Source organism: Mustelus asterias, chromosome 2, assembly GCF_964213995.1.
Source record: "Mustelus asterias chromosome 2, sMusAst1.hap1.1, whole genome shotgun sequence".
Taxonomy (NCBI): Eukaryota; Metazoa; Chordata; class Chondrichthyes; order Carcharhiniformes; family Triakidae; genus Mustelus; species Mustelus asterias.
Window position 1 is genome coordinate 102,633,900 of NC_135802.1, and position 144,179 is coordinate 102,778,078.

Below are 144,179 nucleotides of genomic sequence, written 5' to 3' on the forward strand. Positions count from 1 at the left end.
GGTTGTCACGTGACTTGCCTCTCCTATGCCCAGGGATTCAAATAAGGTCACGGCCAGTATATTACAATTTTAGCTTGATTCGTTCATGTCTGGGTAACTCTCTCTCTGCCAGCTCCTATTGTCCAAGAGGTTATGTCTAATAGCCAGTTGAATAGCCAGATGAGGGTCTCAATGCTTTGCTAATGGATCAGGGGATGTGATCCATTTACATTCCCCTGAGGTGGGCTTTTGTAGATTTGTAGACTCCAACATAATAGTATTGGAATGGGGAAGGTACGATGGTGCAAATTGTGATATTTGGCTGTGAGCTCAAGTCACTGGGATGTGGGTTTCGTCTTTTTCTGAAAGGCAAATCAATTAGGGGTTTCGAGCCAGCAGATTCAAAAATCATCATTTGATATAAAGTAGGTTTTCATGACAGAAGGAATAACTAATAAATGAATTGAGCATGTGGAACTGGCTAACATGTAGAGTGGTTGATGTGAAAAGCAGAGATGCATTTAAGAGGAAGCTAGATAAATATATATCAAGGAGAAAGGAATAGATCTATATATTAAAACTGTGAGATTAAGTAAGATGGAAGGAGGCTCCAGTCGCATATAAATATTGAAATATTTCAGTTGTGTTGAATGACCTGTTCCTGTGCTAAAAAGTTCTATGTAATCTGATGTAATAAATAATATTTTATGAATCAACATTAATTTGAATACCAGGTTACTGCGACAGTGTCATTTGTTTTCAGTTGACGTTTCCATATGACCCTATTGTTGTGACAGATTCAATTTCAAAGTGGGTCTACTCAGGTCTATATCGTCCTGAGATCTGTGAAGTGTATTAGGTGCCTTTTTACCAGCCAGCACTGCCAACACAAGTATTCAACACCACTCTGCTTCCAAAGCCAAATCACCACCTAATTCATGCACAGTTTCTGCATTGTTTCCATAACTACAGTGATTGCACTTTAAACGCACTTCAGTGACTGTAACACAGTTTGAGAAATCCCCGGGGTTGTGAAAGGCGCTATATAAATACAAGTCTGCTTTCTTTCATCTCCATGTGTGGATGCTAAATGCAAATAGGGGTATTGACAGCTGGTGCTCTGGTGAGCATTGCTTTTTCTAATCTTAAATGTTGACATAGCTCCTGCCTCAAGCAGTAAACCTGGGAGTGAATTTCACAACCTCACAACCCTCTGTGTGAAAAAGTTTCTCCTGCCCTGGGTTCTAAATCTGTTACATTTAATCTTGTATCTACAGCCCACAGTTTTCATCCATTCAACTATTAGAAACTAGTCTGTTTTTCCATCAATCATGTCTCATCCTACTCTCATTTTAAAATTACAATTAAATTGCTCCATTATCTCTGCAGATCTGATGAAAGAAATGTTTTCAAGTCTACCTTTGTTCAGTATTTATATTTCCTCATGTCAAGCAATATCCACATGATTTTGTGTTAAAGTATCAGTGTTCCTCTTATAGCTGAAAGGCCAATTCTTCAATGTAGTGGTAATCCCTGTAAGAGTTTTAACAAGCCAGGTTCCGCACACATGAGGACGGCTTCAACCAGGATCTTGGGTTCATGTCACACTATCTGTAACCCCCACAACTTGCCTGGACTTGCAAAATCTCACTGGCTGTCCTGTCTGGAGACAATACACATCTCTTTAACCTGTGCTAAATGCTCTCTCCACTCACGTTGTCTGTACCTTTAAGACTTGATTAGCTGTAAAGACTCACATTCCAATCATTATTCATTATTCTGTAACTTGAGTTTGTATCTTTATATGCCCTGTTTGCTGTTTGTTAGCAGATCTCCCACTCACCTGATGAAGGAGCAGCGCTCCGAAAGCTAGTGGTGTTTGCTACCAAATAAACCTGTTGGACTTTAACCTGGTGTTGTTAGACTCCTTACTGTGTTTACCCCAGTCCAACACCGGCATCTCCACATCAGAGTTTTAACAACACCAGGTTCAAGTCCAACAGGTTTATTTGGTAGCAAATGCCATTTGCTACTAAATAAACCTGTTAGACTTTAACCTGGTGTTGTTAAAACTCTTACTGTGTTCACCCCAGTCCAACGCCGGCATCTCCACATCGTGGTAATCCCTGTCAGATTGCCACTCCACTCTGAATTTCTTACTTTGTACTGGAGCTCTGCATTTCTCACCTGGACTTCCAAACCAGCGTCTGCTCAGAAATTCAGAGCATAACTATTCTGGAAGTCCTTCCTTTGTAGTGTAGTATCATCAGAAGTCAAGCCATATCTGCTTTTTATGGCACTAGCTTCCGTATTCCATTAAGTAGAGAGTTCAAAGGCCCCAAAGCCACAGAAAGAAGTGTGTAAAGATGGTAGATGAATGGGTGAGGGGTTAGCTTGTCAGGTAAGTAGCTTAGGAGATAAGATGACAGGTGAGTGTTTGAAGGAGTAGGGTGGTGGATGAGTTAGTACGGTGGTAGGTAAGTGGTTGAGTGGGTAGGGTGGGTCACAGGGGGAGGGGGGGTGTAGTTGTGTGGTCTGGTTCTAATGGAGGAGGATTAGGGATATTCAGATTGTCGGGGTGGAAGTCCGATTGGGAGGGAGGGTTTAGTCGGAGCATCCAGTGGATAGTCTGAGGGTGATCGGGTGGTCAGGATGGCTAGACGGGGGCTGGGTGGGCAAGGGATAGTCAAGGTATTAGGAGGTAGGCAGATGGTCTCGTGGGGAGTCTAGGGTGTCAGAAATGTAGTTATCCATGAGTTTGAACTGGTTTTGATCCTTTTAACTTTTCCTAAGCTTACTGTTCTGGTAAGTGAGTCCAAACCATCTGAAGGTTCTGACTCTAAATCAGTTTCAGAGGCTTCCAAGCACAGGGGAATTGCCCATTTTGTGGCCAAATATCTGAGGCAATTCCCACATATTCAGTGCATAGGGACTTCCAGGGGTCCTCCAGTACATCTTGAGGAACCTTCTGGGTATCACCCTCCGGAGATCAGAAGTTCGGGGCCATCGTATTTTAACTGAAGTCTTATTAAGGTATTATGTAAGCTCATCATTAAAATAAATCAACTCTAAAATGTTCTTATGCCCAGTAAAGGCGTGTCCTACCCATAACTCAAAACATGAAGCATAGTCAGTGTGGAATCTTCTGGAACTGACTTTTCCTTTAAGAGTAGATAATGAAAAGCTGCAAACGATGGCTACTAAGAATCACCTGACTTGGCCTGAGGATTCAAACTGCTACATTGTCTCAGAAGGCAAAAGGATACATTCCATTTAAGAAGTTTCATTACTCATGTCCTGAAACCGTCCAAAAAGTGTTTCCTGCCTTGAATGGATCATACTGAAACCAAGACAGTGATTGTTTCAAACCCTCAAGGTGAATATCTGCAAACAATAGACCAGATTGTGGCTAATCCATTGAAGACCAACACCATATTTGGAAAAGGGAATGTGAGAAACCAATTTGGTAAGGCAGCCATGTTGGTCTCCCTTTTAATCTTTAAGTGCTGTCTGCAAGTCAAGTCTGCAATATTGTAAGGTCTCCAAGCATCTTCCTTTTCAAGCCCACTAATGAGGAAAACTGACTTCCTGGTAACAAGACCACAAATAACTAAGCTTGTGATCTATAGAAAGCCCATGGGGTGATTCTCCCATCCCACTGTGCTGATTTTTTAGTGCAGGGATGGAGAGGCCAGGAAGCTAGCGATTTTCTTGTGAGGACGAAGGGGATTGAGAAGCCAGCGATGGGGCCAGTAATGTCCGTGGGGGGTTGAGGGCAGTGGTGGGGCTAGCAATGTCCATGGCGGGTTGAGGCCAGCGGTGGGGCCAGCAATGTCCATGGGGGGTTGAGGCCAGCGATGGGGCCAGCAATGTCCATGGGGTGTTGAGGCCAGTGGTGGGGCCAGCAATGTCCATGGGGGGTTGAGGCCAGCGATGAGGCCAGCAATGTCCATGGGGGGTTGAGGCCAGCGATGAGGCCAGCAATGTCCATGGGGGGTTGAGGCCAGCGATGGGGCCAGCAATGTCCATGGCGGGTTGAGGCCAGCGATGGGGCTAGCAATGTCCATGGCGGGTTGAGGCCAGCGATGGGGCTAGCAATGTCCATGGGGGGTTGAGGCCAGCGATGGGGCTAGCAATGTCCATGGGGGGTTGAGGCCAGCGATGGGGCCAGCAATGTCCATGGCGGGTTGAGGCCAGCGATATCTATGCGGGGAGGACTTGTTCAGCGATCTCCCAGAGATGTATGCTTGCGTGGGGGCCCGCTCAATGCGCTGATTTCAGCCTCTTCAGCAGGAATAAGCCACATCCCCAGCTTTTTAACATGATTCATGCTACTGCCCTCTGCAGTGCACACATAGTATGGGAGATTCATTTTGAAACTTCCGCTGAAACAAAAGCGTGATTTACTCCAATTTTCATGTAAATTTGAATCTTTTTGGGAGAATCGCCCCCCCCCCCATCTCTTTGACAGAATCCTGCAAAATTGCTAGTATTGACTTTACCCATTGAATTCACTTAACTACACTGCAGGAGTGATAAGTCTTTTCTCCACTAGACCTGCACTGTGTATTTTCCAAGACAAGCCAATCACATGAATTGTGAATTATTTTTCATTCATTTGTTTGTTAAAGTGCACTATTCTCTTTAACTGTATTTTCCTCGTGGGTGTGTGTGTGTTTGTGCATGTGTGTGTCTGTGAATGGGTGAGCGAGTGATATAGGGTGGGATTTTTGCCCACTCCGCAGTGTATCTTGCGGCGGCAGGAGGTCCCGCCATTGTTAACAGAGTTTCCCACTAAACACACTCCTCAAATCCGCAGCAGGGATACACATTGGCAGGAACAGAGGACGGCATTTTATGGCTTGCTCGACCCAAGACCAGAAAATCCCGCCCAATGTCAACGGACCTTATTATTGTTTGCCCCTCGCCTGCTCTGATTCCTGTGGGGTAGAATTCCAGCGGTAATATCCCGCCGGTGTGAACGGCACCAAGATTTCAGCAAAAGTGTTAGATTTGTGGGATGAATGTGTAAATAAATAATCATCTTTATTTAAACCCATGAAAAGCTTACTGTTGATTATTCAAATTGTTCACACACTCAGGGGTTAAGAAACACATACATCTTTTTCAGAAAACATACTGATTATGAACAGTAAGGGAGGAGAGTTGTGGTTTCAGCTCTCTCTCATCTGTGTCCGTAACATTTCACTACTACAGATACTAAGCAAACCAGCCTGTGATTACCCAGGTTAACTCTGTATTCCTTTTTAAAAATAGATATTACATCGGCTATTCTTCAATCCATCAGATTACATCCACACTCAAAAGGGCCATGATAAAGGCTTTTTGGGATCTCTGCACCTCCACCCTGAACAAGAATTGCCAAATCTGGTTTGATGCATTCCTTGAGATTTGATCACATGAACTCAATTATGCGACACTAGTCATGTGACATTTTACCACATGAAATTTGCCACCGGTTAGCAAGTGTTACTGCATTCGCAAGCCCTGAATGAAAAACTTGGCATTGTGTTTTGTATTGAGAATGGTAATGTAATTTATAAACTAAAAACACACAAAAGAATACAAAGATTTAAGGATAATAATGATTCAAATTTAAAAAAATTTTTTTGTGATGTTTCTGCAGTGTTGACAACAATAAAAACATCAAGAAAATACCACCAATTCAGCATAAACATCACTGATGCAAGTATAAGTAACTGCTATCTAAAATTTTCATATAATTGTATGACATTTCATAATGTATGGAGACTTACAAAAATAATAGATAAAATTAAAACCAAACCTAATTCAACCCAGCTCGGGTCACTGTCTGTGTGGAGTTTGCACATTCTCCTCGTGTTTGCGTGGGTTTCCTCCGGGTGCTCCGGTTTCCTCCCACAGTCCAAAGATGTGCGGGTCAGGTTGATTGGCCAGGTTAAAATTGCCCCTGAGATGCGTAGGTTAGAGGGATTAGCGAGTAAATATATGTGGGGGTAGGGCCTGGGTGGGATTGTGGTCGGTGCAGACTCGATGGGCCGAATGGCCTCCTTCTGCACTGTAGGGTTTCTATGATTCTATGATTCTATGAAATCACTGAGTTCCCACCACTAAAACCCTGCTTAGTCCTCGGGAAGAAGCAATAGCATTGCCTAACCCCTGTAATAAAACACATTGTACAATGCCGGCACATCACCATCAACATAACTGTCCCTCCCTCCAGTTAGTGTTAGTCTCTCCCACTCTATCCTAGTTCCTGCTTCTCCTTGCCCCAGATTATATTGCTCACTCTCTCTCTCCCTTACTTGTGTTGTGCTTTCTCTCACATTTTGTCGTTCTTTCATTCCCTAGTTTTCTGCCGTTTCCTTCTCTCTCCTTTTAACTTTTGTTGCACTTGCTCCTTCTTGCCATAGATTGTGATTTTTTCTTTCGCTCTTTCTCTTCCTCTCCCAGATGAGTTGCTCTGTCTCTCTCCTCCCCTCCCCAATTTGTGTATTTCCTCCTCTCTTCCTCTCACAGTTGTATTGCGCTCTCTCCCTCCATTCTCTAGCTCTATGTTTCTCCCTCTTCCGGTTGCATTGTTCTCCCTCTCTCCCTTCCTGTTCATGTTTGCGTTTTTTCTCTTCTAGCCTCCTAAAATGTTTATCTTCCATTCTTGTGCAGTTTGCCACCGACTATGTGTTATTTAAGTCTAGGTCTTGCTGTAAAACAATTGTTTCAAATTCCTCCATTCCTCAGTTCCCAAACCCTCTACATTGCAATTGACACATTTTAATATTGATATTTTGCAACATTACTTTGTTACTTACGCTTTTGTCCTCAAGTTAGCCCAACTTCATTTCAGTCTTTTCCCTGTTTATAAGTTGTCCACTTGCTGTGTTCAACATCTCTCTGGCTGAATTGCTTTCTGTGGAATATTATCCACATTGATTCAACCTTCTCCATTAACTGATTCTAATTATTTTTATTTCCCCAGTCCCTAACCCCTACTATTTTCTTTTGCCAACATATTAACAACTTGCATGGTGTGATGTTAGTGTACCATTAAGAGATGTTTTGTTTTTAAATCATGTTCTTGCAGCTCTCAGTGTTGCCAAGTTGTCTGTAGAAGTCCTTTATTGCTACTTAAATGGGGTTTGTTTACTTTTACTCTGGGATCTTTTATGACCCTGCATTGTTAGGAGGAAGATCATGTGTTTTGGACTGTTTTTTTATCTTGTGAATTTAAGGTTTCATTTTCTGTTTTGACTGTCAGCAGTTTAGTTTAGAAGGGACACCAAGCTGAAAGGAAGTATTTCTCTTCCTGGTTTTGGAAATTCTGCTGGTTAGCTGAAAGCAAGACTTCTTGCCTTCCTGGAGTAGAAACTTTGTTGTTGATGGCTCGACTAGAGTCTCTCCCTGGTGTCCTGGGAAGCTGTTCTGACTCCAAACTTGTCTGTGTGTGCCTCAAGAGAACTACAGCATTCATCCAAAGGACTCTTTGCTGTGTTAAATTTGTGGAAAAGGTTTTTTTGTCCGTAGGAAGTTTTGTCTGATTGGAACATTTTAGATATATTTGTGAAGGGTTATACATTATTGTGTTTGTTTTGTTTTTGTTTGTAATTGATAAAAGTTATTGCTAATTTTTTTTCCATACATGTTAACTATATTCTTAAATAAACTTTGTTTGATAAAAGCTCCCCAGTGGGTCATTTGAATCATACCTGAAGTGAAACATACCATGCTTACCCGAGCAAAATTCAAAGTGCAAAACTTATGATTCAGGCGGGCTTCATAAAACGCTTTGGGGTTTCTGACCTGAATCTTAACAGTGGTCGAATATATCCCATATTTACAGAATGGTCCACAGAATTGTTATTTTCCCCACAGGTAGGTAGAGTTTCAAATGTGTTTGAGAACATGGGCTGGATTTTCGCTTAGGATCAGGAACTAGAAGTGGAGGCTATTTCCAGGACCCGGCCCAAACGGCGTGCTTTAAGTATGTCTACTGGGATATTGGAAGCTATTCTTCTATCAGGTATAACTGATATTAACAGTGATGTGAGTAATAACAATTTATGAACAACAAATCTGGACCTGAAAATATAATTTCATATTTGTGGAGGGTTGTTAAATATCACCATTAAGACAAATTAATAGATTTTTCAAAATAATATTTTAATAAATAAATTCAGTTTTTCACAAAATTTCAGCATCTACCTTTTTGAGGAGGTAACTAAGTGTGTTGATGAAGGTAGGGCAGTTGATGTCATATACATGGATTTTAGTAAGGCGTTTGATAAGGTCCCCCATGGTCAGCTTATGATGAAAGTAAGGAAGTGTGGGATAGAGGGAAAGTTGGCCGATTGGATAGGTAACTGGCTGTCTGATCGAAGTAAGAAGTCTCACAACACCAGGTTAAAGTCCAACAGGTTTATTTGGTAGCAAATACCATAAGCTTTCGGAGCGCTGCCCCTTCGTCAGATGGAGTGGATATCTGTTCTCCAACAGTGCACAGACACAGAAATCAAGTTACAGAATACTAATTAGAATGCGAATCTCTAAAGCCAGCCAGCTCCGAAAGCTTATGGTATTTGCTACCAAATAAACCTGTTGGACTTTAACCTGGTGTTGTGAGACTTCTTACTGTGCTTACCCCAGTCCAACGCCGGCATCTCCACATCATGACTACCATCGACACCGCAAACTGCCAGCTCCAAGTGGAGAGGATCTCCAAGAAGATCGCGCATATCGACACAGACACCAAGTTTCTACAAACATGCAAGAAAGCAGACAAGATACCGAAAGGACTACGGATCACGAACCCACTCAGGTCAACCTTTAACACAGACTATGCTGAGAGACTTTGCCGTCACACCTCTCTCACCCTCCTCAAACACCTCATACACCAACTGTACAGCAAACGCCGCAGCCTGGAAACCAAGATTGAATCCATATTCTCAACTTGCGCTCAGGACACAGACCAGCTGCGAAACTCTGCCAAGCAGACGAGACAAAGGAACTACACCATCTACACTGGCTGGCTTTAGAGATTTGCATTCTAATTAGTATTCTGTAACTTGATTTCTGTGTCTGTGCACTGTTTGAGAGCAGATATCCACTCCATCTGACGAAGGAGCAGTGCTCCGAAAGCTTATGGTATTTGCTACCAAATAAACCTGTTGGACTTTAACCTGGTGTTGTGAGACTTCTTACTGTGCTTACCCCAGTCCAACGCCGGCATCTCCACATCATGTCTGATCGAAGACAGAGGGTGGTGGTGGATGGAAATTTTCAGACTGGAGGCAGGTTGCTAGCGGAGTGCCACAGGGATCAGTGCTTGGTCCTCTGCTATTTGTGATTTTTATTAATGACTTAGAGGAGGGGGCTGAAGGGTGGATCAGTAAATTTGCTGATGACACCAAGATTGGTGGAGTAGTGGATGAGGTGGAGGGCTGTTGTAGACTGCAAAGAGACATAGATAGGATGCAAAGCTGGGCTGAAAAATGGCAGATGGAGTTTAACCCTGATAAATGTGAGGTGATTCATTTTGGTAGGACAAATTTAAATGTGGAATACAGGGTCAAAGGTAGGGTTCTGAAGACTGTGGAGGAACAGAGAGATCTTGGGGTCCATATCCACAGATCTCTGAAGATTGCCATTCAAGTGGATAGAGCTGTGAAGAAGGCCTATAGTGTGTTAGCTTTTATTAACAGGGGGTTGGAGTTTGAGAGCCGTGGAGTTATGCTGCAACTGTACAGGACCTTGGTGAGACCACATTTGGAATATTGTGTGCAGTTCTGGTCACCTCACTATAAGAAGGATGTGGAAGCGCTGGAAAGAGTGCAAAGGAGATTTACCAGGATGCTGCCTGGTTTGGAGGGTAGGTCTTATGAGGAAAGGTTGAGGGAGCTAGGGCTGTTCTCTCTGGAGCGGAAGCGGTTGAGGGGAGACTTAATAGAGGTTTATAAAATGATGAAGGGGATAGATAGAGTGAACGTTCAAAGACTATTTCCTCGGGTGGATGGAGTTATTACAAGGGGGCATAACTATAGGGTTCATGGTAGGAGATATAGGAAGGATGTCTGAGTAGGTTCTTTACTCAGAGAGTGATTGGGGTGTGGAATGGACTGCCTGCAGTGATAGTGGAGTCAGCCATTTTAGGAACACTTAAGCGGTTAATGGATAGGCACATGGAGCACACCAGGATGATGGGGAGCGGGATAGCTTGATGCTGGTTTCAGATAAAGCTCGGCACAACATCGTGGGCCGAAGGGCCTGTTCTGTGCTGTACTGTTCTATGTTCTACCCTCATCCTACATGTAAGACCCAATCTTTATTTTTCTCATGTAATTTTTTTTTTTAAATTTCATTTCAGTGCTTTTAATATCCTGATTGGCTGTCTGCAAGAATTCTTTAATGTGATTGGCAGCTCAGGTTGCTTGATAACATCGCTGCAGCTCCACACTGGACATCCACATTGAAGAACATTACAATCAATAAAAGACGCTAAAGATCTTGCCACTTAGATCACTGAATCTGTCAGTGAGGCTTTCTTTGAGATCAATGCCTTAACTGCTTCACTGAACACCAAATCTAGGCCCATCAGTTCTTACATTTTAATCATAGAACCACTGCAGTGCAGGTGGCCATTCGGCCCATTGAACATGCATCAACAACAATCCCATTCAAGCCCTATCCCCATAACCACATATATTTACCCTGCTAATCCCCTGACACTAAAGGGCAATTTAGCATGGCCAATCAACCTAACCCACCCATCTTTGGAGTGTGGGAGGAAAGTGGAACACGGAAGAAACCCACGCAGAAACGGGGAAAATGTGCAAACTCCACACAAACTCGAGGCCAAAATTGAACCTGGGCCCCTGGCGCTGTGAGGCAACTGTGCTAACCACTGTGCCACCCAGCAAACTGTGATATAAACTTGCATTTATTTAGGTTTTGTTATTCATTTTAGGCAAAGGGATTGTCGAGGTACATTTCTTGTAGGCATTTTTTGTTGTGCCTGGACATCTGGACAAAGCAAAAAAAATTGTAAACTACAAATATGGCCTCTTTTGCCTTTAAGTAGAAAGAAAATAATTTAATGTAATTATAACTTGTCTTTTTTTTCTCATCGAGTAATTTAGGCTGATGAGCTCCACACCAGCAGTAATCACATGCAGATCAAGTAGTGAGGTGAGTCACCTCTGTGTCCTTCTGACCACTTTTGACTACAAGCAAGTGTCAACTCACTCAGCAAAGATTATGTGGCATGAGGAAAATGTAGTGAGAACATTTTACATTGAAACCGGAAAGGAGAAAACAAAATAGTTAAATTTTATAAATGTACTAAGTTGAGATTAATAAAATAAAATCATTTACTTACTGAAACCTTTCATTACTCAATTCAAATGCTTCTGCTTGACAATTTTTTCACTTGTTTCCAAACATATCGTGCAATAATGTCAATTGCATCAAATACATAGTCTGCCCAGAAAATATGGTTATTTTAGCTCTTTTCCTCACTAAGATTATTTATAAATCTTCTTTTTCACTTAGACTGTCTTTCTTCTAATTGTAAAAATAAATACAAGTCACTTCTCAGAAAAGAGAACATAAAATGTAGATATGTTATCACTAAACCACTATTCTAGCACCGTGGTCAGTAACAGACTTTTCTTGTCAGAGAATTGCCTCGCCTAGAGCCTTGTGTGCAAAAATAGAAGGCATGAAAACAAATACTAAATCATTGATGTTGGTTCATTTCAAATTCCAGGAACGCCTTTGTTATTTGGCATGCTTTGGGAATGAGAGGCATCAATTAATCAAATATGCCGGTTAACAAGATGTGAGGTGAATTCTGCGTTTTCATCCAATCAGAAAGCTCCAGGCTGATCACACAAATTTTTTACAAAAAGTGCAGGAAGGTGCGAAATTGAGTGAGTGGCGCTGAGGGGAGATGTTGCTGAAGAACAATGGCAGGCTGAGACCAGAGCGAGGATAGGCCACCAATAGCAATGACTGGTGGGTTTGTCATCTCCATTGAAAAAACACACCTGACAATACCTGGCCCCCAGAATTCTGGTTAATAGAGGATTCTGGTTGGCAGAGTGACGGATAATAAAAACTTTAACTGTAGTAGTCCGGGATAATTAGACACTAAAAGAGGTCAATAGGTGGAGTAAGAGTTTGGATACATTTAGATTCAGATTTTTCTCCTTAGAGGTAAATCAGTTCCTCAAAATCAGCTGGGAACAAACCTCTAGACCCGAGGGAATCAGACTACAAACCCGCTTGAACTGAGAGAAGTTGAAATCAACCTCAAGTCTTTAAAATGTTAAATCTCCAGTTAATAGCCGAAAGGATAACATGACAAGATTTCACACTTTAAGACTTCTATTGTAACACCAAACTAAAAATGCAATTGACTAAAAATTGCTTTTGTAAAAAATCTATACATTAAACTACAGAACAGAACTTTTTCCTTATTACTTCTAGCACAACTGAAAAATTACACTTCACAGATATACTTTACTCTCTCCTCTAAGCAGCAGTTCAGTTTTCCTAGAAAATTGGTGGATAACCTGTGGCCCAGGGCCACATGCAGCCCATTTGGGTTCTGAGTGCGGCCCACAAGACATTTTGTTGACCGGTGCCCACGCGTAGGGTTGCCACAGTCCACTGATTTCTCTCCATGTGGTCTTTTTCCTAATGTGTGACCAAAGTGATACACACATAATGCAAGGGCACATGGAGTGAGGTACATGCTGATTGCACAACATTGACTCTGAGAGTCTGCACTCCCTCTGCATCCAAAATGTAAAATATTTCTCTTGTTTTTACCATTTGAAATTGATAGTTCCATTAATATGTAAAGTAAAGTTTAAAGTTCATTTATTAGTCACAAGTAAGGCTTACGTTAAGTAAGTTACTGTGAAATTCCCCTAGTCGCCACAGTCTGGCGCCTGTTTGGGTCAACGGACCTAACCAACACGTCTTTCAGCATGTGGGAGGAAACCGGAGGAAACCCATGCTGACATGGGGAGAACATGCAAACTCCACACAGATAGTGACCCAAGCGGGAATCGAACCTGGGTCCCTGGCGCTGTGAAGCAGCAGTGCTAACCGCTGTGCCACCGTGCCACCCCTGATGCCATCCTGAAATGATTAAGCAATTTCTATAACTTGTTATGAAATATCTGGTGTGTATTAAATGTATTTAATCTTATTCATGGAGTCATGGTTAGTGAACAAACCTGATTTCAATGTGGCCACTGAGGTGAAGGAGGCCCACTTAAGCAGCCCACTCACTAGCCCAAGCTGCCTATCACTGTCCTAGAATCAGTGCATAATTATTCTTAGCTTCCTAGGATTTAGTTCCAATATTTCCCTTTCCCAGTCTGGAAATATATAAATCCTGAGCTGTTTCACAACCCCAGCCTCGCTAACCTGTCTCTTGCTCCGAGCTGCCATGGTTAATATTCATATTCTCTTTCCATCAGTCATCATCTTTATCCTTATTGCTAACAAATACACTGTACCTGTTGGATAGGCTAGTTTCAGTGAATCTCTCCTCTTGATTTCACCAAGATGTGACCAAAGTCTGAAGGAAACTGTTCAGATATCGTGCCCCTCCCCCTGCTCTCCCCCCCCCCCTCCCCCTTTCCCCAAGCTCTTACGTGTTGGACTGTCCCCAACTCACAGTCCAACTCAGTAAGGCCTAGCTTATGGAGATTTGAGACTGAAATATTAGGCGGGATTTTCTGTGCAAAACACCATGTGTTTTGCCATGGTGGAGGCAATTGGCCAGCGGCGGGATTTTTGGTCCTGCCATTGTCAATGGGGTTTCCCGTTGAAAGGGCCCCTTGCCACTGGGAAACCCGCAGCAATGGGTGCACGATCGGCAGGATCAGAAAATCTGCCGGTGTGAACAGCTGGAAAATTCCGGCCATTATCTGTGAATGTGTTTACACAGGAGTTACACAATATCCCCACATGCAGACCACACAACGTGACACACAACCTGTTGTGCCATATCTTAGTCTAGATTATTTATATTATTTATGTCTTGTTTATTGTAAGTCTTTTTTTTACTGCACACTAACTAAGGATTAAAAGAACTAGGACAAAAATTTTAAATATCTACTGCCATGAGCTTACACAAACCACTGCAAATATTGGAGGCAGTGAACAACATCTCCTTCCAATTCCCATTCTTACCAAAAATAAAACCCAACACAAACCAAACATTCCAAATCAAATTTATAGATGAAATCATGCTACATTGCATACAAAACTCAACTATTCACCTTTGTGCATTGCCTTAGTGCCCATCTTACATGTGTCTTTGCTTGTCCTAGTGCTTCTATACTGTACCCCAGTGGCTGCAGCACGGCTGATGAAAAGCTGTTGACTTTGGTGGACAGCCTCCCATCAAAGCATGCATAGCAGGCAGATTGTGAATCAGTGTCCTAACCCGAGGAGTTAAATGCCCCTTAGCCCATATCAGTGAACTGGAGGAAGTCTGGTGCTCACTATACTGGCCCTAAGTTATCTCCCTTATCCCCTAGTTAAAACTGGGGGAATAGACTAAAGTTAATGTGTCCTTAAGCTGTTGTTTAACAAGGCGTGTTTTGATTCTTTGAGTCATATACTAGATTGAAAAATGTTGAATAATTTACTTCTGTAACCAAGGGTTTAAATCCATTTTTATCATGAAAATTTGAGCTGTGTAACTGATCCAAGCATAAATAGTGACAGTAGAAATATTCATAAGAACAAAGAACAGTATAGCACAGGAACAGGCCCTTCGGCTCACCAAACCTGCGCCGATCACGTTGTTCTACCTAGACAAATCACCTGTATCCCTCTATACCTCGCCTATTCATATGTCAATCAGAAAGTCATAACGTATCTGCCTCAACCACCTCACTTCCAGAAGGTCTTAGGAGGAGGCATTTATGAGTATTAGTAAAACATCGGTAGCCCATGGTCATGAAAATTCAATGGTTCATCAGCAATGATATAAATAACATCCACCACAGAGATCCCAGCTAATGTCAGTATAAACTGCCATTTGTATATGGGCCTAGAGATTTGGCATGCGGCTAGGGGTTGCTCAGTGATTTTGCTCAGTTTGTAGGTGGTGCGGGTGATGGGGAGGATAATTGTTGTGCACTACCTATGTTCAATGAGTTAAGTTTTTTCCTGTCTGCTCAACATGGGGTGAGGTGGAACAAAAACGCTTAAGTGAGGACTGAAAGATGAGCCCCAGCTTGGACTGATGAGTGGAGGAGTGGAAAGAAGACTGCAAGAAATCCCAAATGTTATTTGCTTTTTCTTTTATTGAAAGTTTTTTTTTTAACTGTGAGATATAAAGATGTTAACACCTGTGGAGATGGGTAGAAGAGATTGGGCCACGGGGGGAATACAGCATTCGGGCAACATCTATACCATGCTAAAGTTGCTGCCTGCAACCTTCATTGAACTAGTCCTATGTCAATATTATGACCAGGCTTCATTAAACAGTTTGCTATTAGGATTTTTCCAGAAGAGAATAAACACTTTCTCCTCATTTGAGACTATCTGCAGCTACTGGAGGAAAGATGTACTATAATATAAGGGCACATTTTATGAATTTGTATCCCTCGAGTGGAGCATTACATAGCTTCATCACATATCAGAATTTAGGTACACAGGAACAGCTGAATATTCCATTACCTTCCACCTGCATTTTTCTTGCATGCACATCCCCTCTATGCAAAGTTACGAAGTTCCTTGTTAGGAAAGAAAATTGGTACAATCTAACCAGTAAGCAAAATTAATCAATTGTCAAAAGGCAGAGAGCGAGTAGAATTCAATAAAATTGATGAAGTTTTTTTGTAAAAAGAAATTCAAAATAGAACATCGGATTACTGTATCCTCCAAAATATTGGAAAATGTACCAAATAAAGTAGCAACAATTTTAAGAATTAATTTTCTGTCTTCAACATATACATCCTCTTTCGGGCTTTTATTTCCTAATGTTTTATTTTCACCACCACAAATGAAGATGTGTTGTACAAGTCTACTTACTCCTTCTCTACACTTTCACTGTAATTGATTTTGGTTTATAACCTGATATAATTGCACTGCAGTGAACTATCTGTACAAAATCACAACTAACCATTTTAACTAGCAGTCAGATTTAATCTTGCTGTCCAGTTCAAAAGTTATGGATTATTTGCAAAGATTATAATATATATTTATTTATGTCCTGAATAAGAATCATATTTGACTCAAAATGTTAACTCTGTTTCTCCCTCCACAGATGCTGCTTGGCCTGCTGAGTATTTCCAGCGCTTTATGTTTCTATTGGAGAAGTCGGGACTGTTCTCCTTGGAGATGGTTGAGGGAGATTTGATAAAGCTTTTCAAAATCATGAGGGTTGGCATTAACCCCATTGGTTAGAGGAATCGAGAATTAGAGGGCACAGGTAAAAGGTAAATGGCTAAAGAAACAATGGCAACATGAGGAAAAGCTTTTTCATGTAGTGAGTGGTTCAGATTTGGTGTGCAATGCCTAAGAATGTGGTGGAGGCATGATCAACTGAGGCTTTCCAAAGGAAATTTGATCATTATCTCAGAGATGGACTTACAACGAAACACACCGTGCCTAGGCACAGGGCCTTGCTAATGGGAAATATGATGCATGTTGGTCGCTGTGGGGCACCAATCAGAGACTGATAACTCTGAATTTGCTGAGAGGCTCATTTGTTTTTCTTGACCCTTTCAGCAGGCAATGTAGGACAACATTGGGCTCTGATTGGTTGAGCCTCTTTAGAGCAGGACAACACTGTCTAAAGTCATTGAGAGGTGAAGGTGAATTGGAAGAGTTACCAGTGGTTGTCGATGGGAGCAGCGAGGAAGCTCGACCCCCAGATCAGGGCTGAGGAGGGCTGGGCAACCGAGGGAGAGGTGAGGCCAGATAGTCAAGCAGGTAGCCTGAGCCAGTAGCATGGCAAGCCAAGTCCGTCGAGTGGAGCAGCAGCAGGGAAGATTTGACTCCCAGGCCAGGGCTGAGGAGAGCTGGGCAGGCAAGGGCGAGCACGAGGCCATACCATAGACAGGCAGCCTGAGCCAGCAGTGAGGCTGTGAGGAAAAAGTGTAGAAGAAAAGCTATCTAAATTGCCATACTAACAAGGGATGAAGCAATAAAATCTTAAAAATCTGTCCCTCTTCCATATTCTCTAGTTTAAATCCTGTTTTTCAAAATGGACCATTTGCCCAACTAAAATAATGGCTGCTGGTCACATGCAGATAGTTCAAACTGCCGTTTCCCATCATTCTCAAGACTGGCCTTCAGAAAGTTTCTTCTAGGAATAAAGAACAGAACCCTGCCAGACAATGCCACTTATATTGCACTTGGACTCACTGAACACCCCCACTCACATGAATTAATGACAATAACTCCCTTGATTTTGTGAGAGGTCTTAAGGAAGTTAATGTAATTGAAACTGAGGCACTGAAATATACTGAATGGCAGCGTATGCATCTTGTTGATTGGAATATTTGCTCCTACGCTGGACTGGCTCATTCTGTGCTGCACTGGCCTGTGCTGCAGCCATGTCATCGGATGAATTTTCCATCTCATTGTTCATCAGCAAGTTCCATGTTTCCTCACCTCAAAACACACGGATCACAAAATTGACCATCTTTGTTGCCATTCTGACAAGAGGTAAGCTTGGATTTCAATTCAGCAATTATAGGTATGTTTTTACAAATTAAAAAGCATTAAAGCAGTTAAGCAATGATCAATTTGTGTATTTTTGTGGCTTGTGCCTTTGCGTTCTGGGGGGGAGGTGGTGAGTGTGGGCAGGATCAGGAGGGCTCTGACATAATTGGGGCGGCAGGGTGTAATGTCATTGAGAGTGAGGTGTCACCTCACTGGGGCAGGGTGTGATGTCATTGGGAGTGGGGTGTCACGTCACTGGGCTCAGGGTGTGATGTCATTGGGAGTGGGGTGTCACGTCACTGGGGCAGGGTGTGATGTCATTGGGAGTGGGGTGTCACGTCACTGGGGCAAGGTGTGATGTCATTGGGAGTGGGGTGTCACGTCACTGGGGCAGGGTGTGATGTCATTGGGAGTGGGGTGTCACGTCACTGGGGCAGGGTGTGATGTCATTGGGAGTGGGGTGTCACGTCACTGGGGTCGGGGTGTGATGTCATAGGGGGCTCCCAGAAATGAAGGTGAGTGTGGGGCCCCACAAAATGTAAATCTGCCACTGATTATCTGTTGTGGAAATATTTGCCAGGGAATTGCTCCTTCACAGGGCCAGCATAGACTTAGCAGGCTGACCTCCTGCTTTGTTGCAATCATTCTACAATTTAGGACTTAGAATTGTCATGTGACAGGAAATACGCCAACATTGGACTAGCTCGGGAATATCTGAGGGCATTCTATATTTACTGCTGTTCACCAATTACACCGAATAACAGAATAGAACAATAGAACTTGGCTAACCTTAGAAAATGAGCAGAGGAATTGTAATTCATGATTTGCTGGTACTCATGCATTGTGTTGCAGGCAACATATTAAATTTATATTGCTTGCTGTTTAATTGTTGTGTGCAGCCAGTCAGCATTGCCTACAGCATTATCAGGGAACCCAATATTGCAAGCAGCTACAGCTACTTTAAAGGGAGTCTGTATTCTGTAACTTGCATTATTGCCACAGGAACTGATTGAAAAGTGAGCCTGAGGAAAAGTTGAGCATGCGAGAGTGAGCACTGCAGGTTTTTCTGACAATGCACTATAGGACTTGGCATAAGATGTGGAGTGAAGAAGAAACATGCCATATCCTCAATGGGCAGGGGATCCTCCGGACAAATGGGACAGAATCTTCCTAGCCCTTTTGAAGTGGCTCTGGAGGTGGGTGGGTGGACAGGAAAATAGCAACAAAAAAAATCTTGGACTGGTCCCCAATATCCTCCTGTGTCCTTACACTTTCCCCAGAGGCGAGTGTGTAGCGGTGGTGGAAACCCACCTGGCAGCAGCAGGAATTCAATCAAGGAACTAACTTAAGGAACCTTTGACAAGGTACCGCATGGTAGGTTGTTGCATAAGGTTAAATCTCAAGGATATCCAGGGTGAGGTATCTAAATGGATACAAAATTGGCTTCTAGGGTGGTTGTAGAGGGTTGTTTTTCAAACTGGAGGCCTGTGACCAGCTCTGTGCCTCAGGGATCAGTGCTGGGTCCACTGTTATTTGTCATTTATATGAATGATTTGGATGCGAATATAGGAGGCATGGTTAGCAAGTTTGCAGATGGCACTAAGATTGGTGGCATAGTGGACAGTGAAGAAAGTTATCTCCAATTACAACGGGATCTTGATCAATTGGGCCAGTGGGCTGACGAATGGCAGATGGAGTTTAATTTAGACAAATGCAAGGTGATGCATTTTGGTAGATTGGACCAGGGCAGGACTTACTCAGTTAATGGTAGGGTGTTGGGGAGAGTTACAAAACAAAGAGATCTAGGGGCACATGTTCATAGCTCCTTGAAAGTGGAGTCACAGCTGGACAGAGTGGTGAAGAAGGCATTCGTCATGCTTCGTTTTATTGGTCAGAACATTGAACACAGGAGTTGGAATGTCTTGTTGAAGTTGTACAAGACATTGGTAAGGCCACACTTGGAATACTATGTGCAATTCTGGTCACCCTATTATAGAAAGGATATTATTAAACTAGAAAGAGTGCAGAAAAGATTTACTAGGATGCTACCGGGACTTGATGGATTGAGTTATAAGGAGAGGCTGGATAGACTGGGACTTTTTTCTTTGGAGCGTAGGAGGCTGAGGAGTGATCTTATAGAGGTCTATAAAATAATGAGGGGCACAGATCAGCTAGATAGTCAATATCTTTTCCCAAAGGTAGGGGAGTCTAAAACTAGAGGGCCTAGGTTTAAGGTGAGAGGGGAGAGATACAAAAGTGTCCAGAGGGGCAATTTTTTCACACAGAGGGTGGAACAAGCTGCCAGAGGTAGTAGTAGAGGCGGGTACAATTTTGTCTTTTAAAAAGCATTTAGATAGTTACATGGGTAAGATGGGTTTAGAGGGATATGGGCCAAATGTGGGCAATTGGGATTAGCTTAGGGTTTTTAAAAAAAAAAAGGCAGCATGAACAAGTTGGGCCGAAGGGCCTGTTTCCATGCTATAAACCTTTGTGACTCTATGACTCTAACCACTTAATGATTATTGCAGCAACACAGCAATTTTGTTGGCATCATGCAGGCCCCCTGCTGTGTCTGCATCCCAGCAGGAGGAGGTGGTTGCACAGTGGGAGGTTCAGACTGTGTTACAACTGAAGAAGATCTAAATGTTTTCAGCAGAAAATGGCAAAGCTGCTGTCTTCCATCTCGCAACCTTGCCACTGAGTGTGGAATTCCTGAAGAAAGATATTTCCAATTGTCTTAGGCCTAATGAAGCCTCAGCAGCTCCCCTGATACTGATGATGACTCTAGAGCTTCCCTGCTGCTCCTGTTGCTTAAGCCTCAGCAGCTCTCCCACTGGGTACACCAAGGACTGCCAGCCTTCCTTGCAGTGACCAGCACTGTCTACAGCTCCTGCCTCTGGAACCCATTGGAAATCCCTAATTGGATTACAAACACTGAGGCAATCTATTAATTGGTCACTTCCCATAAAATCCAGCTGGAAGCTGCACGGTCATCTCAAGCAGGTTCATAATCAGGAAATAATCCTACTGTTGAGTTCCCAATGCTCGTGACAAAATTCAGCCCATAGTCAGAATGCAATGGGATAAAGTAGCGTTGCAGGTCAATGTTGAGAGTATAGCTCTAAGATTGCAAATGCAGTTCAGAAAGAATTTAAGGATCTGATATGAGTTCTGAAAGTGAGTAAGTTCAATCTTCAAATTATATATTTTACCAACTGCACCATTAGCCTTGTCCACTGTTTGATTCATACACTTCCATCATGCGCGTACCAACAATCTGTCAATTAGTTCTCTCCACTTAATTCATATCTTTCACTCACCTTTTCACCTTCAGAACTGTTTCAAACCTCACAATACAACTCACGCACAATGACAGCTATTCCTCCATTAGACACATCATCCAATCATATTGCAGGGAACTCACTGATATACTTCCCTCTTTCGTGCAGAAGAAGATGGTGCATAGCAGCAGGCAGCAGCAAAGGACTGGAAGAAGAGAAGCACGATTGCATGTTGTAACAATCTTGGAAAGAACAGTGGTGGCCATTATGGGACTGTGCCTAATGATGTGGCCAAAGAGATCAATGATGAGAGCTTCTGGAAACCTAACCTTCCTTTTGATATCCCATTCCTCTCTCATCCTTCAACCTTTCCTGACCCTCAAGTGCCAGTCATATCAGCATATATTTTTTACTTTCGGCTCTCTCATAACCCAACATTTGTCTTTTTTCAGACACCCAAGGCCCTTCCCAGTAAGAGGAGGATGAGGAAAGACAGTGAAAATGAAAAAAACTCAACCATACAGCCGCAGCACCAGCTCAGAAAGTGTCACTGTGTGCATTTTAGACGCCACAATAGGGGAGGAGTCTGCATGTGGTGAGACCCCAGGCATCAGTGCACAGGAACCGAGGCAGGGGAAAGAATAGCACACTAGAGGATGAGGTTACACACGAATTCTGTTACAGAAGAGTCGATCGGCCATGTTACATAGGACAGCTGATGATGATGATGATAGTCAGAGAGTATTGCGGATAGCACGTATAGAGAGGTGGTCACACCACAGGCTCAGACTACGCAGGCAGGAAGGGAATGGGTGACCACCAGACAGAGCAAGAGAGATAGGCAGGTAGTGCAGGAATCTCCTGTGACCATTCCCCTCCAGAACAGATATACCACTTTGGATACTGTTGAGGGGAATGACCTTTCTAGGGAAAGCAGCAGCAGCCCAACTCGTTGCATCACAGTTGGTTCTGCTGCAGAGGGGAGGGGTAAAAAGTGTACCAGTGCAATAGTTATAGGGGATTCAACTGAAAAGGGAATAGACAGGCGTTTCTGTGGCCGCAAACGATGCCTCCCTGATGCTAGTGTCAAGGATGTCTTGGAGTGGCTGCAGGACATTCTGAAGGGGGAGGGCCAGCAGCCAGTGGTCGTAGTACATATTGGTACAAACAACATAGGTGAAAAAAGGGATGAGGTCTTAAAAGCAGAATACAGGGAGCTAGGAAGAAAGTAAAGAAATCGGATCTCAAAGGTAGTAATCTCAGGATTACTACTGGTGCCACGTGCTAGTCAGAGTAGAAATGAGAGGATATATTGGATAAATACGTGGCTGAAGAGATGGTATCAGGGGGAGGGTTTCAGATTCCTGGGGCATTGGGACCGGTTCTGGGGGGGGTGGGACCTGTACAAATTGGACAGGTTACACCTGGGGAGGACTGGGACTGATGTCACTGAGTATTTGCTAGAGCGGTTGGAGACGGTTTAAACTAATATGCCAGGAAGATGGGGACCTATGTAAGGAGTCCAAGAAGGAGGGAGCAAGGATAAAATGTGGAGAGAATATTCCAACTACATCAAAAATCAGGAAAAAAGTTAAAAGGAAGGAGAACTCAGGAGATGTTATTAATGGAAATGTTAGAATTCAAAAAGGTACAAAAACTAGCATAAGGGCACTTTGTCTAAATGCTCGTAGCATTCAAAACAAGGTAAATGAGTTGACGGCACAAATCATTGCAAACGAGTATGATTTGGTGGCCATTACAGAGATATGGTTGCAGGATGATCATGACTGGGAGTTAAATATCCAGGGGTATCAGACTATTTGGAAGGACCGACAGGAAGGTAAGGGAGGTGGTGTAGCTCTGATATTTAAGGATGACATCAGGGTGGTAGTGAGAGATGATATAGGTTCTATGGAAAAAAAGGTTGAATCCATTTGGGTGGAAATTAGAAATAGTAAGGAGAAAAAGTCACTGATAGGCATAGTCTATAGGCCACCAAATAATGACATCATGGTGGGGTGAGAAATAAACAAAGAAATAACTGATGCATGTAAAAATGGTACAGCAATTATCGTGGGGGATTTTAATCTACATATCAATTGGTCAAACCAGGTCGGTCAAGGCAGCCTTGAGGAGGAGTTCATAGAATGTATCCGCGATAGCTTCCTTGAACAGTACGTAATGGAACCTACAAGAGAGCAAGCTATCCTAGATCTAGTCCTGTGTAATGAGATGGGAATAATTAATGATCTTGCAGTTAGGGATCCTCTTGGAAGAAGCAATCACAGTATGGTTGAATTTAAAATACAGGTGGAGCGTGAGAAGGTAAAATTCAATACCAGTGTCTTGTGCTTAAACAAAGGAGACTATAGGCTGGTTAGCTGAACTTCTGTAGGAGGGAAAATGCTTGAATCTATCATCAAGGAAGAAATAGTGAGACATCTGGATATAAATTGTTCCATTGGTAAGACGCAGCATGTGGGAAGGGAAGGTCATGTTTGACTAATTTGGTGGAATTCTTTGAGAAGGGGTGGCACGGTAGCACAGTGGTTAGCACTGCTGCTTCACAGCTCCAGGGTCCCGGGTTCGATTCCCGGCTCGGGTCACTGTCTGTGTAGAGTTTGCACATTCTCCTCCTGTCTGCGTGGGTTTCCTCCGGGTGCTCCGGTTTCCTCCCACAGTCCAAAGATGTGCGGGTTAGGTTGATTGGCCAGGTTAAAAATTGCCCCTTAGAGTCCTGGGATGCGTAGGTTAGAGGGATTAGCGGGTAAATATGTGGGGGTAGAGCCTGGGTGGGATTGTGGTCAGTGCAGACTCGATGGGCCGAATGGCCTCCTTCTGCACTGTAGGGTTTCTATGATTTCTATGATGATGAACATTACATGTGCAGGAGTCAATGGGGAACCTGGTGTATCTGGATTTCCAGAAGGCATTTGACAAGGTGCCGCACCAAAGACATAAGATAAAGGTGCACGGTGTTATGGGTAATGTATTAGCATGGATAGAGGATTGGTTAACTAACAGAAAGCAAAGAGTGGGGGTAAATGGGTGTTTTTCTTGTTGGCGACCAGTGACTAGTGGTGTGCCTCAGGGATCAGTGTTGGGACCACAACTGTTTACGATTTACATAGATGATTTGGAGTTGGGGATCAAGTGTAGTGTGTCAAAATTTGCAGCTGACACTGAGATGGGTGGAAGAGCAAAGTGTGCAGAGGACCCTGAAAGTCTGCAAAGGGATATAGATAGTCTAAGTGAGTGGGCGAGGGTCTGGCTGATGGAGTACAATGTTGGTAAATGTGAGGTCATCCATTTTGGTAGGAATAACAGCAAAACGGACTATTATTTAAATGGTAAAAAATTGCAGCATGCTGCTATGCAGAGGGACCTGGGTGTCCTTGTGCAGGAATCTCAATGAGTTGGTTTGCAGGTGCAGCAGGTAATTAAGAAGGCAAATGGAATTTTGTCCTTCATCGCTAGAGGGATGGAGTTTAAAAACAGCGAGGTTATGTTGCAGCTGTATAAGGTGCTGGTGAGGCCACACCTGGAGTACTGTGTACAGTTTTGGTCTCCTTACTTGGGAAAGGATATACTGGCACTGGAGGGGATGCAGAGGAGATTCACTAGGTTGATTCTGGAGTTGAGAGGGTTGGCTTATGAGGAGAGGCTGAGTAGACTGGGGCTATACTCATTGGAATTCAGAAGAATGAGGGGAGATCTTATAGAAGCATATAAGATTATGAAGGGAATAGATAAGATAGAAGCAGGTAAATTGTTTCCACTGGCAGGTGAAACTAGAACTAGGGGGTATAGCCTCAAAACAAGGGGAAGCAGATTTAGGACTGAGTTGAGGAGGAACTTCTTCACACAAAGGGTTGTGAAACTGTGGAATTCCCTGCCCAGTGAAGCATTTGAGGCTACCTCATTGAATGTTTTTAAGGCAAGGATAGATAAATTTTTGAACAGTAAGGAAATTAAGGGTTATGGTGAGTTGGCGGGTAACTGGAGCAGAGTCCACGAAAAGATCAGCCATGATCTTATTGAATGGCGGAGCAGGCTCGAGGGGCCAGATGGCCTACTCCTGCTGCTAGTTCTTATGTTCTAATATGCGTAACCAAATTCTTGGTGGAGTGGGAAACCTACTAGAAATACTGCACTCAAGCACCATGGAGGTGTTCAGCACCAATTTGATACAGAGATTTTTTGGAGCCCATCCTTCTCAGCATGGACCAAGTGGTTGCCTCCATTCGCACACCTGTGGAACCACCCATGATGCAGCATTAAATTGTCAATGACACAGTGGTTAGCACTGCTGCTTCACAGCTCCAGGGACCTGGGTTCGAATCCGGCTCGGGTCACTGTCTGTGTGGAGTTTGCACATTCTCTCTGTGTCTCCGTGGGTTTCCTCCGGGCGCTCCGGTTTCCTCCCACAGTCCAAAGATGTGTGGGCTAGGTTGATTGGCCATTCTAAATTGCTCCTTAGTGTCCTGGGATGCATAGTTTAGAGGGATTAGTGGGTAAATATGTAGGGATATTGGGATAGGGCCTTGGTGGGATTGTGGTTGGTGCAGATTCGATGGGCCGAATGGCCTCTTTCTGCACTGTAGGACTCTATGATTCCATTGCAGTACAAAGAGGTCCCATTAAAGGTTGGCCAGCCATAGTGGACATTCAGACTTCTGCCTTGCTAGCTCAAACTGCTGTCGCCATGGCTACCACTGTTCAAAGAGGCTTTGAGGTCATCAGAATAGTGTATCAATCTATTCTCAACCACTACTGGGATTGCTGAGATACTATCCTGTGAGAGTGGCAATGACCTGATGGAGCACAATTCTGCTGACCTATCTTAGGATGACAGCACTCCTATTCGCATCCTTGCCACTCTGCCAGGCCCTTGTTTCCTGTCGGCCAGCCCACACAGCCTTCTCCCACTCAAGCCAGAACTTCTTAAGGTCATTCCTGTTAGCCATCTGTGGTCTCCTCATTTGAAGTTCAGCAATGTTCCACCTCCCATGCTGCAGCCACTGGGGAGGCAGATCACTAGAGATAAAAGCACATAAAAAACAGATGATTGAAATTAGAAAATTGGATTGGAGTGTGCATTTACTGTTCTGATTGGGAATATGATGACCAGTGATAGAGGAAAGAGGAGTGTGGGACTGATGGTGAGTTTGGAGGTTTACGTTATTTGATTTGATTTATTATTGTCACATGTATTAGTATATAGTGAAAAGCATTGTTTCTTGTGCACTATACAGACAAAGAATACCGTTCATAGAAAGGGAAAGGAGAGAGTGCAGAATGTAGTCTTACAATCATAGCTAGGATGTAGGAAAAGATCAACTTCATGGAGGTAGCTCCATTCAAAAGTCTGATGGCAGCAGGGAAGAACTTATTCTTAAGTCGGTTGGTATGTGACCTCAGACTTTTGTATCTTTTTCCCAATGGAAGAAGGTGGAAGAGAGTATGTCTGGGGTGCGTGGGGTCCTTAATTGTGCTGGCTGCTTTTTCGAGGCAGCGGTAAGTGTGGACAGTGTCAATGGATGGGAGGCTGGTTTGAGTGAGGGACTGGGCTTCATTTACGGCCCTTTTGTAGTTTCTTGTGGTCTTGGGCAGAGCAGGAGCCATACCAAGCTGTGATGCAACCAGAAAGAATGCTTTCTATGGTGAATCTGTAAAATTTACTGCTATCATTCATCAATTATCTGATTTTGCAGCGCCTGGGCAGAAAGGGGCTGTCGATGTTGCAGCCTCCCTTCCTCTTCCTATGCTCCTACTCCACATCCCTATAGGTGGTAGCAAGAACTGTTCCCTAATAATGGTGAGGTTATGTAGCATACTACTACAAATTGTAATGCTCACTCTACTAAGCAGGGCTCATCCAGAGTCGTCTAGAAGAGTTGATGGAAGAAGTCAATAGTGTGCTTTATGCTATTCTGTGTGGCAGCACGATTCTCATTGTGGGCATGCTGTGCATTTGTCTCATGGGTTCCAGAACACGTTCAAGAGCCCTATCAAACTATTATGAGTGGATAATCATTGTCACACAACAGCCTTTGACTTGCTATGATGCTTCAAATACAAGTGACACAGACAACTGCCATGGAATGAGGGAATCATGGCTATTTCCAGGATAAGAGGCATTCACCTGCATGATATGTTGTGTGTGGTCACATGTCAACTGCGCATAGAGGGAGTGTAACTCCTTTCAGTTCATGGAAATAGTCAAGTTCATGTGATTCACACTAAGCAATGTGTATGCAGTCAATAGCACACAGCACAATGGGGAAGCCTACAAACCTTCGTTCTTCAGCCTGTTTATCTATGTCAAGTGGGAATGATTCCCAACAGCTCCCTAGCAGCTGTCTGAGGCTGAACCACACCCTCTGCACTGTTGATGTCATATTTGACCCTATGATAAGCTTCCATCTACATATTCATGCCCTTACTAAGACTGTCTACTTCTATCTAAAAAAATGATGGTGCCGGAGCGAGGCGACTTCTTGTGAGCTGTCCCCAGCATACCCTCTAATTCCATCTTTTTCTCTCATTCTATGCTCTTAAAACTTAACTCCTTTAAACTGTCTAATAAAGTTCTCTTTAAATCTCTTACAAGAACAGCTTCTTCCCTGCTGCCATCAGACTTTTCTAAGAATCTTAAAATCCCCACAGCACAGAAAGAGGCCATTCAGCCCAGCCAGCCTGCACCGACCACAATCCCACCCAGGCCCTACCCCCATATCCCTACATATTTACCCACTAATCCCTCTAACCTACACATCCCAGGACACTAAGGGCAATTTTTAGCTTGGCCAATCAACCTAACCCGCACATCTTTGGACTGTGGGAGGAAACCGGAGCACCTGGAGGAAACCTACGCAGACACGAGGAGAATGTGCAAACTCTACACAGACAGTGACCCAAGCAGGGAATCGAACCCAGGTCCCTGGAGCTGTGAAGCAACAGTGCTAACCACTGTGCTACCGTGCCGCCCTTTTGAATAGACCTTTTGAATAGACACTTTTGAATAGACCTATCATATATTAAGCTGATCTTTCTCTTCACCCTATCTGTAACTGCAACACTTCTGCGCCCTCTCCTTTCCTTTTCCCCTATGTACTCTATGAACGGTATATTTTGTCTATATAGCACGCAAGAAACAATATTTTGCTATACCCAATACATGTGACAATAATAAATCAAATATCTCTATAACATCTCTTGACTCCACCCTGCACCATGTTGTTTTGTGCCTCAGAGAATGCAGAGGTGACACACCAGTTTTTAAGGGTGCAGGAGCTTTATTTACAATGCTTTATAATGCCTGTTCTCATGCTTACATCAGCTAGCCTCAGTTCAGTCTCTCGTCTTAAGTAGTCAAACCCAGTGAGCAGTCAACAGACATATATAACCAAATACAGAACAATTCAACACTCCACCCCAAGTCATCTGCTGATGAAACCCTCATCCATGCATGTTACCCCTAGACTTGACTATTCCAATGCTCTCCTCATAAAAACATATCTCCAGATGCTGAGAGATTGTTTCCCATTGTGGGAGAGTTTAGGACCAAAGGGCATAATCTTAGAGTAAGGGGTCACGCATTTAAGACAGAGATGAGTAATTTCTTCTCTCAGAGGGTAATTAATCTGTGGAATTCTTTACCACAGAGGGCTGTTGAGCCTGGGTCTTTAGGTATGTTCGAGGCTGAGATAAACAGATTTTTATTCAATAAAGGAATCAAGGGTTATGGGGACAAGGTGAGAAAATGGAGTTGAGGATTATCATTTCAGATCAGTCATGATTTCATTGAATGGCAGAGCAGACTCGTTGGACCAAATGGCCTCCTTCTGTTCCTACATCTTATGGTCTAATACTCCACCCTCTATAAAATTAAGCTCCAACAAAACTCTGCTACCCATTTCGTAATTTGTACTAATAGTTATTTTGCTGATTTACATTGGCTCCTGATTGAGCAACCTCTTCATTTTAAAATTTTCCTCTTTGTTTTCAGATCTCTCCTTGGCCTCCGGCCCTCCCTATCACTGTAATCTCCTCCAATCCCAGAACCCTCTGTGATACCTGCACTCATCTAATTCTGGCCTCTTGCACATCCCTGATTTTAATTGCACCAACAATGGTAAATGAGGCTTCAACTGTCAAGCCCCTAAACTCTGGAATTCCTTCTTTTAAGATGTTGCTTAAAACCCACCTCTTTGACCAAAAGTTTTGATGATCTGCCTTAATGTGTCCTTAGGTGTCTAGTAAAATGGTGCTACACAACCCAATTTAGTCCCCATTGTGTGGTAGCAACTAGATAATGCAATATGATGCAGGTTCAAAGAGCTGAATTTGCCTACTTCTGCTCTTAATTCCTATCTTCTCATGCCTAGGTGTAAGTATTCACTAATGCTTTAGTGCTTGTCTTGTTCAGCCATCATGCTTGTGCAGCTGACCTGCATTGGCTGCAGGTTCGGTCATCACTCCTTCTCCACCCCACCCCTCCCCATCTCTGCTGCTTCCTTCAGCCCTACAAACTTTTCGTTCTAGTCCTCCAACTCTGGCCTCTTGCACATCCTCAGTTTTTGTTGCGCCACATAAGGATAAGGTAGTCAAGAAGGCATACGGCATGCTTGCCTTCATCGGTTGGAGCATTGAGTCTGGGCTACCCCAAAGTCCGGTGGATGCTGGGACAGTGAGTAAATTTAAGAAGAAGTTTGACAGATTTTTAATTGGTAATGGATTGAAAGGTTATGGGGCGAAGGCAGGAAAGTGCAGATGAGGAGCATATCAGCCACGATCGAATGGCGGAATGGACTTAATGGGCCGAATGGCCTAATTCTGCTCCTATATCGTGTGAACTTATGAAAAATTGGCAGGTCATACTGCAGCTGTACAGAACCTTAGTCAAGCCTCATTTGGAATATTGCGTACAATTCTGGTCGCCACACTACCAGAAGGATGTGGATGCTTTGGAGAGGGTACAGAAGAGACTTACCAGGATGTTGCCTGGTCTGGAGGGTATTAGCTATGAGGAGAGGTTGGATAAACTCGGTTTGTTCTCACTGGAATGATGGAGGTTGAGGGCAACCTGATAGGGATTTACAAGATTATGAATGGCATGGACAGAGTGGATAGTCAGATGCTCTTTCCTAGGGTAGAAAAGTCAAGTACGAGGGGACATTGGTTTAAGATGCATGGGGAAAAGTTTAGAGGAGATGTGCGAGGCAAGTTTTTTACACAGAGGGTGGTGAATGTCTGGAACACGCTGCTCTGGGAGGTGGTGGGAGCAGGTACGATAGCGTCATTTAAGGGGCATCTGGATGAATACATGAATATGATGGCAATGGAAGGATACGGACTCTGTAAGTGCATACGGTTTTAGTTTAGGCAGGCATCATGATCCGTGCAGGCTTGGAGGGCTAAAGGGCCTGTTCCTGTGCTGTATTGTTCTTTGTTTTCTGTTCACATTGGTTGCTGCACCTTCATCTATCTGAGCAGTAAGCTCTGGATTTTCTTCCTAAGACTCCTCCACATCCCAATGCTCTCACCTCATTTAGGGTGCTCCTTAAATCCTAGCTCTTTGTCGAAGTTATCTATCTCATTATGAGGCTCGTTGTTAAAATCTGATTGATGAGGGTCATGTGAAGCACCTTGCGATGGTTCACTATTAAAGGTGTAATACATGTTTTTGTTGTTGTCTAAGGTTTTACAGGTCCTGTTTGTAAAATGACATAACCGTTTTAAATAGGCCTGAATCGTCCTATACTTAATGTATGTTAAATATACAGTATTGTTGATCACCAATGTAGAAAGATATCCTAACTTATATTTATTTGTTTATTGCAATTTCTACCAATAATTTCTCTAATAGGCAGAGGAAAGCTTCAGGGACTAATTAAAGATAAATTTACAACTCCATGCATATCATTTCTTTGACTGATGCTGTTATGCATGAAGAAGTATGTAAAGGCTTATTAAAAAGTCACATGCAAATTCCCTTTTTGAAGGTTAGGTGCATTTACGACAATTTGCAGCCAACATTGAGTTTGCGGGATTTTGTAGCTCTTGGTATGAATTTTAGGGTGGGGGCGGATGGTGAGAATTGGTCACCCCTCCCGGCTGTAGTTGGTCTTCAGCCAACTGACTTTAAAATAGCCTGTCCCACAGCAATACTACACTGGGAGCAACCTTAACAAACTGAGAGTGGGTCTTATGCCCCCCAAGAGCAGGCTGTCCTCCTTCATTTTGCTTTTCCTGCCCAACGTATTATGATGGTAGAGGTATAATCAGACCCTTAATTGCCTATTAATTGGGTAAGGCCCTCAATAAGGCCCTTGGAGTATTACTTACAATTTTGATCACCATATTATAGGAAAAACATTGATTAACAGGAAAAAGTGCAAAAAAGATTTATGAGGATGTTGCCACGACTAGTGGGTCTGAGTTATAGGGAGTGGTTAGCCAGGCGAGGGCTTTATTCCTTGGAATGTAGGAGAATGAGGGGTGACCTTATTGTGGTGTATAAAATCATGAGGGGCATAGATAGGATGAACACACACAGTCTTTTTCCCAGGGTATGGGAATTGATAGCTAGGGAGCTTAGGTTTAAGGTGAGAGGGGAAAGATATAAAAGGGACCTGAGGGGCAACTTCTTCTTCTCACAAACGGTGGTGCGCATATGGAATGAGCTGCCAAAGAAAGTGGTTCAACAGCAACATTTAAAAACCTTTTGGATAAGTACATGGTGGGAAAAGATTAGAGGGACTTGGGACTAGCTGGGAGGGCACCATGGTCAGAATAAACCGATTGGACCGAAGGGCCTGTTACCATGCTGTATTGTTCTATGACTCTATAATAAGCCTAAGGGTCTCAATAGGCTGGCTGACACCTTATCTACCCACAATATTATGGGGACAACACAGGAGGTGGGTGGGAAGGCAGTGAGCTGTCCACCCATTATATTTTACATGCTCCCCGAGCCTCCACATATGCTGGTAGGGGGTGTAAGATTCCCTTTCCACATTTGGAAACACTTTAATCTTATTTTAACCCTGTTGTACTTACTCTAATTATTTTCTACTCCAATGTTTATCATTTTAAAAAAGATAAAAGGTGAGAATTTAGCAGACCCACCCATCTTGATACTTACACTTTTTTCCCGAACCATTCCAACCTGTCCGTTTTTTGCCTCTCTCGCGATGTTACTGGCTCACCCCGCCCATCGACCGGCAGGACGAGTCGGCAACATCGCCCCCTGAGACATTGACAAAAGAGATCATAGACAGAACCATTAATATAGGCAATTCTATAGGCAATTGGGACTAGCTTAGAAGTTAAAAAAGGGGCGGCATGGACAAGTTGGGTTGAAGGGCCTGTTCCCATGCTGTAAACCTCAATGACTCTATAACCACTTAAAGATGTCAATTAAGCAAAGTCAACATTTATCTCCAGCTGTCAAAACAGAATCCCAGTAAGATAATCTTTTTAGGAGTCTGGGGCTCTCAGCCAAGCTTGATTGCAGTTGCCACAGTTTTATTAAATATGCTGTGCATGTAATTGAATATAAACATACACTTAAAAGGTACTACTTACAACATAACCTAATAATGGTTGATAGATTCAAAAATGTTACAGTTCTGAACTCAGCATCTTAAGTCTTTACAAATTCAAATACTCATTATAAACAGCAAATGTTTATACATTTCTCCTACTCATTCCACATGGCAATGCACTAAAATTTGGCACAGCATAATTTTCTAAAAATTTAAATGGAGTTCCATTAAGGGAGAATTTAATTGACTTATTCCTTATCAATGAAGTTAATTTCAATGAGTTATTTTTCTGTACATTTGTTATCTTATTGAAAGTTCTGTTCATTATTTATAATTGTTATTCCAGTGAGTGAAACTTTTAGAGGGGAAAAAAATCATTTGTGTAGCACTGATAATGTTGATTCCTCAGGGGCAAGACAGCAACATAGGGCTCTATCTCATTGATCTAGTGGGGAAATCTGTGTTGATTGTATGGTTAGTGATCACCAGCACATTCTGACTTCGGGGAATTGACATAATCTGTGCAATGTTGCTCGAAGCTATGTTCTGTGAATAAATTATTCCTCGTTACTTATAAATCTATTTTTTATTCAGTACATTTCCTACCAGTCAATCCAGATGTTTCTCTTTGCATATCTAATTGCTTATCCTGCACTTGTTAAAACTAATTAAAGTTCTCTGTGGTATGCACTGGTATGTCTTTAAATTAGATTTAGTGAAGTGATTAAACTAACCATTGCTTTAAGGGTAGCCCTGGCTAGAGCTTTAAATTGACTTCACTTCCATGCTCAACAGGCAAAGGCTAAAGTTCACTATTAATACAATATAAAGAGAAATCAATAGCAGTTTAACTTTAGCAAACCGTTGGACAGTCTGATTAACCCTTTTCTTTACACATGCATCACACAAAGAATCTGAATTCACTTTCGTTGCGAGATCAGAAATTGGTAAGGGAGGCCCACAGTCCCATTTATTGAAGGGAAGCTCATGTGGTTCCATTATTTAAAATGAGTAACAAAAATCTCAGAAGTTGTAGACCAGTGAGTTTGACCTCACTTCAGGGAAGACTATTGCATTATATGGAATATTATTTAGGAACACTTGTTGGCACTTATAAGGAACTATCAGCTTGACTTCAGGGACTGTTGGTCCTGTCTCACTAATCTGATTGATCTCTTTGAGTTAAGTATTGTGAATGATGCAAGTGTCTTTAATGTTTTTACCTTGATTCCCACAATGAATTCAATAAAGTCAACAGTGGGGAGGTGGTGATGTAGTGGCAATGTCACTGGGCTAGAAATCCAGACAATTGCTCTGGGAACACAGGTTCAAAGTCCCACCAAGACAGATGGTGGAACTTAAACACGATTAACAACTCTGGATTATCAAGCCAGTCTCAGTAATTGTAACCCCGTCAAAAAAATTGACAACTATTACTGATTGTCATTAAAAACCCATCTGATTCACTAATATCCTTTAAGGAAGGAAATCTACCATTCTTACCTGGTCTGGCCTTCATGCAACTCCAGACCCACAGCAACGAGCTTAACTGCCCTAAAATGGCCAGGCAAGCCACTGAGTTTCATGAGAAATTAGGGATGGGCAACAAATGCTGACCTTGCCAGTGATGCTCACAGCATGTGAATGAATAAAGAAAAAAAAGTGGACATAGGCTTTCAGATAAATTCAGGTCGCATTTGATTATCGGATAGATAATATACTCACCAGTTAGCTCACTGATATCTCACAGGCAGAAGTCATTAAAGAGAATGAATCTAAATAGGACCTAGTCGTGAATGGATTTTCACAGGTTCTGGGTTGTTGCTGTTTCTCATTTTTGTTAACTATCTAAATGTGGGCATAACTGGAACAGTTCATGAAAATGTGCACACCAATGAGGAAACAATTCAGGGGAGTAAACCTACAGCTAAGCTTTTAATATGAACAATGCATATCATGAATATATGGTTGGAAAATCATGCAGGGATACATGTATGGGTTAAGGATCAAGAGCAAGTTTACACTTATAAAACAATCTCTGGGCATCCCATAGCACATTACAGAATATTTGATCACTCACCAAAGGTACATAAGTAGTATGAATTGCCTAAAGCGAAAGCATATAGGGTTTTGGTTGCATTATTAGGAACATTGGTTACAGAGCAAAGAGTGCTGGTTAGGCTGTATGAAACTTTGGTAAGTGCACAATATTAGTTTGAGTTTTAGTCACTACACATGGTGAGATGAAGATCTGCAGAAAGTAGAGAGAGGGTCAACATAAGAAGTTATAGTCCACCAAGTCTTCTGGAACTTTTCTTGACTGCATTAATGAATCTAGACAAAATTTCTCTGCATCTTTTCCTTTGATACTGTTCCATCACCCATGCAGGCTAGTACCACATGAATCTTGTCTTCTTATGTTCTATCATTTTCACTACTGTTTCCAAACCTTTCCACAGTTTGGCTGCTGGACATATTGAAATTCGATCATGAGTGCTTCATCTATGTTGCTGTTGTAACTTAATGGGTACTCCTGTTTTTGCTGTTGTCTGATGGAATCACTAGAAACTGGTAATTCTCGCATCAAGGTCTCTTGGTAGCCTCTGAGCAATCTTGGCCCTGTGTTGGAACACCAGACTGCTTCATTCCATAAAGCAGCCGCACCAACTAACTGGTTTGATTACCTGAGCCGCTGTTGGCCTGTTATTGTCAAGCATAGTAAGAAGTTTAACAACACCAGGTTAAAGTCCAACTTTAACCTGGTGTTGTTAAACTTCTTACTGTGTTTACCCCAGTCCAACGCCGGCATCTCCACATCATTGTCAAGCATGGCAGTACATTATGAAGGCATCTCCATGGATCTCCAGCCCTCTGCCATCTTGCATCAGAATACAGCTCATTAGTGGGGACCAAGTTCATACTCCATATAATCAAGGCGATCAAGAGGCCTGTGAAGAAATGCTCACATTGCAGTTATACCTTTGGATTTGTGCCTCAACAAACCATTCAAGGGTCATGTTTGTGCCGAATGGAATAGGTAGATGGTTGGCGGAGAAAAAAAACCTTCACAAAGAAATATGCATGCTGCCCTGTTTTGTGTGGTTTTATCACCAAATCATGGGATGTCATTAGTACACAAAATTTCATCAGATTGTCCAGAAAATTCAGAATATGGGAGGGATGAGTCTGAAAGTGAAAGCGCCAAATCTGATCCAAAGTGGGAACCTTCTGATGATGTCATAGTCAAAGTGACTCAGAATGAACCCTTTGCATTAGATGCCAATGAATTTGACAGTTTCCAATACTTTCATTATGATTAAAGGCATCTTTGTACATTTAATAAACTGTACCACATTGATTTAATAAGAATTACCAGTGTCATTTTTTCACACTTCAAAATGGCATCCATCCACACTGATGGCGGTTCACATTTTATACTTGACTTATAAGTCGACCCCTGTTTTTGGAAGGATTTTTGGAGGCTTCAAAAATCAACTTGTATGCTGCGATTGACAGTGGGTGTGTGGATTTTAGTTTCTTTTTACAGTATAGCCAGGAGAAATAATTGATGGGCTTCAATTTCAATTTTCTGCCAGTTAGAATTCAGCCGTACTGGGCGACCATATGGTTGAAAGAAATGTGACCACTGGTCATTAGCTGCGATTATGGTTGGTAATGCCAAGTGTTCTTTATGAAGTAGTCGGTGATTATCCGAACATTTGTGCCTGGTGGCTAAGCTATCCAGCATGAATTAGTCCATGTCTGTCAGCTGCACAGATCTGTATTTTTTATCCTATGTGCTAGGCAGCTGATCTTGGGAACTTTGAGGCTTTCTAGCTCACAGCTAGAGCACCAATTGTAAACACTCTTGAAAAGAATTATAGACTGACACATGCACAATGTATTCTATTATTTAGTTGGAACCAAATTGTTCGGACTCTGTGTGGATTGATTTAGGAGGTGGCATGCTTTGAGAGAGTTTTTCTTAAATTCTTTCTTAGGATGTGGGCATCACTGGCAAAGCTAGCATTTGTTACTCCTTCCGAACTGCCCTTGAACTAAATGGCTTGTGAGGCCATTTCAACCATATTGCTGTGTGTCTGGAGTCACATGTAGTCCACACCAGATAGGACAGCAGATTTCCTTCACTGAAGAACAATAGTGAACCAAATGTGCTTTTACAACAATCGATGATAGTTTAATGGTAACTATTGCTGATTCCTAAATTGAATATAAGTTCTAACAGCTGCCGTAATGGGATTTGAACCCTTGCTCCACGATACACATCTTTTTAGCCTGTCTTGATGCTCTCTCCACTCCCATTGTTTTGTTTCTTAAAGACTGGATTAGTTGTAAGTATTCGCATTCCAACCATTATTCATGTAAATTGAGTCTGTGTCTTTATAAATTCTGTTTGTGAACAGAATTCCCACTCACCTGAAGAAGGGGCTTAGGGCCTCGAAAGCTTGTGTGGCTTTTGCTACCAAATAAACCTGTTGGACTTTAACCTGGTGTTGTTAAACTTCTTACTGTGTTTACCCCAGTCCAACGCCGGCATCTCCACATCTCAGAGCATTAGCCAGGGCCTCTGGATTACTAGTATTACCATTAGCATGACTAGCCTTTCGAAGCACTTATGACATGTTTTGAAAGGCTAGTCATGGCACGAATCAATTCCAGCCTCCCGGGTACCTGGATCCACTACGGTTTGCCTACCGCCACAACAGGTCCACAGCAGACACCATCCTCCTGGCCCTGCACTCAACCTTGGAACACCTAGATATCAAGGACACCTATGTCAGACTCCTATTTATTGACTATAGCTTAGACCTCAACACTATTATTCCCATGAAACTCATCTCCTAACTCCGTGGCCTGGGCCTCAGCACCTCCCTCTGCGACTGGATCCTGAACTTCCTAACTCACAGACCACAATCAGTAAGGATAGGCAACAACACCTCCTCCACGATCATCCTCAATGCCGTTACCCCACAAAGCTGTATTCTCAGCCCCCTACTATACTCCTTATACCCCTATGACTGTGCGGCCAAATTCCCCTCCAATTCGATTTTCAAGTTTGCTGACGACACCGCCGTAGTGGGTTGGATCTCAAACAATAATGAGAAGAGTACAGGAATGAGATAGAGAATCTGGTGAACTGGTGCGGCAACAATAATCTCTCCCTCAATGTGAGCAAAACAAAGGAGATTGTCATCGACTTCAGGAAGCGTAAAGGAGAACATGCCCCTGTCTACATCAATGGGGACGAAGCAGAGAGGGTCGAGAGCTTCAGGTTTTTAGGTGTCCAGATCACCAACAACCTGTCCTGATCCCACCATGTCGACACTATAGTTAAGAAAGCCCACCAACGCCTCTACTTTCTCAGAAGACTAAGGAAATTTGGCATGTCAGCTACGGCTCTCACCAACCTTTACAGATGCACCATAGCAAGCATTCTTTCTGGTTGTATCACAGCTTGGTATGGCTCCTGCTCTGCCCAAGACTGCAAGGAACTACAAAAGGTTGTGAATGTCGTCCAATCCATCACGCAAAACAGCCTCTCATCCATTGACTCTGACTACACTTCCTGCTGCCTCGGCAAAGCAGCCAGCATAATTAAGGACCCCATGCACTCTGGACATTCTCTCTTCCACCTTCTTCCGTCAAAAAAAGATACAAAAGTCTGAGGTCACATACCAACCGACTCAAGAACAGCTTCTTCCCTGTTGCTGTCAAACTTTTGAATGAACTTACCTTGCATTAAGTTGATCTCTCTCTACACCCTAGCTATGATTGTAACACTACATTCTGCACTCTCTTGTTTCCTTCGCTATGAACGATATGCTTTGTCTGTATAGAGCGCAAGAAACAATACTTTTCACTATATGTTAATACATGTGACAATAATAAATCAAATCAAATCAAAGGACACCATTTCTCTGTTAAAGGTGTGCACGTCACTTCTGATTCAAGATAATTAACTTAGAATACTTTGTGATAGTGGCCAACTTTGGAGGGTTGGGCCCCAGTTCTTTTGTAGCATATTGCAGTTCAGCAAGAAACATTATCCAAACATCAACTTGTTGGCTCACTGCCACATAATCTAATCAATGGTACAGGTGAATGCAAAGGATTAAAGATTTCCAAGCTCCAGAAAAAAATCAATCTTTGAGCCGTAACTTCGTCGAAGTCGCAATCAGCATCGGATTGCCACGCTGTGCCCAATTACTTAGGTGAAATGTCTTCTGTGCCTGTCTCGCCTGACCTTCCGACTCAGGCTGGGTGAGATCCAGGCAGCACACCTGTCTTTGAGGCTCAGAGTCGCAGTCTGGCAGAGTCGGATTGAAGGATGACATGCCTTCTTTTTTATGACACAAGCTGCCGTAAATCAGGTAAGTTTAGATATACACTGAAATTGACAGGCCCATATGGAGAAAGTAAGTGCATAGTGTTTAGGGGGTGAGGAGGAAATGATGTTAGGGAGGAGGGGTTGTTCGGGTATCAAGGAGGAAGACAGACATCGATGGAGGAAGGTTGTACTTTGTGGCAGGTCAGACATCAGTTTGACTATTAGGAGTTGGATCTCGGGGGGCTGATGGAGGGAGTTGGACTTCAGGGACATGGGTCATTCGGGGGGGGGGGCGTGTTGGGCCTGCGAAGGAGAGCGTTGAAGTCTTGGGGGGGGGGGGGGGGGGGGAGAGTTGGGTCAGGCCTGCAGGGTGGGGGTTAATTAGGGCAGGGGGAGTCACATGGGGAGTCAGGGAGGCTGGATGATACTTGGTTGGTGGTAGTCAGTGGTTGGGGGCATTCCTCTGGGGTACTGGGGAGTCGTGTGGGAGGTGGGGTAATTGGTGAGTGGAGGAGTCCCCAGAGAGATCAGGGGTTTGGGTGGAAACGACCCTTTAGGAGGGCAGGGGTGGCATGGTGGCACAGTGGTTAGCACTGCTGCCTCACAGCGCCAGGGACTCGGGTTTGATTCCCGGCTTGGGTCACAGTCTGCACGTTCTCCCCGTGTCTGCGTGGGTTTCCTCCGGGTGCTCCAATTTCTTCCCACAGTCCAAAAGACATGCTGGTTAAGTGCACTGGCCATGTGTCCTGTAGGTTATACTGGAACATTGATTGTACATCCATTTAAATCTAGTGTTTTATTTTTAAAAACTTTTTAAAAAACTTACTCCTGTTTCTGTTTTATCCCCTTCCCTGCAGCCTCTTTGCAGGAAATCTGCCTGTGATTGGGTAGGTGCAAAGTTTGCTCACAAGCAACACCTCCTGTAGCAGACCAGCAGAGACTGTCCAGGCATGATCCTCTCCTCCAATAATCTCCGACAAGCCCTCCAAAACAAGGAGAAAGAATAAAATATGTATTTTACAGTGGAGCAAAGATACAATTGTTACTGCAACAGGATGTTTGTCAGTTGAAATATTACAGCCCTGTTAAACCTTCATCCATTTGGAGTGAGACCTACTTGAGTCAGTGTTAAAAATGTCACACTTGTCACTTCAGAGAATGCAATGGTTTTACGGCAGTGAATGAAGCATTTTGGCCCATTGTGTCAGTGCTGGTTCTTTGCTGCAGCAATTCAAAACGAAACCCATTGCTTTGCTGTCTTACCAGAGCTCTGTATCTTCCACTGCTTCAAATTATTTATTTTTTTACTTTCCTCTGAATTGAGGTAATGATATTTGTCTGAAATTACACCTTTTAGCAAAGTAGTACTTGCTTCAACAACTCCGAAACAGAAACTTCTCTCAACATCCATCTCCAACCAAAATTAAATCATCAGATCTACCGGTATGAATTTCATGACCTCAGATGGGAATTAGGCAAGCCTATTGATAACTTTATAACAAGATTAAAAAATATAGTTCGAAAATATAAGTTTAAGGACACAGGCAAAAGGCTGATTGATCAACTGATTTGGGGTTCTGGACAACCTGAAGTACAGCAAATGCTCATCGGGGAAGACAAGCTCACAATATCATAGGCTGCTGGAGCAGATGAAGATACGGGCAGACAGATGAGGACACTAACTACCCAAACTAGCCTTCAGTTAAGCCAAGAGAAAGGCAGCAATGTTAATGCAGCGCAGCAGCAATGAAAAAATGTGCAACAAAAGGAGAGAACGACGTGCAGGAGTTGTGGACAACCACATGAATTCACAGACATAAGGAAATGTCCTGCATATAAAATCAAGCTGTAGAACTTGGGAAAAGGCCAATCATTGGGCAAAGATGTGCAGAACAAAGAGAAAAGGTGGCAGATAAAACACCAGAGCTCGAGCAATAGGGCGACTGGACAGGAACTGAAATCTGGAAGATGGTGGTTTGTCTGAGAACACAATAGAGATAGGAACTGTGGTAACTTGGCCACGAAAAAGTAGTTGAATGCGTTGTGATATTCAATCTTTACCTACAAAAATGCTGAAAAATAGTACAGCACGGCCTCAGAACTAGAAGCAACTAGTTACACAGATCCCTCATAAGACTAAACCCGCGAAAGCCCCCGCTACTGAAAACATCACTCAGGCAAGCTCATATCCAGTACATGCATTCAAATAAGAAGATGCTTACTATAACATTTCTCCCCTCCTTAATGTCATACCTCCTTAAGGAAAGAAATATGAATGAAACTCATGTCTCAACTATATGTCAGTCTTTCAGGAGCTTTGCGACTATGCTGTGATCTGCACAGTACCACTGGTGACTCCGTAGGCACTGGTGAGGTTTGTTTCAGTTGAGCTGGATTTGTGGAAGCAGGAGTAGGTTGTGTATCTGTGCATGAATGTCCCTCATCCTCTTCTGGAGTAGAATCTTTGTACAACAGGTCGCATGACCACAGCAGTATTTCCTTCTACCGTGTTATCTGGAACTTTTGCTGTCTCCCGAGTCATGGCATCATCGAATGTCATCCTGGTCTCTGCAACAACTCTTCCATTGGTCAGTTCCACTACCAAAGATACTGGACCACTTCAATTGGAATATCTCTGGGCAGCCATTGTTGATTACTGCCAAAATTCCTTATATAGACACAGTCATTTGGATTGAAATGTCTCTCCTTAGCATGGAAGACATGTCTCTCCTTCTGCTTTTTCTGTTTCCTTCCCACACTCACTTTGACATCTGGATGCAGCAGATCCAGCTGAGATTTTGACTTCCTACCCATCAGTAATTCAGCTGGTGAAAGTCCTGTTGTTGTTTGTGGCGTGTTACAATACTGGAACAAGAACCGTGAGAGCTTGGTTCCCAAAGTATCACCTGCCGTTCTTGTCTGTCCTTCTTTCAGTGTCTGAACATCTTGCTCTGTTGGATGAAAAGGCGCAGTAAGCACATGGCTGTTTCCATTCCTTTGCATAAATTCTGAGAACAAATCACTTGTAAACATTGTGCTATTATCAGAAACAAGAGAATCCGGTAAACCATGAGTTGCAAAAACTTGGCATATCTTCTCTATCGTAATGAGAGCTATGATATTGATCGTGATGCGTATTTCTAACCACATAGAATGTACATCCACGATGATTAGAAACATATGACCCACAAAAGGCCCTGCAAAGTTCACATGAAGTCTAGACCATGAACAATCAGGCCACTCCCATGGATTAAAGTTTAAAAGTTTATTTATTAGTGTCACAAGTAGGCTAATATTAACACTACATGTAGTGCCATCTTCTAGGTAATCTGGCACACAGAATAGGATTTCACCTTATTCTTCAAGTCCTGATCTGTTTTAGGTCACCAAACAACTCAGTTAAACTTTTCATTCGGGAGGCACCTGGATGAACCTCATGAACTTCATCCAAGATTTGTGAAAGGGGATGGGATAACCACTCTGGAACTCCAAAGGATACAACTGTCCTGCACATTCAGGTCATCTTTCTGCTGTGCATATGGTCTCAATTCATCATCCCCTAAGAACTGTACGCCATCCCTGCCTAAGGAATCTCTTCAGATGGGATAGAACAGGGTATTGGTCTGTCCACTGGTTAATCTGTTTAGTGTTCACTGGAGAATGTGGAAGTTTCTCAAGCAAAAAAAAATTCTCTGGAGGAAATAATGTCTTGGTGGGCGTGTCTGGTAAAGGGAGACAACTCAGCACATCTGTGGTTGCGCTGTCCTTCCCTGCCCTGTATATATTATACTGGTAGGCTGACAATGTGACAGTGCAGCACTGTACTCTTGCCAAGGCCATGGGAGAAATACACTTGCATTCACTGAAGGCTCATCAAAGGCTTGTGGTCAGTACATATAGTAAATTAACGACCATAAAGGTACAGATGAAATTGTTTCATAGCAAAGACGATGGCTAGACCTTCCTTGTCTAACTGTGAGTATCCCTTCTCAGCTGCTGTCAGCGTGCATGATGCAAACCAATGGGTTTTTCTGACCTGTCCTCCATCAGATGAGACAGTACTGCCCCAACTCCGTAGGTCAAGGGATCGCATGACAGAACAAGTCCTCTGTTTTAATCAAAGTGAACAAGCAGATTAGCTGATTGTAGCAACGCTTTCACATCCATGAAAGCTTTCTTTTGTGCAGGCCCCCACGTCCATTTTGTTTCTTTGTGAAGTAATAGATACAGTGGCCAGCAACATTAAAAGATCTGGCAGAAATTTCCATAGCAATTTACCATGCCCAGAAACGACCTGAGCTCAGACACACTTCTGGGGTTTCAAGCTTCCTTGATAGCTCTGACTTTGCCTTCCACTGGGAACAGATGCTGCACTATGATTTTGCGACCCAGATATTCCAGACTCTGTGCCTGGAAGATACACTTGCTGCACTTCAGGTACAGCACTGCCTCTGAAAATCTCTTTAACAATTGATCCAGGTTGCTGAGGTGCTCCTCCGCAGTCTTCCCTGTGATCAGAATGCTTATCCAAGTGAACTGCTATATGAGGAATCCACACTGGCCATCCAGCCAACTGAGACATCCAGCCAACTGAGACAACCAGTCCTCCAAGAAATCCAAGTTGCTGTGGCAACATACACTTTGACATGCATTTTGTAGTAGACAGTGATGGTAGAGATTCCAATTTTCTTTCCATCACATGGGTGACCAGGAATCTCTCTCGCTCTTACCATCTGCCGTTGTCTTATGTTGGAAGGATTTACAAGTTGATACTCTACTTGCTTGGTTGCATTATGAATGCACCTTCATTGGTCATCTGGTCGTGGCTGGAACTTGAAGCTGGAGATACAGTTTCAGAGGCAGGGGCACTACTCACTGTGCCACAAGGGTGTCTGTAATCTTTTATAAAATGTAAAATACTGTGCATGTTAGAAATCTGAAAAAAGCCAGAAAATGCTTAGTAGGTCTGGCAGCATTTATGGAGAGGGAGTCAGAGTAAATGGCCAGGATTTTTAAATTAGAGTGTTCAGATCGGAGGTACATACACACAACTTGGTGCCACCGGCCTTCGTTTAAGATTGTTTCCGTGATCCTGACCCAGCACTATTTATTAAATCGGGTAGCTCAGTCAGATTGGCTGCCTGTCAATTCTGGACAGGCAATCAATCCAAGCCAATTGTGGATAATTAAGATCTCATTTGCATGCTGTGATTTTCAGTCAGCAATATGAGTGACCAATGTCTACCTGCACCATGTCCAGGTCAATATGGTGGGCTCAGAGGGAGAAGGTGATGGATCACATAAAGGACCACACACCAGACCCATAATGGCTGCATGGCCACAGCTGCGGCCTGTCGCAGGATCATGGTCAGGTAGCTGTGGTGTTTAAAAACATTAAAATTCTCCCTCTGTCCATTTCAGATCAGCAGCTCCCATCTTGGCTGGTAGTTCGCTGATCTGAGTGCTGGACGCCCTTCCATCTCTGATTGGACAGCATATCTACTTCCTGGCCTTCCATTGTAGAGGATGATTCATTGAATACAGAAGCTGTTGGGGTGGAAGATGAGGACAAGGGGAACCCTCCTAAGGTTCATGGAGCAAGTGCAAAATGGTGGGAAATGGGGCAGTTGAGAGTCCTGTCAACCACATTGGAGGGAAATCTTCAGTTTAAGAAAATGGACAGCATATTGAAAGCACTGGAATGGAAGGTTGCATTATCAGAATAAATGTAATAGAGATGGTGAAACTGGGAGAATGAAATGGTGTCCTTACAGGATGCAAGGAAGTGTCGTTGAGATAACTGTGGGAGTTCATGGGCTTCTAATAAATAAACATTGATAGCTTGGCATTAGAAGTGGAGACAGAGAAATCAAGAAAGGGAAGAGTTGGAGACAGACCATAGAGCAGTTATTGAAATTTTCCAGTTTATTGCAATGAAACAATACCAATGCAGTCATCCCATACTAACAGGCCGCACCCCGTGACCTTGGCAACTGTTTCCCAGAAAAAGAGAGCGATTCACCCGAGGAAGGAGCAGCGCTGCGAAAGCTCGTGATTCCAAATAAACTTGCTGGACTTTAACCTGGTGTTGTGAGATTTCTTAATGTGTCCAGGAAAAGAGGTGAGGGAAGGGCCTGCATCAGAACGTATCATGAAATGCTTCACCTATCCTGAAAAAAGGCAGGCATTGCTAGGACTCATGCAGATTCCCACAGCAATACCCTGTATTTGGAGGACTCAAAGTGAAGTTGTTCAATGCGAGAACAAGTTCAGCCAGATGGAGGAGGACGGAGATTGATCAGGCCTCTGTTCAAGAAAGAAGCCGAGAGCTCCTCAGCCTGTCCCGGTGAGGGATGAAGGTGTTCATAGATAGGTGAGTAGGAGATGGTTAGGGCTAGGAATTGAGAAATTGTTGAGCTTCCCCTTTTATTATTTTCCCCACTGCCTTTCTCTCGTTCACAAGTGGTTACAGTTCTACCTTTTCCCAGGTCATTGACCTGAAATGTTCCTTGTGTTTCTTGCTCCACAGATGCTGCTGAGTATTTCCAGTCTTTTCAGTTTGTATTTGAGATTCCCAGCAGCTGCAGTATTTGGCTCGATGGTTTACCGTGTTTCTGACAGGCTGAACCGTGCTGCAGGGTGAAAGGCAGCTTGAGCCACGGGCACTCACACAGGAGGGAGCCACTGACCCCCGAATGAATCAGATGAAAGCTTGTGTCACCTCCACATACCACAACTCACTCCAACATCTTAAAAAGCCTTCACGGTTCCCGGCGCCCGCGCACGTTGACACCGGAAGTGCGCGCCACAGTTGCCAGGGTGAGAGGTGAAGGGGCGGGGCCTGTTGGCACGGGAAGCAGCAATGGAGGCCGGCAGTCAAGGTAAAGGCAGAGTGAGAGTGGCGGGCCTCTTATCCCCCCACCCCCTCAGAGTGACCTTCGTCCCAACAGGGGGAGGGGGGTTAACCGGCAGCCGTGCTCTGGTTACACCACTCAAGGAAAGTGTAGCCCCGGATTTCTGAATGTCAATCCAGACAGGACACGGCATCAGTTCCCAACAAGAGTCATGTTGGACTTGAAAAGTTAACTGGGATTTTTCTCTCTCCGCAGATGTTGCCAGACCTGCAGAGTTTTCCCAGCATTTTCTGCTTTAAAAAAATCTCATGGCATCAAATGTATATACTGCTCAGGAACACAGCACCCACCCCCTGGGCCATGCCCAGCTCTTGACTCAAACTTTCTCCCTTCACTCCTGGCTACACCTCATTCTTTCATTCCCTCCACTCAGCCCCTTTTGCCTCTTGGGGACACCCTGCTCCTTGCCACCCCCACCCCCTTGGTAACTTGTCACTAGCCCCACCCTTTGACCCACATCCCTGTCCCTCACCTCCTTGCACTTCTGCCCCTTGTTCCCTGATGACTCTGCACTAAACCCACCCAGCTCCGCTGCGACATCCAACCCCCCCCCCAGCACCTCTGCTGCAACCCCCCCCCCCCCCCCCCAAGCTCCTCTGTTGTGTCCACTCCCCGTCTCTTTCCTCCCCCCCCCCCCCCCCGGCTCCTCTGCTACCCTCCTCCCCCCGCCCCCCCCATGGCCTCCTGTTGTGCCCCCCTCCTGAGCCTATTCTGTTGCTCCCCCACCCCTCCCCTGGCCTCCTCTGCTGCCCCCCAAACCCCCCCCCCCATCCCAGCCTCCTCTGGTACCCCCCCTCCCGGCCTCCTCTGGTGCCCCCCCACCCCCTCCCGGCCTCCTCTGCTGCCCCCCTCCGCCTGGCCTGGCCTCTGGTGCCCCCCCACCCCTCCCCCGGCCTCCTCTCCTGCCCCCCTCCTGTGAGGTGATTCATTTTGGTAGGACTAATTTAAATGTGGATTACAGGGTCAAAGGTAGGGTTCTGAAGACTGGAGGAACAGAGAGATCTTGGGGTCCATATCCACAGATCTCTAAAGGTTGCCACTCAAGTGGATAGAGCTGTGAAGAAGGCCTATAGTGTGTTAGCTTTTATTAACAGGGGATTGGAGTTTAAGAGCCGTGGGGTTATGCTGCAACTGTACAGGACCTTGGTGAGACCACATTTGGAATATTGTGTGCAGTTCTGGTCACCTCACTATAAGAAGGATGTGGAAGCGCTGGAAAGAGTGCAGAGGAGACTTACCAGGATGCTGCCTGGTTTGGAGGGTAGGTCTTATGAGGAAAGGTTGAGGGAGCTAGGGCTGTTCTCTCTGGAGCGGAGGAGGCTGAGGGGAGACTTAATAGAGGTTTATAAAATGATGAAGGGGATAGATAGAGTGAATGTTCAAAGACTATTTCCTCGGGTGAATGGAGCTATTACAAGGGGGCATAACTATAGGGTTCATGGTGGGAGATGTAGGAAGGATATCAGAGGTAGGTTCTTTACGCAGAGAGTGGTTGGGGTGTGGAATGGACTGCCTGCAGTGATAGTGGAGTCAGACACTTTAGGAACATTTAAGCGGTTATTGGATAGACACATGGAGCACACCAGGATGATAGGGAGTGGGATAGCTTGATCTTGGTTTCAGATAAAGCTCGGCACAACATCGTGGGCCGAAGGGCCTGTTCTGTGCTGTACTGTTCTATTTTCTAACATTAAGGGCATTTAAATGGTCATTGGATAAACATATGGATGATATTGGAATAGTGTAGGTTAGAGGGGCTTTAGATTGGTTTCACTGGTCGGCGCAACATCGAGGGCTGAAGGGCCTCTACTGCGCTGTTATGTTCTATGTACAATTCTGGCCATGCCCTTCCCTTTAAGAAGGCTGCGAGGGCATTGGGGATGGGAAATTTCAGTTACAGAGATTGGCAAAACTGGGGCAGTTCTCTTGGAATCCCTACAGTGCAGAAGGAGGCCATTTGGCCCATCAAGTCTGCACCGACTTTGACACAGTATTTTACCCAGGCCCTCTATCCTGGCCTATCCCTGTAACCCCTCACATTTACCATGGCTAATCCATCTAACCTCCACATCTTTGGGCTGTGGGAAGAAACCGGAACACCCGGAAGAAACCCACACAGACACAGGGAGAATGTGAAAACTCCACACTGACAGTCGCCCAAGGCCAGAATTGGACCTGGGTCCCTGGCACTGAGGTAGCACTGCTAACCATTGTGCCATCATGAGATTTGATATAGGTGTCAAAATCATGAGGTCTGGACAGAGTTAATAGGGAGAAACATCCCATTGATGAGAGTGGAGAGTCTGAGGCCCCGATTAAAGGTGATTGGCAAACAAACCAGAGGCACTTTAAGGCGGCACGGTAGCACAGTGGTTAGCACTGCTGTTTCACAGCTGCAGGGGACCTGGGTTCGATTCCCGGCTTGGGTCACTGTCTGTGTGGAGTTTGCACATTCTCCTCGTGTCTGTGTGGGTTTCCTCCGGGTGCTCCCGTTTCCTCCCACAGTCCAAAGATGTGCGGGTTAGGTTGATTGACCAGGTTAAAAATTGTCCCTTAGAGTCCTGAGATGCGTAGGTTAGAGGGATTAGTGGGTAAATATGTGGGGGTAGGGCCTGGGTGGGATTGTGGTCGGTGCAGACTCGATGGGCCGAATGGCCTCCTTCTGCACTGTAGGGTTTCTATGATTTCTAGGAAAAACCTTCATATGCAATGAACGTAGATCGTAGCAGTAGGCTATTCAGCCCTTCAAGTCTGCTCTGCCATTCAACACGATCATGACTGATCTGCTTAACATCTAAAATCAACTAACTGCCTGAGAATGTGGGAGAGGTAGATTCAATGGTGACATTCAAAAGGAAATTGGATAATTATCTAAAAAGAAAAGAATTGCGGGGCTATGAGAAAAATGTGGGGAAGTGGGATTGGTGAGCTGTTCTTGCAGAGAGCTCACACAGACAAGACAGGCTGAATGGCCTCCTTCTCTGCTGTACCATTCTTTGATTCTATGATCTAACATTTGTCATTTAAACAAGTACATCATTAATATTCCCTGTTCTACTCTGAACTAAAGGTGTGTTATATTGTTCCTCATTTATGGCAGCATCAGCTTGTTGAAACTAGGTTTTCCTGAGTTAACTTCTTTAACTGGTGAATTTTATTGAATTTGGTATCATTTGGTAGCTCTTCATGATGTCTTCGTAGTCTTAAGTATGTTAACCATGTATTTATCAACTACAGGAATTAGGTACAAAAATACAGCAATAGAGTCAAGCTAGGAGTTGTTTCTGTGCTTGCTTGTGCACGTGACTCTATCCAATACTAGATTGACCCCAAGGTGTGTGTTATGTGTTCATTACATCACTGTGTGAGTGGTACTATGCTCACTCCCACATTAATCCGAGACCCTTGTACTACACCTCCCCCTCAAATCTTTGTCGAATGTATTTCAAGTTATTCTAATTTACTCCACATATTTTCATTGTTATTACTACACCATCTCCCCCATCCTAGTCTCGGAGTTCATAGGCTCGTGTGTCTAACTGAATGCAGACTTGCAGTTTGATGAGTGGGGGGAGTTTAAAGTGTTAATTTTGTTCTTAAATTTTGACCCAGCAACAGGGAAAGAATGGTGATACATTTCCAAGTCAGGATGGTGTGTGGCATGGATGGGAACTTGCAGGTAGTTGTTTTCCCATGCATCTGCTGCCCATGTTCTTCTAGATGGTAGTGCTGGTGGGTTTGGAAAGTGCTATCTAAGGAACCTTGATGAATTTCTGCAATGCATCTTGTAGATAGTACACGCTGCATCTGTGGTGGAGGGAGTGAATGTTTGTGAACGGGGTGTTCTTGGAGTCGTCTTCTGCAGTGAGGAATTTTACATTTCTGCCTTCGGCTTCCAAACCTTTCTTTGGAGCTTTTCCCTGGCAAGTTTCCTCGGCACGTCTGCTTCTTGAAGTTTTCTTCACGTCAGAATGATTCTTCAAATTTGTTTGCAGAATTTTAGTTTTTCTTTGCATTTTTTGAGGTTTGTCCATCCTCTCCCAGCATGTTGTAATTATACAATGTTGGATCCCACTTTTAATGTAGTCTTTGGTAGATTAACTGTGTGTATTCATTAACTTCAAGAACCAGCACACGGCTCTGTCCAACACTAGACTGACCCCTAGGTGCAGATCATGTGTTCTCTTACATCACTGTGTGGACAGTACGCTGCTCAGTCCCATGTTAACCCTATATGTGCCAGACCTTTATACTAATGTAATGACCCAAGTTGGTTACCATTTCATGTGCATCAGCACACCTCAGGTACTTGACCATTGTTGTGCAAGCCTCAGTGTTTTCTGTTTTCTTTTTCTCTCGTGTATTGCGGTAGAATCCCAACCTCTCCTTGTATAACATTTATCCAGATTCACTTTCCAATAGAGGTAGCTAGATAGCATTTGGGAAGGAAATCCCAGGGTGTTCCAGCTCCCTATCCACACTCCCTCTCTGCTATCCCAACCCCAACAAGCCTCTAATCCAGGGATACTAAAACCAATGAAAATGCTCCAATAATTACCTTGACTGAGCTCAACTGGCAGTAAAGTCCATTGATTGAACCTCGGACCTTGCTGAGTATCCCCATGATCTATGGAGCCAATGAAGGAATTAGATCCTTTTTCTTTACTGGAGGTAAAGAGAAAGTACATTCCTGGAGCAGCTCAAAAACTCCCTGCCTTCCAACAGTAGTTCCAACAGTTTTGATCATTCTAACCTATTCTTGTCATATTGAAATTAGTGAGGAGCAGGGTTGAAGCTTTTATTTTGATTTAATAGTTTCAGCATATAAAACATCCATTTGAGCTGAGAAAATACCTGCTTGTGAGATGTTAGTCACTTAGAGACTTGTACAAATTTACTCATTTGCAAATAGACTGCTGAGTTTGCTTATGTAACCGAAGTGATTCCACATCAAAAACATTGTGACCGTGAAGCACTTTGGGATGATCTGAGGATGCAGAAGGCTCTATGTAAATGCACATTCCTTATTTCAGTTATCCCCGCTTTGAGGAAAAACGTGCCTTATCTGCACGAGGTGTTACCCCAGAGGTCAGGAGCACATGCCTTGAGGAATAGCTCACATGAATCTATGATTTGCCATTCCATAATATTGCCACAGGTTGGTCTGTGCACCTTTTTGAATTTTATGATGTTAAATGGGAACAACATTTTAAGAGAACAATGTTATAATTAATTTTCATAGATTAAAGCTACCTGATGTGCTTGTGCTGATTATAGATGCTTCCATAGGTATGAGGGAAATGGCCAGTTTATCAAAGATTGATGGGAAGCATATTCTTAAACATGAAAACTTTTAATTGATTTAGTTAGATTTTTAAAAATTGTCTCCAAACTTATCCATGATAAGAATACAGTTTATATTGGTCATAGAATAAATTGGATTACTGCATATTGGTAAAATGTGAATGACTGAGTGACTTAATTACAGTAATGTGTATGCTTGCAAAGGGCAGCAAAGGTTAACAAACACAGACGATTCAGTGTTATACAGTGAACCAGAATTTAGAAACATAGAAAAACTGCAGCACAAAACAGGCCCTTCGACCCCACAAGTTGTGCCGAACATATCCCTACCTATAACCCTCCATCCTATTAAGTCCCATGTACTCATCCAGGAGTCTCTTATAAGACCCTATTGAGTTTGCCTCCACCACCACTGACGGCAGCCGATTCCACTCGCCCACCATCCTCTGTGTGAAAAACTTTCACCTAACATTTCCCCTGAACCTACCCCCCAGCACCTTAAACCTGTGTCCTCTCGTAGCAGCCATTTCCACTCTGGGAAAAAGCCTCTGAGAGTCCTACTGATCTATGCCTCTCAACATCTTATATACCTCTATTAGGTCTCCTCTCATCCTACGTCTCTCCAAGGAGAAAAGACCGAGCTCCCTCAGCCTATGCTCATAAGGCATGCCACTCAATCCAGGCAACATCCTTGTAAATCTCCTCTGCACCCTTTCAATCTTTTCCACATCCTTCCTGTAATGAGGCGACCAGAACTGAGCACAGTACTCCAAGTGGAGTCTGACGAGGGTCTTATATAGCTGCATCATTATCCCCGGACTCCTAAACTCAATCCCTCGATTGATAAAGGCCGGCACACCATACACCTTCTTAACCACCTCCTCCAGCTGCGGGGCCGATTTTAGCGTCCTATGGACCCGGACCCCAAGGTCCTTCTGATCCTCTACCGTACTAAGAGTCTTTTCCTTTATATTGTACTCCTTCATCCCATTTGACCTGCCAAAATGGACCACTACACATTTATCTGGGTTGAAGTCCATCTGCCACTTCTCCGCCCAGTCTTGCATCCTATCTATGTCCCTCTGTAACTTCTGACATCCCTCTAGACTATCCACAACCCCACCAACCTTCGTGTCGTCGGCAGACTTACCAACCCATCCCTCCACTTCCTCATTTATGCAAATGACAAACAGCAAGGGTCCCAGAACAGATCCCTGGGGCACACCACTGGTGACCGACCTCCATTTAGAAAAAGACCCATCTATACCCACTCTCTGCCTCCTTTGGGCAAGCCAGTTCTGGATCCATAGGGCAGCAGCCCCTTGGATCCCATGCCCTCTCTCTTTTTCTAGAAGCCTTGCATGGGGGACCTTATCGAACGACTTGCTAAAATCCATATAAACCACATCTACCGCTTTCCCTTCGTCAATGTGTTTAGTCACATTTTCGAAGAACTCCACCAGGCTCGTAAGGCATGATCTGTCTTTGACAAAGCCAAGCTGAGTATTCTTGAGCATACTTAACCTCGCTAAATGCTAATAAATCTTGTCCCTCAGGATCTTCTCCATCAGCTTACCAACCACTGAGGTTAGACTCGCCGGTCGGTACTTTCCTGGGCTATCCCTATTCCCCTTCTTGAAAATAGGAACCACATCCGCAATCCTCCAATCCTCCGGCATCTCTCCCGTCTCCATCGACGACGCAAAGATCATCGCCAGAGGCTCTGCAATCTCTTCCCTCGCCTCCCACAGCAACCTGGAGTACATCCCATCCGGACCCAGCGACTTATCTATCTTGATGTCATTCAAAGATTCCAGCACAACCTCTTTCTAAAAGTCCCCATACTCCATCTTTTCAGTCCACAGCAAGCCCACAGTACATCCACCCAGGTCCTTCTCCTCTGTGAAAACCGAGGCAAAATACTCATTTAAGCACCTCTGCCATTTCTACTGGTTCTGTATAGACTTTCCCGCCTCCACCTTTTATAGGCCCTATTCCTTCACGTCTCATCCTTTTACTCTTCACATATTTATAGAACGCCTTAGTGTTTTCCTTAATCCTACCTGCCAAGGCCTTCTCGTGACCCCTTCTGGCTCTCCTAATTTCCTTCTTTAGTCCCTTCCTACATGCCGTATACTCATCTAGATCCCTATCTTCGCCAAGCTCTCTGAACCTTTTGTACGCTTTCCTTTTCTTCTCGACTAGGTCCCGCACAGCTTTCATGCACCACGGTTCCTTTAACCTACCAACTCCTCCCTGTCTTCTTGGAACGTTGTCCTGTAGAACTCTAGACAGACAATTCTTGAAAAACTGCCATCTCTCTTCAGTACATTTCCCCGAGAATACCTCCTTCCAATTTACTCCTCTAATTTGCTGCCTTATTTATGTCTTCATATTTCCCCTTACTCCATATAAACGCTTTCCTAGCTTGCCTGATCCTCTCTTTTTGCAATGCAAGCATAAAGAAGATAGAGTTATGATCGCTATCCCCAAGATGCTCTCCCACTGAGAGATCTGACACCTGTCCAGGTTCATTGGTCAGTATCAGATCAAGTACAGCCTCTCTTGTAGGCTTGTCCACATGCTGTGTCAGGAAACCCTCCTGAACACACCTAACGAACTCCTCCCCATCCAATCCCCTTACCTTAGGGATATTCCAATCTATGTTTGGGAAATTAAAGTCTCCTATCACAACAACTTTGCTATTATTGCAATTCTCCAGGATCTGTTTCCCTATCTGCTCCTCCACCTCCCTGTTACTATTGGGCAGCCTATAGAAAACTCCCAGTAAAGTGATTGACCCCTTCCCACTCCGAACTTCCACCCACAGAGACTCTGTAGACAATCCCTCCACAGCATACACCTTCTCTACAGCTGTGACACTATCCCTGATCAGCAGTGCCACTCCACCCCCTCTCTTGCCTCCCTCCTTGTCCTTCCTGAAATATCTGAATCCCGGCACCTGGAGTATCCAGTCCTGTCCCTGAGACATCCAAGTCTCCGTAATGGCCACCACATCACACTTCCAGGCATTGATCCACGCTCTGAGCTCATCCCCTTTATTCACTATACTCCTGGCATTAAAGTAAACACATCTCAATCCTTTGGTCTGAGCTCTCCCCTTCGCTATCCCCCGTCCATCCTCGCTCTTGCACTGTCTATAACCCTCTCTGTTTGCGAGCTAACTTCCTCGCTCCCAGTCACCTCGTCTTGATCCCCTCCCCCCAACCTATCTAGTTTAAACTCTCCCCAGTAGCCTTAGCCAACCTTCCCGCCAGGATATTGGTCCCCCTGGGATTCAAGTGCCACCCGTTTTTTGTGTACAGGTCACACCTGCCCCTAAAGAGGTCCCAATGGTCCAGGAACCTGAATCCCTGCCCCCTGCACCAGTCCCTCAGCCACCTCACTCCATTCCTGCCCTCACCTTCCCGTGGCACAGGCAGCAATCCTGACATTACTACCTTTGCTTTCCTCCTTCTCAGCTGTCTCCCTAATTCCCTATACTCCCTTTTCATGACCCCTTCCCCCTTCCTTCCCACATCAGCAGTACCGATATGTACCGCTACCTCTGGCTCCTCTCCCTCCCCCCTCAGGATTTCTGGGAGTCGACCAGCAACATCCTGGATCCCGGCCCCAGGGAGGCAGACCACCATCTGAGACTCCCGCCTGCCTCTGCAAAAACACCTGTCCGACCCCCTTACTGTCGAGTCCCCGATTAACACTGCCTTCCTCCTCTTTTCCTTAGCCCTCTGAGTTACAGGACCAGACTCCACTCCGGAGACATGGCCACTGCTGCTTCCCCCAGGCAGAATTTGCTGTGATTTTTTTAATATCTAATTTTCTAAGAGTCGGTGCAGATGAGTGTCTGGCCACATATCTGTGCTATCACAAAGATTGTTATCTGCACCTCTGTAACATCACCTGATTCCACCACTGCCTCAGCTCAGCTCAGTTCATCTGTCGCTGAAACTTTTGACCATGTCTTTGTCACCTCTAGATTTGCCCACTACAATTCACTCCTGGATACCCCCACCCCCAATGTTCCATCCTCCATAAACTTGAGGTCACCTAAATCTTTGCCACTAATGTCCTTACTTGCACCAAGTCCCATTTATTCATCACCCCTGTGTTCACTGACCTATATTGGATCCCAGTTAAGCAATTGATTTTAAAATTCTTATCCTCCTCGTTTCAAGCCCCTCCATGGCCCAGCCCTGACCATTTCTAATCTCCACCAGTCGAACAACTCCCATAATGCTGGCCTCTTGAGCATCCCTGATTTTTCAATGCTCCATCATTGGTGGATATACTTTCAGTTGCCTTGGCCCTAAGCTCTGGAATTCCCTCCATAAACCTCTCTGCCTCTCTACCTTAGTTCCTTTCTTTAAGATAGTTTGGTGTTGATTTGGTTTTTTTTATCAAAAACGATCCCCAGGATGTGGATGGTGGTGGCTGGGCAATACTTAGATCCATTGATAATCAGGCCGAGGTGGTTAATCCAATCTGAAATTAAAATAGAAAACACAGTGGTCCAGTAGTGCTGAGATGAGAATGAATGCACCACCAAAGTTTCCACTACTAATCACTTGTCCTTAAAGCCATCTTTGTCTCTCCTTGCACTGATACCTGTACCCCTCTTGCCCCTACTTCTTCTACACTCTCCTGTTTCTCATCACTCTTACACTGCTCAAAGAGTTTTTTTTACTCTTACGGCTTTTATACATCTGAGGAATTGCACTTCATGATGTTTCATCACAGTGCATTGTAGCTTCCCTTCCTGATTTTCTCTCATCCAGAAATTCTACTCCCTTGTGCTCCTCTACCATGCCCTTGTTATCCCAATGCTTCTATGTTGCGTTTACCCTTTTACATTGCCGCAGCCTGCATCCTTCTCCCCCTTCGGAATCCTTTCCCACTTGTTCCATACCCAAAAATTACTCTCTTCCTTTTCACTTTAGTGTTGACATAACCTAGCACTCTGTTACCAGCCCTATCAGATCCTGGGGCTCACTTCTGTGTTTCCAAATGCCAGTGCCCTGCTGCACAACCTCCTGCTACATAATCACCTTAAGTTGGAAACCCTGACAATATATTGTGCATTACATTGTATATCCTCTGATTTATCCTGGGTGATCCATGTGTTTTCTACTGTGGTTTCTTTTTCGAAAAGCACCTTCAGTATTCTTCTGTGACCTACATTACTCAGCTGTTCATTTACCACAATTCAAACAGTAATATGGTTTTAAACAGGTCTCGTTCTGTCAAACTTATTTTAAAGTAATGAGAACTGTATACGTACTTTGCCTTCATTGGGCCACTCTATTGAAGGCATGTATGCAGGGAGATGGTCCCCATAGAACTATCACTTGTTTTGTACCTTACTTAAATTATCTTCATTTATCAGTTAGACTAAATAGTGGTGTTTGTGGTATTTTCAGTCATGGACAGGTTCACTGCTGACCCTAACTTGTCCTTCCCTGATGTCCACACATTAGTATTTTTAGAAGTCAGTGGATAGTGAACATTGTTTCTCCCCCCTCTCCCCGCCCCCAGGAAAACTCAGGCCAGTTGTACTGTCTCCTGTTCACTCAGCACAGAGCAGGATTTGAATCTAGGACACACCAGGTCATGGGAGTCAGTAGCACAAAATTGGTTGCATTTACTCAGCGAGCCATTGAAGGAAATTTCTTGCTCTCTTGCAGGTTGACCTTTAATTAAATCTAGAACTAAACCATGAAGTTTTACAATGAAAATGATAGCATTTTTGTAGATCACTTTTTCACGGAATAATCTTACACATTGCTCCTATGTCGTTTCTCATGAAAGGGACAATAATTTGTTTCTCATTGCATCCCAATTTATATTTACATTAGTAAATGTTTTAAATTGTACCATATCAGAAAACTTGATTGTGTTAAATTATCTTGTTTAAGTGCTACATTCAGGGTGTTAACTTATAGTGTTTAAGTGGGGCATTCAGGATATTTTGGTGTATTTGCTATGAACAGGAGTGATTCAGATGTGATAACCCCCGGCCCACATCCTCACCTATCCACATAGTTAATTATCCTGTTACCAATCAATGTAGCTTGTTACACATATTTGTTAAATCAAATTGCAACATCCCATCTTTTTTTGTGATATCTATTATGCAAGAGCCAACATTTAAATTGCAGAAAGTAAGTCATAAGGTTTCATTTACACTTCAAAGATTAAATTTAGTTCTTGCACCTTGAACCTTAATTCTTATGTTCTTGTATTCCATCCTTTAATCACTGCCAATATTAACATAGTCAAACAAAATAGCTTATAGGGTAAATAGGAAGAGAATGTCACATGCTGTCAAATCCCCTTGGAGCATCCACAGTTTCTCCATGTTCTATTCAAAATTTGTGGTGACAGCTTCAGAACATGAAGAGTATGTTTACAATTCAGCCGATAGCTTTGTCAGTGAATCAATCCATTGAAAGTGAGGGGATTAATGTATCTGCCAGCTAAGCGTTTGAAATTTCTGAACATGCATCTTAATCAGGATCCGTTATCTTTTAAAGTAAACTGTTTGCTGTTAGTAAATTAGGTTTAGGAATGTAGTTGGCTTTTTAAGCGCCACTCTTAATATTTTCTATTGAGAATGTCATAATTGCATAAAAGTTACAAATAGTAAATCTGAAAGGTTTAAAGTGAGTTCATATTGTAGAGCTGCAATAAGAAACAACTTTTTCTCTTCACCTATTAACATGTTTTAAAGCAGGTGTTCTACTGAGTTAGACATTTTCATTATAAATATATTATGTGCAAGGATATATTTGAATAAATTGAATCTTTTTCATTTCAGTAGCTTGCGCTAGATACATATTTGATGCAGAGCACAAATCAGTTGTTCAGTCTTATCTTTGCACCTTCTCTCCAGGGAAGCAGTGTTCTGAGAAGATTCATAGAAAGCTGTGTGTGTGACTAACATAGAGCGAAAGGGTGAATAGGCTTTGTGATAAGACCTGGTGCTTTCTGGGTTAGTGACAGTTTGCTGTGAAGTCAGATCACTAGTGTCAAGAAAAGCCACAGGAAGCTCTGTCTATATTTAAAACTTTTTTTTGGTGCAGTCTTAAAATCTGTGATAAAATTACTAACCTGTTGTGTTCCCAAGTTGATGCTTTGAAAGTAGCACTTAGCACATTTGTGAGCTATTCCCTTTAGTAGATTGCTGCAGCCTCTGACATTGATCTTTGTCGCCTTTGGGAATTGATCGTAGGCCAGGATTGCTCCAGAATATAAAGCTAATATTGTAATGGCTTTATGATACAGTGGTTAATAGAGTATTCTACTTTGGTTGATTTGGCAAAAGTCTTATCACCATATCATTACAGTAACTGACATAGCCTTTGAACAGCAAATACATATTTTTGCAAAGATTTTTTAATAATACAGCATTAAATGCATTAGAAGTGCAATAATGTCTGGGTTCTGTTTTGGTAAGTGGCTAGGAGCTAGAATGCACTGCCTGAGAATGAAAAGATACAATTTGAATGAGATGGGGAGAAGGCAGAAGAATGGCACTAGGTGAAATGCTCATTCAAAAATCCAGTGCAGACACAATGGGCTTAATGGCCTCCTTCTGTGTTGTAACGATTCTGTGATTTTGTGAGCAGCCCCTGGCAATATATGGGTTAGTTCAAGTGATATTGTGATTAAGAACATTGGCCTGTGTATTCTTGATGTCATTGTAACAAGACCTCATGATGACTGATGAGTTGGTGTTCAACACTAAATGTAGTTATTGTCTGAAGTCTCCATTAAGTTGCATTTATTTTACTCTGTTTGAATACATAGTTCTGCAGTAATTAGCACTGCAAAAACATGGACAAATAAAACAATATTGTTCAATTATCTTATTACAGTTTGTTGAATCATGCTGTGCATAAATTGACTACTACTTAACAACGGTAGCTGCACTTCGAAACGTATTTTTTGGGAGTGCAGTGCTACCCTTACAAGGGGACAAGCAGTATGCAAGTGAAAGTTTGCCTTTTGCATTACCCAACCTGCTACCTGTATTCACCAGAACTCTTGCAGGCCTGAATTTTGTGCGAGGGGTAAAGCTCCTTTTTTGTTATTTGCATTTAATTCTGATTGGTAAATATAGCAATGTGTTGCTTGTCTCCATTCCCTTGCACTTTGTTTTTTCCTTAGCTACTAACTTATTGCGTTTGCGAGGAAATCTGAACATATTCTTCTCTTAGACTGTCCCTCGGGCTCAAGGATGACTTGCTTCAATTCCGGTCTGATGGGTTCTGAGATAACTGATAAATCCAATGCACAATCTGCACACTCTGCCACAGGCGGGGCAGGTGGTGCTCAGATAGTCGCGTTGATGAGTTGTTTGAAGCTTGTGTGCTCTCTCCAATGCCTCAACTTTGCTTCTGCCTCTCGCTGCGTTTGGTGCCTTCCCAAATTAACCTTCTCCATCTTGGTTGGTCACGGCTTAGGGAATCCCATGAGTCCTCCTGGGTGTCTCCTGCTGCGACTTAGTTTTGAGTTGAGAGCAGTTGATTCGGGCGTCTGATGTCAGGCATAGGAACAACACGCCCTGCCTAGTGGAGTTAGTTTTGTCTGATTAGCGCCTTTGATGCCGAGCAAGTTGGTCTTGGAGACGACTCTGCTATTGGACCATGTTTTCTTGCCAACAGATTTAGAGGATCTTCCAAAGACGCTGCTGGTGATAATTCTCTAGTGCTTTGAAGGTGCCTGCTGTAGGTTGTCCAAGTCTCCATAGCTTATAGAAGTGAGGAGATAGCTGCCGCCTGATAAACCATGACCTGTAATCTTGGGTTTGAGATCCTGGTCATCAAATACTCTATTCTTCAGCCAAAAGACTGAGCCTGGCATATTAAATTTTGTTGTCTATGTCTGCCTTCATTGAGAAGAGGCTCTGAGGATATGGAAAATGCTCCATATTTTCCAGGATCTTACCATTGATCGTAATCAATAGGAGGAGATGTGGGAGCTAGTTGTAAATGAACCATTGTTTTTTGGGTGTATAGGGAAAAGCCCATTTTCTCATATGTTTTGGAATTCAGGTTCTGAGTGAGCTCTCACACAAATGTCATCTGCTTACTGGAGCTCAATGACTGAGGTAGGAATGGCTTATTCTTTGGAGTGCAGGTGATGTAGGTCGAATAGTTTGCTATCTGTTATATAAATTGTCTATGCTTGTGGGTAATTTGCTGGAGATGAGGTGCAATATTTCTGTGATATTGGACGTGGTGAAGAAAGTTAGTGCAATGATGCAGCCTTGTTTGACTCCAGTCTTCCCTGAGAGGGACTCTTTGGTGGTTTCATTGGTGAGGATCACAACATGCATGTCATCATGGAGTAGGCAGAGGATGGGGAGACATTTCTGAGGGCAACCAAATTTGAGGAGGATCCTTCATTAGCCTTTATGATTGACAGAGTTAAAGGCTTTTGGAAAGTAAAGTTGGAAAAAGTCAGCGTTTGGGCTGTTTTTATGCATTTTTCTCAGATTTTCCATCCAGTTAAGATCGAGTCTGTGGTGTTCTTTGATGGGCAAAAACTGCACTGGCAGTCTGGAAGGAGCTCTTCAGCCACTGGAAAGAAGCAATTCAGGAGGATTCTAGCAGTGATCTTCCCTATGGCCGATGGCAAGGAGACTCCTCCATAGTTACCACAATTGGACTTCTCTTTCTCATGAATATAAAACCAGCCGAGTTGCAACTTAAATAATTATCCTTGTAAAATTGCTTTGATCCTTTAAATTGCTATTTAAATCATATTCTGAAAATGTCTTGCATGAAGCTGAACATTTAGCCTCATTGGGGATTGTCAAAATTTATTTTTAACCAAATTGTGGATCTGTTTCAGAACAAAATGTGCAAGAAATTCAGTACTGAGAAAGGTGAAAATTTGATTAAAAGCGATGATTAAGTGGCAAGAAACTGAAGTTCTATGAAATGTTTCTACAGGGCACTGATCTTCCCTTTAACTTTTGCAATTATAGAAAAATTATGGCATGGTGCACAATATAGCATATGTCATAAAGATTTTGCAAAAATAGTTTATTCTTTAATACCTTAATGAGCATCCATCAAGAAACACAATCAATTATGATGGTCTGTTTTTATAATGGGCATTGTTTGGCTCAAGTTTAAATTAATTCCAGAAGATTGAAAGTGATATAGACTGTTATATGATAAATTAATGCTTATGGATTTTTGTTTTAACATTCATCAAGTAAATTTGGTAGTACTGGAACTGCAGTTATAATGAATGCTCACTGAATTTTAAAAAATGGATTACATTTAATTGTGCATTTTTAAAGTTCTCTTGAAATGCACAGCGAGAGAAAGGCTAATGAACTGGACCTTGAATCAAATTCAGATGCTCACCTGATGAAATGTTTATGTATCTTCATCCTTCAGATATTTACCAACCTCATGTTTATGTATCTTCATCGTTCAGATATTTACCAACCTCCTTTTGCATTTCTAGCATTTTCTGTTCTTCAGATTTCCTTTTTCAATTAATCTCTTAATTGCTTATTGATTCTAACTGGTCAGTTGCTTTAAAAGCAGGGTAAGAGGCTGTGGGTTATCAGTAGAACCTTTAGTTCTAAATTGAGTGACAAGACACCAAGTTGTTCATAGAATCATAGAATCCCTACAGTGCAGAAGGAGGCCATTCGGCCCATCGAGTCTGCACCGACCACAATCCCACCCAGGCCCTACCCCCACATATATTTACCCACTAATCCCTCTAACCTACGCATCTCAGGACTCTAAGGGGCAATTTTTAACCTGGCCAATCAACCTAACCCGCACATCTTTGGACATCATGTTCCTTTTAACATGATCATTTTCTAGTGACAAATACAGTGACAGTTTCAAAGTTTTGTCTGCAGTAAACAGTTACTTTTCTATTTGTGACAGTGTTCTGTTTTTGAAACCCCAGTAAACAACATCAGCATTTAACCTATTTGCATTCTGCTAAATGAAGTAAGGATAGAGTTGTCTGCCATATCTACTAGACTTTAAGCATATCTTATGTTAGCAGTCTAAATTAAAAATATATTTACTCTTGCCATAAATAATAAAAAATGAACTGTGAGCAACATCAATACAAACACAAACCCTTTGCTCTGAGTCTTCACACTGTAACTGCGCCCTATACCACTTCTGTTACTTAAAACCAACCAATGTAAGTTATACACAAACAAAATCTAGAGAGTTCCTTTTTCAATTTCTTTCCCTGTAGAACAACAACCACTTGAATGTGTGTATTTGATGACCGAACAGAAATTCATTTCGAATTATTCCTTTGATGTCAAGTCTAAAGCTACATCCTGAGAGAGATATTAAGACATTAAAATAAATGTAAGTTAGATTTCTTCCTGTCCTTTTCCCTGTTAATTTCTTATTTACATGTTTTCAGTGAAACAAAAACTGCACACATGAAGGAGAAAGGTTAGGTGACCAAAGCCATAGTTTAGCAGAAGGAGATGGAGCTACTACAGCGGAGGAGACTATTCCTATTTGTAGCAAAGTAATAGATGAAGCCTTTTACTCAAAGCAGTGTTTCGTTTTTTTTCTGCCACATTCATTTTTGTTTAATTTCCTACTTTTAAAAAAATGATCAGAGATCATTATATTGCCACATGCATGGATCAACATTATGTACACCATTTGTGTGCTTGCTAATAGCATACCACTATTTTGCTTGAATATAGAATTTTGTAAACAATAGGTGAATTAAAACTGCTATTGGTTATGGATTAATTTAATAGCTGCTCTGTTGTTTTATTCCAGTTTTTGGTGACCTCGACTATCAGATATACAGCATTACAATCAGTAATTCGGAATTTTTTCTTCTCTTTCCCGGTTTCTAAATTGGATACATGACACTCTTATTTCTTATGTTTGAGTTAATTCAGTACCTTTTTTATTCCTCAAATGTACTGATGCTTTGTTAAGCTCTGGTTCTTGAAGTATGCCAATGTATCAATTTGTTGACAAACCTTATTACAGTTTTATTAGGGATGCTTATTTAAATTGTACCTTCCCTTATAATGACCCTTGCCCAGGTCGTTGGTCAGCTATACAGGAAAGACCTTGGTCTAATCTTGTTACCTGATCTCATCATGGCAGTTGAAATGCTGATTAGCATCCGCAACCAGGTTTGGGAATAGAAAACCGGCCAGGGTCCCTATTCTTAATTGTTTTCTCCTTTAGAAAGTGCAGGCAGGTGCTCGCTGGATGAGCACAGGATCAGGTTTGGCTATGATGCACCTTGGTTTAATACTTAATGAACCCTTGGTTGCAATGTCAAAGGGTAGTTATGGCTATGAATCATTCCATCATCCATGCCTTAAGCAAAATGGGGAGAAAATTGGGTGGACAAAGTATATTCTATCACAAAATGCCCAGGAACAATATAAATGTGCATAATATTAGTGTGGGGAGGAAAACATTGGTGCCTTGTGTTTGAGTATTGTGGTCAGTAACTTAAGATAATGAACCAAACCTTGCAAGAATCAAAGCATCTTTCAGAGTGTGCTTTTGTTGCGCCCTTCACCTGGAATGTATAATTTGTGCTATAACCTGCTAGAAGTGTGAACTGAAAGTGGTGTGGTGAGGGTAATAAAACATCTGGGACCCTGGTGAAACAGATTCCTTAATCATTGAGATTGAAAGACACAGAAAGAAGGAAGCAGAATAAATTCAAATTCAAATCCGGTATAGAAAGAGAAATACAGTCAGGGAAAGAAAAAAATGAATTAAGAGAGACAGAAAGGAAAAGCAATCCTTGACCTCAGCATCCTTACAAACCACCACACCCTCTTCAACATTCCTTTCCTCTCCAAAGTCCTTGAATGTATTGCTTTTATCTTTCAAATCTGTGCCCATCTTTCCCAAAACTGTGTGTGGGTTCTGCCCCTGCAACAGCACTGAAATGGCAGTTGTTAGGCAAATCGCCGGCTCCAACAGACCCTTCCCTGATGAGCTCAATGCATTCTACGCTCGTTTTGAGCAAGAGGTCAGCGAGAGCATGCCCTCCACCCTGGAAGCCCTGGATGAACCTGTATCTGGGGTCACCATTGCAGATGTCAGGGCAGCTTTCTTGAAGGTCAACCCACGGGAAGCAACTGATCCGGATGGGGTACCCAGATGTGCACTCAGATCCTGCGCAGATCAGCTGGCGGGGGTATTCACTCTCATCTTCAACCTCTCTTTACAACTATCTGAGGTCCCGATCTGCTTCAAGAAGACAACCATTATCCCAGTACCTAAGAAAAACCAAGCAGCGTGCCTTAATGACTATCGGCCGGTGGCTCTGACATCCATCGTTATGAAGTGCTTCAAAAGGCTAGTCATGGCACGAATCAATTCCAGCCTCCTGGACTACCTGGATCCACTACAGTTTGCCTACTGCTTACAACAGGTCCACAGCAGATGCCATTTCCCTGGCTCTGCACTCAACCCTGGAACACTTGGATAACAAGGACATCTATGTCAGACTCCTATTTATTGACTGCAGCTCGACCTTCAACGCTATTATTCCCACGAAACTCATCTCCAAACTCCATGTTCTAGGCCTCGGCACCTCCCTCTGCGACTGGATCCTAAACTTCCTAACTCACAGACTACAATCAGTAAGGATAGGCAACAACACCTCCACAATCATCCTCGACACCGGTGCCCCACAAGGCTGTATTCTCAGCCCCTTACTATACTCCTGAGACACCTATGACTGTGCGGCCAAATTCCCCTCCAATTCGATTTTCAAGTTTGCTGACGACACCACCGTAGTGGGTCGGATCTCAAACAATGATGAGACAGAGTACAAGGAATGAGATAGAGAATCTGGTGAACTGGTGCAGCAACAATAATCTCTCCCTCAATGTCAACAAAACAAAGAGATTGCCATCGACTTCAGGAAGCGTAGAGGAGAACATGCCCCTGTCTACATCAATGGGGACGAAGTAGAAAGGGTCAAGAGCTTCAATTTTAGGTGTCCAGATCACCAACAACCTGCCCTGGTCCCCCCAAGCTGCATGCTAGTTAAGAAAGCCCACCGACGCCTCTACTTTCTCAGAAGACTAAGGAAATTTGGCATGTCAGCTACGACTCTCACCAACTTTTACAGATGCACCATAGAAAGCATGCTTTCTGGTTGTATCACAGCTTGGTATGGCTCCTGCTCTGCCCAAGGAACTACAAAAGGTCGGGAATGTAACCCAATCCACCACGCAAACCAGCCTCCCATCCATTGACTCTGTCTACACTTCCCTGCCTCGGCAAAGCAGCCAGCATAATTAAGGACTCCACGCACACTGGACATTCTCTCTTCCACCTTCTTCCTTCGGGAAAAAGATACAAAATTCTGAGGTCACGTTCCAACCGACTTAAGAACAGCTTCTTCCCTGCTTATGTCAGCCTTTTGAATGGACTTATCTTGCATTAAGCTGGCCTTTCTCTACACCCTAGCTATAGAAACATAGAAAAACGACAGCACAAAACAGGCCCTTTGGCCCACAAGTTGTGCCGAACACATCCCTACCTTCTCGACCTACCTATAACCCTCCATCCTATTACGCTCCATGTACTCATCCAGGAGTCTCTTAAAAGACCCTATTGAGTTCGCCTCCGCCACCACTGACGGCAGCCGATTCCGCTCGCCCACCACCCTCAGTGTGAAAAACTTACCCCTAACATCTCCCCTGTACCTACCCCCTAGCACCCTAAACCTGTGTCCTCTCGTAGCAGACATTTCCACCCTGGGAAAAAGCCTATGAGAGTCCACCCGATCTATGCCTCTCAACATCTTATACACCTCTATTAGGTCTCCTCTCATCCTTCGTCTCTCCAAGGAGAAAAGACCGAGCTCCCTCAGCCTATCCTCATAAGGCATGCCACTCAATCCAGGCAACATCCTTGTAAATCTCCTCTGCACCCTTTCAATCTTTTCCACATCCTTCGTATAGTGAGGCGACCAGAACTGAGCACAGTACTCCAAGTGGGGTCTGACGAGGGTCTTATATAGCTGCATCATTAACCCCGGACTCCTAAACTCAATGCCTCGATTGATAAAGGCCATGACTGTAACGCTAAAGTCTACACTCTCTTGTTTCCTTCTCTATGAACGGTATGTTTTGTCTGTATAGTGCGCAAGAAACAATACTTTTCACTATATGTTAATACATGTGGCAATAATAAATCAAATCAAAATCAAATCAAATGTGACGTCCTATGTGATTGTGACATACGTAAACTATTCACCCTCATCCTTCTCAGCCTGTTTGCCCCTCAGCGACATCATCTGATAACAGTGTTCGTTTTCACATGTTGACGATATCCTACTTTACCTCATCATCACCTCTCTCAATTCATTCACTTTTGCTTAGTTGACATTCAGTACTGGATTAGCAGATGGGGTGTCACGGTGGCACAGTGGTTAGCACTGCTGCCTCACAGCGTCGATTCCCGGCTTGAGTCACTGTCTGTGTGCAGTTTGCACATTCTCCCTGCATCTGCGTGGGTTTCCTCCGGTGCTCCGGTTTCCTCCCACAATCCAAAGATGTGCGAGTTAGGTGGATTGGCCATGATAAATTGTCCATTAGTGTCAGGGGGATTAGTGGGGTAAATATATGGGGTTACTGGGATAGGGCCTGCGTGGGATCGTTGTAGGTGCAGGCTTGATGGGCCGAATGGCCTCCTTCTGCACTATAGGGATTCTGTGATTCCTCCAAATAAATATTTGGAAGATTGAAGCTATTGTTTTTAGGCCCTATTCCAAATGCCATTCCCCAGCTACCAATTCCATCACTTGCTTTAGCAAGTCTGAGACTAAATCAGTCTGTCTGCAAGCTTGTTGTCATTTACGCTGAGGTAAGATGTCAACTATATATTCACACCATCACTAAGATCACCAGCTATCTCTAACTTTGACTGTTCCAGTGCACTTCTGGTTGTTCTCCCATATCCTATCCTTTGTAGATTTGAGATCATCCAAAACACTGCCCTTGTTTTAAATCACACTTAGTTGCTTTGACCTACCACACCTATGCTTGCTGAACTACATTACCTCCTAACCAGGCAATGTCTTAATTTTAAAATTCTCATCCTTATTTTCAAATTCCTCTATGGTCTTGCTCTTCCCTCTGTGTTATCTCCTCCAGCCTGAGATATCTGTGCTCCTCTAAATCTGGCCTTTAGTGCATCCCTGATTTTAATTGCCCCACTGTTGGTGGCCATGCCTTCAGTTATTTAGGCCCTAAGCTGTAGAATTCCCTCCCTGCTATCTCTCTGCCTTTTTACTTCACTCTTTAATAAACTCCTTAAAACCTAACTTCTTTGACCACACTTCATTCGTTGCTGTCTCCTTATGGGGCTTGATTTTATATTTTGTTTTATGTTTCTGTGAAGTGCCTTGAGACATTTTATTCTATTTAAAGGCACTGAATGACAAGCTGTCATCGAGATGCTGTTTGTGTAGTGCAGAAAATTCGCAATCCACTATGTATCTCTTCTTCACCTAAACGTGCTGGCCACTTGATTACATTAATAATTGTGTTTTTTTAAATCACCATTGTTTTCCCAGGAAGATTTGGCTGAATATGTCAGGAATTTGTAATTGATTTTAAGTGTTTTATTCTTTTTAGGTGTAGGATACTTTAATCATTTTGTACATAAAGGACTAGAATTTCTGTATTAATCAGCCGGCATAACCAGAAATATATAATTTTGAAGGCTGTCAGTACAACAGTGCCATACACACATCTAGCTCAGTTAACAAAATTGGCCCATCATTATTTTGAAAGGAGTGCTTGTTATCTTGTTAATTTTTTAAACTTTTACATTTTTAAGGTTAGTAACTCTAGTTAGTAACAATTAGTTTTGGAGTTACAAGTACATTTAATGTCGTTACTCAAGATTTTAATAAAATGTTGAAAGTGATTGTAAGTTTAAGTGCAGCAAACAAGGCATGAATTATTTAGTTTTTTTAAAGTATTATAAAGTCACAACAGCAATAGAAGGGGAAAATAAACTTGTGTGCATGTGGATGTGCAATGAAAAGATGCTGTTTTTAAGCAGCATACTAGTTTTCATGTGTCGATGAGAATAGGACTAAGTCTAGGTTATATAATCGCTTGAGCCTGTTTTGCTTTTTGGTTGATTTGTATCTCAACTCTATTTACCTGCTATTGCTCCATATGCTTTGACACTGTCATCCAACAAAAATCTACTGATCTCAGTCTTGAAAATTTCAGTTGACCCACTGCCTTTCGATGGAGCAAATTCCAGATTTCCACAACCCTTTGTGAGGAAACATTGCTTGTTGATTTTGCTCCTAGGTCTAATTTTAAGATCATAGCATCATAGAATCCCCACAGTGCAGAAGGAGCCTGCACCGACGACAATCCCACCCAGGCCCTATCCCCATAACTCCACGTACTTGCCCTGCTAATCCCCTGACGCTAAGGGGCAATTTAGCATGGCCAATTAACCTAACCCGCACATCTTTGGAGTGTGGGAGGAAACCGGGGCATTGAGAGGAAACCCACGCAGACACGGGGAGAACGTGCAAACTCCACGCAGTCACCCGAGGCCAGAATTGAAACCGGGTCCCTGGCGCTGTGATTGTAGATCATGCCTTCTTTCCCTGGATTCTCCCACCAAAGTAATTTCTCGATATCTATCCAATTGAATTATTGTCATTTGAAATAGCTTAGATCACTCCAAATATTCTAATTTCAAGGGAATGATTGCCAAGTTTATGTAACCCGCCCTCATAATTTAACTCTTTCAACTCCAGTATCATTCTGAAGAATCTGTGCTGTACTTACTTTTTCCAAAATCATTATATCTTTCTTGAAATATGGCGCCTAAAACTGGTTTTAGTACCCCAGATGGAGTTTAACCAAGGCTTTGCACAAACTAAGTATTACTTCCTGCTTTTGTATTCCTGTTCCCTTGAGATAATGGTCAACATTCCATTAGCCTTTTGTGATTACTTTTTGTAGCATACACGAGCTTTTAGTGATCTATGTACAAGGACACCTAAATCCCTTTGCTCTTTCAAAGCTTCTAGTCTCTCACCATTAAGAAAATATTTGTCTTTCTCTGATCCAAAGTGAATAAACTCACACTTCCCCACATTGAACTCTGCCATAATTTTCCCCCCCACACTTAGTCCTTTTGCCTGCCAATGCCTAACTAATTTTTGTGGCATCTAAAATTGAATATACTACTATCCCTCCTTTCATTCAATTCATTCATAGATATAGTAAAAGAAATGCTGCAGCCACAGTACAGAACGCTGGGGATCACCACTTGTCACAACCAATCAAATCAGAATATGGACCCTCTAACCCTACGCTATTGCTTCCTACCTCCCAACTAATTACTGCCTGATCACAAAGTTACCTTCAATTTAGTGCACTCTCATTTTTGCTAATGATCTTTTGTGTGGATCCTTACCAAATGCCTTCTGGCAGCTCATGTAGACACCATCTATACACACTCCCCTATTCTCAAAAATATTCAACTCAACTAGTCAGACATGACCTACTTTCAAAAAGCCACAATAACTCTTTGATCAGCTAATACTTGTCCAAGAGATCGTTAACTGTTTCTGATAGTGCCTAGTAACTTCCCTACAGTTAATTTTAAATTGTTAGATCTGTAGTTAGTTACCATATTTCTCCTCCTCATCTTCTTAAATAATGGTGTAACTTTTGCCACCTTCTAATTGAAGAGCACAACTCCTGAAGCTAAAGCGCTTTGAAAATTTATGATTAATGCATCTGCAATTTATTTACCTATTTATTTTACTTTCCTGGAATGAAAACCTTCAGGTCTTGGAGATTTGTCTATCTTAATTTCCATTATTGCCCACATTAGCATTTTAGTTACTTATATTAAATTCACTTGGTTCCTCCAATTAATTTATTTTGGATTTCTTTGTACTGCTGATAGTTTCATTGTGAAAACAGATTGAATATTCAATTAACAAGTCTGCTGTTCCTTTATCGCTTACTACAGTCTTGCCTGCACTAATATTTAATGGGCTATTTATTTGATCTTAATATGTTTATAAAAACTTTTGCTGTTGATTTTAATATCTCTTCTGATTTCTGTGTATTCCCTTTTTGAAGCAGTTGTGTAAGCCTCTTCTTTTAGTTTATTATGGTTGCTTACCTCATTTGTTGATCATGGTTACTTAACTACTTTTAATGGTATTTACTGATTTTCTATTACCCGAATATTTCCAAATAACAGCTCTACACAGTTTACTGTGGTCAATTCATTCTGCAATTCGAAGAAGCTTTACTTAAATTTTAATCTTTGGTTATGGCTCTCTTTTCTTCCTCTCAAATATAAGATCCAATTCAATAATATTATGGTCACTGTACCCTAGTTGTCAGATTGTCCACAAATTCCGGTTCTTTATGTGCTATTAGTTTTCATATGGCCTGTTTCCTTGTGTCTCCAAAGCATATTTGGCCAGTGGTTATGATTGGCAGTGAATTTTACATTTGCGCTTCCTATAAACTTTATGAGGTTTTGCGCAGAGGTTCTGTTAAACAACTACCCAAAAAGTGCAACACCCTCTACAGAGCTTCTGGGACGTGTGTGAATGAGAAAGTAACTGTGTTTCTTGTTAATCAGATTGAAAAGTTATTATCGAGTATCACGGAGCCTGAATGCTGACAGCCTTATCGTTATTTCTACCACAAAATCTGGCCTGTTGTTTAGTAAACTGTACCCAGAACATTTTATAAAATGGCTTTACATTCCTTTAACTGTTCTGGTTTCCTCAGTGTCTGAAAATTAAAATGTCCCATTACACCTGCATTTTTGTTGCTACATTTCACGTATTTCTTACTTGCATGTTTTCCCTCCACCCACTATATCATTACTATCAGGATACCTGTAGACCAGCAGATTCTTGCATCCTTTGTTGTTCCTTAATTTCTAGCCTAAAATGTTACTGTCTGACCACCATTATTGAAATTCCTTCTTTCCACTTATCAATATTGTTTTACTCCTCCTTTCCTGATTCTCCTGTTCTTTCTAAAGATCCTATAGCTTGGAATGTTTAGTTCCCAATCATACTTAGTTTTTAGTCAGGTCCCTGTAAAAGCTACTACCACATACATATAACTGAATTTGTACTACTTCTGTTTTGCTACAGATTCCATTGCTACAGAATTCTTATCTGGGTAACTGACCTCATCCTGCCCAGTTGTCCTGCTGCTCTTTTTCTCTCACATTTTGACATAGTATGGATTTCCCCACCCCTTGCTCCCACACCTTTAACTTGTTTAAATCTTTCACCACTGCCCTATATATCCTTCCCACAGGGACACCTCCAGTTCAGGTGAAGGCCATCCCATTTATATAGCCTTCTCTTCACCCTAAAAATTACCACAATGTGTCAGGAATCTAAAACCCTCCTTTCCACACCATCCTTCGAGTCATTCATTGACAATCCTAACTTTTATCTTACAGTCTGGTCTATACTGGGTATTGCTACCCTGGAGTTTTAGCTTCTTAATCTAGAATTTAACTCCTTTGAAATATTTTTGCTGCATCTTAAACTTATTCTTATCTTTGTCATTGGTTGTCAATGTTGGCAGAAAAGATGGCAGCTGAACAATGGGCAACCTTCAAAGGGAAAGGTAGGACAAATAAATCCAGAGCACCCTGAATGATGAGAGTGATAGGCATGAAGAGAAAAAGGAAGAAGTGCACATATGATAAATGTAAGGTTGAAAATTATCAATGAAGAATCAGGCTGAATATAGAAGGACCTGAGGAGAAGAAAAGCAAGGAGAGAGCATGAAAAGAGACTGGCAGCTAAAGGGAATCACAAGGTTTATAAGCATATAAATAATAATAGAGCAGTGAAAAAAATAGGGTTGATTAGGAATTTAAAAAAAGGGGACTTGAATATGTCGGCAGGAAAAATAGCAGAGGTATTAAACGAGTGCAACATCTGTCTCTACAAAGGAAGAAGATGCTACCCAGGCCGAGGTGAGAGTGGGGGTAACTGGTACAGAAGGTTAATTTACAATTGAGAATGAGGTGTTGAAAAGGATATCTTTACTTAAAATCAGTAAAGTACCAGGAATGGATGAGATGCATCCAAGATTACTGAGGGAAGTGAGAGTGGAACTTTGCAGAAGAACTAGTGCTAACCTTCCAGGCTTCTTTAGATACAAGGATGTCAGATGACTGGAAAATTGCAAATGTTGCACCCTTGTTCAAAGTGGGGTGTAAGCCAGAAAATACAAACTTGCGATATCCTAATCAGCAAATCTAAATGTTAGGGGAAATCCCAGCATTCATCCACTTTCTGCTATCTACTAAGTTAACATCTAAAATTACCACTTTTATTTCTTCCAGAGGTGAATCACCTTCGGCATGTGGAGAAGGATGTTCTTATCCCCAAAATGGTGAGAGAGAAGGCCAAAGAACTCTGTTCAAATAAAGTGGAAGGTAATGATTTATCATGTCATATTATGTGCAGTGCCAGAAAGCATGCCCTTGACTCCGTGTTTGCTGATGCTTTATCCTGAGCCATTTTCTTGGTAATTTTTTTTGTCAGTTGTCAATTTCCGGCAGGGCAAGGAGACAGGTCCTAAGTCAATCTCTGCTGGAACAGGAATCAAACCCAAGCTAGCCATTCAACCAACTGAGCTAACCAGATGCCCTAATGATTTATCCTTTGGCAGTATTTCTGCAGTTGTGTTAGATGTATGCAGTGTATTCAAACAGTAGCACTTGTGAAGAAAGGTGTAATATTCATTATATTACTGCAATTCAACACTACATTATTCAGCAACAACATTAAAAAGTTGCCTGACCAAGTTTATAAATGCATGCTGCGAAGTGATGCTGAGCCATACGGATCCAGTCCCTGATGTGTGGTGCTAGCTGCTCTCAACCAGAGTGGCAGTTGGAACATTTTATCATTCAGTTCACTGTTCTAGGCGGGTGGGAGGGGGTGAGGAGTGAAATCAGACAGAATTTGCATTCTTGAACATTAGTAATCCTTGTTGGAAGTGTTTGTAGGACTATAATTCTGCAGTTATGAACTGGCTTGCTAAACATCATTCTTGCACAACTGCTGGCATCCATTGTACCATTTTTGGACTGGTAGCAATTTTACAATTGGGTACATCATACGCAGCTTTCAGTTCCTAGGTGTCAGGTGGCATTTCTTTAAAGTAAATCTTTAGCCCATTAATGTACACTCCAACTTTTTGGATATAGACATGTTTAAATATGTTCTGATGAAAGGTCACAGACCTGAAAACTTAACTCTGCTCCTCTCGTGACAGATGCTGCCAAACCTGCTGAATACTTGGAGCTTTTCCTGTTTTTATTTCAGATTTGCAGCATTTGCAATATTTTGCTTTTCCATTTATTATCCATTAAGGAGGGTTAATATTAAAAATAAGAGGCACTTCAATCAGATTCTAGGTTTGATCAATTGGTGGAGATACTTCAATTCATGCACCTTTAATCGCTCTCCATTATCCATGTATTAAAACGTTAGACGTTTCTTGTGTGCATTAATAATGCTTCATTATAATCCAGATAAATTGTCATAAAATTGAAGAAGATAAAGGGCGGCATGGTGGCACAGTGGTTTGCAATGCTTCCTCACAGCGCCAGGGACCCGGGTTCAATTCCGGCCTAGGGTGACTGTGTGGAGTTTGCACATTCTCACTGTGTCTGCATGGGTTTCCTCTGGATGCTCCAGTTTTCCCCCTCATAGTCCAAGACATGCTGATTAGGTGGATTGGTCATGTTAAATTGCCTTTTAGTTTCTATGATATGTGAATGAGGATTAAGTATAGTATGTAATGAAGACTGTATTTAAAAAAAACAAGGATAAGGCATGCTGCGCTTGCTGCTAGCACATGCTGAGAGCATGTATCGCGTGATATGTGTTCCTCGTGTACACAAGGAACAGAAACTTTATTATAAGAGCGTGCATTTTGAAAATGTGGTGAAGGTTAACCATGGTATAGTGTGTTTAATCTTTATCTGTACTTTGACATTCAAAACTAAAAGATGTATTTCGTAAACCCGTGCGTACCATCTATCACATGCTGCTATAGACAGAGATCCACTTTTTAAAATTCTGGTCAAACACTAATTTTGAACAGTACATGTTAATTGAAGTGTTGAAATGGGAGCTCTCTGTATTGGGCATGATCTTAAGCATTTTATTGCTTTCAATGAGAGGAAATTGTAATATATTTATGTTAAAGTAGGCTTTGGTTTTCCATTTCTCCACAATTGTCCTTGTGTGTGTAAATATCTTAATGTCATTATTCTTTGCTGAATATACAACCCTTCAGGAGACAATAGGAATCAAATTTGAAAGCATGTAAATTCAAATTTGTAAGTTAACCTCTTTCAGCACCTGCATTGAATACAATTCCAATCCATTATAATATATGCTTAGCATGGAGTAATATATTTATAATATTTGAAATGACTGCATTTATTTTGCTGCATTGCTTGTTCTTCTATGGTAGTATTTTATCAGAATCTAGTAGTCTATAATTTGGGACAGTGAAACCAAAATTAAGGGAGTGGTTGGAGGTTTTGTTTGTAGAGATCTCTTAGAATAATACAAACTAGTACTGTTCCTCACTTGCACTTTACCCACTATCCACCTGATCGCTATCTCACCCTGAGCACTTCGCCCCTATTCCCCGCTCCTCCATCAATCACAGGATTGCCCTCCACACCATCCGACCGTTTCCCACCCCCCCCAACCCGAGGGATCACTCAAAAGATAGCCCGCTCCAAAGGGTGCCTCCTCTCTTCCAAAGCTTTCATTATCTTTACTTTGGATATGTTCTCAACCAAGACGTTACAAAAATGTCAATCTTCGTTGCCATGTTGCTTTGATAAAGAGGCTACAATGGGGTTTACAGGTTCTTACCAGGAAAGGTAAATAAAATGACTTTTTTAATCAAAGGAAGAAGACTATTATTGCATTCAGCAGCAATTATGATATCAAAGATCTTCAGTTACTAAAGAACATTTAACTCTGGCTGATGTTGATTTTGACTTGATCTAATTTGTTAGCATTAATTAGTTTGTTTCTAATGCAGACAGTTGGTGTTCACAGTCATAGCTGGGTAGCCTAATTAGGATTGAGATAGGAGGACAAAACTAGGTAAAGTGTTAACCTTTACTCCTTCACAGAACCCCAGCTGGTAAAGTCCAAAAAGACCATATGCAGCCCTTTCATATTGAGAGAGCCCTAATGAATACATATCAGCCGATTTTAGCTGCACTTTAACAAGCTGCTTGCTTTGTAATGTGATTCGTTTTTCTCATTTAGCCCTGTTATATTATTAAATAAAAGACTAATATTGGTTATAAGATTTTATGCTATTTTTTAAAAAATGGACTTGAAAAATAATTGTACCTTAATACGATTATCAGATAAAAGAAGCTGCTATACTTGTGCATAAAACACACCGTAACGTTGCAATAGTGGTATCATGGTGTAATGCATTATTAGAACATTGACACTCTGTGCTTTTGAGTGGTAGGGCATTCATACAATCAATTCCCTACATGAGTAAGTTTACATAAGTGCATTGCAGTGAAATGGTGTCAAGCCGGTGCACTGTCACTGAGAGGCAGACCAACTCTTTGGTACTTCCTGGCCGGTTATCAGATGATCCATTGTCAGAGGCCTGAGAGTAAATCTTCTATCTAAATTCCTGGCTATTGCAAATTCGTGAAAGGCAACTATGGGATTTCAAATGGGGGTGGTTGGTGAGATCAAAGGGAAGAACAAATTATAGAAATTTTAAACGGAATTCCAAATTTGCATGTTGGCACCATTGTGTTTATCACATTCTTGATTTTTCTAATAAGCTTTTTGCTTTAAATTTTCTCATTCAGTGTGAAAGTATAAGGGCTCGAGTTGGCTATACAATTAATTAAAAGACTGTATTTTCCTAGTGTAGCAGAATTCACAGCAGTACGGGTGTAAAATAGTAGATGCTTTCACTCATTACAAATTGTTACTGTAGAATGTATTTTTCTGTTTCATGTGACTTCAAAATATTAAACTTCACTTCATTTAATTCTGTTCATTTCTTTCTGGTATCTCTTTTAAATACCAACCAAATAAACAAACTCAAATTAACTTCGGAACAAATTAAAAGGGGCAGCTCCCCAAAAGGAAGGGGGAACAGTCATTTCTTTCTGGTAAGGAATAGAGAAGAGAAACACATGCTTTTTTTTAACTACTGTTGATAGTCTGTTACTACTACTTGCCTATGAGCCATGTGGGAAGAGCAGGTTGCTCCCCAGAAATACATCCAACTGCCTGAAACTGTGAATTATGCACATATTATCACGGGTGTACCCAAGTACCTAGATATTCCTGCACCTGTTTTTAATCATTCAAAAGATGTGGGCTTCACTGGCTACGCCAGCATTTATTTCCCATCCCTAATTGTCCTTGGGAAAGTGATGATGAGCTGCCTTTGTGAATTGCTGCAGTCCAATTGGTGTAGGTACACCCTCAATGCTCATAGGGAGGGAGTTCCAGGATTTTGACCCAGCAAAAGCGAAGGAATGGTGGTATATTTCCAAGTCAGGGTGGCGGGTGGCTTGGAGAGGAACCTCCAGGTGGGGTCTTCCCATGTGTCTGCTGCCCTTGCTCTTCTAGGTGCTAGCAACTGTGGGTTTGAAAAGTTCTGTTGAAAGAGCCTTTGTAACGTCCTGCAGTGCATAATGTAGATAGTACACACTGTTGCTACTCTTCATTGGTGGTAGGAGTGAATGTTAGTGGATGGGGTGTCAGTCAAATGGGCTGCTTTGCCCAGGGTGGCATCAAGCTTCTTGAGTGATGTTGGAGCTGTACTTATGCAGAGAAGGGAAGAATATTCCGTCACATTCTTGGCTTGTACCTTGTAGATGGTGGATATGCTTCAGGGTGTTGGGAGGTGAGTAACTTGCAGGATTCCTAGCCTCTGACCTGCTCTTGGAGCTATGATATTTATGTGGCTAGTACGGTTAAGTTTCTGGTCAATGGTAACCCCCAGAATCGATAGGTGTTTGTTATAGTGAGAAAAAAATAACTCAGAAGCTTGGAAAGGATATGAACATGTGACTAAGGAACAGGAGTAGGCTATTTGGCCCTTTCAGCCTGCTCTGCCATTCAATAAGATCATGGCTGATCTGGTCATGGTTTCATCTCCACTTTCCTGCCTGCCTTCCATAACCCTTGATCCCTTGTCGATCAAAAATCTGTCCAACTCTCCCTTGACTAAATTTAATGACTCATCCTCCGCTGCTGTCTGGGAAAGATAATTCCACACACTAATAACCCTCTGAGAGAAATATGGTCTCCTCATTCAGTCTTAAAAGGGAGACCTCTTATCCTTAAACTGTGTCCCCAAGTTCTAGACCTCCACGAGTGGATACATTTTAATGGTATCTATCCTGTCTAAGATCTTATATTTAATAAGATCACCCCTCATTCTTCTACCTGTTCAACCTTTCTCCATAGGATAAACCCCTCATCCCAGGAATGAGTCAAGTGAACCTTTTCTGTACTGCTTCTAATGCAATTATATCCTTTTTAAAATCAGGAGATCAAAATTGTACACAGTATTCCAGCTGTGGTCTCACCAAGGCCCTGTACAACTGCAGTAGAGTACCTATTTTTATATTCCATTCCCCTTGCAATACTTGCCTAGATTCTATTTGGATTCATAATCACTCGTTGAACCTGCATATTAACTTTTTGATTAACAGGACTCTCAGATCCTTCCGTACCATTTGAGTTCTGCAATCTCTCTATTTAAATAATATTCTGCTTTTCCATTCTTCCTGCCAAAGTGGACAAGTTCACATTTTCCCACATTATACTCCATCTGCCAAATTTTAGCCCACTATTTATATCCCTTTGCAGACTCCCTACCTATCTTGGTGTAAGCTGCAAATTTAGTCATCTGAGGTGTATCCTTGTGCATGCATTCAGTTGCTCCAATCAGTTTATTGATTTAACTATCTTGCCAAATGGCAGAAGTGCATATTGCAGTGGTCGGTCTGTTTTGTGCTTTACTACAGTATTAAGAAGGAGCAGTAGGCCTCTGTCAGTCTTGATTCTGTGTATATTTGATTGTTAACTTGTTTCCTTGTCTAATGGAAAATTGCAAAGTAGAGAGATAGCTAAAGTGTGAATGTTTTACTCCCCTTTTCTGTTGAAGGCTCTGTCCTGGGTGTACAATTCTAAACTTAACCAAAACAATGGTTTGTATAGATTTTGCTTTGCATATTCACTTTTGTACCTATACTGTTCTTTTAAAAAAAATCTAGGATCCTGAATATTTATGCAGATGACTACCGGACGACTAATGGACTATCGAATAAAATGTAGAACAATCACAGAGTTATGACAACCCCTAATGGACATGTTAAAAATGAGGAGTATGCAATGGAACTATTTAAATACTAAGGCTCAGGGATGAAGAGATCAGACAGGGATATTTGATTTGCTTCACAACAACAGAGCAAGGAGACTTGAGTATATTAGAAAGCAGGAGATTCAGGCAGAATGTAAGAAAGTATCATTTCACTGATAGGGTGGTTGGATTTTGGAAGGTAAGAAATTTCAATATCTTCAAAATCAAAAAGGCAGGGCAGATCATCTATACGTTTATTTGCCTTCAGCTTTTCTACACCTGAAAATCCATCCGATGTTAAGGCCAGAGCCCCAATATCTGGGAGCCTCGGGGCTGAATTTTCGAGGCTCCATGGAGCTGGGTTGAATGGGGTGGGGTATATGGGGCTGGGAAAATAGTGATGAACCCATGTTAGATTGTTGTGCTTCAAATTCCTGCTCCCAAGGGAATTTCCCTGGGAGGAATTAGGTTGGCTACCTGCTCCAGAGAAGCTGGCAGCCAGTTGGTGAAAATAAGATCCAACTTGGGCATCATTTTGTGTGGTGCAGGTGTTTTATCGACATTGGAGTCGGCTCAAGCCACATGCAGCGCAGCAAACTCAATTGAGGTGGTCTTCCAGTGGCAAGCCATTCGACTCAATGGCTCCATGCCCAACGACAGGGTGGTGAGGATAAAAGATCTGTCCATAGGCCTATGGAGGAGTTTCCCCGCAAATAAGATGGCTATCAGTTTCAAAACTCTTTACTTCATCACTTTTATGTGCAGGCAACCTCATATTTAGGCACACTTGCATTCATTTGCCTGCCTCAACAGGGTCCACCTCTCGTGGTAATGCTGCCAGCTTGGCATCACTACATGCCCTCTGGGCTTCCATCAGGAAGCCATCTACCATCATTAATATGATGCAGAGTGCAGAGGCAGCGTGTTAGAAGGCACTCGGGTATACTGGACACATAGTCAGGCTTGGAACCCCTATCTGGACTCAAAATTGGAGTCCCTATGTCCACCGGAAATTTCAGCTCTCCGACTTGTGTCTTATTCATCCTCCTCTTAGGAATGTTTCTCTCTTTTCTCCTAAACAGTAAACGACCTCTTTTTCTCTTAGGCAGACCCTCGAGATCAAGGATGACTTGCTTCCACTCCGGTTCAGTGCATTCTGAGATGGCCAATGCACTATCTGCAGAATTGCCACATAGAATCCCTATATGCAGAAGGAGACCATTCGGCCCATTGAGCCTGCACTGACAACAATACCACCCAAGCCCTATTCCTGTAACCTCCCACATATTTACCCCAATAATTCCCCTGATACTAAGGTGCAATTTAGCATAGCCAACCAACCTAACCTGCACATCTTTGCACTGTGGTAGGAAACAGGAAGACATAGACACAGGAAGAACATGCAAACTCCGCACAGACCAGTCACCTGAGGCCGGAATTGAACCCGGGTCCCTGGCGCTGTGAGGCAGCAGTGCTACCACTATGTCACTGTGCTGCCCGTATGTGGAACAGGTGATGTTTAGAAGATCAAGTGGATGAGGTGTTTGGAGGTTTCACACTCTCTCTATTGCCTCAACTTTACCTCTGTTGGTTTGTGATGAAGTCTCTCCTTGTGGTGTCTTCCAGAATGAGCGTTCTTCATTTTGGCTGGTCACAAGCCAGGACTCCCATGAGTTGGTGATAATGTTTGCCCACTTCAGGGAAGATTTGAGGACATCCCTAAAGTGTCTCTAGTCCTCCTGGAAGTCTCCTGTCACAATTGAGTTCTAAGTACAGCAGTTGATCCATGAAACTAGTATCAGGCATAAGAAGGACATGCCTTGCCCAGCACTGCTGATTTTGAGTGATTTGAGCATCAATGCTGGACATGTTGTCTTGGGAAAGAATGCTGCTGATGTGGGACCACCTTTCTTGATTTCTTGATTCTAGATTTGGAGGATTTTGTGAAGGCATCACAGGTGGCACTTTTCCTTTGCTGAAGTGCCTGCTGTAGTTGTGCAAGTCCAAGGAGCATAGGAATCACTGCTACCCAATAAACCACAACCTTGTTCTCAGGTCTGAAATCTGGGTCCTCAAATACTCTTTTCCTCAGTCGCCCAAAGGCTGAACTGGCACAATAATAAACGAATGCAAGAATAAATTTTGTTAACCATGTCTGCCTTTGTCAATAAGAAGCTCCCAAGACACGAAAAATGGTCCGCATTTTCCAGGATCTTGCTATTGATCTTAACTACGGGGGGATGTTGTTCTGTAGGACCTGGTTGGCAGGGGTCCTTGGTTTTTGGGTATGTAATGGAGGACCTGTTTTCTCCTTGTGTCTGCGTGGGTTTCCTGTGGGTGCTCCAGTTTCCTCCAACAGTCCAAAAATGTGTGGGTTAGGGTTATTGGCCATGCTCAATTGCCACTTGGTGTCAGGGAGATTAGCAGGGGTTGCGGGGATAGGACCTGGGTGGGATTGTTGTCGGTGCAGACTCGATGGGCCAAATGACCTCTTTCTGCACTGTAGGGATTCTAGGATTGAGATGAACGTGTGGCTGTGTGTAGTAGGTAGAATATTATTTAAACGGTGACTGCAAAGTATCATATACCACCTTTCTGTTGAATGTATATAATTTTAATGATGTACATGAATTTACATTTTGGATGTTAATTTCAGTAAATCACAGTATTTAATTGCTGAATGCAAGGCACAGTTCAGAAACAGAATTTGGGAAACTGAAGAACACAAGCAACTGGAGGCACAATAGCAGTTGCTATGCCAAAGTATAATAGGTATATTTGAGATTACTAACTAGTGCATCATCATTGCTTTTTAAAAGAAATAAGTTTTAAATTAGCTTAAAACTTGTTTTACGAGAACAAAATAAATTAAAAAGCATAAAGATAGGTGATTACCTAGCACTCAGACATCAAGAATGGTTATATATCTCTGGTGAGCTGAGATGAGTCTTTGCACAGCAATTTTTTAAAATGCACATGCAAAAATTGTAATTTCTGACTTGGTATTTTGGAAGAAAGAGAGAAAGTTTGGGAAGGTGGCAAGTGGTTTCCAGGTGTTTTTCCAGATAGGAAAGGTGGTTGAGGGGTGGGTTAAACCTTTCTCCTTTCATACCCTTCTGAAATGTCAGCCTGAAAAGAGTTGAAAGAGGTCTGAACAAAGATTGACTGCTTGACTTCTTGATTAGACAATGGTGGGTAGGGAAACATAACCAGAAGCTTTCAGTTTGTTGCTGTACTTATGCTTGTCACAGAGTGCAGAACGAAAAGACAAAACTAACTGTTCAAAGAGAAAAAAACGTTGTATCTAGAACCTGGTTTGCACTGATATGTGTATTGTGAAGTCAGTGACATATGCATTTATGATATACAGGAAATCTCCACCCTTTACCTCAGAAGAAAACATTTGTGTTATCAGCAAGTAATCATGAGAATTCATTGGTGTTAGAATATTGCCATTTTAGAAAAACACAAAGTGGAAAGGTACCAAATTTTATTTTTAGTTCCCAATAAACATTGCAGGATGTGATTTTCTTTGGAGATTTTTTAAACCTGATATAATCTTAGAAGGGACATTAATGTAACTTTTATTCTTTCTGATGTGCAATATATCACTGATTTCTCCACCTCTACAAAGTATGTGAGATTGCATTTTTATGTATAAAGATTATGCATGATTATTCCAAACTATTAAAATTCCTTTATTTGAAAAAGCTCTGACTATAAAGTAGTGATTCAGTTTAAAGATATGAAATATATTTTAAAACCACATTTTCTATTTAAATTTCAAATTTTCTGTCTTCATGGTCCATGAGTAATTTTTATTCAACCAGAAAAAAATTCTAGGGATGCCGAAAGTTTTCAAGAGACTTTGATAGGCATTTTTCCCTACCTTATTGTATGCGGGTGTTTTGTATATGGCTTTTGATTTATTACAATTTGTCATCATTACTAGTTGCATTGGCTACTCAGTCACGTTCTTTTGCTAAGAGTTGTGAATTGTTCAAACAGCTTTTAGATCATGCCAGGTTCGCAATCAACAGAAATCTTCCCCTCCATATTGTCTCATGCTTTATCAGGCAGCTTCACTTAACTGGTTCATGTAAACATTCAACCTTACACCATAAAATTAAAACATCCTTTATATTTGTATGACTAGCTGAGACCAAAAACAATGAAAAGGCTCCTTATGAGGTGGTCAATATTGTGGGGAATGTGTAGTATAAAGAAATCCATTTTAGTTTTGGGTATTTTCCTTTGCCATTTCTAATGTGGAGGATATTCTTTATGCCGAGACCATAGAATTCCTACAGTGCAGGAGACCATTTGGCCAATTATGTCTGCACTGACTCTGAAGAGCATCTTACTCAGGCCCGCACCCCTGCCCTATCCCCATAACCCCGTGCATTTACCATAGCTAAACTGCCTAACCTACACATCTTTGGACACTAAAGCGACAATTTAGCAGACCAATTCTGCAAATCTTTGGAATGTCGGAGGAAGCCGGAGCACCTGGAGGAAACCCACACAGACATGGGGAGAATGTGCACACTCCATGCAGGTAGTCATCCAAAGTTAGAATTGAACTTGGGTCCCTGACATCACGAGGCAGCAGTGCTTACCATTATGCCACTGTGCCACCTTATCACATGTTCAAGAGGATTATACTTGAACTTGTTTTGAACTGTTAGTAGTTTGGCTGAGAGGTTTTCTACGCTTCCATTATCAAAAAGTTAAAGTTTTATTTATTAGTCACAAGTAAAGCTTATCATAACACTACAATGAAGTTACTGTGAAATTCCTCTAATCGCCACACTCCGGTGCCTGTTCGGATCAATGCATCTAACCAGCACGTCTTTCAGATTGTGCACCCGGAAGAAAGCCAAGCAGACAAGGGGAGAATGTGCAAACTCCACTCAGACAGTGACCCAAGATGGGAATCGAACCCAGGTCCCTGGCGCTGTGAAGCAGCAGTGCTAACCACTGTGCCACCATGCCGCCCAAAAGTCAGTAGCTGAGAGTTTTATTCTTAATACGTTTTAGTCCCCCAGATTCTGGGCCCATTGCATTTGGTTCCTCATCCAGCTATTTGGACAGATCAGCACCTTCAATAAGCAAAGTAAATTTATCGGCACAAATTTAAAAACGATTTCCAGACAGCTTAAAAGGAACCCTTGTCAGAGAAAAGTAAGAGCATTAGTGGTAATGAAGAATTTGAGGTTTTCCCCATTTAGTCCCTTTCAGATCATATTACATAATAAATATTTATCTGTTTCAGGGCACTAAAATGTTGATCTGAATGACCTTTCTCCCAATGGGGAAGTGACTTCTCTCATCTCCCATTTATGCTGAATATGAGACAAATAGTTATCTTTTGCTGCACAGAAAAATGTGAGCAGGTGACTGGGAAGCCATACGGAGAAAATCATTCGCCCAGACATGGTGGTCCAAGTGCTGAGGTAGCATCCTATGATTCTGTGAATGTGTGTAAGAGAAAGGAGATTGAATGCTTAAGCTCCTACCAAATTCCTGTTGATAATGTAACATAAATAATTGTATCTTTGTGTTGTAGATTAGGTGATGTAATGGGTGGCCACCACTTGCTGAAATTAGACTCTTTGGATCATCAAGGCTGTTATCAGTTAAGGATTTAAGAGGCGGCAGAGTGGTTAGCACTGCTGCCTCACAGAGCCAGGGACCCAGGTTCAATTCCAGCCTCAGGTGACTGTGTGGAGTTTGCATGTGCTCCCCGTGTCTGCGTGGGTTCCTCTGGGTGCTCCAGTTTCTTCCCACAGTTCAAAGATGTGGGAAGGTTGATTGTCCCTTAGAGTCAGGGGATTAGCAGAGTAAATCCATGGGGTTGTGGGGATAGGGCCTGGGTGGGATTGTTTTCAGTGCATGCTCGATGGGCTGAATGGCCTCATTCTATGATTTGTACAATTAGTAAACCCTGTTACTTGCTCATGTTGAAAAATTGATCAGTCTTGAGAAAAATGCGAGAAAGGTGTGTTTTTGAGATTGTCTATTGACATTAGCATTTAAGGCAGAATGTGAGAGATTTTTAAAGAAAGATTAAAGTCTATTTATTAGTGTCACAAGTAGGCTTACATTAACACTGCAATGAAGTTGCTATAAAAATTCTCTAGTCGCCACATTCCGGCGCCTGTTGGGATACACTGAGGGAGAATTTAGCATGGTCAATGCACCTAACCAGCATGTCTTTCGGACTGGGAGGAAACCGGAGCATCCGGAGGAAACCCACACAGAATCAGGGAGATTGTGCAGACTCCACATAGATTGTGACCCAAGCCAGGAATCGAACCTGGGTCCCTGGCACTGTGAGGCAGCAGTGCTAACCACTGTGCCACCGTGCCGCCCTCAATGATTAACAATGGGTGAACTGTTATCAGGAATAGGGAGGAATGTGGGTTTGAAGTTCAAATCAGACATAGTCTAATTGAATGGCAGAGCAGGCTCGTGAGGCCGAGTGGCCTACTACTCGTTCGTATAGGTGTAATTAAGTTGACATTTTTGAGTGCAGTGGTTGAGAAGTGTTGCATTGTAGGAAGTGCCCTCCCTTTTTTGGTTGAGAGGTTAAATGAAATGTGTCATTGTTGGAGATCTAGCTGCAATCAAATAGGTAAGTCTGTATCTAAGGTGACAGGTTGGTTGGGGGGGTGGGGGTGTTGGGGGGCAGTGCTGGTATAGTCTCACTCTACCGGACAGTAGTTTCAAATATTCTATTCTATAATTTTAAACCCTGAAATTATAGCTTCTCCAAGGCTGTGTTTGATAAATTACCCCTAACTGCTGGAGCCTGTCCACACAATTAAGGATTCTCTTTTACAATCCTCAACCCATCTCCAAACCTTGATATCTTCCACCATGTGTGATGACCAAAGCTAGATGCAATGCAGTGTGCAGTACCAGCTGTTTCAATAGTACTATATTTATAGTTTTATACTTGCAACCAGGTAACACCAAATGAAACACTGTGGCCCTTGTAGCCACCTGATACTGCTTATCCTTCTTTAACAAAACATTTGAGAGATATCTGCATTAGTGTTCTGACAAAGATACAAATGTCTTTTAATCATAATCCATTTTTTGTGCCCTTAGATCAAGCATGTTAAATACAGAGGTTCACCAGGTTATGCCCTGACTTATTGAAGGCTCTGAAAATGTTGATGGCTGACAAAGGATAAAAAAAATCATGTGAAAATACAATTTTAAAAAAGTTAAATTATCTTAAACAAGGTGAAAAAGTATAAGAAGGGAAAACTGTTTTTATGTAAGGAAACAAAGTAGTGGGACAGCCCAGGTTATTTTACATGACTAATTTCTAACCTTGACTGAACTTTTGTTTTCGGAATGGAGGAATATATAGAGGACAGGTAGTTTCCTTTTAAAACTGAGACCAAATCTGGCCAGTGCAGGCCTTGCACACATTTTGAATGATTACCGAAAGAGAAGCTCAAGTGTGCCCACTTGCCCTCTTGTGCTTGGGCTGAAGTAAACTAAAGATGCTTTAAAATGTCTACAGATTGGTGTAAAAATCTCAAACTGGTAAACTCACCCAGATTAGTACTTGCTGTATTATCCCCACTCTTGCACTGTATGGAGTTGCAAAAATTACATTCTGAGGAAACTTATTATTTTCAGTTACATTTCAATATTAAACTGATTTCTGACACAATTTATATGTGAATTTGCACTTGTGAAATGAGTATCAATCTCGACTCGGTTTAGGTCAAAAGTAGTTTAAACCACAATCAGTATATATGCACACTGTGCAAGTTTTAATCATTCAATATGGTATGATGGTGCATACTTTAGGATGATTTATCAGAGGCTGATGGTTTCTATAAGTTCCAATTGAATTTAAACTGGTAAATTTATCCAGATAGGCACTTAAAATGAAAGTATAAATGCAAAACATGCCAGGGATTTTGCCACTTATAAAATATTTTACAGAGTGTAACCGTCAACATTCCAACCTACCTTGATGTATTTCTTACCCCTTCCTTACCAAACTCTGATTGAGGAACAATGCATAAACCGCCTTCAATTTGCAACTTCTTAAATAGTAGGGTGGAACTGCTGCTACCTGGTTGTGAAAAAGGGTAAGTAAGCACTTGTATTTTTAAAAGTTATTTAAATTGAGCTGTAAAATGATTCCCACCCAAATTGATCAGTATCCTCTCTCTGGATAAACCTAGTTGAAAGATTTCAGCTTAATACATCATTTTTTCAACATTCCCACTACTGACTTTCCTTTTTAGTTTTGAAATTCTCCTTTGAATGCACTATAGAAACAGTGCTCCTGAAAAGAAATCAGTGCAATTTCTACCATTATCCATAGAATATTAATTAGGTTTTTAGGAAGCTAGAATGGTTGGTAACCATGAAGTTGCCTTATTTACATGAAATGTGTTTCTCATAAGCACTGGATTCATTATTAATTTTCTGCATTGGCTCTTTGTATGATGAATGTAGTAACTTAATTCTGTTTTTGTATTAAATCAAATTAATCTGTTCTGGTCTTTCATTCTATTTCAAATTAGTCTTCAGTCTTGTAATAAGAAGACTTATGCGTGCTATGATAAGTTAAAATAGAAAACACCATTCAACCCATACCAAACAGGGGCAGATATTATTATTTGTTAATTTAAAAGCAAGATCAGAAATATCCTTTTCTACTTGACTGGAGAGCTGATTTAGTTTGAATATCTTCTTGTTCTTCATCAGGTGAAAATTAATACATTTGGAGTATTAGATATTCAGTGATGTTAACTGAACCTTGATCAATCATAGAAGCTATGATTGTCGTGGCATTGTAAATGTCAAATAGATTCTGCTGTGCAGTATGTAATAATCGTCCATGTGTTAGTACCATTCAGGTCAGCACAATTTTTTGATTATGTTTCAGTAAGGGCCAAGTTACTTTTAAATTAACAGATAAACTTTTCTTTCAGAAATATTCTGGAGCTTAATTGCAATTTATTGTTAATTTGAATCTTTTCACTAAAACATCTAGCATTTGGAAACTTGTGAATACAACAAACTTTTATTTTAAAACTTTTGATTTTCAATCTTTAGCTACAGTATAGTGGTTAACAGGTGATCTCCAAATAAATGGTATGCATTGTAAATTAATAACTCCCTATTTGTTTAGCTGTAAATACATTTCCACTGTTATTGACTTGTTTCCTGCTTCATTATCAAGTGACTCCCAAGGTTTTAATATTGTGATAGGAATATTGTGTTGACAATTTTTGTGATCTGTTTAAATGCTATTTGATAGCATTGACCGTAGCAGTACAAACTTTCTCAGATAAGATGTTGAAATATGTAACTTGATGGAAGTCCATGCTATGAACTACATTTATTCATTTATCATTGCAAATCATATTTTGGTGAATGGAGCATCAATGTGCTTTATTTAGAGAGCATCAAATTAAAACATTTTACATCAAACCAGTACCTAAATTATTTGCAGAATTTGATATTTTGAATGAAGTCTTATTTGGTACACTTCCCCCCCTCCATTGAAATTCAGATTTCTAATTGTGAGCAGTTTTGACTTTGTTTAGCGAGAAATTGTACAAAATATTATAAATAAAAATAAACCTCTTCTGCCATGTGATATTTCACTGAGATGCCCCAACCTCTTGACTACTGATTACCATTTGTTAATGAGCTTGTTTTACAATGATTGTTCCTAAGCCACCATCTGATGGATTAAGCAACCCATAATAGAGAAGAAGTGAAATGAGTAATTAAAGCAGCAGGGTGTTTATATGCTGCAGCATGCATCCTTTTTTTTAAGGAGACATTGATTATTATTTTCCTTTTATAGCTTGGAGCCATTTTATCATGTTTTAATGATCTGAAGCTCATTGGGTGACCAGCTTCTATACAGTTTTGGTTGTGTACCAACAGGCAGTGCCTTCTGGAGCTGAAGAGTGAATGCATTGTGTCTTGAGCCTTGTTTGGTGATGCAAGCACGGCTCCTACAATCAAAACTGGGGAGGAGGTCCAGTTCCACTTAACAAGCAAAAGGGACCTCCTGTTGCGTGGAGGTTTCACTATAAAGAGCTTTCAAAAGACAGGATCATTACTGCAGGTTTCACAGCATTCTGGTGTCACTGATGGGAATAAGAATTAAGTTGTTAGTTCAAGAACAGACTGCATTTTGAGATTTACCTACCCCATGTTTGAAGTAACATAATTTAGTTTAAAACTGGTACATCATTTTAAGGACTTGTGCAGCACAATATATCAAACATGCCATTATATTTCCAAGAGTCTGCACTTTTGGCATAACTATTTCCTTTCTGACAAACCACCCCATTATGGTGGATGGCTTAATCAGCAGGGAGTGTAGAAGAACAATGTGGATACTGCCAGGCTGATATACAAAGCTATTTAGTACTCGCTCCCTGACAGTGTGCAACAGATATAGTTAGTTATAGTCAGTCAGATATAGTCACTTTAGCTCAGTTGGCTGGACAGCTGGTTATTGATGAAGAGGAATGCCGACAGCACGGATTCAATTCTCATACCAACTCAGGTTATTCATGAAAGCCCGCCTTCTCAACCTTGTCCTTTGCCTGAGGTGTGGTGATCCTCAGGTTAAATCACCACCAGTCAGCTCTCCCCAGTTAATGGGACAGTGGCAACTTTACCTTTTTATAGTTATTTACTAATACAGTGTCCTATCCCTAAATGCGAAAATAGTGGTGATGGAGATCAGTCTTTTGTTAACTTACAAACAGATTCTTAGAGTAGACAAAATATCAATCCACAGTAAAATCATAGCATTGGTGTAAATTGGCTAAGCAAGGCTGCCAATAAATTGCTGGCAGCAACCATGTTCTATTGCAGTCTCTGCCTTGGCAACGCAGTAGTTTATGGTGGAGGGGAAATGTAAAGTGTGTCTGGTTTCTTGGGCATTTAGAAACCACTCAAAAGGCAGCTTTATGCAGTTTCTCTTTTTAAATACACCGCATATTTGGCTCCATTTGCTGATTATAGATAAGATTTCAAATGGAAGAAAGAAAGCTTTGCTTTAGCGAGGAGCTTTGATAGCCTCAGAATGTCCCAGTGCTTTACAACAAATTAAATACTTTTGGAGTGTACTCACTATAATGTAGCAGTATAATGCAGTTGTTAACCCCAATTCTTTTACTCCCAATGAATTCATTTCACTAAAGTAAGTATCTTGTGTTGGAAAATTTCAGCAACAATATGAAATATTTTTAAGCTTGGGACTGCTGTAAGTGAGATTTTTGAGGCCGGCATATTTCTTTAATTGCACTAAAGTATGCCCTTTATTTTTAAAGTGCAAATTATGTGTGCTTGAGCTCTATATGTTAGTAGATTGCAACTATGATCAGCATTTCTTTTTTCCCATGTTCTTGTGGTTAGCGAATAGAACAACTTAATCTAAGAGTTTATTTCCAGATATGTGAGGCTACGGAGTCACAAAAACTGTAGTGCCCATTCAGCAAGCCGTTTCTGTTTCTGTGTGAATGTTACCCAAACTGCCCAATCCTTCTCCTCTTGTTGATTTTCCCACCTAATGTGCTCTTCTAACTTTCCTCCTATCTCACTAAACCTATCCCCGCTGCTGCCTTGGGTTTTGATTGTTGCTCAATAGACAATCTTGTTTCTGCAGTTTCCTCGAATGTCCATCCACTTGTGAGCAATGCCTTTATGACTGTGGGTGATCATATTAACATCCAGTCACTGAATGAAATTTGGCTTATGGGTGGTGATGTCTTTGTTTTAGTGAAGCCTCCCTGCACTTCCTCATTGAAAATGCTGTGGTGGAGGTTGTGGCCTTTAGCATGAAAGCACAACTTAGTCTGTCAGCAGTTTCTCTACTATTGTTTTTTCCTTCAAATACTTTCCTTTGTTCCAAGTCTCTTGCGTCTCCTTTAAAATCCTTGTTCTCTTACACCCCACCAAACTCCAACACCAGTTTCTAACACCGATGTTGTCACTCCTCGCTTCCTCCTACCTCCCCTTCTGACCAATACCTCAACTTCCTTGTTTTCAATATCCATCTCAATTCACCTACCTGTTCAAATTTACTGTCCTCTCTTAACCACTTCCTCCATTAATTGGTCCTTCAGAAAGCCAGCAGAGATACAACAGGCCAAACGACCTGTGCTGCAATCATTCTATGATTCGGTGATATTAACTCCCCTACCCATATGCAGTCACCCATTGATCTTGACATTTCATGCATCCTCTCAACTCCCATCAACTTGATCACAAGTAAGACCATCTCTGATCACTTTTGTATTTCTCTCCACTCACACCCCTTCCCCTTCCAATTTCATTTCAATGCACTTTCCCCAAGTTATTTGCAGGCTACCAAATGTCTAGCATTTGGTCCTTAATTTTCCATAAACATTTATCTCAATCCATGTTTGATGCCTTTGTACCCAGCAAAATTCTTTCTGTCTTTCACTTTGGTTGTAGCTCTAATGCGGCCTTGCCTTTTCATACCAATCTGTACAAGAGGCACAGATTAAACACATCTGCCACAAAACTGGCTTAGCCATCCATCACTCTATCTGACGAACATTGTAGGACTCTGCTAAAATCATTCAGTACTCCAGTACCATCCTAAATACAAAGATAGCCACTGGTTTATTTTCTCAGTTGCAAACTATCTCTTTAAATTCATTTACCCTGCCCTCTCTCCCATACCTTCATCAACAAGCACAAGCTCAAGGACTTCTTTGTTGCAACTTTGTTGCTAAAATTGAGACCAACTGTCTGTCTAATTCAAATCAAGAAGGCAAATGGGATGTTGGCCTATATTGCGAAGGGGATAGAATATAAAAGCAGGGATGTCTTGATGCACCTGTACAGGGCATTGGTGAGGCCGCAGCTGGAATACTGTGTGCAGTATTGGTCCCCTTATATGAGGAAGGATATATTGGCATTGGAGGGAGTGCAGAGAAGGTTCACCAGGTTGATACCGGAGATGAGGGGTTTGGATTATGAGGAGAGGCTGAGGAGATTGGGTTTGTACTCGTTGGAGTTTAGAAGGATGAGGGGGGATCTTATGGAGACTTATAAGATAATGCAGGGGCTGGATAGGGTGGAGGCGGAGAGATTCTTTCCACTTAGTAAGGAAGTTAAAACTAGAGGACACAGCCTCAAAATAAAGGGGGGTCGGTTTAAGACAGAGTTGAGGAGGAACTTCTTCTCCCAGAGGGTGGTGAATCTCTGGAATTCTCTGCCCACTGAGGTGGTGGAGGCTACCTCGCTGAATATGTTTAAAGCGCGGATGGATGGATTCCTGATCGGTAAGGGAATTAAGGGTTATGGGGATCAGGCGGGTAAGTGGTACTGATCCACGTCAGATCAGCCATGATCTTATTGAATGGCGGGGCAGGCTCGAAGGGCTAGATGGCCTACTCCTGCTCCTATTTCTTATGTTCTTATGTTCTTAATTCCTCTTCATGCCCCTTCCTCTTAACCACCAAGCCAAACATCCTGCCTCAGCTTCTTTCTCCAGTTTCACTCATATCCTTCCTTGTGCTACTTCCAACTTGACTAAAACTTTGTCACATGTGTCTTGTCTTTCATTTTACTCCCCTGCTTACTGATCAATATCCTGTCACTTTACTTTAAAAGCTAGATTCTTATTTTTATAGAATCGTAGAATCCCTACAGTTCAGAAGGAGGCCATTTGACCCATCGAGCCTGCACCAATCACAATTCCACCCAGACCCTATCCCCGTAACCCCATAGATCGACCCTGCTAGTCTCCCTGACACTAAGGGGCAATTTTCCATGGTCAATCAACCTAATCCGCACATCTTTGGACCGTGGGAGAAAACCGGAACACCCGGAGGAAACCCACGCAGACATGGGGAGAACATGCAAAATCCACACAGACAGTGACCCGAGGCTGGAATTGAACCTGGGTCCCTGGTGCTGTGAGGCAGCAGTGCTAACCACTACGCCACCTTATAAATCCATTTATAGCCTTATTTTTCACTGGCCATGTGTACTGCCCTCAAATACTGTTCTTCTGACTCCTGCAGATGTTTCATTCCTCCCACTTTGTCCCATCATTGGTGGCAGACTCTTCTGAGGTCTGGATGCAATTGTTTGTAATTCACTCCCGTTTATTTAAAACCTTCGTCAAAACCCACCTCCTTAGTCAAGTTTATGGTCAATCGCTAGATATTTACTATTCTTGGTTTAGTGTTCTTTTTCCTTTTGCTTCTTTGTGAAATAACAGTTTTGATATTAAAACTGTAATTCTAGAGAAATCTTTTTAATGCCTGCCTTCTGTTTTGTTGCTTTAGTTCCAAGTTTGTCTTGACCTTTCATCCTGGTTGGTTTGTGCTGCCACTCTTCTATGTTAAACTGAATTGCCTAATGGATGTTAATGCATGTTGTGCATCAAATGCACAAATTCTGGCATGCATCAAGATTTTTTTGATTCTGTCTGTAATCATAACTTTTTAAAATTTACAATCATGGGAGCAGAAGCTGCAGCTCCAGTGTGCAGGAAGGAAGCAAGTGAACGGTGGTCTTTTTTGCACTGCAGTAACTTACCTGAAAGACGTGCTGGTTAGGTGCATTGACCTGAACAGGCGCCGGAGTGTGGTGGCTAGGGGAATTTCACAATAACTGCATTGCAGTGTTAATGTAAGCCTTGCTTGTGACTAATAAATAAACCTTTTACTTTGCTTTTATTTTGCTAAACCTAATGTTTAGGTTTGCAAATGCTTAGTACCCAAGTTATGACTCTGAGTAAGAACATAATCTTAAGAATTGTTCTGTTTCCAGGAAGTTCTATTGCTGTTAAGAGTCCATTGTCTGTTGCCACTGTCTTGAAATGAATATTTTTCGTCAGTATTCACACAGGAAAAAGACAATGTTGTCGAGGAGAATACTGAGATACAGGCTATTAGACTAGACGGGATTGAGGTTCATAAGGAGGAGGTGTTAAGTCCCCTGAGCCGGATGGGATTTATCCTAGGATTCTCTGGGAGGCTAGGGAGGAGATTGCAGAGCCTTTGGCTTTGATCTTTATGTCGTCATTGTCTACAGGAATAGTGCCAGAAGACTGGAGGATAGCAAATGTTGTCCCCTTGTTCAAGAAGGGGAGTAGAGACAACCCTGGTAATTATAGACCAGTGAGCCTTACTTCTGTTGTGGGCAAAGTTTTGGAAAGGATTATAAGAGATAGGATTTATAATCATCTAGAAAGGAATAATTTGATTAGGGGTAGTCAACGCGGTTTTGTGAAGGGTAGGTCATGCCTCACAAACCTTATTGAGTTATTTGAGAAGGTGACCAAAGAGGTGGATAAGGGTAAAGCAGTTGATGTGGTGTATGTGGATTTCAGTAAAGCGTTTGATAAGGTTACCCACGGTAAGCTATTGCAGAAGATACGGAGGCATGGGATTGAGGGGGATTTAGTGGTTTGGATCAGAAATTGGCTAGCTGTAAGAAAACAGAGGGCGGTTGTTGATGGGAAATGTTCATCCTAGAGTTCAGATACTAGTGGTGTACCGCAATGATCTGTTTTGGGGCCACTGCTGTTTGTCATTTTTATAAATGACCTGAATGAGGGCGTAGAAGGATGCGTTAGTAAATTTGCGGATGACACTAAAGTCGGTGGAGTTGTGGACAGTGCGGAAGGATGTTGCAGGTTACAGAGGGACATAGAAAAGCTGCAGAGCTGGGCTGAGAGGTGGCAAATGGAGTTTAATGCGGAAAAGTGAGGTGATTCACTTTGGAAGGAGTAATAGGAATACAGAGTACTGGGCTAATGGTAAGATACATGGTAGTGTGGATGAGCAGAGAAATCTCGGTGTCCGTGTGCATAGATCCCTGAAAGTTGGCACCCAGTTTGATGGGGTTGTTAAGAAGGTGTACGGTGTGTTAGCTTTTATTGGTAGAGGGATTGAGTTTCGGAGCCATGAGGTCATGTTGCAGCTGTACAAGACTCTGGTGCGGCCGCACTTGGAGTATTGCGTACAGTTCTGGTTGCCACATTATAGGAAAGATGTGGAAGCATTGGAAATGGTGCAGAGGAGATTTACCAGGATGTTGCCTGGTATGGTGGGAAGGTCTTATGAGGAAAGGCTGAGGGACTTGAGGCTGTTTTCGTTAGAGAGAAGAAGGTTAAGAGGTGACTTAATAGAGGCATATAAGATGATCAGAGGATTAGATAGGGTGGACATTGAGAGCCTTTTCCCTCGGATGGTGATGGCTAGCACGAGGGGACATAGCTTTAAATTGAGGGGTGATAGATAATAGGACAGATGTCAAAGGTAGGTTCTTTACTCAGAGAGTAGTAAGGGCATGGAATGCCCTGCCTGCAACAGTAGTGGACTCGCCAACATTAAGGGCATTTAAATGGTCATTGGATAAACATATGGATGATATTGGAATAGTGTAGGTTAGATGGGCTTTAGATTGGTTTCACAGGTCGGCGCAACATTGAGGGCCTAAGGGCCTGTACTGCACTGTAATGTTCTATGTTCTATGAAATTGTTTTAAGTATTTCTTCTATTTAGGCTGAAGAGCTTAAATGGGCAAGAATTGTTTTTTTTCAAATCAATGAAACACTACAATTGAATCATTATACCTAAACTTTTTGTCAGCAGTTCAAACTGAAACAATTGCCAGCAAACTTCCGTCTCAGGCAACAACTCCATCAACCTTCTTGCCTACACATTCAGGCTTATCCCAATGGCTTGGAGTGTTTAATGCTGAGCCAAGCTTTCTACCTCTGCAGTTCACCATCAAGGTTGCCAGTTGCCACATCTGGAATATTATTCACTTAATGCCCTTCCTAACCTTTTCTGCTGCTGAAACCATTACTCTGCCCTAATTAACCTTGAGAATCCAAAATGTACTCTTGTTGATCTCTATCCGTCACATGCATAAAATTCTTGTGCTCTCATTGTTGCCTAAAGTCCAGCACACACATCCTTGTCTATTTCTTCTATTCAATCCTGTACCCCAGTGAATCAATTTCCAGTAAGAAGGCTCACAACACCAGGTTAAAGTCCAACAGGTTTATTTGGAAGCTTTCGGAGCGCTGCTCCTTCATCAGGTGAGTCCTGATGAAGGAGCAGCACTCCGAAAGCTCGTGCTACCAAATAAACCTGTTGGACTTTAACCTGGTGTTGCAAGACTTCCTACTGTGCCCATCCCAGTCCAACGCCGGCATCTCCACATCAATTTCCAGGTTATTGTTTTCAAATCTCTCCACTCTGTCTCATTTGAAAAATCTTTTTCAGCCACACAATACTTCTCCCACTCTTTCTTTAAAAACATTTTTTTTTAAAACTGTCCTTTGATTGTGCTCATTACCTTCTCCTAAATTCCTTTACATAATGGTTGGTGTTCACCTCTTTCCCCCTTGTGAAAGCACATCTGTGAATTTACATGAATCTGTGAATTTACATGAATCTGTGAATTTACATGAATCTGTGAATTTACATGAACCTGTGAATTTACATGATCAATACTAAGTAATTCGTGTGTACTGCTCCACTACATCTTCCTCTTTTCACTCCTACAGCACTACAATTTAGGATCAAAGGAAATGCAGTTCCTGTAATAGTGAGGGACCTGAACTAGCAGTTCTGCTACATTCCCAAGGTTTCAACATGATCTAATGGATACAAAACTTTAGTTTGCATTTTTGGTTCGCGTTCATACTCTGCCAGATTATTTTAGTAAACCGGCAAATAGGACGTTTCCTGGAGTATCCAGTTCCACCTTAATGCAAGAAATAGAATATAAAGTTTTACCTTTATGAAGGAAATTTTCTTTCCCCTTCTTTCTCTCCCCCCCCCCCCCCCCCCCCCCATTGTAAATAATTTACTTGCTGACAGTTTTAAACTGCCTTAAACAGGCAGGAAATTAATTCTCATCAAGTTGTTACCTTGCATGTGAACTAAATTTCACATTTCATACATTTGAAGTAAGTTGTGTTCTTTTCTGGCCCATGTATGTTAAGTATTGTGTTTTAAATTAGGGATTATTAGATTTTTATTATTAAATTTGAAAACTTCTAAAAATCAAATGGCTCAATTGATGTGCTTGCAGCTTTCAGTTTTAGTGAGTAATTCATCTGGTTCAAATGAGGCCTAAAGTTTAAAAAATGGGACATTTATTCCAAGAGCTATGATATAGTTTCACTATTTTATGTAATTAACAGGCCTGTAAATAACAGTAAATGACACTAGGGGGCAATAAAATTGAAGAATATTCCTCATCTCTATTTTAGTGTGAGAACTTTATCCTTTGGGGTATTTACTGAATTCAGTTCCTTTTTGTGTGTAATTTTGGTAGAAAACTACAGTGAGAGGGCATGGGATCCAAGGGGCTGTTGCCTTGTGGATCCAGAACTGGCTTGCCTGCAGAAGGCAGAGAGTGGCTGTGGAGGGGTCTTTCTCTGCATGGAGGTCAGTGACCAGTGGAGTGCCCCAGGGATCTGTTCTGGGACCCTTGCTGTTTGTCATTTTCATAAATGACCTGGATGAGGAAGTGGAGGGATGGGTTGGTAAGTTTGCTGACGACACCAAGGTAGGTGGTGTTGTGGATAGTTTGGAGGGATGTCAGAAGTTGCAGCGAGACATAGATAGAATGCAAGACTGGGCGGAGAAGTGGCAGATGGACTTCAACCCGGATAAGTGTGTAGTGATCCATTTTGGCAGATCCAATGGGATGGAGCAGCAGTATAAAATGAAGGGTACCATTCTTAGCAGTGTAGAGGATCAGAAGGACCTTGGGGTCCGGGTCCATAGGACTCTTAAATCGGCCTCGCAGGTGGAGGATGCGGTCAAGAAGGCGTATGGCGTACTAGCCTTCATTAATCGAGGGATTGAGTTTAGGAGTCGGGAGATAATGCTGCAGCTTTATAGGACCCTGGTTAGACCCCACTTGGAGTACTGCGCGCAGTTCTGGTCACCTCATTACAGGAAAGATGTTGAAGCCATTGAAAGGGTGCAGAGGAGATTTACAAGGATGTTGCCTGGATTGGGGGGCATGCCTTATGAGGATAGGTTGAGGGAGCTTGGTCTCTTCTCCCTGGAGAGACGAAGGATGAGAGGTGACCTGATAGAGGTTTACAAGATGTTGAGGGGTCTGGATAGGGTGGACTCTCAGAGGCTATTTCCAAGGGCTGAAATGGTTGCTACGAGAGGACACAGGTTTAAGGTGCTGGGGGGTAGGTACAGGGGGGATGTCAGGGGTAAGTTTTTCACTCAGAGGGTGGTGGGTGAGTGGAATCGGCTGACGTCGGTGGTGGTGGAGGCAAACTCGTTGGGGTCTTTTAAGAGACTTCTGGATGAGTACATGGGATTTAATGGGATTGAGGGCTATAGATAGGCCTAGAGGTGGGGATGTGATCGGCGCAACTTGTGGGCCGAAGGGCCTGTTTGTGCTGTGACTTTCTATGTTCTATGTTCTATGTTCTATTATCAAACTTGTATTGGCTGCCAATATTTGCTTTCCTCCATCCCATTGAAAATGAGAAAGAAAAAAGCAAATCTTGCTGAGATATGATTTCCTTAGGTGGGTGACCCTTTGGTATCTCCAAGTTGCCATTCGTCTTGTACGTATCTTGGCGGAATGTGGATTTTAATTATAGTTGGGCACTCTTTTCTCCTGGTGGGATGAATTCTATGGACTATTTGAGAGGAAAGTCTTGATCGCTCAAATTACTCCTTTGCCCCATGATTTCTTGTGTGGTACGGTCACCGAAGGGAGGTGCTGAGCACAAGAAACTCGAGAGAATTGGTAAGCAATTTGGCCTGCTCTGTTTGTTACTCCTCCATCTATTTTAGTGCCAGAAACCGGGAGTAGGTTGAGTATCTTGCGCGGGTAACTTTGAATGGGAGTAGGAGAAGCATAAGGAAGGAAGCAAGAAGAATAATTTAGTAAATGACATGGAAACTACAGGATTTGTTCAAGTTCTTTATCAATCAGGATTGGCAGCAATTAATTTGCTAGAGTTTAAATTGGATTAGCATGCAGTGTGTAATCTTGGTAATTGGTTTACAGTCTTGCTGCATCTTCCCAGCAAACAAATTATCAGATTACTGAAAAAAATCTAATTAAAACCTTCTTGTTAAACAAGTGACAAAACATTGATAATAGCTAATTTAAGGCTTAAAATCTACTGTTGGCGTATGCAAAGTAGAGTATTAAATAGGTCATTAAAAATGTTCAATATTGTCGTCTTAAGTATGAAAATTGAATCAGACTGGTAAATCAATGGTAGTGAACATACTTAGAAACATACTTGTTCAAATATTGCACTGGAACAATATGCTAAAGCAATGATAATAAAGGTACATTTATATAATTACTCTTGTTAATTCAAAGTTGTTTTTGCTTGAATATCATTTGAATTATTCAGTAGTTCAAGTCAGGCAATGTTGATAAAACAGTGCAGGAGGGTTTTTTTTTAAACAATCCCAATTTCAGTTAACAGATAATTCAAATTATGTAAATTCTGTGCTGATGAGCTGTGACTCATGACTTTATAACTGACCACGTAAATTGACTTAATACATTTTCCAGCAAAATAATTAATAATACCTCAAATATAAAGCTTAATGCAGGTTTTGCGTTTGATTGAATTAACATTAAAATGAATTTATGTATTTTCATTTATTAAAACATACAAAGACGTAGCGGAATCTTTGAGCAGGGAAGTTGGTGAGAGTTGTAGGGGGTGCTGCCATGGGGAAGGCCATTGCTGCCGGGGGTCCCTCCATGAGCCACAGCATGCCCGATTAGAAGGGTCTCCTCCCCGCGAGCTCACAGGAAAGCTGTCAACAATTACCAGGAGGGCTTTCCTGGTGGAGTCCCCCATTCCCCCCCCCCCCCCACAATTGCTGGTAAATAACCAGTGGTGGTGAGAAGATATTCTGTGGTCACTTAAGTGGCACTATTGATCTCTGGGTAGGAGTGCCCAGTTGCTGGTAGAATGCCATTGCAACAGGAAGACAAAGAGCACTTCGCTTCCATAGTTCCTCCCAATTTTCCAGTCCCCTTATCCCCCTCCTGCAGGCCCCAGAAAACTTGGTCCAAAATTTGCTGTGTACACTGTAAGAGATACAGAAAATAATTATTCTATTTGAATGCATTAATAAACTCCGTATTGCTGAAAACAAAATGGCATTTTACAAGAATATGATGGTTGACTAGTGGACTCTGATCGGTAGAGGCATTACCATGGACATTGCACCAATTGATCATGGCCCCACGGAAGGGACATTCCTTTTGATATCCACCAGTCTTTAGGATGTAGCTCCTACATACGTAGTGTCACGTGTTGTCAAAGGGGCCCCCCCCACCCCCACCCAAAGACAGGGTTCCTCGGAGGCGGAGCAGACAAGCTATGCAAAACGTTGTAGATATCGTTGAGATCAGAAGATCCAGCCGGTGGCCAATAACAAGCTGCTTCTGGTGCCGCAAAACGTGCCATGGATGGGCCAGAAAGTCCCACCCAAAGACATTGGAGAGGGAAGGGTGGTCAGGAATGGTTTGTAGCTTATAGGGACAGTAGGCTCAACCATTTAGGTTAGGTGCCGGGTGGTGATGACAGATTTTAAGGTGAGAGTGTCTGAGGAGGGAGAGAGAATCATTAACAATATCAGTTAACTTGGAAGCTAAGAAGGGAAGTTGGGCTGTGCAGGAGTTAGGTCCCATGGGCAAAATGAGCTCGGGAGGGGTGGGGTGGGCATCTAGGAGATGGAGAAACAAGAGAAAGGTGCAGGGAGAACCTTAGAAGATGTTTGGCCAGTGAGCTTGGAGAAGCGCTGGGGAGAGGGGGTGTGGAAATGGCAATTTATTGGTTGATAATCTTAGTAACAAAGAAGTCCACAAGCTCCTCACACTTATTGGAAGTAAGCTTTGAGGAGATGTTAGAGATGTTTCAAATATGGGTTACAGTTGGGACAAAAGGCTGGGGTTATCTTTGTATTCCTGGATGAAAATGGAATAGTTTTGGCTGACGAACAAGATCGGTAGCACTTTTTGTGGCCCAGAGAGTGAAAGGCTAAATCGGTTGTCCGTCATTCCTATTCAAATCTCCAACCCTTAAACTTATGGGAGTGGAGAAGAAAACTAAACCTAGGGGAATGGTGAGAAAGAGTAATAGTTTAAACAGGAAGTAGGACATCAAAGGTGGAGGTGAGTATGTTATTGAGCAGATCAGTAACTGTAGAAATGTTGCAATGGATGAAGAACCAAAACCTGGAAAGTTGGGATTTTGAAAATGAAATTGTAAGCGAATTGTTGTTAATCACCCATCAAACACATCGGCCTGTGGGCAGAAGATATTGAGCGGGATTCTCCAGTCTCGTCTGTGGTGGGACCCATCATGAGTGAGAACGGAAAATTTGACGTCCCAGCCAAAACTCCATTCAGTCTCAGCAGCACCAAAAAATCCCAGCCACAAATCAGGATGGAAGATTTCAGCTATCAAGCGAGCTCGGAATGCCTTTCCCCCAGTTTTATCACATGATAGATTCAGCAACTTCAACAACCTTTTGCATTCGTAATAAGAATGTTGACATATTTGGAAACTCAGTTAATGGGACTATTACCATTTTGGAGTAGGTAATCCGGGTAATATTTCAGTATACGACTCTTGTTATATTTGAATTCCTTAATTTGGAGCTCAATGGACTCCACTTTAATAGGTTTTGCAGTCTGAGTTAAACAGTAACAGTTGGGTAGGCAACGTTATTTTGAATCTAGTGCTTTCTATTTTAAGTCTAGTGTTTTCTGTAAGCACTTGGATATTTTTGTTTTAAGTGCACCTTTTGTGCCCCCAAAAATTTCAATTAAATCATGTCAGAATTCTTAAATTTCCTCCTCCTTTCAAGACTAGGAGACTAGCCACAGCAGTAAGATTATTTTAATCCCTTTAAGAAATCCCATTGCAAAAAGCCAGTTGTAGAATTGGTGCAGTATCTTGTTTCACTGGGAGTGAAAATTACTTCATTTATTCGATGGAGGAATTTGCCAACAAATTGTCAGAATTGGACATAACTCAATGCACTTACAGAATAACTCCCCTTACAGATGCTGCCAGACCTGCTGAAATTTTCCAGCATTTTCTCCTTTGGTTTAGATTCCAGCATCCGCAGTAATTTGCTTTTATAAATTGTCAGATCTATCTTGAATAGCTACTGCAGTTGTTTGCAATACAAGTTCCAGAATTTGAAAATAGTTACAGGGGGTAGGCAGGAATGTGAGGCTGAAGGTACAATCAGACCGGCCATGACCTTATTGAATGGCAAAGCAGGCTCAAGAGATCAAAGCCTTACTCCTGTTCCTATTTCGTTTGTTTGTATGTAAAATGTTAGGCAGTTCACAAATGTATTTAGATAGCTTGATTGATAAAGGTAGAAGATAAAATAGGGATTCTTGAAATAGAGATGATGTTGACTGTATTCCAGGGAGGTAGAGCCCATTTGAGAAGATCGCATCATTTTTTACTACTTTGGTGCCTGCAAGATGACTTAGTCAATGAGAGAATTGAAAACTCCAAAGTTATGTGATACACAGAACACTGCTACAGAATTTCGTTCCTAACAGTAATTTGGTTTAATAATTGCTTTGACGCTGTAGTTCCAAAGTGAAAATGTTTATTTTACGGACAACAGCCTGGGTTGTTACTAGGATTTGATTAGTATAATGCTGAGTGAATGTTACCATGTTGATGACTGTCACTACTCAGAATTTAAAATATTGTACTTCTTTATCTTTTTCATTTTGTTTTTTTTCTTGTATTGCTTCTCATTGTCTATTTTTTTCTCTTTTTACCATTTTCTTAATTTTCTTCCTTATTTGACCATATGACAATACAGGTTATACAGTAATTTCAGTGATGCTAGGCATTGTGTAGGTTCTAGTTTCATTACATTGAAACAGATATGACTCAGTAGTCAGCACTAACAAATGACAGATAATATACTACCAAAGTGAATTAAGTTATGTCCAATTATGACAATTTTCAGCTCTGATGACCACTATGACAGCTATCTAATGCTTTGGTGAAGTTCTTTGAAACCACATCTCCAGGTAATGTATTGTTTATTGGTGCTGAATGAAGAATGTTGTTGTCTGGAAATTAGACACTTTGACCAGTTTGCACTAAAGCTCATTTACCCAGGTGGCCATAAGACAAACAAAGGACAATTGATCCACGATTATACTTGAATAAATTCATCTTTATTAAAATACTTTGGGTAACAAAATTCTAACGCTCTTTTAACTTAAATAAACAATTCTATCTTAATTTATCCAAGACCTAGATACTATCCAGGAGATTGAACTAGCCAGGCTTACTCCAGGAATGAGTCTTAGTCTTGGATCTTCACTAAGTTTAGAACTCGGTCTTACACATGGTGAAGGCTGGTGTCAAGTCTTTGCTGCTTCCCCGCTGCATCTCTGCTGCCAACACTGAGTCTTCGCTGGAGGTGGCCTCCAGGTGACTTATCTTATCCCCCTCTTCATGTCCTTCTGGAAGGTTCTCTAGATCCCAGCCAATGAAGCTACCGGGCAGCACCCAATGGGATTGCCGATACCATATATGGAAGATGCCGGGGCTCCCGAGCTTCCATCCTCAGGTGCATGGGATGCACTTGGCCCTTTTCCACATAAGGTAATGGCGGGAATTCAAGGTGCCAGAGAGTCTGGCTGAAACTGGGGAATACACAAACTGTCCTTATTTGGTCAGGGCTTAGCACCTCTGGTTCCAGCCTCTTTGGCAAGTCCAGACTTGCCCTTGCTCAACTCTGACCTTTATGTTTCAACTTGGCCTGTCCAAATTCCCATCAGAGGGAATATTCCTGCACACCGTAAAGGGAACACCATTTGAAACTCCAGACCAAGGAAAGGTACGGCTGTTGACTCACTGGGAGCAGATGGATTACGGAGTGCAGTTTACAGCCTCACGCAAATTCCTCACAATCACACCTATTATCTTGTATTAGATTGTCCAATTCTGTATCTGGCCTAGCTGTTTAAGCCTTGAGGCACTTGGCCACAGCATGGTAGCACTATATCTAACCCTATGTTAACTTAGGAAATTGTGTTGTAAAATAGCTAAACCAAACAGTTATTTTTCTTGAATAATTTACTGTTCCAAATCAGTACTTAATTCCTTCTGTGTTAGTTTAGATGGTGAAGCACTATATCATGTCTTAATATGTCCTCCTTTCTATTTTTTGTCAGTCATTTGATCAATCAACCCCTTTTAAGCGATCCAGCCATAATCACAAATATGTCCGTGTAAGATTAACATCTTGATTCATGTCTTCAATAATATTCATAAGAACTAATATATTAATAGTTTAAACTTTGTTTCATTACAGCCTTTACCAAATGCTGCCAAGAAGAAGGCTTTTTAATGGTTGTAAAATGCAGAAAAGAAAATGCTGCACTGAAGGAATGTCTTACTTACCAGTGAGTATTATACTACAGCATGAAGGATTAATGTTAAACAATACATCAAGAGCTCTGTGTCAATGTGAGTTACCATCATAACCAATATATATGTTGCATTTTAAGCACTTGCATTCAAGTCAGTATTGCTGTTTGAACCCATTCTACATTATTCTCTGGGGAGAACAGACAAGAAGTCTCACAACACCAGGGTAAAGTCCAACAGGTTTATTTGGTAGCAAAAGCCACTAGTTTTCGGAGCGTTGCTCCTTCGTCAGGTCAGTGGGAGTTCTGTTCACAAACGGCATATAAAGACACAAACTCAATTTACAAAATAATGGTTGGAATGCGAGTCTTTACAGGTAATCAAGTCTTAAAGGTACAGACAATGAGAGTGGAGAGAGGGTTAAGCACAGGTTAAAGAGATGTGTATTGTCTCCAGCCGGGACAGTTAGTGAGATTTTGCAAGCCCAGGCAAGTCATGGGGGTTACAGATAGTGTGACATGAACCTAAGATCCTGGTTGAGGCCGTCCTCATATGTGCGGAACTTGGCTATCGTGTGTCGTGAAAGCCGCCTTGGAGAACGCTTACCCGAAGATCAGAGGCTGAATGCCCGTGACTGCTGAAGTATTCCCCAACAGCAAGAGAACACTCTTGCCTGGTGATTGTCGATCGGTGTTCATTCATCCTTTGTCGTAGCGTCTGCATGGTCTTCCCAATGTACCATGCCTCGGGACATCCTTTCCTGCAGCGTATCAGGTAGACAACGTTGACCGAGTTGCAAGAGTATGTACCGTGTGCCTGGTGGATGGTGTTCTCGTGTGAGAACACCATCCACCAGGTACACGGTACATACACTTGCAACTCGGCCAACGTTGTCTACCTGATACGCTGCAGGAAAGGCTGTCCCGAGGCATGGTACATTGGGAAGACCATGCAGACGCTACGACAAAGGATGAATGAACACCGATCGACAATCCCCAGGCAAGAGTGTTCTCTTGTTGTTGGGGAACACTTCAGCGGTCAGGGGCATTCGGCCTCTGATCTTCGGGTAAGCGTTCACTAAGGCAGCCCACATGACACACAACAGCGCAGAGTCGCTGAGCCGAGACTGATAGCCAAGTTCCGCACACATGAGGATGGCCTCAACCGGGATCTTGGGTTCATGTCACACTATCTGTAACCCCCATGACTTGCCTGGGCTTGCAAAATCTCACTCACTGTCCCGGCTGGAGACAATACACATCTCTTTAACCTGTGCTTAACCCTCTCTCCACTCTCATTGTCTGTACCTTTAAGACTTGATTACCTGTAAAGACTCGCATTCCAACCATTATTTTGTAAATTGAGTTTGTGTCTTTATATGCCCTGTTTGTAAACAGAACTCCCACTTACCTGATGAAGGAGCCGCGCTCCGAAAGCTAGTGGCTTTTTCTACCAAATAAACCTGTTGGACTTTAACCTGGTGTTGTGAAACTTCTTACTGTGTTTACCCCAGTCCAACGCCGGCATCTCCACAACATGAGAACAGACAAGACAATATAGTGCAGTTTTAGAGTATAATATATAGTGGAGTTGATCTAAATATCAAAATTCTCCAAACATGTTCATCTTGACTACATCTGGTGATAGTAAGTTTTAACCAGCTGTTGTATTTTGACTGAAGGTTGGATGGGAGATAAGCTTCTCAAAAGCATCAAATATGGCACTAACAACCTGATAGCTAAAATTGCACTTCTACCAATGGTGTGGTGGATTAAGCAGAGCTGTCCAATACTTACCAGCTCTCAGTGGGACAGCTCCAATTGAAAGCAGTGTTTGAATTTGACATTTTGCCTTAAAAGTTCAATTTCAGACCTTGAAATAATTCAGTGAAAGATAGGATAGCACACTGATGCATGTCTCATTAGCTTGAGAAACCATTCCTCCAGAAGGATTTTATGTCGAGTTGAAATAAATCCAGATATCCTGTATTCCGAAGTTGATATTAGGTTCAGTCTAACCTGTAGAGTGCAACATGGTCTGGAGTATCACTAACTGGATGTATACCAAATCATCCTAGAGTTGAGAGATGGTTATACTTTTTCAGTGACTGCACCAAATTCCCCATGAGTTATGTCACTGAACGTGTCCCGCTCCAGAACTCACTCTTCTTGTGATGCTATCAGGAAGTTTATTTCTTCAAAAATAAAATTTCTTCAAAACAATGTTGCAGAACATTTGATTTGATTTATTATTGTCACATGTATTAGCATACAGTTAAAATTGTTTCTTGTGTGCTGTACAGACAAAGCAAACCGTTCATAGAGAAGGAAACGAGAGAGTGCAGAATGTAGTGTTACAGTTATAGCTAGGGTGTAGATAAAGATCAATTTAATGTGAGGTAGGTCCATTCAAAAGTCTGATGGCAGCAGGGAAGAAGCTGTTCTTGAGTCGTTGGTACATGACCTCAGACTTTTATATCTTTTTCCCGACGGAAGAGAGAATGCCCGGGGTGTGTGGAGTCCTTAATTATGCTGGCTGCTTTGCCGAGGCAGCGGGAAGTGTAGACAAAGTCAATGGATGGGAGGCTGGTTTGTGTGATGGACTGGACTACATTCACGACCTTTTGTAGTTCCTTGCGGTCTTGGGCAGAGCATGAGCCATACCAAGCTGTGATACACCCAGAAAGAATGCTTTCTATGATGCATCTGTAAAAGTTGGTGACAGTCGTAGCTGATATGCCAAATTTCCTCAGCCTTCTGAGAAAGTAGAGGCATTGGTGGGCTTTCTTGACTATAGTGTCGGCATGGGAGGAACCAGGACAGGTTGTTGGTGACCTGGACACCTAGAAACTTGAAGCTCTCGACCGTTTCTACTTCGTCCCCGTTGATGTAGACAAGGGCATATTCTCCACTGCACTTCCTGAAGTCGATGACAAATCTCCTTTGTTTTGTTGACATTGAGGGAGAGATTATTGTCACCGCTCCAGTTCACCAGATTCTCAATCTCATTCCTGTACTCTGTCTCATCATTGTTTGAGATCCGACCCACTACGGTGGTGTTGTCAGCAAACTTGAAAATTGAGTTGAAGGGGAATTTGGCCAAACAGAACTTTAGTTAGAAATTACATTGTTATCTAGTTAGAACCTTGCAAAATAATTTGATTTCAGGATTGATAGTCCAGGAGTCCTAAGATCTGGATTGTTGCATCTCTTGGTTCTGCTGGATAAGAATACAGAAGCACTTGCAGCTTCCAAAGTAAGAAAGGTTACTCGGCTTCCTACATGTCAGAAGCTAAAGGATATCCCAGACCCAGTAAATTCAGATCTTCCCACTGGGGAGAGATAAGTGGCAAATAACTGTGCCACACCAATTCTAACAAGGGAGAATCTAAATTCCATTGAGACACAATAGCATTGTCATTAATGAATTCCACATTATCCACATATTGACTCAAAATTTATTTGGACCAACCGCACACCACAAGAGCAGGTCAGAAGCTGTTAGTTCTTTGGTGAACAGCTAACCTAATGGCAGGATTTTCAACGGTATTGGGATTTCCTGCCCTATCACCAAAAAGATTATTGTGACAGGCAACCAGTTAATGCTCTGTGGAGCATTGATTGGCTAGGTCCTGCCCAATTTGGGGAGGAAATCCTGCCTCATGAGAGCTACTGGCCAAATTGTTGGCAACCTTCCAGTCCCACATGCATATGTGGCCACTGTTGGGACTGCATCCAGTCTCTGACAAAGAAAAGCCAGGAAACAGATGACAGGTAGTTTGGGGCTAGGAGTGGGGCGCAACGGGAGAGATGAGGGTACAGGTTAGGACAAGAAGGCTGGGTGCATAGACCAGGTGGGTAAGGAGTACCCAGGTGCGAGTTGCGCAGGGGATGGCAGAGCTCTGGGGCTCCCTACCTGCAAACATGCTGCATCAAAGATAGACTTTCAGGTAGGCAATCTGTGAAGCTTTTAGTTGACTCATATTCATGTCCCACAGGTGAAGGGACTGTTCTTTTCGAGGGATACACCCAGTCCTCATGAAGGATGGATTTAAATAATATCAACCTTTCTTCAAATGCCAATTAGAAAATAAATTTTACTCTATATCAAGAATCTGAAATAAGAAATATAATATTCAGGGGGTATTATTCCGTTGTTTCTCTCTCATGCTCAACAAAGACCTGTACAGGGCTACTCAGGCAATTCCCTAAGTGTGAGAAAGAACTTCCGTCTCCCCATGCATCTCATCCAACCTGACTAAGATAGATAAGATCCATTACTGGGATTCCAATGCTGCCAACCTAATCAGGAATCCACTGTAACCGAGCTGTGATATTTCTAAATATTGACTAGCATGAGCATGCTTATCATTGAAATATTAATTTAAAATTTTGACAAATGAAAATTGTAATCCTTCTGTATTTGCTTGGCTGTGGAGTGTGGAACTTTTCTTGATATTGAGCGTGAGTGTTCTGATTTGACAATCTTGGCAATTAAAAATTTCAGTTCTGGTTAACTGCGCCAAAATTAATTCCCAGAATCTGGCCACATACCCGCTACTACTGAGAGAGTTGTTCACTGAGGGATTAGTCACAGTCAGCTAAGAAGTTTATTTCAAATGTAACAGTACAGATTAGCAGTGATAAGAGTGAACAAATTGGCCTAGATTTTGTCATGAGGACAATGGTGAGGCTATCAGTGCTCACCATTAATAGGCAGCAAATTAGACAACAATTTCTAGTACCCACAAATGCAGTTAAATGTGGAAATTGGGAAGAAGCTGTCCCAGTTGCCCTGATTCCACCATAAACTATGTTATAACAGTATTTTATTAAGGGACTCATCATTGAAACACACAAAGGCCGTGAAGTTGTCCACACTAAACATGCCAGAGAAAGTTAAAACTTGTCTATTCAAGTATAAATGATTTTTTAACAGTGTGAATAATCTTAATTACCAAAACAAAATTAATTTATTTTTTGATGGTGAAGTGTACTTCACATTTTTAATGTTGGCATTCATGATTCAAGTATTTCGAAGGAGTCGCCACGGGCCAATCCTACAGCCAAAACAAAACTGTTCCAGCATTGAAAATTAGCTTTTATATCTGTGGTGTCTCATTCTTTCAGATATTAATTGTTGTTGGGAGATGTAAAACATTTCTTTTTGCTTTTTCTCTTATCTCTTAATCCCAACTTTTGTTTACCTCTTTTTGCTTTATGTACATGACTTTTCATTGGATGAAATATTCTGACTTTCATTTCCTGATCCTACGTACTGTTGTAAAGATTCTTCAATCTGATTAATTGACGAGACACACCATTGCTGGCCCTGCCCACATGGGTCCAAGGAACCCTGTAGAAGGTTCCAAGCCTTTGAAGCTGCCTGACGACTGTAAATTGAAGCGCAAAAGCCCTCTGAAATTCTGTGAGCTGTTGAGCATAATGAAGAGTGAGCACCATTCATTCACCATTGTCTGAAAAATACAGGCAGGTGTTTTTTTAAATAAAAGCTGAGGAGACTGTTTTTATTTCCACAGAACTAAATGAGAATACTGGGGCTATTTCTATTGGAAAATTTAAGAGATTTATTAGAGGTTTCTAAAAATTACGATTGGGTTTGATGGAGTGAGTACAGAAAGACCATTTCATCTGGTAATAGAGTCAGCGATTTAAAATTATCACCAAGAGCAAGCGAGAACAGGAGACTCGCTATTGGAGCATGGGATGCTTTGCCGAAAAGAGTGATTGAGGCAGCGAGTATTACGGTTTTTAAAAAAAAAAAATATTTGAAGCACAGAGAGGTGATGTTCCTCATTAGGATTCTTTTCTTCACTGCCAAAGATTATTTGACCTTTTTGTTTCCGCATTTACTTCATGCTTGATTTCTGTGCTGCTATTTTACTGAAAGGATTACAAATTCACATAATGTATAATCAGCTAAATACGTATTTCTGTGCATTCAATCCAGCAGCCTAATAGTTAAAAATATTGAGCTTGTAAAATCCTGGGTAGTTCCGAAATTTTATGTGAAGATTTTTTAAAGAAAGGTGTGAGAAATGTAACTGCTTTTAATGATGAGAACAGCAAAGGCTTGTAAAAAGGTTAACCAGGTGTGAGACATTAAATAGAAAATGTATGAAATTTCTATTGTCTGCAAATGGCCGGAAAAGAATAACTTTCGCTTCGAATACAGAGGCTAGTAAAGCAGTATTGTCAGTGTCAAAAAAATGTCAAGAGTGTGATGCAACTTTGATATGGTGTGAAACCAGACTTGTTTTTTTTCTTAGTCTGGTCAAACCTCTGTTTCTATCAAAATCAAGATTTTCATACTTACAATCAGTCTTTGTTTTTGAGAAGAATGTTTTCATTATGTAATATATTATATATATAATTACACATTTATTACTGGATTTCCATATAAACCTTTTGAATATTGGCTTTGTTCTCTCCCATCCTCAAGTCTTGGATGCATTTTAAGTGAGGGACAGCAAAATTGGGATTGAAAAGTGCATTTTACACATTAGGGACTCTGCGTCCAAGTTGAACTGTAGCAAAATGCGGAACAATACTCTCTCTATCCTGTGCAGCAAATTACATACATCAGAGAATTTTTCTTGTTCACACACCAAGTACACAGCAGCTATTTTGTCCTCTAGTCTTGTTTCCCCATTCTCCTAACTATAATCTGATTAGGACCATGGTAAATTGGACCTTTACAATGAGGTGGAGCATCTGGACAAAATTCAAATCTCATTCAAGAGCCATAAAGACAGGATTGGATTTTGCATTCAGTGGTAAAGCAATGGTGCTTGCTGCTGACCTTGAAGAGGGCTGCCCATAAAGATCTAACAATCTCTGACACATACTTCCCCTTTCCCGACGTCAGTTTGAACCTGGTGCCAAGGTGTCCACCAAGCACCAAGGTGTCCACCAAGGAGGGGAGCTAGAAGAGTTGACTAGGATCAAGGAACTAATTGATTGGGGGGGAGGATGCAGGGGTAAGGGGAATTACAAAATTAATGGTAGAGGAGAGGGTGCAAGTGAATGAAGGCGGTAATTTAGATAAGGGAGTAGAGGGAGAGGGTGTTCGCGACTCATCAAAGCGGGTCCAGATAAAAGCTGGAATAAGGACACTTTGCCTGAATGCACGAAGCATTCAGAACAAGGTAAATGAGTTGATGGTGCAAATCAGCACAAGTGGGTACGATCTAGTGGCCATTACAGAAACGTGGCTGAAAGGTGACCAGGACTGGGAGATGAATATCCAGGGGTATCAGGCGTTTAGGAAGAATAGACAGGAAGGAAAAGGTGGTGGGGTCGCACTATTAATAAGAGATAATATCAGGGTAGTACTGAGGGATGACATAGGCTCTGAGGAACAAAACGTGGAATCATTATGGGTAGAGATGAGGAATAGTAGAGGGAGAAAGACACTAGTAGGTGTGGTATATAGGCCCCCAAATAATAATGTTGAGGTAGGGAGGGCTATAAACAAGCAGATAAGGGATGCGTGTAAAAACGGAACGGCAATAATCATGGGGGACTTCAACATGCACATTGACTGGCAGACTCAAGTCGGTAAGGGTGGAATGGAGGAAGAGTTCTTAGAATGCTGTCGGGATAGTTTCCTTGAACAGCATGTTACGGAACCGACGAGGGAACGAGCTATTTTGGATCTGGTATTGTGTAACGAGGTAGGTAGAATTAAGGAACTTATTGTGAAGGACCCTCTTGGGTCTAGTGACCACAATATGGTCGAATTTCTGATTCAGATGGAAGAGGAGAAAGTTTGGTCCCAAACCAGTGTCCTCTGAACAGAGGGAAATATGATCGGATGAGGGATGAATTGGCTAAGGTAGACTGGGAGAGCAGGCTGGCAGGTAGGATAGCTGAGGAACAGTGGAGGATTTTTAAGGAGATCCTTTTCAGTTCTCAGCAAAAATATATTCCAGCAAAAAACAAGGATTGTAAGAAAAGGGAGAACCAGCCGTGGATAACGAAGGAAATGAAGGAGAGTATTAAAATAAAAACAGATGCGTACAGAGTGGCCAAAAATAGTGAAGAAACAAGTGATTGGGAAAAATTTAAGAAACAACAAAGAGAGACTAAGAAAGCGATAAAGAAAGGAAGGATAGACTATGAAGCTAGGCTAGCAACTAATATAAAAAATGATAGTAAAAGTTTTTATAAATATATAAAAAGGAATAGAGTGGCTAGAGTGAATGTTGGACCCTTGGAGGATGAGAGGGGGGAGTTAATAGTGGGAAATGAGGATATGGCCGAGTCTTTAAATAAGTTTTTTGTGTCGGTCTTCACGGTGGAGGACACAAATAGTTTGCCAAATATTAACGATAGAGGGTTGGCAGCAGGAGAAATACTTAATACAATTAATGTTACCAGAGAGGCAGTGCTGGGTAGACTAATGGGACTGAAGGTGGACAAGTCCCCGGGTCCGGATGGAATGCATCCCAGGGTATTGAAAGAAATGTCAGAGGTAATAGTGGATGCGTTAGTGATTATTTATCAAAACTCGTTGCATTCGGGGGTAGTGCCGGTTGATTGGAAAACGGCTAATGTTACGCCGCTGTTTAAAAAAGGAAGGAGACAAAAGGTGGGTAACTATAGGCCGGTCAGCTTAACGTCTGTAGTAGGGAAAATGCTGGAATCCATTATTAAAGAGGAGATAGCAGGGCATCTGGATAGAAATGGTTCGATCAATCAGACGCAGCATGGATTCATGAGGGGAAAGTCGTGCTTGACGAACATGTTGGATTTTTATGAAGATGTGACTAGGGCGGTTGATGGAGGAGAACTGGTGGATGCGGTGTTTTTGGATTTCCAAAAGGCGTTTGATAAGGTGCCCCATAAAAGGCTGCTGAAGAAGATTAGGGCACACGGAGTTGGGGGGTAGTGTGTTAAAGTGGATTGGGGACTGGCTATCCGACAGGAAGCAAAGAGTCGGAATAAATGGGTGTTTTTCCAGTTGGAGGAAGGTAACTAGTGGCGTGCCGCATGGATCGGTACTCGGGCCGCAACTATTTACCATTTATATAGATGATCTGGAGGAGGGAACGGAGTGTAGGGTAACGAAGTTTGCAGACGACACAAAGATAAGTGGAAAAGTGAATCGTGTGGAGGACGGAGAAGATCTGCAGAGAGATTTGGACAGGCTGAGTGAGTGGGCGAGGATATGGCAAATGGAGTATAACGTTGATAAATGCGAGGTTATACACTTTGGAGGAAATAATAACAAATGGGATTACTATCTCAATGGAAACAAATTAAAACATGCTACCGTGCAAAGGGACCTGGGGGTCCTTGTGCATGAGACGCAAAAGCCCAGTCTGCAGGTACAACAGGTGATCAAGAAGGCAAATGGGATGTTGGCCTATATTGCGAGGGGGATAGAATATAAAAGCAGGGATGTCTTGATGCACCTGTACAGGGCATTGGTGAGGCCGCAGCTGGAATACTGTGTGCAGTATTGGTCCCCTTATATGAGGAAGGATATATTGGCATTGGAGGGAGTGCAGAGAAGGTTCACCAGGTTGATACCGGAGATGAGGGGTTTGGATTATGAGGAGAGGCTGAGGAGATTGGGTTTGTACTCGTTGGAGTTTAGAAGGATGAGGGGGGAGCTTATGGAGACTTATAAGATAATGCAGGGGCTGGATAGGGTGGAGGCGGAGAGATTCTTTCCACTTAGTAAGGAAGTTAAAACTAGAGGACACAGCCTCAAAATAAAGGGGGGTCGGTTTAAGACAGAGTTGAGGAGGAACTTCTTCTCCCAGAGGGTGGTGAATCTCTGGAATTCTCTGCCCACTGAGGTGGTGGAGGCTACCTCGCTGAATATGTTTAAAGCGCGGATGGATGGATTCCTGATCGGTAAGGGAATTAAGGGTTATGGGGATCAGGCGGGTAAGTGGTACTGATCCACGTCAGATCAGCCATGATCTTATTGAATGGCGGGGCAGGCTCGAGGGGCTAGATGGCCTACTCCTGCTCCTATTTCTTATGTTCTTATGTTCTTATAAGCATCCAGCAGCAACGATCTCATCATGCAAGGTAAACAGTCAAATGCATTAAAGCATTCACACTAAGATCCAACCAGGAATTGAAAAACTCTGAATCCCTTACTTTTACTTTTTAAATTATACTGATAGTGAAATAAATGATTTAGGACATGCACGTGGGATTAAGGTGCAAAGTAAAATAACTTTTTATAAGAAAATCCACATTTTAAAAATTAATGGGGATAATTGACATTCATTAAATATGCAATTTCTCAGGTGCAATGAAGCTGTTTGGCAGTAATTATGAACTTAGTATTCCATTAATAATCACCTTACACCTCATTAAACAAGGTTTAAATTTTTAATCCAAAAGAGAAAGTGCTGGAAAATCTCAGCCGGTCTGGCAGCATCTGTAAGGAGAGAAAATAGCTGACGTTTCGAGTCCAGATGACCCTTTGTCAAAGCTTTGGTCATCTGGACTCGAAACGGCAGCTCTTTTCTCTCCTTACAGATGCTGCCAGACCTGCTGAAATTTTACAGCATTTTCCCTTTTGGTTTCAGATTCCAGCATCCGTAGTAATTTGCTTTCATTTTTAATGGTGTATGCAATCAGACTAATAGTGGAATTTTACAGCGCCTCCCACTAGCAGAATTTTCCAGTCCCACCTAAGTCAGACTTTTGAATGTCTCACTGATTATGGCCGAGCCCCCACCATGCTAAAAGTGCAAGTTCTTGACAGTTCAATGATTGCTGATTGATTGTAGTCTGGGGAAATTTCAACAGCATATCCTCAATGTTAAATCACTTATGACAACTGGATTTCCACATTTAACTGCACATGGTCCCATTCGAGAAGCTCTGAAAAGTCTTCAGCCTGAAACGTTAACTTTCTCCATGGAGGTTGCCAGACCTGCTGAGCATTTTCAGCATTTTCTGATTATATTTCCGATTTTCAGCATTCACTGTAGTTTGCATCTGTTCAGAAGTTGCTGTCAGTTTCAGAGGGGGGAATAATGGTGAAAAAATAGGATAACCATAGTCCTGGCATCATTTAATAACTGGCCCCATACTCATTTCATTTTTAAAAAACCAGGTCAAATTATCTTTGTGACTCGTTACTTGCACTCTTATTTTGAATATGAACCTGGAAACAAACTAAGTTTTTGAAAGTCTCCTATTTAAATACCAATTTAATCAGAATGTAAGTGAAGGTAAAAGTTGGTTTTCATGCAGTATCTGTCACATTGTTTGATCAAATTTTCTTAAAATAAAGATGTTAAAAGTGATAAGTAACTTTTAACCAGTTTAGTTTATTTCCTGTTCCAACACAGTAAGCTGAAATGGTAATACATAAAGATTTAATGACACGGACACATTTGTTTTATGTAGTGTGAACTATAATTTTGAAAAATAGTATTTGTTTTTGTTAGTTCAATCCCTCACCCCAAGAGAAAAGTTTATTAAACTCTCAATTTAGAAAATCTTCAAACATACTTTAAATTTAGTCATGGCATGACGATTGCTTAAAAAGCCAGACATTTTTGATCTTTCTGTAGTCAAGTCAATTTTCACTCCAATCTAAATATGTTCTGGTCTACTGGGACTCCTCATTAAAATGTACACATTGTGTTGTGAAGTATTAAAATATGTGACGCATTGCACATTATAAAATGGATAGGTGAATAAAGAGGTGCAATGTAAGGGCTACATTTTGCTGCATCAGGGTATGTAATGGTGCCATGCATCAGTTCTACATTCCCATGGAGGTTTAGGTCTTAAATAATTTCCCATGGAACATTGGAAGTGTGAGCTAATAATGGCAGTTAAAGCACGTGGGACCCGGGTGAACATAACTGTGTATCTCCCTTAACCAATTAGAGCAAGAAGGAGTGCAAGGACTGAGAAAGGCGTGTAAATTAGAATTGAATTCACCTATGTTAAATCAAGAAAAATAGGAGGAAAGAAAGACAGGAGAAAATTTTAAAAGTTAAAAATTAATATTTTTTCACAACAATTAAACATAAGGGGATGAGAATTCACACCTATAATAGTTAATTTTCATTTCTTAGAGGTTAATTGGCTAGAATTAACACTTCCAGTGCAATTAAAATGGTACTTGCACTTGAAATGACGAGTTAATTTATTATGGCGAGTTTAGTTTGCACCTATTGCTCTACTGCAGCCACTCTGTGCCATTCAGTGCATGTCGATGTCGAGGCAGAAAGCAAGATGCTGTTTTCAGAGGCTAACAATGTAACAGTGCAACTCCGACGATGATTATTCGATATCTGGTTTAATTGCATCCTCATTCAAAGTAACCTCATAATCATAATCTAATAAAGCAGAGTCAGCATGGCTTCATGAAAGGGAAATCGTGTCTGACTAATTTATTGGAGTTTTTTGAGGAAGTCTCAACCAGAGTAGATAGAAGGGAACCAGTAGATGTGTTGTATTTGGACTTCAAGAAGGCATTTGACAAGGTACCTCACAAAAGGTCAAGTCATAAGATAAGAACCCAGGATGTTAGGGGCAGTATATTGGCTTGGATAGAAAATTGACTAATGGGCAGGAAACAACAAATGAGGATAAGGGGTTCTTTAACAAGTTGGTGTTACAGGGATCAGTGCTGGGACCACAACTGTTTGCAATATAAATGACTTGGAGAAAGAAAGCAAATGTACTGTATCCATATTTGCAGATGACACGAAAATAGGAGGAAAGGCAAGTTGCGAGAGGGGTACAGACAATTTACAGAGAGATATTGATAGGTTAAGTAAGTGGGCAAAAAGTTGACAAATGGAGTATAATGTGTGAAAATTTGAAGTTTATTTTGGTAGGGAGCTCAAAAGAACAGTATTATTTAAATGGAGAAAAACTGCAGAAAGCTGCAATACAAAGGGACTTGGGGATACTTGTGCACAAAAAGCTAACACACAGGTTTAGGAGGTAATTAGGAAGGCTAATGGAATGTTGGGGATTGGAGTAGAAGAGTAGGGAAGTCTTGCTGCAACTGTACAAGGTACTGGTGAGACCACATCTGGAGTACCGTGAGCAGTTTTGGTCCTCTTAAAGAAAGATATTTCATTGGAGGCAGTTCAGAGAAGGTTCACGAGGATGATCCCAGGTATGGAAAGATTGTCTTATGAAGAAAGGTTAAACAGGTTGGGACTCTACTCATTGGAATTTAGAAGAATGAGAGCTGATCTCATTGAAACGTATAGGATTCTTAAGGGTCTTGACAGTGTAAATGCTGAGAGGATGTTTGTCCTCATGGGAAAGACTAGAACGAGAGGGCATAGACTCGGAATAAAGGGGCGCCAATCTAAGACTGAGATGAGGAGGAATTTCTTCTGAGGTTATGAGTTTTTGGAACTCCTTGCCACAGAGAGCTGTGGGGGCAGTGTCTTTCTGTATATTTAAGGCTGAGGTAGGTAGATTTTTGATCAGTAAGAGAATCAAGGGTTATGGGGAAAGGGCAGGAAAGTGGACATGAGGAATGTTGGATCAGCGATGATCCTATTGAATGGTGGAGCAGGCTTGAGGGGCCAAACGGTCTATTCCTGTTCCTATTTCTTTATGGTCATCCAAAATAGCTCATAACCAGTTACTCATAAATAACAGCAAGTGCCATTGGCTTCATTCTATTTTGAAATTAAAATCCTGGCCATTATTTGCGCATGCAAAGCACAACATTGAGTCAAAGTACAACTGCTGATCTTGAATGTTTATGACTAATTTGCAGGAATTCAGATGTAATATGCCCTGATATTTAAAACAACTACTTATTGCCATAGGCCAGATCTCTACCACCTTGCCTGCCACGGAATCGGTGCGTGCGAGGGTCTGACAACAGAAATCTCAGTTGACCTCAGGCAGGAATTTTCGGTCTCGCCCGAACGAGGCAGTAAAATCCCACCCATAGTATCTGTTGCATCCATTCGGGCTAAAGCACGATACCGTGCAGTGGCAGAAACAAGCATGCACCTACGAGTGTTATAATTGTTTGATTTTAATTATTAACATACACAACGTGTAAGCTGTTAAAAGGAAAAGACGTTTCCTAAGATTTTGACCACTGGATTCTGATGCAGCAGTCTTATCCTCTTTTCTGCAATCAGATTGCTGGTATTTTTAGTTGTGTGGCAATTTCCAAAATACCTGGAAAATGTTATTTTCAATAACATGGAGAATATGAAATGCTTTCAAAAGGGTAATTCTTGTTCACAATGTGTTTCAAATGTTTAATTTTCTATTATATTTGACTATAAATTAGACTTGCACTAAATTAGTATTGTTTGCCTTTTCTTTTAAGTTATAAAGATTCAGCATTATATGAAGAATGTAAACAGGAATACCTGAAGGAGAAGGAAGAATTCCGTCAAACTGGCATTCCTTCTAAGAAAAGACAGCAGAAAGTACCCAGCAGCATGTAGCCTAGTGCCAGTTCAAGAAATGAGAACTGACAGAGGGAACATGTACATGAAACCTGATATTCGTGAAGTGAAGAGTGATTCATCATGTTTGAAAAACACAATTTACAATCTCATTTAATTGCTATTTTAAACCAGATTGATCTTTTGTACATTTTGTAAATTGTGGAATTGAACCTATTACTGTTTAAAATATCAGTGCTTTTTCAGATTTTATACAGTGGAAGTCTCATTCATTTTATTTTGATTCTGACATGCAGGATTATACACTTAGGCATGTGATTCTGCTAGTTAAATAAATGTCTGAACCTGTTATTCAGTGGATTATTCAACTATGCTGCAGAATACAATATATCTTTATTGATCCAATCAATGAAAAACACTTAACTTCTGGACAGGGTGTTTTTAGTTAGTGAATTTTTTTTTAACCTTGAATTAAGTTGGGAATTGGTAGCGTGGCAGCATTGTGAACAGAAGGTACATGAGAATCCTCTGGCTACAGCTACTGAATTAACTGCTGTTCTTTGGAAAACTGCTCTTGGCAGTGCAGTTTTCAATTCTGACCACAAAATGGCAATTTTATGATTCCCTGAATTAACCAAACATTGGTCACAATTCACGTTGAAGTTAGGTTGTAAATGTACTTGCATCATATCATTACCAAAGTCCAACTGAATGTGCCTGTTAACACAGTCCTTGCTAGGGCTAAAATTTGTTTCGAAAATTATTACAAACTCCTTTTCTGACACAAATATGATTTTGACCAGATAGCCCAGTCTGTTGAAATATATTTGCTTTAAAAATCTAATGGGGTTTGGATGAGAATAAAATGTTACTACTGTGTATAGCAGCTTGGATTACTGTCACAGATCTCAAACTGCCACACAAAAATAAAAGACTGGAGCAATGCAATCCAGTCAGTGATACTAATACCATAAGCCCCAAAGCAAAACATGGGGTGTTTATTTAGTTTTATGAACACACAAGCAAACACCTTAATTTTTAAACAGTGATGTAAGCAAAGATGCAGCCAGCGATTGGGTGCCTTTTTTTTACCAAAGCTTTGTCCATACTGCCATGTTACTGTTGCTCACATGAGCATCTCATTCACTTTTCCCCTGATGTTTATCTTTCTTGTGGGAATGCACCTCACTCAGTTGTTTTTGAGATTGAGATTTTGCCACATTGAGAACCATAGCAAGCTGACCTCATAATACTCAATGTTGGTACAACATTTGCCCAGCCAGCTGAACTTTAAGCAAAATGTCCATGAACGCTCCAAGCAGCACCTGAGAGAAGAGAAGTAAACCATTAAATTGGATTAAAAGCTGCCTACTCCTTTTCTGATAAAGGGTCATTGATACTGGCTGATCCTGTTGTGCCATCAATACTTTATTTTTAGTTATACTCTGAGTTAAGAGTTTGACCTTATTCTGAGAGGGGAAACTGTGTACTATTTTGGCCCTGGATTTTCTTGAGTGCGAATGCACTGTAGTTGAGCCATAAAGTTATATTATCTACTAGCATAGAGAAGTGTACACATTATCCCTGAGGTAAGTTAAATAATGTGGTTGCAGCTCTGGTGCAACTTGAATTAGATACTGTCAGTTGTTGGCAGTCCCCTCCTGGAAACTTCCACACAAAGGCATGAGTTTTTTTTTAAAAAACTTCTACAGACACCCAGCAGCTACACACTGTTCAACAAAGTGAGCAGTGGATAAGTTTTAATGATACCTTCAAATAATTTGGTGGAAGTTATCTCTCACCCACAGCATCAGTCCAGACTGGCACCATCATGCTTTGTTAGGAAAAAGCAATGCCCACTGGGAACAATGCCAACTATCAGAAGTACAAGAGGTACAAAACAGGTGTGTCATGTTCCTGGATTTTCCTTTTACCAAATGGGACCTTGCCATTAATTGTGTTAACAGAAGAAAGGCTGGCATTAACTTCATTATATGCAATTTAACTCCATCACAGTTCATGGCATATGATAGTATCACATCATCAGCTTTTCCTCCCTGATTTGATTTGATTTATTGTCACATGTATTAGTTATACAGTGAAAAGTATTGTTTCTTGCACACTACAGACAAAGCATACCGTTCACAGAGAAGGAAAGGAGAGAGTGGAGAATGTAGTGTTACAGTCATAGCTAGGGTGTAGAGAAAGATCAGCTTAATGTGAGGTAGGTCGATTTAAAAGTCTGATGGCAGTAGGGAAGAAGCTGTTTTTGAGTCGGTTGGTTGTGTCCTCAGACTTTTGTGTCTTTTTCCCAACGGAAGAAGGTGGAGGAGAGTAACTCTAGGTACTAGTTTGCCATTTCGTCCTCTTAAGACAACACTTAATCTACTTTCCCACGTAAGGGTATCTGCAACTCTCCTAACACATGCCACTTATCCTGCACAAATCAAAAGTACTTTCCTCCATTGTAACATCCTCACCCCCACGTGCCTCACTGCACCTCTCCCATCACAATCGCCATATGCACCTCAACTTTAACCTTCCATCCTTTTAGCTTTTCTCTTTCCTACCTTCAGCAATCCTACCCTGCAGACCCACTGCTGGAACAGAAGCCTCCAATGAGGTGATACCACACTGAGGACGCAAAGGAGGAGGTCTTGTGGGCGTATGTCTAATAGAGGATGAAATGGAAGTAAGGGATGAGGAACAACAACTGGGCCATAGAGCCAATGGCTTGTAGTCCACCTGTTCACTTATGCCCCAAAACTATTTGCAACCCAAGATTACGATTGGTATTACTTGCTCCGTCTTTCCAATATTGCTTTGGGATGAGGTGTAGAGTAATGGTGGTGCATCAAGGACCCAATGGAATGGCAACAGCTCAAATACATACCAGAACATGGGCTGTCCCACTCAAAGTGCCCCATTGGCATATGGGGTTGGGAGCAGGCTACATAGGATCTCCTGCAGCAAATCCCTCACTAAAGTCAGCTGTCATGAGCTGAGGCCTACCTCAGTCCCATCCTTTCGTACAACCTGAGCAGCCACTACCTCTTAGATCACCAGGACTCAGAGCACTTCGATAGAACCTAGCATTGGGGTTTTGAAGGCAGACTTACGCATGAGGGGGAAGTCCTTTTAAGAAAATGTAGAAAGTCATATAATTTTTTTTTTAATTTTCTTTTAAATAAAAAATGTTTTGTTTGAAATGCACTGTTCAACTGTCTCATGCATTGTTTCATATGCTCATAATAGCCTTTCAGGAAAGGGAACACTCATTTAGTGTGCACTTATTTAACTCAGCTGATGCTCCATGAAGAGGGCCTATTGGACAAATGAAGCCTGCTGTGCTGTCATACCTACTAGTTAGCCGTACTCCCCCCTAATGGCTGATTCTTCCTAGCATAGGAATGTAGGACATAGCTTTAACACATTGCTGCTGCAGCACCTCCTCCATCTTGATGGCATTAAATGGTGTACCCATGGGAAAGCCACTCCTCGTCTGAAGTTGATCTGAGTTTGGGCTTAGGGGTGGGGAGGGTCACAGGCCACAAAAAGACAATTTGTTTTTGCCACCAAAATCACAATTTAAAGGAGGGTTTTGCAATCAAATACAAAGTGCACCAAATTTAAAGTTGACATGTCCAATATGTGTAAAAGTTACAAAGCCACATGTCTGGTAGAGCTGGGGGTGACTTAAAAGCCGAGCAGTAATTCTGCAATCTATGGCAGCTGCATGGAGTGTTCAGTCTGTTCTGAGTGATAAATTTACACTTAACTAACACCTCCATGTGAAGTCTAAGCTTTCACGCTAACACCCGTGATAACATTTCCAAAAGTATTCGCAGGTGAAATTTGATGTTTTTTTAAATGCATATTTTATTTTAATAAATCTAGCTCTGCGTTGAATCAGTGGCACAAATAAACTAAAAATAGTGAATTATTTTGAAGTATTTGCATTTGTTCTGATCATTAATGCTGACAAATTGATGATTAATTGACTTGCAAGCTGCTTAGTTTTCCCTTCTCAAGTTATGCTTCTAACTTTAATATGTACAGCTATGTCACTGCATACTAAATGTGAGAAAGCAACAGTATGGCTTGCGCTGGCCTAGGCAGATTGCACATTAAAACTGTAAAAAGTCAGATCTGCAAAACAACCTTTTAACATTCAGCAGCTTCCTACAAAATGTACTAGAGGTAAGCAATGACATGATAAACGCTTCAGAATTTGCCCACAAATTTTACTTGCAGCTTATAAACATGAAGAATTCTACATTTTTTTAATTAGATCTTGGCAGAAAATGTTTCAATTCAGTCTGTGTACTTTTGCTGACGAGTCACTGCACCTCAGTAATTCATTGTGTGTGAAACACTGAGGCATTTCTGAGGCTGTGATGTGTAATAAATGGAAGCCTGTTGTATGTGGAATTGTGCACAATGAGGTGGATTTTCCTCTTCAGTGTCTGTGTCGTAATCTGGTGGAGTACATCACCTGTCTATAATAGAACTGCCCAGTTTTCATCCTGTTCATTTCAATGGGATAAAAATCAGGCGACTAATCTGCTCTGCCAAATTACTTCCATGCAGACATAAATCTACCACCATTTATAAATAAATAGGTCATTGACAACCTTGACTGAGAACAAATGTGCCTTGCTGCGTTTGGTTTCTTATTTTAATAGTGAACTGTCGCATTTTATTGAAATTAATGTCATTCCCTTTGCTATTTGCAGCCAAGTGGATAACTCCCCTTTGAACAATGAACATTGGTGATATGCTGCAGACACAATTAGGCAGGAGGTGGGATGGTATGGTGGCACAATGGTTAGCACTGCTGCCTCACTGCGTCAGGGACCCAGGTTCGATTTCCAGCTTGGATCACTGTCTGTGTGGAGTTTGCACGTTCTCTCCATGTCTGCATGGGTTTCCTCCGGGCGCTCCGGTTTTCTCCCAGAGTCCAAAGGACGTGCTGGTTAGGTACATTGGCTATGCTAAATTCTCCCTCGGTATACCCGAACAGGTGCCAGAGTGTGGCGACTAGGGGATTTACATAGTAACTTCATTGTAGTGTTAATAGAAGCCTACTTGTGACAATAATAATAAATTAAACTTATTTTCACATAAGGAAAACAAATCCGCAAATTTGTTTAAGGATTGGCCACACATTCCTCTACTCCGTAAAATAACTCTTACCAATGTGAAACTCTGATTTGTGAATTACTTGATCTATGGTGAGACAAACAGACTGGAGAAAATGACTGGAAAAACATAATCCTCAAGCTGGTACAACTCTACAGTACTTATTGTTAGCAGTTCCACAAAATCTGCAACTCCACTGATTGAATCTTGTAACCTAGATTGGTAGTCCACAGAGCAAACAACTTCTTTCTGGATTTGGTGTTCTCCTGTGCCAAGTAGACAAATGGTTAAGATAAGGGTGAGACTGTAACACCATTAAAAGTTGCTAGCTTTTAACTTAGATCTCCATGGTTATATTAGGAGCCATGATGTAGAGATGCCAGCGTTGGACTGGGGTAAACACAGTAAGAAGTTTAACAACACCAGGTTAAAGTCCAACAGGTTTATTTGGTAGCAAAAGCCACACAAGCTTTCGGAGCTCCAAGCCCCTTCTTCAGGTGAGTGGGAATTCTGTTCACAAACAGGGCATATAAAGACACAGACTCAATTTACATGAATAATGGTTGGAATGCGAATACTTACAGCTAATCAAGTCTTTAGGATACAAACAACGTGACTGGAGAGAGCATCAAGACAGGCTAAAAAGATGTGTATTGTCTCCAGACAAGACAGCCAGTGAAACTCTGCAGGTCCAGGCAGGCTATGGGGGTTACAAATAGTGTGACATGAACCCAATATCCCGGTTGAGGCCGTCCTCTTGTGTGCGGAACTTGGCTATCAGTTTCTGCTCAGCGACTCTGCGCCGTCATGTGTCGTGAAGGCCGCCTTGGAGAACGCTTACCCGAATATCAGAGGCCGAATGCCTGTGACCGCTGAAGTGCTCCCCAACAGGAAGAGAACAGTCTTGCCTGGTGATTGTCGAGCGGTGTTCATTCATCCGTTGTCGCAGCGTCTGCATGGTTTCCCCAATGTACCATGCCTCGGGACATCCTTTCCTGCAGCGTATCAGGTAGACAACGTTGGCCGAGTTGCAAGAGTATGTACCGTGTGCCTGGTGGATGGTGTTCTCACGTGAGATGATGGCATCTGTGTCGATGATCCGGCACGTCTTGCAGAGGTTGCTGTGGCAGGGTTGTGTGGTGTCGTGGTCACTGTTCTCCTGAAGGCTGGGTAGTTTGCTGCGGATAATGATCTGTTTGAGGTTGTGCGGTTGTTTGAAGGCAAGAAGTGGGGGTGTGGGGATGGCCTTAGCGAGATGTTCGTCTTCATCAATGACATGTTGAAGGCTCCGGAGGAGATGGCGTAGCTTCTCCGCTCCGGGGAAGTGCTGAACCACGAAGGGTACTCTGTCCACTGTGTCCCGTGTTTGTCTTCTGAGGAGGTCGGTGCGGTTTTTCGCTGTGGCGCGTTGGAACTGTTGATCAATGAGTCAAGCTCTATATCCTGTTCTTATGAGGGCATCTTTCAGCGTCTGGAGGTGTCTGTTGCGATCCTCCTCATCCGAGCAGATCCTGTGTATACGGAGGGCTTGTCCGTAGGGGATGGCTTCTTTAACGTGTTTAGGGTGGAAGCTGGAGAAGTGGAGCATCGTGAGGTTATCTGTGGGCTTGCGGTACAGTGAGGTGCTGAGGTGACCGTCCTTAATGGAGATGCATGTGTCCAAGAATGCAACCGATTCCGGAGAGTAGTCTGATGGTGGGATGGAACTTGTTGATGTCATCATATAGTTGTTTCAGTGATTGTTCACCATGAGTCCAAAGGAAGAAAATGTCATCGATGTATCTAGTGTATAGCATCGGTTGAAGGTCCTATGCGGTGAAGAAGTCTTGTTCGAGCCTGTGCATGAAGATGTTGGCATATTGAGGTGCGAATTTGGTCCCCATGGCTGTTCCGTGTGTCTGGATGAAGAACTGGTTGTTGAAGGTGACGATATTGTGGTCCAGGATGAAGCGGATGAGATGTAAAATTGCATCTGGAAACTGGCAGCTGTTGGCGCTGAGCACTGAGGCCGTTGCAGCAATGCCATCGTCATGGGGGATGCTGGTGTAGAGTGCCGAGACATCCATTGTGACGAGGAGTGCTCCTGGTTCAACTGCTCCATGTGTGCTGAGTTTCTGTAGGAAGTCCATAGTGTCGCGACAAAAGCTGGGGGTTCTTTGTACAATGGGTTTCAGGATGCCCTCGACATAGCCGGAGAGGTTCTCGCACAGGGTCCCATTGCCTGATACAATGGGACGGCCAGGTGTGTTTGCCTTGTGTATCTTCGGGAGGCAGTAGAGATCTCCAACGCAGGGAGTACGTGGGATGAGAGCACGGAGGGTGCTCTGAAGGTCCGGATCAAAGGTCTTGATCAGAGTGTTGAGTTGACGGGTGTGTTCTTTGGTCGGATCTGCAGGTAACTGTCTGTAGTGTTCCTCGTTGTTTAGTTGTCGGTACACTTCTTTGCAGTAATCCGTTCTGTTCAATATGACGATGGCCCCTCCTTTGTCTGCTGGTTTGATGACAATGTTGCGGTTGGTCCTGAGAGCGCGGATGGCGTTGCGTTATGCTTGGGTGATGTTCGGTGCTGTCTTGTGAGTGCAGCTGATGAATTTGGTGTTGATGCACCTCCTGATGGCTTGGGCATACATGTCAAGTCGAGGGCAGCGGCCTTCTGGAGGAGTCCAATTCGACTCTTTCCTCTTCGGATGCACTGCGGATCTCTCTGTCGGCTGTTCCGGTTCATTGGCTGTCTCATTGTGTTCGCTGTTGGCCTCTTGGGGTTTGTGGAAGAACTCCCTCAGCCTCATTCGCCTGATGAATTCCTCTGTGTCTGCTGCGAGACTGATGGGATCAATTTTGGTGGTGGGGCAAGGCCCCACCAAGGCCTCCCCACACCCCCACTTCTTGCCTTCAAACAACCACACAACCTCAAACAGACCATTGTCTGCAGCAAACTACCCAGCCTTCAGGAGAACAGTGACCACGACACCACACAACCCTGCCACAGCAACCTCTGCAAGACGTGCCGGATCATCGACACAGATGCCATCATCTCACGTGAGAACACCATCCACCAGGTACATGGTACATACTCTTGCAACTCGGCCAACGTTGTCTACCTGATATGCTGCAGGAAAGGATGTCCCGAGGCATGGTACATTGGGGAAACCATGCAGATGCTGCGACAACGGATGAATGAACACCGCTCGACAATCACCAGGCAAGACTGTTCTCTTCCTGTTGGGGAGCCTTTCAGCGGTCACGGGCATTCGGCCTCTGATATTCGGGTATGCGTTCTCCAAGGTGGCCTTCACGACACACGACGGCGCAGAGTCGCTGAGCAGAAACTGATAGCCAAGTTCCGCACACATGAGAACGGCCTCAACCGGGATATTGGGTTCATGTCACACTATTTGTAACTCCCACAGCCTGCCTGGACCTGCAGAGTTTCACTGGCTGTCTTGTCTGGAGACAATACACATCTTTTTAGCCTGTCTTGATGCTCTCTCCACTCACGTTGTTTGTATCTTAAAGACTTGATTAGCTGTAAGTATTCGCATTCCAACCATTATTCATGTAAATTGAGTCTGTGTCTTTATATGTCCTGTTTGTGAACAGAATTCCCACTCACCTGAAGAAGGGGCTTGGAGCTCCGAAAGCTTGTGTGGCTTTTGCTACCAAATAAACCTGTTGGACTTTAACCTGGTGTTGTTAAACTTCTTACTATATTAGGAGCACCAGAGTTGCACCTGCAGCAAACCAAAATATCTTCATAAAATACTAACAGCAAAGCTTAAAACTGCTTCCACCTGTGGGCTCCCCCAGATACTGTCATCAGGTGAAACCTTCCGCTCTGTAAGCATACAGAGTATGTAGCCAGCTCATGCAGAAATATTCTTCTGTAAGAAACCAGTAACCAATGGAGTCACTTTCATGAGAGCTCGGTCTTATGAGTAATGAGAGTTGTAGATGTTTGCCTGTTCTCATTATTGATCTGATTTTACACCAAGTATATCTTATTTTTAGGACAGAGGTACTTTCATGAGTGTAGTATCTGATATTGCTGACATAAAAGTCTGTGAAATGACAAAATGTCCATTTTCTCCCTCCAATTTGGTTATTTTTTTAAAGTTGTGTTTTGGATTGAGGTCTGTTATGCACACACAGTAATGGTGATTTGTAGAACAATTGCTATGGGATCAGGTGAGGCATCAGATGAAGGGAGGTTTAGAAATTTAAACAGAAAAGTAGAGGTAATAGAAAAGTTAACAATTTGAGTAAGGACAAACAGAGTTGGAAGAAAGGGACTGAGCTTAACCTTTATAATGCATCGATCAATAAGGTCCATGCAAAGAATAGTAACATAATCGACTGAGATGAGGGGAGTGAAGGCATGGTAGTTAAATTTGTGGGTGACACAAAGAGAGGTAGGAAAGTACGTTGTGAAGACATAAGTTTGCAGACGGATGTAGATATGTTGAATGAGTGGGCAAAAATCTCAGATGGAGTACAATGTGGGAGATTGTGAAGCTATTCATTTTGGCAGGAAGAATGAAAAAGCAGAGTATTACTTAAACAGAAAATGATTGTATAATTCCAAGGTACTCGGGGATCTAGGTGTTCTAGTGTATGAATCACAAAAAGTTAGTATGAAGGTACAGCAAATAATTAAGAAGGCTAATAGAATGCTATACTTTATTATGAGAGGAATTGAACAAAAAAAGGAAGGATGTTATGCTTCAGTTGTACAAGGCATTAGTGAGACCATATCTCAAACACTGTGTACAGTTTTGGTCTCTTTAATTAAGGAAGGACCCAAATGTGTTGGAGGGGTTCAGAAGAGGTTTACCAGATTGATACCAGGAATGAGCAGAGAGCTTCCGAGGAAAGGTTGGACAGATTGGGCTTGTTTTCAGTGCAATTGAGAAAAGTGAGGAGTGACTTGATTGAAGTACATAAGATCCTGAATGGTCTTGTCAAAATGGATATGGAAAGAATGTTTCTTCTGGTGGGAGAGTCCAGAACTAGATGACACTGTTTTAAAATTAGAGGTTGCCCTTTTAGGACAGAGATGAGGAGAAATCTTTTTTTTCTCAGAGGGTTGTGAGTCTTTGGAACTCGCTGCCTCAGAAGGCAGTGGAGCTGGGGTCATTGAATATTTTAAGGCAGAGGTAGAAAGATTCTTGTTAGGTAAGGGAATTAAAGGTTAACGGGGTAGATGGGAATGTGGAATTGAAACAGGTCTGCCATGATCTTATTGAATGGCGGAGCAGGCTTGAGGGACTGAATGGCCTACTCCTGTTCTTATTTTGTACGCTTGTATGTATGTTAGTAATAAAAAAAAGTTAAAGGATCTTTATCTAAATGCACAAGACATTACTAACATGATAGACAAACTACTGACACATTTAGAGAAACATAGATTTGATATTATCATAGAAACACGATTATAAGGTGATCAAGGTAATGAATAAATATTGCAGAATACACAATATTTTGACAAGTCAGAATGGACAAGGAGAAGTATCCTTGATAATAAAGGATGACATTATCACAGTAGTAAGAAAGAATCTTGGTTTAGAAGATGAGGAAGTAGAATCCGTGCATGGATGAATGGGTGGACATTGGGTATAACAAGGGTGAGAAAATGCTGGTGGGTATAGCTGATAAGCTTCCCAACAGTAGTTATACCAGTGGATAGATCATTCGGCAAGAAATGACTGGAACTTGTAGCAAATGTAACGTAATATTTATGGAAGAATTTTAATCTCGATATAGATGAATCTGTGGAATGCTTTCACGACAACTTCTCAGAACAAAACTTTGTGAAATCAACTTGGGACACAGTTATTCTAGATCTATTATTGTATAATGATGCAGGGTTAATGAGAAATTTCATAGTAAAATATCCTTTGGGAAAGAGTGATCTTAATACAATTCGATTCCATATTAAGTTTGAGGGACAGATTTGAGTGCAAATCAAGAATCATAGACTTAAACCAAGCCAATTATATAGATAAGAGGAGATTGCTGACTAAGTTTGATTTAGTAATTAGACTAACTGGTTAGAGCACAAAATAAACAGTTGGAAATTATTCCAAATGTTGAATTAAAATGTGTCCCATTAGAAAACATGATTAGATCCACCTGTGGCTTACACTAATAGAAGAGTGTTATAATGTTGCAAAGAATAATATCAAGCCTGGGAGAGTTGGGAGAGTTTTAGAAACCAGCAAAAGGCAACTAAAGCTTAATAAAAAAAACACAAGAATACATTAGCCAGGCATATAAAAACAAATTGTAAGAGGTTTTACAAGTCTGTAAGAAGGAGAGTGCTAATGTAAACAATGTCTTAGGGACAGAGGCTGGGATTTTCCACTTCCATTAGTGTTTGGTGAGTAGAGTAGAAAAAACCCATCAGGGGCAGGCCAGCTTTCCCACTGTTCAATATTGGAAGCATGGTTATAATACATTTGTAATCTCATTATCAGGCCCATACACCAAAATCATATCTCATTGATAAAAAATCTATCCACAGTGATGTGATGTCAGAACAGTGCAAAGGCATGCACCTAGCGAGCACCTCTCTAAGGGATGTGGTAAGGGGGCAGACTCCGGGGTACCGGCTCTGAGTCAGGTGACCAGTCTTTGACTCAGGAATACCGGTTCTGACTTGGGGTGGGTGACCAGACTTGACTCGGGGTGACCAGCTTTGTCAAGATTGTCAAGTGAAGCAAGATTGTCAAGTGACAAGCACCATTTCTGAGGATGCCTTCTGCTACTGAACCATGGGCTCCACAGAGGGAAGTGAAGCCTGGGGTATGAGCTTCTTGGAAGGGCCTCACAGAGAGAAGGGAAGTATGGAGCAATGCAGCAGGTGGGTGAAGAGTCATCCCAGACTGGTAGTTCCACTAAAATCTAGGGACAGGGGGGCTTCTGGAGATGGGACCTTGACAAGGGCAAGACTAATAGACATGTCAGTGATCAGTGCCCCCTTGTAGCTGAGACTGTTCAGCTGTAACTCAATTGATACACCTGGAGTCAAACTCGTCACACAATTATGCACATTCAAGCACCACTTTTGTGTGTGAGTGCCACTGATTGCTGCTCAGCATTTAACCTTTGGTGCATTGACTTCCAAAACTATTGTCTGCCATGGGGTGCCTTGACTGACTGGGTAAGCTACTACATCCCCTTAGAGAGTTGGAAATGGCACACTGCTCGAGGAAAGCACTCCTAATCCTTGGCTGTGTGCTGAGGTGCAATTATACAAGTGCCTCCAGGTTGAGTGCAAGGCCTTGGTGTGAAGCTTTGGATAATGCCTACACCTGACATAAGAGTTAGGAGGCAGTGGCCAAAGCTGTGGCCACTCATTCAAATGGTGTGGGGCAAGGGTGGTGTGGGGCCTTGCCAATGCAGAATGCAAAGTAAGGACTAGGCATCAATGTGGTGACGAGAGCATGAATCAATGAGCTTTGAGAGGCAGCTTCTAACAATGAATGGACAAAGAGTGGTCCTTAGGAGGCAAATGATAACCGGCAAGCTTCTCTCTTTGATACTGTAGTGTGGAGAATGTGCAAACCATGGAGCCTGGTGATGTCATTGTCATTCTTTTACTCAAAGGCAGGAGAAGAGAAGAAGATGGCAACAGAGGCATCTGATTCACCAAAGGCAGGAGCAGAAACGTGAAGTGGAAGGGGTAGCAGGACCTACCCCACACACACAGGATGGACCACAGAAAGACATCGCTCAGAGGCACCTCACTAGACCCATGGTTTCCAAGCAATGCCTAACATACCCTAAGATGTCCAAGAACCAATGTCACCAAAGGATATGCATGTCCCAAAGACTGGTTGGACACATCTGCCATCCTCCGCAGGTTTTGACACCATGAGGACTTGGAGGACAGTAGCATTCAATTTTTACACCAGTGGCTCCTTTCTGGGCTCTACAGGAGACCTCTGCAGGATTTCACAAACCTCCTCACACAAGTGCATCCAGGAGGTGACGGATGCAATCTTCGCGAGGGCACACAATTTCATCCATTTTGACCAGGATCGGACATGCCAGGATGCAAGGGCAAACCAGCCATGTGCAAATCTCTGACTCTCCCCAGATGGAGGGTGCCATTGACTGCACTCATGTGGCACTCATCTCCGGGGCACCAAGCAGTGAACTATGCGAACCACAAGGGCGTCGACTCACTGAATGTTCAGCTCATCTGTGATGACACCAAACGCTTCTCCCTGGTGTGTGCTCGATTCCCAGGGAGTGCGCCCAACTTCTGAGCTGCTCTCAGAGCTGTACCCCTAATGTTCAGTGTCACTGGATGGCGGTGCCAGCAGAGAGCACACATGGACAATGACTGGAATGAGTGACGCTAGCCCTGCATTGGCCCCTCATTGTGGGGGCATAGTCATTCCCTATGAGAAAAAAGCATGACTAATGTGTTCAGTCACTGTGAAGGGACACGACTAATATCCTGATAACCTTGAACAATTGAGAGTTTATTTACTGAAGTGAACATTATGCTTAGAATCCATATCCATGCTGTGCAACTACTTAACTTTCTAAGCTTGCCTGTACGTCTTGGTGCAGCCTCACCATCCTGCTATCTACCACACCTTGTTGTCCACCACTCCCTCCTGGTGAAGAGTGCAGGTGAATTCAGTGATGGGTCTTCTGGTAACAGCTCCTCAGCTTGCACCTCTGTGGTGGCCTGGGATTTATGTTGGGTTGAGAGGTATGTCTGGAATCTGCTACTATCTGTAAGAGAGTAGACAAATTTACTTCATGAACAGACTGAATCCAACCATTGCAAGTCATCCACTGAGAATGTCAGAATGTGATGAACTTCCGGAGGGCTCATCTCCTCATCTCTCCCAGCTTGGTTATCTCACCTTCCCCACATGAATGGTCCCTGTCCTCGCTCGCCAACCCGACAGCGTCCTCCTCAAATTTGGTTAGCTCCATGATGTCGGCCCTGCCTGCTCCATTCTGGGATCTCTCCCTCTTCTCCTGGGTGAAGAGAAATGGATGGAATGTGACGAGATGAGATGGAGTAGAGGTTGGGAAGCACACATGCCTACTGTGTGTAAGGGCTGAGGATGGAGTTTGTGCAGCATGATAGATGAGATGCTGAAGTTGTTAAAGTGCCTTTGAGACAATCAGTGGTGATGTGTCCTCCGCTAATATTGTGTGAGATCACTGAACAGTGTAACTCTTTAAGAGCTAATGCCATTATGAGTGGGTGTGATTAGAGTGAGCTGAAGGTTGACTTACCTGATGGAGCAGATCAGATCATTCTTCTTCTTCCTGCAGTAGATGGCATTTTAAGATCAGTAGCCTAATGTGCTGACTGCCCTTACAATGGCCTCTCAGGCTGGAGAGGTGAGGTTGGTTGGCTTTCTTGAACTGGGTTAGTGGATATCCCTGTGTTGAAGGCCTCTACGGATTCATAATTGAACTATGGGGAGCTCTCTTCTCTGACATGGGAACATCTTCTTCTCAAAGCTGGACTGGAGAGAGTGAGGGTGGCATTTAAAGAGCCCATGACAGTGGGATGAGTGAAACAGTTCCTCTCCCGTCACATGAATTGGAGAGAAATTCACTGATGCATAATTAATGAGCTTCCGAGCACAAAATTGGGTGTGATTTCCCAACACACCACCCAATGGGAAACGCACCATGGAACTTACCTGCCACGGTACTGAGTCACAACAATGGAAAATCCTGCCTATTTACCCCAGATGGTTATGGATGCTCCATCATTGAGTATATTCAATGTTGTGATAGATGGATGTTTGATCTCTCATGGAAGCAGAGGGAAAAGCAGAGTGGAGCTGAGGTAGAAGATCAGTCATAATCGTATTGAGTAGTGGAACAGGCTTGAGAGACCACCTGGTATAGTCCTGCTCCTAATTCTTACCTTAAGTAAGTCACCAAAATATTTTAATGTTCAATGTAAACCTATCATATTCCTCTCAGTTATCAGTTTACAATTCTTACTTTCCTAGTTTTCTTTGTTGAAAGAGGCATAGATTACGAGCGAAATTTCTCTATCCGATTACTCATTGTGGTATTGAATTCCATAGATTGACTCATAATTCAAGAAATGTGCATCTATACACATGGGACCTACTGGAAATCAGCCTCAAGGAGACTAAGTGATGTTTTTCCTTCTTTGTGAAGAAATTAAAATATTTTGAATTGGATTTTTACAGAGCATCCATGTGAGAGGATTCACTTTGTGAGCACTCTACTGAAACTGCTCATTCTTTAACCAGAGTAGAGAACCCTCCCCCTCACCCCCCCCCCCCCTTTTCAAACTGGAAACAGTTATGATTTTGAAGTATGTTTACCACTGCTACTTGTGTGGAAAAAACTCTTAGTCATTCTTTTATTATGTATGAAGAACCATAAATTAACACTTTGTGCTTTTATGATGAAAGTCCATGCATTGACTAATGTGACCACCCTTATTGGTGAATAAAACATATCTGAAAAGTTTCAAAATGAGAGACAAATTGAGTCAGATTAAATGTTTTTCATCTGTGTGGGAGGATGCTTTTCACACTGGGTATATCCTTCAATGGGATTAACCGGTTGAAATTGTAAAAGCAAAAGTCCTTAGATGAAGGACTAGATTTCAGTGAGCTCCCCTGTTTTCCCCCTATTTCTTCTTCGGTTCCCCTCAAAAGTACCGTGAAGTGTTTCATTACTGAAAGATTCTGTATAAATGTTGAATGACAAATGATTATATATTAACATACATTGTTAACTACTAGTAGCCATTAACTACTAAAATTTCAATTATTAGTTAGAACCATAGAAAAATTACAGCATTGAAGGAGGCTATTTGGCCCATCTTGTTCCTCTCAGCCCAAGGACACCCAGGTGCCCTTTCTAATCCCACCTTCCTGCACCCGGTCCATAGACCTGTAGATAATATCACTTAAGGTGCAGATCAAGGTACTTTTTAAAAGTGTTTAGGGTCTTTGCCTACACCATCACCAACTCGGGCAGCGAATTCCAGACACCCACTACCCTCTGCATTAAAAGTTCTTCCTCATGTCCCCTGTACATCTTCTGCCACTTATCTTGAATCTATGTCTCCTGGTTCTAGAATTCTCCACCAAGGGAAACAATTTTATCCTGTCCACTCTATCTCTTCCCCTCATTATTTTGTACACCTCTATCAAGTCACCCCTCAGCCTTTTTGGTCCAAGGCAAATAACCCCAACCTATCCAATCTCTCCTGGTAACTACACTTTTCCAGCCCTAGCAACATTCTTATAAACCTCCTCTGCACTCTCTCCAGAGCAATTACATTCTTCCTGTAATGTGGTGACCATAACCGCACACAATACTCCAGTTGTGGCCTCACCAGTGTTTTATACAATTATAACATTATGTCCTTTTATATTCTATACCTTTGCCAATGAAGGAGAGAATTCCTTATGCCTTCTTTACATCCTTGTCCAATTGAATTGCTGCCTTTAGGGACCTGTATACGCCAAGATCTCTTACTTCATCTATCCCTCTTAGTATATTCCCATTTATTGTGCACTCCCTGTAATTGTATAAACTGAGTACCATTAACCCAATATATTATGTAATGAAACAGCTTTCATAGAAATCATAGAATCCCTACAGTGCAGAAAGAGACCATTTGGCCCTTCGAGTCTGCACCGACCACAATCCCACCCAGGCCCTACTCCCATATCCCTACACATTTACCCACTAATCCCTCTAACCTACACATCTCAGGACACTAAGGGGCAATTTTAGCATGGCCAATCAACCTAACCCGCACATCTTTGGACTGTGGGAGGAAACCGGAGCAACCGGAGGAAACCCACGCTTTACAGTACATTTTTATGAATCACATGATCATTTTGCTATCAAAACATGCCACATATCTGATTAGAAAAAGGAAAATAAATAAGTGGTTTTGAAGCTCCAATCTTAATCGGAAATTGAAAGAGCACAATCTATGAAATCAAAGATCAAATAGGTTATAGGCACCAACCGAGACAAGCAATTTGCTCTGTCTTGTAGTTACCACGGAAAAACTGTGATTCTTTTAGAGTCCATGCTGTGATGTTTGTGAGGACACTTGTATTTCATTTCCTATTTAGCCTATTTTACTGCTAACAGGTTAGGTGGCAGCCAGCAGACATCATGTGGTTAATATATGATGGTATCTATTCTGGAAAGTTAATTATTGTGATGCAATCACTGGTGGTTGGATAAGTGTTAAGTAACAGGCAATAATAGTTTCTATATATTGCAAAATTGTGGAAGAATTCACCCAACATTAACCTTTTCTGGTCACTAACCCCCAACTAACAGGATGCCTTGGGTCTTATACAGCACTACATTTGCATCAATCAAACTAACCACCAATAACAGAAGTTATACTGCAACAAAAACAGAAAATGCTGCAAATACTCAAAAGGCCAGGCAGTACCTGTAGAGAGCAAAAACAAGTTAACATTTCCAGTCAATAACCCTTTAGCAGAACTAGGAGAAGTTAGAAATTTAATAATTTAGAAAAAGAAGAAAAGGAAAGCTCCGTTACAGGGTGAAAGACAAGAGAGATTAAGTGACCAAAGTGTTGGTGGTGAAGAGCCAGAGAGAGTGACAATGGGACAAGTAAAGGAATAAAAGATGTGTCTAGAGGTGGTGTGAGTGGCCGAATGATGAACGGCGCTCATCTAAAAGCAAAAAAACAAGAGGCAAAGGAGAGTAAGAATAAAACCTGCAAAAAAAGAGGAAACAAAATAGGATCAGAGGTTATGTTCTGAAAGTTTTGGGGGCAATCTGGATTCCAGAAGGCTGTAAAGTGTCTAATTGAAAGATGAGGTGCTGCTTCGCAAGCTTTTGTCGTGCTTGGTTGGAACATTGCAGGAGGCTGAGGACAGAATGATCAGCATGAGAGAAAGGTGGAGCGGTAAAATCACTGATCACCAGAAGCTCAGGGTCTCACTTGCAGATCACCCAATCTGCATTGGGTGTCTCCAGTGTAGAGCAGTCACATTGTTAGCAGCAAATACAGCAGACTAAACTGAAAACAGTACACATCATTGAGGAGTTCCTCCGCGTACTGTCTTATGCTCAATCATCTTCAGCTGCTTCATCAATGATCTTCCCTCCGTCATAAAGTCTTAATATTTGCATAAAGTTCAGTTCCATTCACAACTTCTCAGATAATGAAGCAGCCCCTATGCAGCAAGAACTGGACAGCATTCTAACATTGGTGCCATACAAGTACCAGGTAAAGACCATCTCCAACCAGAAAGAATCTAACCACCTCTCCTTGATAATCAATGGCATTGTCATTGCTGAATCCCTCACTGTCAATATCCTCGGGGTTACCATTGACCAGAAACTGAACTGACCCAGCCAAATGAATACTGTGGCTACAAGAGACCAGGAATTATGAGGAAAGTAACTCACCTCCTGACTGCCCAAAGCCTGTCCACATCTACAAGGCACAAGCCAGGAGTGTGATGGAATATTCTCCTCTGTCCCCAATCATTGAGGCACTGATCCACTACACCCCCCCGCCCCCCCCCCCCCCCCCCCCCCATCAGCACACCTGGCTCCAAAGGCACTCAAGAATCTTGCCACCATCCAGCACAAAGCAGCCTGCTTTGCTGGCATCCCATCTACCCCCTTTAACATTCACTCTTTCCACCACTGATAAACAGTGACAGCAGTGTGTTTATAATCAAGATTCATGCAACAACTCACCAAGGCTTCTTCAACAGCACCTTTCAAACTCACAACATCTGCCATCTAGAAGGGCAAGGCATCAGAACATCATAGCCTGCAAGTTCCTCCCCAGGTTACACACACCTTCCTGAACTATATTGTTATTTATGCACCGTTGCTGGATCAAAATTCTGGAACTCGCTTCCAAATGACACTTCGGCTGTGCCTGCACCAGATGGACTGCAGCAGTTCAAGAAGGTGGTTCACTACCTTCTCAAAGGGCAATTAGAGGTGGGCAACAAATGTTAGCCTCGCTAGTGCTGCCCATATCCCATGAAAGGATAAAAAAAATTGTACCATGCAAGTGCCAGGCAATAACCATCTCTGAGAAGAAAGAATCATCACCTCTGATTTTTAATTGCATGAGCGTTATTGAATACTGCATCATCAACATCCTGGCCATTGACCAGAAAAATACTTGGATTGGCAAAATGTATTCTGTGGCTAGAAGAGCAAGTGAGAGGCTGAAAATTCTGCAGAGAGTGACTACCACCTGACCCCCTCAAAGAATGCATTCCACCTACAATGCTCCAGTCAGGACTGTGATGGAATACTCTCAATTTACCTGAATAGTGCAGCTCTTTCAACACTTAAGTAGCTCGACAGCAACCAGGACAAAGAACAAAGAAAATTACAGCACAGGAACAGGCCCTTTGGCCCTCCAAGCCTGCACCGACCATGTTGCCCGACTGAACTAAAGCCCCCTACCCTTCCGGGGACCATATCCCTCCATTCCCATCCTATTCATGTATTTATCTAGACGCCCCTTAAAAGTCACTATCGTATCTGCTTCCACTACCTCCCCCAGCAGCGGGTTCCAGGCACCCACCACCCTCTGTGTAAAAAACTTGCCTCGTACATCTCCTTTAAACCTTGCCCCTCGCACCTTAAACCTTGCCCCCTAGTAACTGACTCTTCCACCCAGGGAAAAAGCTTCTGACTATCCACTCTGTTCATGCCCCTCATAATCTTGTAGACTTTTATCAGGTCGCCCCTCAACCTCCGTCGTTCCTGTGAGAACAGACCAAATTTCTCCAACCTCTCCTCATAGCTAATGCCCTCCATACCAGGCAACATCCTGGTAAATCTTTTCTGTACCCTCTTCAAAGCCTCCACATCTTTCTGGTAGTGAGGCGACCAGAATTGAACACTATATTCCAAGTGCGGCCTAACTAAGGTTCTATAAAGCTGCAACATGACTTGCCAATTTTTAAACTCAGTGCCCTGGCCAATGAAGGCAAGCATGCCATATGCCTTCTTGACTACCTTCTCCAGCTGAATTGCCACTTTCAGTGACCTGTGTACCTGTACACCCAGATCCCTCTGCCTATCAATACTCTTAAGGGTTCTGCCATTTATTGTATATTTTCTCTCTGTATTAGACCTTCCAAAATGCATTGACTTGCATCCATTCATCATCTTCACTCACTCCATACAAAGGCATAGTAGTAGCAGTGTGTACCATCTACAAGACGCAGTGCAGCAATTCACCAAGGCTCCTTTTACAGCACTTTCCAAACCTGCAACATCCTCCACTTCAAACAACAAGGGGGCAGACACATGGCAACATCAGCACCTGCAAGTTCCCCTCCAAATCACACACCATCCTGACCTGGAAATACATCACTGTCGTCTCATTATTGCTGGGTCAAATTCTTGGAACTCCCTCTCTAACAGTGCTACGTGTATACATATGTCACACTGGACTGCAGCAGTTATTGAACGTGGCTCACCACCACCTTCTCAAAAGCAATTAGGAATAGGTATTAAATGCTGACCCAAGAAATAAAATGTGAAATTCAAAAACATACGTCACAATACAATCATGAGGGGGGGAGCTAAACACCAGAAAAGGTATAAACCAAAACCCAGTCTCAGTTCCAGCTCTATACCACTGAAACTGCTTCATTACGACCACTGAATTTAAATCTGAACAATTAAGATTCAAAACAAACAAATGCCATTATGTTGTCCTTTCCTTTATGTACAAGTTCAAAAATGAGTATAGATTGTACTTTAACAATTTCCATGCCTGATTAATATGCTAAACTGCAATGCTTTAATTCTTCTACCAGTCTTCTGCATTCCACAGTGCAGAACCCTTTCAATGTGACAGTACTTTGTCCTCCTTTTTCATATATTTGCTCCCACGCTCTGATCAATCTGCTTCTCCTTCTGTTTTCATTATCCTCCATACACAGATGCAACATTCAGCAATTACACAGAACTGTTTGGCATAGGATGTGTTAGAAAGATAGGATTTCATCCCTCCCTCACTCCATCACAAGATAATTACAGATGGGCAAGGCCATTCAGCCCATTTTTGCTCATCCATTGAGAAAGACCCTAAAGCAACCTCCACCCCATTTCAACATTCAGTTGACCTTAAATATTTTCAGGGTTCCATCTCACAGCTCTAGCCAGATGGCCACTCATGAAAATAAGAAAAACTTCTTGATATTAGTCCTAAATTTACCTTTAGTTTGAACCTGTATCCCTTTGTCTTGCTCTGACAATTTGATTTATAATAAATTGTGGATTTACAGTTTACAATCTTACATACCTTTTTAAGATCACCTGTCAGAGCCTCCTTTCAAGACTGAACAGCCCACATTTCTCCAGCCCTTCCTTGCAATTCACACCTTTGATGCTAGGGACCAGGTTTGTGGCTCTTCTCTGCATGGCCCCCAATACGTGAATGTCTCTGCGTCTCAGTGACCTAAGTGAGCACAGTACTCAAGGTGTGGTCTGACTAGAGCATTACAGTTTGATCACAACTTCCTGATTTGTAAACTACTGTTTTGGCTAAGTAGTTCAACATTCGACTGTCTTTGTTGATTCCTGCTCATCACTGGTTGGACCTGTTGGGTAGATTTTTAACTTGTCATTGGACATGAAACCTAGCATGCAGATCATCTGCCCATTCTAGAACTGGGGTGGTTTCTATGATGAACGGCCCATCTACAACACTGGTTTTGTGTTGACGGCAAATTAAAATCCACCCTGTTGATCATCGATTCTAGTAAGACTCCTTTGTCTCTTTAACTTCACTGTTAATCTGTGGAGCTACCCATTTTTTCTTCCAATGTGCAAAGTTTATCTTTTATTAAAACTAGACATTTTAATTTCTCCAATTCTTCAGTGTGTCTCTCTCCCACTGCCTCCAATCCTTCTCTTTTATGAGTTGGATGCATCTACCAGAATCATTACAAAATATGGTATAAGCAAGTAGAGTCAGAATTTAGACATCCAGAGGCCACGCTATAACCTGCCATCCTAGATCACCATAGACCACTACATGTTGCAGAACTGTGACATCCTACATGATGTTAATGTACAGCAACCAGGGGAGGAAGGCAATGAACAGTGGGAAGAAGATTGAAGAAGTAGCTCTTGTAGCAACTCTGCCATCTTCTCACCTCCTAATATATTATTGAACACCATATTAACAACACTGGCCAAACACAACACAACTTCATTGTAAACTTGTTTTATTTCTTTATTTCCATAAAAATAGTGATCGTCTAAGGTTTGGTTTCTCATTAGTTCCCCTTGGTGACTACATGTGGCTGACGTCCCACAACAAATTCATGACTTCTATGTGCTCCCCAGTGGCAGGTTCAAAGACTGGTTCATGTAAACCATGTGTGTTCATGAGAAAATCTTTTTGGGAATGATATTCCCCCAAATTCTGAGCAGGGCCTGAGATAACCCAACTGCAGACTCCACCCATGCCACAGGGTAGTACAGTATGGAATTTTTGTAATCATCAGCGGAGGAAGATGGAAGAACTGTGAGATAGTCGTATTATCTGCCCCTCTTCTTTTTAATGTTGTTTCCTTATGTCCCATTCATCTGAGCAAAAGAGTTGGTAGCAATGAGGTGGCTAAAACCTAAGCAGTGCATGTGGCCCCCAAATTCTGTCCAACCGGGACATATTGGAGCCCATTGCATGTACAAGCAGCAGCGTTATTATTCACAAGAAACACTATAATTGGTCATGCAACCTCTATCTCTGTGAATACCATATGCACAGTAAAAAGTCTCACAACACCAGGTTAAAGTCCAACAGGTTTATTTGGTAGAACAAGCGCTGCTCCTTCATCAGGTGAGTGGAAGTTCTGTTCACAAACAGGGCTTTAACCTGGTGTTGTGAGACTTCTTACTGTGCTTACCCCAGTCCAACCCCAGCATCTCCACATCATGAATACCATATGCTCCATAGCAGATTTCTTCGTGGTTACTGCCACAACAAACGGTTGTTAGCCCGGCTTATGATGTACGTGGTTAAGTGTACATTACAGTGACATTTATACTAAATCACACTCAGATAATATAACCTGGTTCCCAGGCTCTAACAGCCTTTGAGAAAGCTCTCTGATGCCAAAGTACAAAAGGTCTTGGAGTGACCTGTTCTCAGCCTCCAGGTTCCCTGCATTGAATGCGATCTGGTGCTATTCTTGTACTATAGTAAAACCGTGGCTAATATTTACTTGAATATGCAGTTTGCATGACCATCTAAGGCTGCATTTACCCAGCTTATAATCGTTTCAACCTTTGTGTGATGAGCTTTGCTTATACTATTGTAAGTAGTGCTTATCTTGTTCTCAAGATCTGGATGTTTTAATTCACTACCCTTACAATGCCAAACTATTGTTCATACAAAGGGACAAGATTTTGATTTGCTTCTCTTGCATATTTGCTCTACCACTAAAATGCTAAAAGAGTGTAATGTTAGATTGACTTCTGAAATCAATTTTCTAATCAACAAACCAACATTCTATCATCACCCATAAACATAGCACACCAGTGCACACTACCCATCATCTGTCATAGATGATTGGTAAGAGTTTTAACAACACCAGATTAAAGTCCAACAGGTTTATTTGGTAGAAATTTGCTACCAAATAAACCTGTTGGACTTTAACCTGGTGTTGTTAAAACTCTTATTGTGTTTACCCCAGTCCAACGCCAGCATCTCCACATCATAGATGATTGGCACAGTCGCCAATGAGACCAACAGTTTTTGATGCCACAAAGCTCCCCCCACCCCCTCCAAATAGATAATTTCAGATGTTGAGCTGACCCTTTGGAAAACTGGTTCCTGCTCCTCCTGATAACACTTCCTGCACACCTGACATTCACTCACAAAATACTGATTAGGTCACTTGCCAAAGTAAAGCGAGTAACTGCAAATTATGCATCGCTTGACTTCCTGCCTATTCGGAGGCCTGAACTAGCTGAAAATTCACCCTCAGTTTAATCTACAGGTAGTCAGTGACCAGTGGAATGCTAAGCAACTGTTCAAATCAAGAGCTCTGACAACTGTTACTTCACGTGTCAATTATTTTAGATTTGCACACATCAAGTAATCTTGTGAGCAGTAAACTTATTAATTGTGACTGAGGAATAATAATGTGTAAGCTTGTCTGGTCTTCTTTGGGAAAAACAAGTGGCTGATAGTTTCTCTGAGTGAGAATGTGTTCAAGGGGGTTAATTGTGGATATTTCAGCAGCTTTTTCGTGCTGTGAAAAGATAATCATCTTGCTAACCTACTGAAAACTCAATGACAACATTAAGCATGTTTCCCATTATCTAATGTTGGAAGGAGTAAATATTCTGCTGCCCATTTGTACAGGGGAATATTATCTGGTTCTGAAACCTTAAGTAAAAAGTAAATAGTGTCACTCTTTCATCTGGCTTTATTCTTTGTCCAAAACATAGAGATTATGATGGTGCTGCGCATTATGAGGAGAGTTTAAGTCTTTTAACAATCAGGTTATTTTAATGAGTTTTAAAATGTTCAATTTTAGTACAGATAAAAGCTGAAAAGCATGGGTTGTTGTTACAGGTAGGTAAATTAATATGTAAACCAAATCTCTGACTTTTTTATATATGTAGATTAAGTTTGGTTCCATTATGGAGCCCAATGACTGGATTCCCCTGAGTCAGCTGCATTCAGTTGTTGTGATAAATTCCTGGCTATAACATGTTTGCATTAATTTTCAGAAATCAGCTAACAGCATGATTATGGAGTTCGATTAGAATTATTATGCAGTTTTATAATGCCTCCGATACCCACAGGTTTGAAGTTTCAATCATGCATTATTTTCTATGTTCGTCATACAACAATGTAGCGTGCAGTTCACCATTCCACCTTTTTCATTGTGAAATAATCTATTTGGACAGCCTTTTGCTTTTTTGCTGAAAAAAATTAAAATGTAGAAAGGCCTCAACATCCCAGTGGAGAGGAGAAAGGTTAAAACTTCAAGCCTTCCAGTTCTGAGGTGGGCTTTTCCAAGGTGGAGTCGGAGCGTGGTAACTTCTTGCGAGCTGTCCCCAGCATACTCTCTAATACCATCTTTTACTCTCGTTATACTATATTCTGCACCCTATCCTTCCCTTCTCCCCTATGTACTCTATGAATGGTATGTTTTGTCTGTATAGCTCGCAAGAAACAATACTTTTCACTGTATCCCAATACGTGACAATAATAAATCAATTCAATCTAATAAATGTCTACTATACAAGCACAATGAAAAAGTAATAAAACAAATGCTTTTCAGATATTTTTGTGCAATGTGACTAGAACCACGCCAATGAAATAGAGAAAGAGTTAGCTTTTATAGGTTGCAGTATGTATTTCTCTTGTGCTCAGCATCAAGGATAAACAATGAATATGATAATACAGCAAAACCCAAATTCTTTGTGTCCTTCCAGTCACGGGATAATGGAAGAATGATCATGATCAGGCTCTATGGATTAGACTACAATCTAGGTATCAGGTTAATTTAAAAAAATAAGAATTAAACTAAAGCAATATGTTGGAATAGCAGGGTTCATTAACTTGCAATACAAAACTTACTGT

The 144,179-nt window shown here is 42.1% G+C and overlaps 1 protein-coding gene across 1 annotated transcript; it reads left to right on the plus strand.

Annotated features, from left to right (window-relative positions):
* The first annotated feature begins 45,657 nt into the window (after positions 1-45,657).
* Positions 45,658-118,813, plus strand: cmc1 (C-x(9)-C motif containing 1). The gene is made up of 4 exons (XM_078239530.1): positions 45,658-45,736; positions 72,493-72,585; positions 103,943-104,033; positions 118,327-118,813. Exons 1-4 carry the CDS (start codon positions 45,718-45,720, stop codon positions 118,445-118,447), a joined length of 324 nt encoding a protein of 107 aa, XP_078095656.1. The 5' UTR covers positions 45,658-45,717; the 3' UTR covers positions 118,448-118,813.
* The last annotated feature ends 25,366 nt before the right edge of the window (positions 118,814-144,179 follow it).

Bases quoted from the DNA above. Each gene is read 5' to 3' on its own strand.
- cmc1 (XM_078239530.1), top strand. The intron at 72,586-103,942 runs GTAATGATTTAT...GTTTCATTACAG, and splicing joins CTGTTCAAATAAAGTGGAAG to CCTTTACCAAATGCTGCCAA. The intron at 104,034-118,326 runs GTGAGTATTATA...TTTTCTTTTAAG, and splicing joins AAGGAATGTCTTACTTACCA to TTATAAAGATTCAGCATTAT.